Source organism: Sturnus vulgaris, chromosome 7 (assembly GCF_052056855.1).
Source record: "Sturnus vulgaris isolate bStuVul1 chromosome 7, bStuVul1.hap1, whole genome shotgun sequence".
Taxonomy (NCBI): domain Eukaryota; kingdom Metazoa; phylum Chordata; class Aves; order Passeriformes; family Sturnidae; genus Sturnus; species Sturnus vulgaris.
The window spans coordinates 10,788,394-10,898,483 of NC_142249.1; the positions used below are offsets into that span (position 1 = coordinate 10,788,394).

Here is a 110,090-nt window from a genome sequence, read left to right on the forward strand (position 1 = left end):
TAGAGTTCTCACCTACAGGTTGCTGCTACAGAAGGCCATCATCTCAAATTCAGTATGGTAAAGATACATGGCAAGGTAAAATTACTTGCTTTCTGTTGCTCAGCAGGCCAAGACACAAAACTCTTCTACTGCCAATGCAAGAGCCAGGCTGAGGTTGCATGACCTTCATCTGCTGTGTCTTAACTGACCACTGGGGATGGTAAATAAAAAACAATTGACCAGAGAGTTACAAGGTCATTGAAAGATCTCAACTGCATTTGTCATTTGCTTCATGGCAGTTTCAACCCAACATATAAAAAAGTTTTCTTCACAGGATCCATGCTAAGTGTACCCAGACACCCACAAACTGAAAAATACAGGACAAATAAGTTTTCTGCAAATTTATTAATTAGCTTTAACAATAATAATACATAAATCAATACTATGTCCAGCATAAGGTTGTATAATAAAATATTTGGCTAAGATTGACTTCTAGTGTGTACATTTTTAAGGGCAGTTTTCATCCAATTTGGACTTTTTTTAAAAAAATAAATAAATACAAGGCCAAAAATGCTTACTTAATGGAAGTCCTGCTAAGTAAGTCTTCAGGCTCCACACTGCTCCAAAGCACTGCTGAGTACAGGTGTCTGCACATATCCTGGACTCACACACAAACAGGCTGTGCTCAAGCAGCATACATTTTTTGACATCCAAAACAGACCAATACACACAAGTTTTGCAATTTAAACCTCCTTAATCCTCTTCAAACTAACATTCACTTTTCTATTTTAGGATTGTCTTGCCTTCCAGCTGTGATATGCACATATGAACCCCAACCACATCATGTTTACCAAATACAAAGCTCCAGTCCTCTCCTAATAGTACTGCACTATCTAGTGGAACCATTTATGATACAAATTGCTTCTCAAATTGAACAAGACTAAATTGTTCTTGGAGAAAAAAAAAAAAAGCCTTTGGGAACAGGCAGGAACATGGCATGCTCCCAACTCTGTTTGTCATGTTTTTGGAGCTCTCTAGACTTCAGAAATACACCCTCTCTGGGACGTCTGGTGCTTAGTGCTACAGCATTAAATTTTAGGCACCCTGGGTTCTGTGCACTGTAGACAGCACATAAGAAAAAGCTGCATTTTCAGCTTTGTTTCCCTGATGGCCAGTGAGTCCAAGATAGACAGTGGCATTCAGATTTTTTAAAAGTGCAGTATTCAGGCATTCACTGACATTTGGACTATATTTGTATTTAACAATATTAAAATCTGGTCCCAATTTAAATTAGATACACATGAGAAAATATATTTGGCAAATCAGAGCTATTTCATTTACTAATGTGCTTATCATATACCACATAAGGCTATCCTTTGGACATATTTACAAATCTAGATAAGCTTGTTTTATTTGTCTTCTGACAAATTCTGCTGATGGCAAAATTCCCTTTTCCTTAAGTTACACTCAGGATTGAGTCGCAAATTTTAAATCTACTCTAAATTACACCTTTTACTTTATTATATCAAAACAAAACCCAAATTCTTGGTCAAAGTATAAACACTTATAAACCTAGTGAAAACATCCCTGAGAAGCTTTCAGCAACATAGAGTAATTATTAGGTTTGGTCCATCAGAGGAAAATCGTTACATCCAGTTATTGAACACTATGGGCTACAAGTCCATTGGTTGTACATTGGATTCCCATTCATTCCATGTCACACCTCTTACAAAACATTGTATCAGAGGTTCTTTACATTCTTTGAGAGATAATGTTATTGTTCTAAAACTTGTGATGACTGGCCTAGATTCAGCCCTGGTGTAACGCCTTTAATTTCAATGGAGTTCACACACTTACATTCCAGGGTTGAGTCTGGTAACATACATGACTGTGAAGGACAGTACCTAAAATTAAAAAAAAACCCTTCGAAGTTACAGAGGATACTTTGCACAAGTTGCTGACATTGGTTTTTGCATACTACTTATTTTGCAAACAAACATTTAACCAATATTTAAATTTAGAAGTCAGATTGCCAAGCCCTAAGAAAACTCAGAACACCACCAGGTTCAACTCTACTGAGAAAGCAAAGTGCGTAGTTTCCACAAAAGTGCACAATCGGGTTAATGACTATGGAAGTACTGTGTTAGTACACATGCAGGGTAAAAAACATATTAAAAAAAAGGCAAGAATTTATTGAACAGAGGGGACACATCATTTTCATTGCTCTGAAGTTGCTTTAGAGGGCCTCTCAGTCCATCATCTCATTGGTTTAGCAGTATTTTAGAACAAAGTCAAAATTCACATACACATCAGATAAATGCAAGTAAATCCACCTTTTGCATGAAATATTAACTACTTTCAAATGCAATTGTTTTTTAGAAACACTATTAAAGCCTGATATATTGGAAAAGTAACTAAAGCTGCTTGTATTCTAAGGCAAAAACTAAGTTAGCACTAGAATTTAACTTTCTCTACAAGTACTACTGACCTTAGCACTTTCTGTTACATCAAACCCGAGCAAACCTGCCATTTGCAATTTAAAAGCCATGCTCTGTAATATTACACCAATAGCTTCTGCTAAATGAGGCTGTTTTACTCTAAGAAGTGCAACAGAAGTGAATACAATATCTTGTACCTAACAGTTGTCTAATTTGTAAGGAAACATGCAAAAAACCTGCAAAGGTGTTTCCATAAAGTTAAACCAAAACATAAAATACTATAAAGGTTTTGGGAAAAAAAAAATTGAGTTTACTAGAAGAATCCAAGAAGGATCATAGAATATTGTGAGTTAGAAGGGACTCACAAGGACTGATGTCCAATGAGAGGATGTTTATAACAGTTTAAGAATATAGGAGAGCAGAACTGTTTATGTAAAGGAATATTGGAGTTTGAAAACTCCAAACAACCAAATACTGTATGAAAAGTTATTCCAAACTAACTAAAAAGAAGTACAAGATCTCATTTTACTCAATGAGCATAAGAATTAGTCAGGATTCATGGTGAATTGAGTGTGTATAACAACCACTTCACTCTGGGGGTCGGCAGTGGAACTTGAACAGTATTTTTGTGATCAAACACCTGATTTGAGACTTGTGGGGAACATCTGATACTGCAGTTGTCAAGATCCAAGAGGCTGTCCTCTGCCAAACGTTAAACATGTACAGGGTCACTGTAAAATGAATTTTCTCTCTTGGGACAGCTTCCCCAAACAGGTAAGTTATGCATTCAACTCTAGAGAAACACCTCAAACAGGGTCATAAAAGGAAGTATATGTGCTCAACCATGGTATTTGTGAAGCAAAGTTAGTAAAAGAAATGGATCCTTTCAGACAGTAGATGTGTTACCAGGTGGTGAACTGTCAGGGGCTGCTTTGGGATCAGGAGTGTGACATACAAAAAGTTGTTTTCCCAAGCTTTTTTGGGCAAATCTGAAGTACATTATGTGGCCCATTGCAACAAAAGACACAGAAATAAGCACCAATAAGCCAAAAGCTTCAGGATTTGGGGCCAAGATGACCATGATGAAGTGCAGCAAGTCAAGAAGATAATTCATGGAGTTTTGGACACCGTTTATGATGCCTCTTTCAGATTCTATGACGTTTTCTTGGAGTAACTGTGTGACAGTCAAATCAAAGGACCAAAGGCCTGTGGAGAGAAAAAACAGTTATCCATACTGCTGAGCTTCTCATGGCAAACTCATCACTGGCACAATTCAATTTATCCTTCCAAGCACTCACTCCTGCCAAAAATGCATAGGATAAGATAGCTTCTTGTTGACTAGAACTGATTTCACACTCACAGTCAAGAGCAATTTACTTTCCTTTTACAAAAATTTCCTGAAATAATACACAAAAACTGGACACATTAAGTTGCCTGTCACATCCTGTTTCATCATGACTATCAAGCCAATGTTTTACTCATCCTGTCCTTGTTTAAATAGCTGGCTTACAGAGGTTTACAGTGTATTCATGCTATCACTAAAGTGCAATCACTAAAATTCTGCATTAAAAAGAAAAAAAATCATGCATCTTTTAAACTATGAAGAATACACAATAATTTCAAATGGTTGACATTAAGCTTCCATACTGATTTAATCTGTTCATGATTCAGCTTTAGAAGCTTATCTTGCAAACAAACTCAATACATGTGAATCAAGAATTTTGTTCCTCCAGAATTCAGCAAAAATTACAGAAACTGAGGATAATGATTCCACAGATGACCATTACTGTTCATTACATTTACATGTGACTGCCTATTATGTTGATAGATACTAATAATATGCTAACCAGTAATGCCTTAAATTAAGCTGCCAGCCAAATCAAAGCTTCCCTTCTAATCACCAAGACAATTTTAATAAGTGCGTTTAGTTAACTGTGAAATTTGAAGGTTTTCATAGATGAGTTTAGTGTCGTTTCCTAGTAACAAGTGGTTTCATTTGGTTGAACAAAAATAATTTAGAGAGCTTTCAAAAAAATATGTTACAATCATCTCCAAATGTGGTCCTGTTAGTGACATAAAATATTCACAGAATTAGTACTGCAGTCTTCACCCTAGTGATACTATTGAAGGATCATTTAATTTTTATGTGAAGTATAATCAACTGGCCCCAGAAACAAGACTTAACACTTCAATTATTACCTCTAATTCTAAAATCAATTGTATTTAGTTGACAGGCACTGTAATTTTTAGAATTAAAAGCAGATAATAAACCAAGTTGTAATAGAAGCATAACACTTACCAACTCTAGCAGCAATGACTCCTGCAAACAGGAGACTAACAGAGATTAAAGGCACGGGCTCAGGACTCATCTCTGGGTCACTGTTAGCAGGAGCAATAGACCCGTTTAACAAGTTGGGCATTCCAGTTGCAAGAATCATTTCAGGTTCTGGAGATGCTATAGTAGGCAATGGTTCATTTTCAAACAGCCTGGCACTGATGTCAGCAAATGGGGACACAGTCAAATCCATAGGACTTCCAGGCATAAACACAGAGATGGCACATAAGATCAGACAGGCCAGCTGAGCAGCTCCAGAAATCAGGCCCGTGCGGATGAGGCCACACCTGCGCCGGAGCCAAGTGAAAGCTACTGTTCCCATGATGCCAGTGACTGCTGAGGCACCCATGAGGAGGCTGAGCACAGAGCCACTCAGCCCCTGAGTGTATGCATAGCCTGTGGTGATACAATCGAATCCCAGAACAGTCATATAGAGAAACGCAAGGCCCATGCCTGCGAGGAACACCGGCTGGTTGTAGTACGCAACCCATCCGTCCCGGAACGTTATGAAAGGCTCGGCAATCCGGGCAGCGCAGCCGACTTCCTTCTCCTGCTGCGGCTCAAAGCCAGATACATCTTTCTCAATTATTAACTGCACTCCTTCAGCAGGTTTTGTGTCACCCTCTGTAAACAGAAATGGAGCTGTCAGACACTCCTGCCTGCAAAGTGCACAGTGCAAAGCAACAGACAGCTGTCTGCTGTAAGCTCACTACTGCAGAAGTGTATCAGTCCAACTCCACTACCAAGCTTTCTCTTAATTAACTAAATTAAAATCATCTAAAGCTAAATCATCATTCTTAAATCCTAGCTGGGGAGTAAGATCAAGTAAAATTAATTCCTATCAATTTAATTAATTAAACAGTGATATGAGAAAGCACTGCCTGCTTCTAGACTTGTGACTGAATGCTCAGGCTCCACAGAGAAATTATTTGCCTAATGAATGCCAGTGTCAGCTGGCATTTTAACACAGCTTGGTATGCTAAAAAGCACTGACTGAAAAAAGAAGGGAATACTTAAACATCTGTCAGTGTCTCATGTATGGCAGAAGGAAAAGCCTGTCCAGAGGCAAAAGCTTTCAAAGCCTGACTTAAAAAACAAACAAACAAACAAACAAACAACAAAAAACCCCAAAAAACAAAACAAAAACAAACAAACAAAAAAAACAAAAACAAACAAACAAAAAAAACAACCACAAAACCACAACGCCCAACCTATGCATTTCTACAATTCCATTCTCACTGTAATAAAAGGAAAAAGGCACTTCCACTGGATTCCAAACAAAAATCCAAAAACTCACAGCAGTATTTACACTAGTAAAGAGGACAGAAATTCTACAAATGTCTGGATGCCTGAGTAGTGTTTTTATACTATTAAGTTCAAAACTCCCCATACAACAAGTGAGACACATGAAGTAGTTCAACTTTTAAAAACACAAGTCTTCTAATGAAATCAAAATACTGCAACAGCAAAGATTAAGAAGTGTTTCCTACATATTAACATTTGCTAAATACTTCATTCTCCAGAAGTGTTTAGGTTTCAAAGCTATGGAGCCTTCTACACTCTCTTGTTCTCTAATACCCAACTGCCATCAGCCTGGTCCAGCAGCTTACTGGACCAGCTATTACCACCATGGCTGGGAAGGTAGATAGATCTCTTCAGTACTTTTAATAGCAGCTTTCTAACTCACAATATATTGAGACAAGATTGTTATTTAGCATTTAAACAAAACTCAGGAATTCTTCATATTAAAAAAAAAAAAAAGAACTAAAAAACCCCAAAAAGCCCCCACCACCTATTGTAGCTGAGAGGCTATAATATGAGCTTTCAGCAGTATGCATATACTAAAAAAATGGGGAAACACTTTAGTATTTCAGCATCTGACATTTCTATTACTTCACAATAAAAGGTCTGCTTCTGAATTCAAATTTCTGATATTAAGTCTATCTAAAGTAATGTTAACATCAATTTTAGTGTTACTTATACTAACAGCCATAGTTATATACACTGCAAATCCCACTTGTACTGCTTTGCCAAGGACACAGAAGAGGTTTTCTTCCTCCACCATTTCCTGGAGTGAGTAAAAATCATTCAGTCATGGCAGAATAGAAATATGACCATCTATTCTACAACCTCCTGAAATTCTGTTAGTACTATGTGTAAGCAGAGATGAGTTAGCAAGGAATAGTCGGAGAGGCTGTAGACAGTACAGAGCCAAAGGCCTGGTTCAGCTTTTCAGTTGTAGTATATATAGATAGGAAGATTCCCTATGATCAGCCTGAAGTTACAGGGCAGACTCACTCTAAGGAGTTAAAGAAGAGAATTCATTCTTTGACTGCATTTTATGGAATTCCTCAAAAATCTGCACAAAGTATTGTTGCTTAGATTCAAGTCTCGGGTATCTATACTCCAAACCTGAAATCTCCAAGCTAGGAGCAGAAACCTATTTAGCCTCAAAAGCATTCAAAGCAGTGCCTGTGGAAGACAAAAGTCAACACGTGGCTCGACTGATGCAAAGAACATACAGTGAATTTGAATAGTCACTTGTGTGTTTTCAATACCTTTTGTTACATTCAGCTGTTTCAGTTCTGATGCTTCAACTTTTGCAGATTTGCGAGCCAGAGTAGGGGTTTTCTGATAAACCTTCCAGAGCAGCAGATATTCCACACACATTGACATCAGGTTCCAGCCAGAAATGAATCCACAGCCAATCATTGGGGATCCAAACGTCATTATCTGACCCACAGCCATTGGGGCCAAGATATTGGTCAGCTGATCAATTCTTCTTATTGTGGCATTCATATCTGTCAGAAATTATTTGAGGATATGAAATGACTGGTAAACACTTACAGTGACATATTCACTAACAATTGTGAATTGCACATATATAAAGGTAAAGCTACAAGTCTTGCTCCAACTGGCTCAAGGAGTAACCAGAGGCACCTTCAGACTTCAGTGTTTAAGTTCACTGCAATCAACCAAGGTGTTTGTAAGCCAAATCCCTACTCCTGCCAGTTTTGCCTGCATGAGGTCTTCCAGGTTTAGCATGCTGTGTTTACTGTGGCAGCATAGTCTTGGTCATCATGAGATCAGGTAAAACTGTTCATCATGAGATTAGACCACTTTTACACAGCACTGACACTGTGGACTCTAAACTCTATGCCTGTAATACTCAAACGTAGCATGCATAGCTCCAGGCAACTCATAGGGTGGAATTGTGTCTTGGGAAGATAGTAATTTATCTCCCAACACGTATTTCTTAGCCTCCTCCATTTACTTCTACTAACTCGTAGCCACAGAACCACTGTGATAGCAGCAGAACTTTGAAATGGCTTTTATATTTCCTTTTTAAGTCACATTGGTTGATGACAGCTGTAGGCATCCTTAGATCTTACTGAGCAAAGTCCTCACTCCTTTCTAGTCCTTTGATGTTTACAGTCAAAACATGCAACCCATTCTCAGCACAAATGTATCTTTCATTTGCTGCTAGGGAATGCCTCACCCTCTTCAATCTTATCTACTTTACTGTCATTAAACGTCTGGATCCCTGTAAGTTTCCAATTAGCAGTGCCATTCTTCCACTCCTAAAAGTTGCTAGGCAGTGGTTTCACACATGAAGTCCCTTATAGAGTCCTACTGTAAAATTCAAGCTCTTGAAGGGCAAATGAAATTCTACATCAGTATGAAGCTGCTTTATTGAATCTGTAGAGAATTACTTTCAAAGAAACATCCAGGTTGCTCTACTTCAGGGTCAATTCAGTGTTAACCTAGTTAACCCTCAGTCAAATAGTTAGGTTAGATACTTGCATAATATTTGGCTTTAAAAATTCCAGTTAACTAACCTTTGTTTTTTGAGTTATTTGAGGAAGGCTAGTAACTCCACTCAGAAAAGGTACAAAGAGTGAACAGGAAAACTAACTAATTAAGGGCAACAAAGGAGAAGTCAAGGTAAGTTCTTATTTCCCTATTCCACTAATCTGCATAACTAAGATTTCTCTTTGAGGAAAGGTAACAATGCAGAGATGGACAACAGTATTTGCTGCAAAGTCAGCTTCAGCACTTTTTTAAAGTGAAGGAATTTCAACAGTCTCCAGGTTACATCATGGTTAAACATAAAACAAGCCTCTTCAGCCTGGAATGGATGTTTCAGATAAATTTGTTGAACTAAGATGCTTAATCCAGTGGTTGTTTGCATTCTCAATCAAGTCACAAGAGAACTTACAGTAACCTCTTGCCTGATTTCTCAGTACAAAATGTAAGTGGTCATACAATTGTGCCTGAGCTCATGAAGCAGTGAAGAGGCAGGACTGACTCCCAGGCAGCAGTTCTCTGCAGGTGTGGTCTGTACTTGACCTCATGTGTGCTATGTGGGCCAGGGATGGGGGAGATGATTTGCTGAGTAAGATCTTACACATGAATAAAGTTTTAAGGGTTCTTATTAACCTAAGGCTTAGACAGATAGCTGCTATTTTTCTACCTGTGATTCACATGGGTGAATAAAGTTCACCTGTATTGCTGCTCTACAAAAGGCATGACCTAGAAAGCCACTGCAAGGTCAAAATAAGAGACTAGGGAGGATTATTTGTAGACTGGGAAATGAAAGTATGACACTTTTAATGCATTTAAGAATTAGCCTTTCCTGGATAAAACAGATAAATAATATTCCTTCACTGGAGATAAACATCAAGTAAAAACCTGGAATACAGGATTGAAATTTCAAAAAGGACTCTGAACTTTATTAGCAATTTAGGCACCTTTATACAAAATGAGTCCAAAAGCTGAAATGCTGTCTAAGCCTGAAGATATCCAAACTGTATCAGACAAACTTTAGTGCCAGAGTGAGAAGGTCTCAATAGTATTAAACTGCTCTGTGCCTTGTTTGCAGTTCAGTATCAGTTCCTCTATCTGAGAAGGCTTCAGTCCCCTTTAGGGTTGATTCAGAGCCCATACAGCCTGACCAAATCCATCACAAAAAGTGCTGCTTGCCACACTGTTACAATCAGAGGAGCAGCTCAACCAAGGATTGTTGTACACCCTTTGGTGTAATTTGCCTTGTGCCTCCTTAGTGGGAGTCCCAATCTCTCACATCCAGGAAGTATCACAACTGCCAAGCTGCAATAGAGTATGAATGGGAATGAATTCTCACTCCTAGTAGTATCAATGTCACTGTGCAAGTGCAGGGCACAGGGGGAGAAGCAAAAAAAAAAGTTTCTAGGCAAAAGATGGTTTAGTGTGTAGTCTATGCTCAAAAGCTCCAGATGTCAAAGGAAAGCACAGCTTCCAATTCCAACTGAAGGAAAGTGTTCACAGCTCTGAGCTAGACATCTAATGCTAGAGAAATTCAAGGTTTCAAATGTGCCTGTATGCATAGTATTACCTACTGGCAATTTCCTAATATACCTACGTAACAGTTCTGGACTTCATTCTCATGCATCTTTCTTTGACCCCTATGAGAGGAGCCCAGTTACGCAAGAGTTCTCTGTTTCATTCCAGGGACCTAAAAATAAAGTATTGCAACACTTGGCTTGTTCAGCAAGACTAGTTTTTCTAACAGAGCTGCAGAAAGACTAAAGGGAGGGCAAAACAAATTTGGGTATGCCAAACTGAACTGTAAGCACAGCAGTAATTTGTGATCTCAGTAGCTGCATTCCAGAATGAGGAAGAGCAAAATAAAGGCTGCCCTTTTACTTGATGTTTTCTCATAATATCTGGAACTCAAAGATGCACTGATCTCTGTAAAACTCTAGTCTTAAAACAAAAATAAACTCAAGCTTAGAAAGCAAGACATGCAAGGTATTATAAAGGCAATATATTTCACCTGCCAGTTTGCTTCTGTCTTCCCCTGCAACCACAACAATCCAGTCCCTCTGAATTGTGATCGCTGTGGCAGTGCTGGCCAAATTGGCAATATTTGCTATTGTGATAACCAGGATATAGCACAATGTCTAGAGAGATGAGGGGAAAGAGTTATAAGGTGAGAAAACTGATGGAGATCTCCACTTTCTACAGAAGCAGAAAATACTTTTATATTTGATTCCATACATTTTAGCATTATTCTTCACACAAAACAAGATCAAGTCTACAATTATTGGGAGAAAATCATCATCTGTTTACTAACAAGTTCAGTTTCATTTGCCAGTTCTGGCTCCCAGAAATGTCTATACAGATTAGAGAGAAAAAAGTAAAAATTCATCCATCTCCCATGCTTCCCAAAGTTTCTTCATAAATTAATTTCTTATTAATAAGTTGAAGCACTCACAAGAAGCCATCCATGGTATAATGTCAAAAGCTGTGTCTTAAACAAGAAGATAATCATCAGGATAACACCACACAGGATTACAGATGAATTCTGCACAATCAAGGATGTCTGGGCCACTGTTTTAAACCAAACAGAGAGCAACAGTTATGAACATAAGAATGAGCTAACTATAGCCTTAAGGTGGATATAATTAAGGAATACACACAGATTTATTAAATAACCCTATTTTCCTAGTCTTCCCCCAAAATACAAGTGGCAAAAGTATACTTCATAGTAGATTCTGAATCTTCCATTGTCTTAGAGAAACAAACTAGTATCTAATTTAACTTCACAGCTCATGATTTACACTCAAAATAGGTCTTGTCTCAATCTAAGTCCCTGTTTAAATGCTAATAGTATGTTTCAAGTAGTAAAAAAAAAACCTAGCTCAAGCTTCTAAAATTCATCTTCAAGCTACCATGGAAGGGATACTATTTTGAAAATTTTTGGAAGGTAAAAATTCATTTGAAGAACTTGATCCCATTTTATTTATAAGACAGACTAGAGCATATATACAATATGCATAATGCAAATGCAGTGTTTACATTTAAATGAATGATGTTTGCATCCAGGCAAAAGACAACAAAAAATACAAGTGTATGTTAGTGTTTTAATGTAAGAAGAATTTGGTCTTTAGTCCTTAAAATTACATATTTTTAACCTTTTGTGTTTCCATACATCTCTACACATCACATGGGTTTAGCCTGAGTAACAGACATGATTTAAAACTGTTTTCCTCTTGTCTTTGAGAGGATCTTCATATAACCATCACCACTCTGAAACCACTCCACGCTTCTTAGAAGAGATGAGCAAGCCCCATTCTCATATTTGACTCGAGCAATTAACTCTGTCTTCACTTTTTAACATTTACTTAATGATAGATCAAATTAACAACCTGCTCTAGGCATCTAACCTTTGAGCCTGGAGTTCTTGTCCACCCAGTCTCCAATAAGGGCTCCCAGGAGAAGAACTGATCCTGCCACAACCAGGCCATAGACCGCAGTCAGGAGTAAGCTGTTTCCATAAAGTTCAACCAGGAACACAGACACAGCAAAATGCCACATACGATCTCCCTTTAAGAGTAAGAACATACACAACATTACTGGTTACTCTTTAGAAGTACACAGGTTCACTATTTGAGTAAAGCTCTGTCAAAAGTCTGCACTAAACTGGAGGTTTGTTACACATACGGAGGTGGTGCAGGGGTTTTTGTGGTTGTTGGTTTCTCGGGAGGTTTTTTGATTGCTACATCCTGTTACCATTGATTTTATCCCCGTATCATTAAGATCATCTCTCTTAACCAAGTGGATCATTACAGCTGGTAATACCACAAATCCAAAAATGCCAGGTATTTTCTATTAGTATATTACTGGACAAAGTCTGTGACCAGCCACATCTAACAAGCCTCAAAAAGCTTACACAAATTCTCTGGCACAGATCAAATATTAACAGCAGACTTACTGATCACTATTTAAATAACTTTTCAAGGCAGCAGTTTGCTCTTAGATGATCAAAGCTTAAGTGCTGCTTTATAACATAACAGTGAGTCAAGTAGAAAGTCATCATACAAATCAGGATAGATATGGGTAAATGTTAACTGAAGTTTCTGAAATCAATGGACTTCAGCTGTTCTTAGTTTTCAGCACTGGCAAATTACTCCGAGGAGGCAGAATAGCATAGGTCATTTATCCTGTTCTAAACTCACTGCTAGTTCAGCCTACTCAGCCTATTGCTAATTTCACCTAGTACCTAGAACAAAACACATTCATGTTCTGATACCACTTGCTACAGGTACAAAAAGGACACCCAAATTGTTAAACACATCCAAGTGAAGTCATCTTAATCCTATTCAAATCATTTTTAGGTTTGCTAATAAATACATGGAGGTTTTTGTTGTCACACCTCCCTTTACTTTTAAACATATTGCAGCAATACAGAAAACGCTTTCTGTAATCAGTAAGAAAGCAGATGAATAGAAATCATTCATACCATTCTAGGGCACACAGGTTGTTTAATCAGGGTCTCTAACATGAGTCTTCGACAAACTAAACATGAAACTGTTTTCTTCTGCTGCCTTATCTTAAATAAACAATTGCTATGTGATACAGCAAAGAGTACAAATTTCTAAGGACCTTAAATATTCAGAAGGGCTGGGGGAGGTATAACATGAAAGTACTTTTAAAAATCAAAGCCAGTCAAATCTAACTTACCATGTAACACAGCAATCAAGAGATATATAAAAAGCATACTATTTGGAGGGTCAAAAACCTGCAAAGTGTGACTAGTCTTCAGCACAGTACAGACGCAACAAGCACTTGCCTTTTAATGTTATTTGAGTTCACTGAAGGAGGTTTCTGTAAACATTGTAACATGTAAACTTTGATACTTGTTTCATTAAACACAGGCTGAAAAAATATATTCCAATCATGGAATGAAAAATTTCATCTGTTCAAATAAAAACCTCAGGGTATTTTGTATGCTTTTTTAAGTAAATCCAATGACAAATGCTCCTATAAGCATGATCATCTTATATATACCTCCTCACATACATTATAAACCATTTTTCACTCAAGAGACACCTAAAGCCTTCTGTAAATACGTTCCACTTAGATTCCGTGGTTAGTTAGTAGAAATACATACAAAATATCCCAGCAATGAATCCATAGGCATATAATTTCACAATTCCAGCTTTTACTTAAACTTAGTAAGACTTGAGGTGCTACTTTATAGAATTTCACTTAGAATACATGCAGGTGTATTAACCCAGATAACTGTTTATTAAGCTAGAAAAATGAGAAAAAAAATGCTTTCATATTAAGTTTGGCTTTTTTTTTTTATGCGTAGATGTTTCAGTTACTGGATTCTGACAAAACGAAAGAGGCATTTAAAAAAAACCTAAGCATACACAAGTCACTGCCAATCACCACTGTCAGAGTGAAAAACAATTTCACTTCAAACTCATGGAAAGGTTCCTTTGACTCCAGAGACATGGTTTTGCTGTACACTTCATCTAAGAGCCTGTGAACACTGTTCAACTTTTTCCAACACATTTACCCAGAGTATTTTGATCAGGTCAACTCACAGCAGTAAATTTTGGGGAAACAGCTGTTACAACCTGAAAGTATGATTTTCTTTCAAGAATTAAAAACCACAAAGTATAGGCAAAGATAAAGGAGAAAAACAATATTAGTGAATTGCAGAGCTTTGTAGCATGTATGTCATTTCAAGTTAAAATGTATTGAAATTTGAACAGCAATTATTGTCTTTGGAAACAGGCAGATCCTTGATGACATACACTTAGCCACACTTTGAGACATTTTAAGGTGGGACTATTTCAAAACTTCTAAATAGCTACAGCTGTTCAGCATCACTATCCTTTTAAAGACAGCTCCTCCCCTTCTGTAATTATAATTACCCTTATAATCACCTTATACTGAATGTATACAATCCCACGTCAGAAGTGAAGCCAACAAGTTGATGAATAGCCAGGCTACCACCTACTGACAGCCTCCCGAGGCACACAGATAAGGCTGGGAAGTTGCAATCAGCTGATCTCCTGGGAAACATTAGGCCTGACACCAGCAAGGTGAACCCAGTTCCATGCTGTTCCTTCTTTATTGCTGAGGGATAGACAGCAACAGCACAAGACTGAGACTCCAGTTCAGCATTGTTGTCCAGCCTATAAAGATCCCTGAGGCCAGGCACACACTCCCATACTTGACTGAGCAAGGGCCCAACAAAGTCTAGACATTTCTGGAGATGTGACATGTTTAATCATTTACAGCTTCTCTCGGCATTTGGGAATGGCATAGTAACACAGAAACCTAATTAACTCTCTCAATTACATCAAAATCCCTTTTCTGTCAGGTTTTTTTACTGCAGACAGAGCCACTCTAAGACAAAGATCATCTATTACTTGGTGTTCTGAAGATTCAGGTATTTGTTTACTGTTCCTGGTAGAAAAAACCTTCACACTACAGGAACACCAAAGCTTAGGACATACAAAAGGTGAAGTCTTGCACCCAGTTCTGTCAAAATAAGCTGTTGCAGAGTAACTTCTGTTGTTTGAGCAGATTTGGCTGGGGCTTTTTGAGTCAAGATTTTCAGCACAAAACCCACCAGAACAGGACCAGGAGTATCCCATTAATATTGCTAAACAGACATGTTATAGTCTACCATTTGTTACTGTGTGCAAGATTGTTTTCTAACTCTGCTTTGTCACCTTTACTCAGAGCAAGCCCACGGCAGAGCTATGAAGCACTGGTCAGAGGAGTAAGCAGGGTTGGCCAAATTGCCAGTGAGGCACTTTGTGGGCATGACTGACAAAAAATGAGCATGCAGGCAACAGCCCTGACCTCTGAAGGAGCTGTTCAGCTCGCTGCTTTTCAACATTAACAACTGCCAAAATACTGCACTTGTTTAAACAAACATTTGACACCATTCAAAGACTTCTTTCACTAAAAGAAACATCAGTACAACCTTTCAGGTTAGTGAAAGCAAGAAGCTCCAGAATTAGGCATGCACTGTTGTAAGTGTAGATGAGCTACTTGTTGAACACATACATCAAACCAGTCCAAACACAGGACCAAAACACAAAACAAGGAAAACGGGGGGAAACTTTCCATTTATTTTTGAACCAAGCCATCGCATGGAGACTTACAATTGTGTTCAAATACACACATATTCTTAGTTTTATTCTGTGGAACAGAACCAGAATGGCTATTTTTAGTGCACATCTTAAGATATCTTTCTTTTCAGTATTCTTCAAGTGAGCAAAAGCTGGTATAGTAAGCTATATTAGCACAGAAGGAAAGCATTTCAGGAGGCAAACAATTTTACAGAGGACAACTCCTGATGCTTTCAACAAGTTAGTACTGCCACTCACTAGCTGAGTCCATTGTAAACACTGAGCATTTCGCATTAGTAAGTATATGAGTCCTTTACATATAATGCTGCAATGGGCTGTCTCTCATTCTGCTCCTCTATAAGGAGTCTCATTGGTTCTAGTTATCTACAAACGTTAAAAGGTATAGAAGCAGTCCCTCCAAAAGTACTGCACTGCTCTGCACTAAAACTAAACCTATTGTAAGGTACCTTGTAAAGATTATGAAGACTTTTAACAGGTGTTAAAGTTAAGGTATTGCAACAAGACCTCTATGGTGGTGTGCTAATTTGTGAAGATTTTTAGAAAGCAACAATAAAGCTCAGGTAAATCACAGTCAAATTAATAAAATCCTACTTCTACCAGGCCAGTATTTTACTTACCCAAGTGGACAGTGCATGTCCAAGATAAAGAAGAAACTTTGCAGACGTAAAATAGGCAATCACAGATCCTAAATGAGAAACAAGAAACAGATGCTAAAGCAGACGCGGGCACATCCACCGCATTTCGGTACAGCGGACACCGTTCTGAGAGCGGCGGCGCCGCCGGTACACGGCGGGATTTGGTGCCCCCCACCCGCGGGCAGCCCCGCCCGGTCACCCGCGCCCGCGAACCGCTCCGGACGCGGCCCGTCCGCACTGACCGCCGCGCCGCCGGCCCTCCGGCTCCGCTGCCCGCGCCATGCCGGCCCGCTCCGCCGCTGCTCGCTGCCGAGAGAAGGGGGGACGCGCGGCTTCGCTCCGTGTTGCCTTCCCCGACTTAGCTAGCACTGTAGCTGAAGTCGGAAAGCCTTGGCCTTATGCGCCGCGGGCGGCGGGGACGCTCCGCCGCGGAGGGGCCGAGCGCCGCTCGACGCCCGGCTCGGTGCTCGGGGCTGCCGAAAGCGTCGGGCTGGGAATCCGCGGCGCACCGCCCTTTGTACGCGGCGGCGGCACCGCCCCCGCCCGGCCCGCCCCGGGGGCGGCTCCGGCTTCGGCTCCGGCTCCGGCTCCGGCCCCGGCCGCGGCCCCGGCAGCGCCGGGGGGCCAGCCCCGGGCAGGCGGCGCTTCATGCCGGAGCCTCGGGCACCGCGGGTGATACCCCAGTAACCGAGAGCCCGGCTTTCCGTGCTGTGGACCTCTTGCTCCTGCCTCTGGCTCGGCTTTCTGCTGTTGCCTTTTTGCTGTTTCCTGGCATTGTTAAAAACGTGACGTTCTTGAATATGCAGATTCAAGAGGCTGGGATTGTAAGAGAAGCGCCAAGTACCACCAGCCTGTGGTTAAAACACTGCCAAAGACAGTGGTCTCAATTCTGAGCTTCTATAAAAAAAGAATCCTAAACAGGGTACCAAAATTTAAGCTGTTTAATTGAAATAGCATTTCTGTTCTAATGAAGATGGTGTGGCTCAGTTGCTGCTGGCTCAGGCTCTTTGCTTCAGATGAAGCATCCCAGTTCCTACCCTATATAGTTTTTTTTGCACACTATGTGACCTACTTTTGGTAATGACCACCACAGAAATCGACACGTTTATACAACTTTTAAAACGGTCAAAATGTACAATAAGCTAGATATTTTTCAAGATGAAAATATTTAAGAATTATCTGTCCTTGTGCAGTAGAAATCATAATGATTGTTCTTGCCTGCCACAGCTGAGATTATCTGTTCATAGGGTAATACTGTGAAGTTCCCTCCTCTGTGTGTAAAATTGCTTTTTGTTTGGGTTGTGGGGTTTTTTGTTTGATATTTTCTTTTTTTTGGTTGGTTGGTTGGTTGGTTGGGTTTTTTTTCCCCAAGTATATAGGCCACTACAGTAACAAATGCCTGACATAACAGACCAATAACCTGTCCTGGTGTTGCCCCTCCTGTGATCTTGTTCAAAGTATTCTTACATTAATTATATGACTTTCTATGCATGAATCATGGATTATACTTTGCATAATGGGAACTATGCCTTGGGAAAAAATAATTCAGAAATAAATTTTCATATAAACATAGGAAGCTTAAAATTGCTATTTAAATGGGATTGGTTATCCTAGGTGAATTAAGTGTTTCTTATGGTATATTCCTTAAAATTTTGCAGAAAATCTTTTCTCAGATTGGCATCAAAAGCAGAGTAAATTTTCTTGATGGTTTTTCTTATAAAGCTTTTTTGCTTAAACTGTACTCTTCTTTACTAACAGCTAAAAAGATAATTAGGATAATTTTCCTAAACCTTAACAATTTTAATATTATTACCCATGTTAAATAAAATCCCTACAGCATATCAAAACTGATATTTAGTGGTTTTAAGTGTCTTAACTGTCAGTTCTTGTACTTTTACTGACAAGAGCAGTGTATTCCACAGGTAGACACAGAGAAGAACTGAGGTCTAAGCCCTGGCTGTTATTTGTATGTCAGCAGGAAGGCAGCACAATCTGAGGAGCTCTGTGTGACAGATACCTGCCCTGCTCTGCTGCAGACTGTCACGTTGGACTCACATCTTTTGCAGCCCTGTCGCTGGTGGCGCTCACGGCCACTGTTATGGTTTGGTTACTGGATTGATGGGGTCTGATGTGGTCTGTCAGGTACGTAATGCATACATACATACATTCATGTGATACAGCAGCAGTTCCTCCAGTAACAACACAACACTTACCAGCACAGTACTGCTGGTTAGACCTTCTTTTGTTACTAGACAACAACGTGGGTGAATTAGAATTTAAATAATAATTTCTGATTGAGCGTTTACTGAACTTTATACAAGTGCACTGGATGATATAGCTGAAATCATCATATTTGCTATTTTTTCTACTGGCAATTAATTGGGTTTGGATGATATTTAAGTTATGACAAGAGACAAAGAAAACATGGAAAACATCTTTTGAAATTTGAACAGCAATGGTTGCTAAATGTCTCTGGGATTTCTCTCATGGAAGAACATATGCTGTGTCCAGTATGACACAGAGTGAAGCCAGTGTGTGTCTGGAATGCTGCTCCAAGGGATGTCAGGGGAGGCTGTATCGTGTGCACACAGTGCACAGTGTGTGACTGCACGGTGCAGATAAACCATGCAGTTTGTCCACTGCAGGTCACACATGTCAGAGCCACTCACACAATGACACAGGGGACTTGCTGCCAGCCAGGATTTCTTACATCCAAAGGCATATATGTGATATCCTTTTCTTACAGTTTCCCTGCCGAATGTCCAGGGACTGTAGACATACAGCTAAAAGGCCACAGCTGATTTGTGAGGCATTACCAAAAGCAGGGGAGTTGCTTTCAATTGAAATAAATTCGTATTTTTATTAATATTCCACTAAATCCAAATTTTATTAGATTGCTTTGTGAAGCCCTTGTAAATATATTTTTCAAGATGCAAATCTTTTTTCAGGTTGACTGGCTCACCAGAGTCTTTTCATAACATTTACAGATTTCTGATGCATTCAGGGAGGTGTTTAATAGCTGGAAGTTGTACGAGAGGAGTTACCAGTTTTACTTGGTACACCCTCGACTCAGCAGTCTTGCAGCAACAATTTACACAATGGCACAGCACACCAGCCATGGATTTAAGACCAGACCTGACTAATGGTCACTGGCAGAATGAACATGGAGATAGAAAATTGGGACTTAAATTAATAAGATATATATTTATGTTATAGTCTTCCTAGCTAAAGTTTTTTTCAGTGGATAAATTCCATATGCTTTCTTAAAAATATATTACTAATATAATTTCTCTAGGTATTATTTGAATGAAGAAATATAAATACTAAATTAGTTTTTAGATTTTTAAAGTTTCTGATTAAAATATAAAATTTATTTCATTCAAAAGACATTCTTCAAAGTATTTCTAACAAGACAGCTGTGCAGAACAAAATAAACTTATATTTCATTTTTCTGGCAACAAAGGCAACAATTAAACTATAAGATGTAAACAACTGAAAATATTTTCATTATTGGTAAGTGCATAACTATGATGTCAGTAATAGTCAAAGATTCACTTCCAGGTAAGACACAGCTTAAAAAATAAGAGAGGATACACTTTGGCTTTAAACAACTGCCCACATCAGTGGCAGCTTCTTTAAGCACTGTGCTTGTAATAGAGCTGCTGAACCTAGAACAATAGCAATTTTACCAAATAATACTCGCAATTGACATCATGGTTTAACCAAAGAGGCATGAATCATAGTGAGAGACCTCATGCACACTTGGATCTTACACTCAGCTGAGAGGTTTCATGAAGTTTAATTATCATGCTGTTGCCATTCTTCATTAAGACACACCTCTTGGTGGGCAAAGTGGTTTTTTTATTCATTTAGCTCACACAAGGCCTAGCAAAACTGGAAAGAATATATATAATCTGTGTCTTTTGAAGAGTGACACTCAGAAGCCTTTACTGCACTGCCCCCTGCTATGACTTAGGCATGGGAAGCTGTGGCTGTGCTGCTCATAACCCCACATATTCAATTCCCAGAACTGCCACCTCGGTATCAGCTGACACGCCAAGTTTACAGTGCTCTTGCCCAGGGAAACAGGCAGAGGTGGGGTAGAAAAGTCTCCCAGGTTTTACTCCAGACCTGTTCATGTCACCTACATGTTAGCAGTTTGAACATCTATACCTACTAATGGCCCTTAACTAAACAGCCACTCCCTCCCACTTTCTCTAAGACCCACAGTGGGGTGCTCTTATGGCATTTGTTTCATTCAAGGTGATGCCTCCTGTCTCTCAGGGCTAGAAGGCAGATCAGTCATTTTAACCTGAAACAATCGTAATTTCAGGACCAGAGCTAGGCTCCTGTAACAAACTCTTATGAGAAAATCACCCAGAACCTCCAGCAAATTCAGAATTGAGAGGGTTTTTTGAGAAGCTAGAATAATCTTGCTTATACACAACTCTAGCTCAGGGAGCTGAACCAGCTCTGTGTTTACATAAGCAAGCTAAACATTTGTAGCTGATAAGTGATAGCCTGACTAGTGACCAAAACAACTTAAAATCATATGTTACATGTTTGGCCGTATGTTACATGACAACTGGTTTCAAGAAGAGACTCCTTTTGTCCAATCTTTCTCAGTCATAAGAAAACACTGTACCCTAAACTCAAATAAAGAAAACATCTTGTGCCAAATGAGAAAAAAGTAATTAAAAGAAGACACCAGATCTACTTAGGGACAAGTGGATGTTTTGCACCCAAACCTCAAGAGTAACATTTCTGCAAACTGCCTATACCATACTGCACATTCGTTCTCAAGAGAGGGAATTATTTACTTGAACTGGAACACTGTGTTGAGGAAGAGACTGAAATGAGTCTGAAGGGTAAGATAACAACCTATGTGCAATTTGAGCTCATTTGGTTTGTTTTCTTCATTAGAATTTACTGCATTTTGTCTCCTATTGGGTGTCATTGTTCTGTTACTAAACAATACAAGAATGCTTAATAAACAGTATTTTGTTTCCTGTGTGTATTCTAGTATGCAATATGAAAAAAATGGGATTTTTTTTTCCCACAGCCTTCTAATACCTATGAATTTTTCCTTCGTTCCTTAATTCATTGTTAAGGAATTTTGATACATACATTAAAATCAAATATGAAAGCAAGTCAGACAGTGTTTGTATCCCTTAAAAAAAACAACTATTAAAAGTAAAATGTGTCCTTCTCTTAAATAACTCCTGTTGGAGGTTATGGTTGACCTCTTTAAGACAGTCAGATTCTACTATCCCTGTTCACCTTTCTGCAATGTTTTATTCTGATTCTATGCCAAGAAAATACTTAAAAACACATTTTAAACTTCAGGCACATGTTTAGTTTCCATTGATTTCAATGAAATAATGAACAAATAAAGACACTTCTAGATTTAAGACAATGTTGAAAAACTTCTTGGAATAGATGTGAATCAGGGAATACAAGTTTCTTTTGACCTGCCACTAGCTTGAACTGAACAACCTGTAGTATCAGTGATCCCACAGCAGGAAAAGGGAAGAACTTCAGTTGCACTATCAATTTCTGTTTCTGAGTGTCTCCAGAACAGTCTTTATAAAAACATGTTTGTCTTTGGAGACCAAGATACAGTTATGCTCAAACCAGCCACAACTTGAAAGCAATTGTTTGGAAGGCAAAGCATAAAGTACAAGGCGTACTTAGAATCACGTGATGAAGTAAGCTATATGCCAGCAAATAAAATCATTGATTTCAACTCTTCTGTGGTTATACAAATAACATGCACCTCAACAGCCAGCAATTGTGTAGCCATCCATCTTGCAAGTAGAACCCTTCACCCATATACCTGTATGAACAGGGCTCTGCACACAAAGCCAAATACATCTTCAGCAAAACCTGCAGAGATGAGTCTGGCACAGTTCTGAGTACGAGAAAAGCCTCATACTACCACCTGCCTGCATTTGATGTTAGACAGTGATTACCTAAGTTGCCATATCTTATTAAGAATAATAAGCCAGTCTTTTTCCCTTTGCAATGTCATTACCATAACCCTTTGGTGTTAGTGCTATATTGATTATTTACAATAATAATAACAACATAATAATCTAGTAATTAGTCATAATTGTACAATTACTTAGACTTTAATTCTCATAAATCCTAACCGTAGCTTTCAAAGAACAGTTTACCAATCAGACTCAATCAGATACCTTCTTCACCCTGATGGTATATGCCTTCACTAACACAGCAAACTTCAACTAACTGTTGTTGTTTCAGCCAGGGAAAGCTGTTCCCATAGAAAGCTTTGTCCATCGTCAGGCTATTTTCTTCAAGGGTGGCAAGCATAATAACCAATTTAAAAATTTAAAAACAAAACCAAAACCTGAAAATTTAAATTTGTTTTGTAATTTCTTTTATAAGGGCTCTAATAAGGACATTCATATTAATATTGTTTCGTTGATTTTCTAACTAATCTGAAGTGAAAGTTAAGATAATACCATGGAAAGCATTCTCTCTGATTCATTAATGACACCCAGGGCCTGAATCACATTCCTGAGATACTGCCAAGGAGACTCTGCAATGTCCAAAACAGAAGGTGGAATCTGCTGGCAGCAGTATATTAATGTAGTGTGCTCAGGGACAGGACACAAACTCCTCTGCCTTGGAAAGTTTATCAAAGCCTTTGGCCCTAGAGGTGGTCTTAGCCCTCAGTTTCAGCTCTGTGCAAACGCTGTTTTATCAGAGCTGGAAACGTGGCTTTACCTGTTTCTGCAGAGCTCTTATTTTTTACAAATCTTAAGCACAAATCTACTCAGTACCTTTAATCAGCTAACAAGAAAACACAAATATGACTGATAGCTTGCTGTTATCTAATACTTCTCCACCCTATTATTATGGCTAGCACTCCCAAATGGATGAAATGATCATTAATAAATTAAGGGAACTGATATGGAAAGTTAGCAACATCATGGGGTTCTGGTCATATGAAACCTGGCACCTGAGTCTTGAGGTAACAAGAATCCTTTCCTGACATATTAATGTCAGGAAAAAGGGAAAATATTTTCTAACAACTTAAAACAACTATGAGAAGGAAAAAAATCTGAAGAAGTCTGTATATTACTAGTACTGCAAAGAACAGATGTATGATAGCTAAATTCTTAAACTACACCACATGGGTTCACACACAGAAAATGTAAAACAATGGCAAGACCAAAGGATTTCAAATTGTCTCAATACAGTACATTGATTTATTTTTTCTGACCTCAGCTGGGGCTGAGGGAGGGCTTTTCCTTCACTGCAGAAGAGCTTGACTTAAGTTGCTTTTCAAGGTAAATTTCAAGTATTCTTTTAAGTCTATGGGCTGCTCACTAATTATGCCTTCAGTCCTTTAAAACACATAACTGCCTATTACTGTATTCAGTAGAAATACTCAAACATTAATTATGCACGTGCTTCCAAGTGTTTTCAGGATGAGAATCCATGCCAAAGTCAATTAAGTACAGGGTTCCAAAGTGGTTGGGAAATTATAAAGGATAAACAGGCAGAGGATGTTTCTTAAGTGAAGGTGCAATTCTGGATGTCAGACATGGTCAGAAGCATTGTTATGATGTGTTTAACCTTGCGAGCAAACATAAGAGTTGTTGTAACCTATAATTATGAGAGACAATGTTGTCACAATTAAACCTCTAACTAATGTCTATTTACACAATATTCACATCCATCCTGAGGAGCACAGGTTTTTCATTTGTGAATTCCTTTCTTCTGTAGTCTTTCTGTTTTGACCACATTCTTATTGCCAGCAATCGATTTCATACCTCCCCTTGCAAAACAAGTGTTTTGTTTATGCTCTGTCCATAACAAGTTTCAAGACAGTGATTAATTTAGATGAAAAACTTTGCAGTGACTACATGTTATGTAGGGTCAAAATAAGTTGCCAAACGTAGGCATCTAGCTCAGGAGACCCTGTGAAAGTAAAACACCCAAATGGCAACTACAACATAGGTCCTGTAAGAGACCTGAGCTCTACAGGTGTATTAATTGAGTGACAGAAAGGATAGCCTCTATCATGTCAGATGGTAATAGATGTCTAAATTTAGAAAAACAGATCAAATTCCTACTCTATAATAACCTTACTGAGGCTCTTGTATCATTAGGACAGCATGTGTTTTATTAGTATGACAATTTTTTGTCTTTTCTCAGAGTACTTTGCCAGTCTTTCTACAGTGACACTAAGCAACACTTCTGCACTAGATTTTACAGCAGCACTTTTGCACACTAGGTTTTACTGAAACACTGTGGAAGAACGTAGGTTCAGGGAGACTGAGAGCCACCTCTCCAAATTTACTTCAGTCTTTGTGTCCAGCATTTTCCACTGGAAAACCCTACACACAACCAGTTGAAATGATAGCACTTAGTTGTAATTTGTATGGTCTGAGTTTGGCCAGCTTTCTCCAGGATGATCCCTTGGAGCCAAGAGAACCCTTGGATGGAGTCTTAGTGGGGAACCTGACTGGTTTTTAGGAGGCAGTCTGAAAGGAGAAAATGAGGCCTCTACAATATATGAGCTTCTGCTCTTGCAGTGGTAACCAGATAAGGTACTGACTAAGAAGGTGAGAATCATCTTAAATTGTCCAAGGGAACATGCCTGTCTTCACAATCATTATTCCTTAGAAAGTTAAATACATGGATATAGGCTGTGGGAATCACTGTTTGGAATAAAATAGTTCAGATCCTTAGCATTTAGTACAGGAACCTAGACTTGGAGATTTATAGGAAACCATCAAAAGAAGTATTTAATTAACTGATTCAAGACATGAGCTCCATTCTTGTGATTTCTTAGGTACAGCCATTTAGTTAGAAAAATTACAACATTATGCTCTGATATGTGAAATTAACAAATGTAAGATTCAGTCAATTCAAGGTTTATTACTTTCTTTAAAACGCACAGTCCAAGAACAGGACATAAGGGGACAAGAAGGCTGCACGTTTACTTAAGTAGGAAGGATGAGGGAAGAAAGAAAAATGAAAACTGTACCTGCCCATTTGCACATGATCTGATCTCCAGTGAGGCCTGCAGGAAGTAGAAGGCAGATGGGAAGAAAGCAAGCAAAACAAAAAAATCAAGTCTTTGACACACAGGAGGACAAGACTGAGAAAGAGACTAAATCCAGCGAGTGACCAAGAGAGCGGGTGCCAGCCCCTTCTGGATTTTGATCTTAGATTCCGTGCTGACTCACCATGTGGCCGCCAACCCATGGCTCCACCTTCATGTTTCAGTTTCTCATAAGCAGGCTACTATTTATCTGTTAGCCTTACGGACTGCTGTAAAGATAATTAATAAATGTTTGGAAAGTACTTTGAAGATGAAAGGCCAAATTCACAGTAGGAGGTCACTGAACTGATTTGTTCTTTCCTTTGCGGCAAAAACTGTCTATGCTTGGAGAAAGCAAGCGAGAAATCACCATTTGTTATTGCCATCTACTCCTGTCTCTACATATCTTCACCTGCTATTATACTCTGTGTTTAGCTAATGTTTGATTCAAGTAAATCATATGTGTACAACTATTTATCAACTAATCATGTGCCCAACTGATTGTCAGATTAGATTCCAAGTGCAAATGGTGTACAGAGGACTGCTGATTATCCTAAATATGACAAATATATTTAGCATTGGTCATCAGCTCTCTGAAGCTGGAACCATTTTTAAGGGTTTTTTTTCTACCTTAGCATCAGAGTAAACTACTGATGACAGGTGTTTGTTAAAATTATGTATTGTTAAACATATTTATAAAAATCACCACAAAGTGACTTTCCCTAACAATTCCTCTGCTCAAGACTGAAGTCTTTCAGGAAGGCAAAACAGCCTTATCTGTTAGGCCATTAGTGTTTTATAGGTGCCATAAATCAACTGCAATCTCTATGCACTTAATATGCCTGTCTTTTCTATGAGTCTACTTAAAGTTTTGTGTGTCAGGTTTTATAGATTCAACTATCTATAAAATCACAACTTGACCTAATTTGGTAGTGTTGTGTAATAGAAGAAAGCTCACTTGAAAAAACTCACTAGCTGTCCTGAAATAAAGTTCATTTCTAAACTATTCAAACAAATGATTTCATAAATATTTTGAACTATATTTTTAGTTTGTAGACAATTAGGATTTGCTGTGTTTGGTGAGGTACTGCCACTGACTAAAGTGTATTATCATGATCTAATATAGGAATAGTAAAGTCAGATACATAGTGTGAATTAGTACATGAAATACCAGATATGCCACACAAATCAAGTGACTAGTCCACTTCTGTTTCTACTTTACATAATCAGTGAATAAGCCATATTTTTAATTCTAAGGAGAACTAGAAAATCTGAAGAAAGGCCAAAATATAATTAAATTCAGAGACAAAATTTACTTATGTAGCTTAATAAATTTATAGTTCAAGGCAACCCAGTGAAAAATAATTTGCCATTTCTGCAAGATGTTCAAATGGGAACAGAACCAAGCACACATACAGGTTTTGTTGTAAAAAAGACAGCAAGTTGTACTTATTTAACAAACCAAATAACAGCTAGTTCAAAAAATACAGGTTGTATCTCCAAACTATAGAACACAATTGCTACTTTTCAAGAGCAACACCTATAATATGAGCAGTTGCAGAAAGTGACATTACATCTAAATCTTCACATGTGAATATGAAAGAAAAACAAGAGTATTTTTGTGGCTTAACTGGCTTAACTGAAAGTTGGATGGAAGCACTGATAATTCACTGCTTTCTCCCTGCTGATACCAAAATGAAATTATATAGCAGCGTGCTAACCAGTTATCCTGGATTCCTCCCGCCTGGGGGGGCTTGTCACTGATGTAGGGGGCACCGATAATGCAGCCTCTCCCTCCTGTCTCCTTCTGGCACCATGGAGTTGAGCAACAGCAACAGGGCCTGGCGAGGGAAATAGGGTACATGCTCAGAAAGCTCATGGTTAAGATTTATGCTGCCAAACCTACAGGTACCAATGCTGAACTCATGCTGCAAAAGCTACCAGTTCCAGGAAAAGCATATCAATAGCTTGTCATATTTTCCCTTATCAGCAGCTCGGTGTCTGCAGAGTGAGAATCCACTGCCTACTTTTGTTCTGTCACAGGGGTTTTTGTGCCTTCCCAAACAAGTGCATTTTTTGTCTTAATTTCATGTGCTTAAAAAGAGATTTTCCTGAAGTCTTCTAAAATTCGTGGATGAAGTGTCCTTCACAGGAAATTCAGAGCGCTGTCATATGCAGGCATGTCTAATTTTATGTCCTCCAATTTTCGCATCTATAGAATGAGGATTATTCTATGTATCACTAAGAGGTTGAACTAATGAGTGTCAGTCAAGTATTCTGAACACCTGAAAATGAAGGCAGCATTCAGTTAGTTTGCTAATTAGTTTCACCACATGCATACTTCATGAAATTTAACTCTGCAGAGAGGCCAGGGAACAGGAGACAGGAACAGTGATGTTATGGTGAGCAGGGTGATATTAAATTAATGACCATTATAAGCAGATAATACTTTATTAACCGACTAATGTTGTTGGCTATTTGTTGAGAACTGGTTTTACAGAAAATATGTAATTCAGTTTACAGATCTACTGTACTAAAAAGGAGCTCCTCCCCTAGTGGTACCAGTCAAGTTTCTTCGTGGCAGGATGCTGAGCCCTTCTTAAAATCCAAGGAAAAAAAATTTGCAGGCAGTTTGGGCAGTTTGCAGGATCGATGTCATGATTTGTCACACTGTTAACACTGTGAACTACCCCAAAACATATGTTTGCACACTGTCCACAGCACTGGGTGCTCCTCAGGACACAGAGCACATGGACAAAGTATTGGGGCTACCTCTGTATTTTTCTTGACCTACTTAACTAAACTACTTGAAAAAACTACTGACCACCTAATATCCAGTGTGTCTGACCTTATTGTAGTTCCCCAAGGAAAGAAGGTTCTTGTCTAATGAGTAAAGAAGTACTAAATTTAGTCAGACATCACTTTCCCTAAAGGTTCTTCAGAGCCCTCTCCCCAGAGCATGCCTTGCAGGTGTTTGCTGTGTGCTTCTGATATGCAACAGCTTTTAGGTGGGCAATCTACAGAAAATGTGTGATGAAGGGCAGCTGCTACAGCAGTGACTGTGCAGCCATACAGCAAAGTTCATAGCTGCAGGATCAGAGGGGACAACAGGGAGTGAGTAACAGTAACATCTGAAATGCAAGATTCAAGCCATTTATTTTAGGTATTAGAAAACCATGGACATTAAATAATGGCTGGAAGTAGAACAATGGAAGTGGCTTCACTGGCCAGGTCAAAGCAAACAGTGTGATAAAAGCATGAAAGGAAGAAAAACAGATTAATTGATCTCAGCAGAATTGTCAACATGGAAGAAGAGAAGAAAGGAATTAAATTTCAGTAGTTATTCATGCAGAAGCAAATAAGACTTACTGCAAATAAAATGAATATGGGTACACACTGTCCTTGTTCTCTCTCTCCGCTATAACTTCACAGAAGTTAAACAGAATTTTTGTTGCAGCCTTGGGACCAACTGATAAGTATAATCTTTGTACTGGAGCCTGTGGCAGATCACTAAATAAGGGAAATGGGGTTTAAGTAGCATTCCATCAAAGGTCATCTTGCAGAAGCAGATGTGAGCAGGATCATTGGAAAGAAGGGTCATCCATGAAAGGAACATCTTGCTGGCAAACATTAAGCTACACTGTGGTAGGTTTTATGGAGCTTTTGAGATGCTAGAAATTCCCAAGCTTTTCTCGATCTCAAAAAATTTCAATACTAGGACAATTCATATTGGAAAAGAGCTCAGAAGGGCTCTTCCCTATTCTCCTGCTCCAAGCAAAGTCAGCTATGAGATAGGTTACTCAAATCTATATCCAGTTCCAAGGCTGGAGACTTCAAAATCTCCCTGAACAACCTGTTCCACTGCTTCTCTGTTATCATCTGCATCTTCTTTTATCTCATCTGAGAAATTAATGCTTCCAGTTGCCAAATATCACCTATATCTGTTCCTGGTTCCTCCGATAGTGGCACCTTAGAATTTTTTATTCTGCTAAGGAGGCATAACTAGCTGAATTTTTTTTAAGCAGTTCATACAGTATGGGCTGTGGCATTGTGAGGAGAATAAGAGCCAAGGAAGATGATGCTGTGCTATAAACTTAACTCCCCACCTATGTTCAGCATTAGAGGATGGCCATGTTATGAACAGTCTCATAGTACGTGTATTTAAATTCTGTAGGCTAAAAGGCTCTAGTGTAGGGCTTTTAGAAAAACCACCTGAATTCTGTACAAGCTGAAAATATTCTCACTGTCATCAGAACAAAGATTTCAGTCCCCAGGGATGTTTTATGAAAGAAAAGAAGCAGCTGGACAAGCATTCCTGCCAAAATAATCAACAAAACATAACTATCAGTAATTGGAGTACATGTCTGTATATTTTGCACCCTGAGAACTGTAGGGAGTCAAAATGAGAGCAACAGCTGTGGAAGAAGCAGTTAAATCATAAGGAAAATAGAAAAGGACAGCAAGATACTCCTTGATAAAGATTTTTATTAATTTTGAGGTATGTCTTTGTGCCCTCTGAGACAGAGATCAGGCTGCTCATCACATCAGCAAATTAAAAATCGTCAACGTCATTTGGGTACCAAACCAAACAATGATAAATGTTGTTCCCACACCTATGCACAGGGTGTGGCACTCTGATCTTTCATCAAATCTCTGTTTGCAGGAAAACAGCTTGCTAGATAAACCTACTGCCTAGTAAGAGCCTTTCATAATGTCCACTCTAAACCTGGCCAGGTTACCCAGGAAATTTCCTCCAATGAATAATCCTTCCTGTCTGAAGTTGGCGTGTTTTGTATAATTCTGTAGACACTGCAGGGTGCTCAAGGACAGAATATTGGCCTGATTACACCACACTCCCTCCTCAGACACTACACAGAATTTTCAGTCAGGATGTTGCAGCTGTTCCACTGCTGTGCATTGCAGTGTCATGCAATAATTAAGGCCAGGAAACGGAGATTACTTCATACCTAGTGCAGAGTGGGTGATGACTTTTAATATCCTCAGAAGCAAAGTTTTATTTTAGAATTAAACAATAAGCAAATAAACACATGAAGCAATGGCACTGAAGTCAAGCCGGAAGGCTGCTTAATGACTTTCGAATATGAAGAACTGAAAGTACAGTCCAACATCAAATCACAGTAACATATGGAATATGAATTAACCAGAGCTGACTTTACCAGAAATATTTCACCTATTGGGTCATACAGAAGATGCTCCACAGGCAGTGAGAGCTACTTGATCCAAACACACAGTACACTGATGAGAAACAAACCATAAAGAATTAAACAATAAAATGCTGCTAAATAATTTTGCTATGCATGAGCTCTATTCTGAAAATCAGAAATTGATAGATATATAATAAATAAACCCTTGCAAAAAGACCTATTTACTAGCTACAGATATATTACAAAATCTTACTTTTAAAGATGAGCTAGTTAGGAAAAAACATGAAAAATTAATTGTGTTAATGTCTAAGCAGAATTCCCTGTAGTTGTATCTCAGTAAAAACCCTATTAAATGCTTCAGTGGAAAAACAATGTTCTAATGCTAAAAAGCAAATGCAACAAACCTCAGGGAATCCAGTTATTTTTAATTAGTCATGCTAATTAGCAGAGTGAAAGCCTCCAAAGTAAAGATGATAACCAAAGCTTAGCATTGCCAAGTGCCTATCTTCTGATACAAGCAACTGAGACTGCACTGGCATTTGTGCAATTGCTTCAACACTGAACAGCCAGCAGTAGTTAGTACAGTGCAAGTTACTGTGCCTTTTTGTTGCTGCTGTTCACTTGTTAACAGGAACACTTGACCCTACAGTATAAATGTCAGATTCACGGAAGTTCCTGACATTCTGGCCTGCTCTACAACAGCCAGTCCTACAGAGCAGATTTCAGGAGCTGTGCAACTCACTGTTCCTTTTGCACACAATAACAGGAGACTGAGGGGTTTAAATTAATTCTCTTCTAACAATTATTGAAGCATGAGATTTCATTCTCCTTATTTAACTGTACTCTATGACAAAAAAATACCATTAGTGCTCAGAAAACTAGCCTATTTTTAAAAAATCACCATTTCAAAATTAGGAATTTTTGTAGCATTACATTTAACTTACCAACCATGGGCAACATAAATATTTTCAGTTCTAAATATATTAAAACCCCATCACTCAGTGTTTTTTCTGTTATAAAATTAAATTTAAAAGAGGCAACAATCTCTACTATTTGGATGTCTCTTTCAACCATTTTTCCAGTTCTGATAGAGTTGTAAATAATTCTCCCACATGTCAAACACACAGTATCAGTGAAGTGTCTGATCAGAAAGATAACTACTGTCAACACTATTAGCAAACACCCTGCCAATCATCTAGCAAGTATTTCCTCATTTTTGTACTGCATAGGGCTAGATATGTAGGCAGAATAGATGGTGCAACCTATCATTAGAAGCTGTGCTGGGAAGAGGCTGAATACTACAAACCTTCTCTTCCTCCACTCCCCCAAATCACTTCCCTATCTACATGTTAGAACACAAAACCTTTACCCTCAGTCTCCTCAGCTTTGTCCTCAGCATCAGAATATGAGACACACTCAAACTCTGCAATGGCTAGAAACGGAATTGCTCAGTAACTAGAGTCAGATATTCGGCTTTCTTCGTCAGCTATGTGCATGATGCAGCCTGGTCAAAGAAAAATACCTTCAGTTTTGAAACTCTAAAAGCAGCTTGAACACTGACTATACTGTCAAGATAATATATTGAGGTATGCATTTAATACTGAATATGCTTGCCAAGATAAATACTAAGATGTCCTGCCTAGTTTTGGAGTGGAGTAGTGCCTGAAAGAAAATAGCAAACTGCAGTGGTACCAGATGCATATTTAGGTCTGATTCATTACATGAGAAATTTCCCCCTTTGCTGTTCTGTTTGTACGAATTTTAATTTTGTCCAAATGTTAACTCACCTGAGTTTAGGTTTTAATGATTTCTGTAAACTTGAAAAAAATACTTGAGTTATCCATGATGACTTAAAAATCCATTTCAAAACAGCATCTGGCATCCTCAGAGTAGTGTCAGTAGGCAAGTCAGATCAGATGTGGACCAAGAACAGCATCTCTTAACGTATAAAGCTATTTAGAATTATTTCTGTTCTCCCTGTTATTACTATTATTATTATTATTATCATTATCATTACTATTATTATTTGCTTGGAGGGGGTTTTAAGTACTTAGTATCATCTAACTTCTGTATTTGTTCTTATTTGATAACATAAATACATTTGAAACATGGAATTCTACAATATAAAGAAATGCTTACTAACAATAAATAGAATGGAATCTAGGATTATTAGCTAATAGAGTAGGTTTATGTGCATATATATAAACTTGCATTTCTGTATTCACAAACTTCCTCGCAGTTAAATTTATACAGATGAGACCTGAAGTTTGATTTAATCAAATGAAAATCCTCCAGCAGCAAGATGTTCAAGACTATGCTGCTTAAATTCCCTGCAAGAAGAATGCAATAACCCAAATAGTTCTTCACCAGCTAAACCTTGGTCACCTTGCTTTGTAATCAGGTCATTTGATTCAAATTATCTACAAGAGGAAAGTAGCAGAATTTAGCTTTGCAGAGTAGTATTTATGTAAACAAGCAAGATGCATATCTCATATCCAAGTTCTTCTATAATAAGATGATAATGACTTTATTACAGTTTAAAATACTAAATACAAGAGTAAACAAAAAATAAATCCTTTTTAACGTTCTTACACAGAAGGAGAAATGCATTTCATTTCCCAGCGTCATCTCTGAACAAAATTTTCCAATTTTTCAGTCATTCAAACAGTATACTTTATTCTCCAAGGTGTTAGCTGTTTTATTAAAAAGATAAAAACAGAGCAATAATGGAGGAAGCACACAGTCTGCTGGAGGCTAGTTAAGTGCATGATTGAAAATAAGCCTGGCAAAGTCTCCTGGCAACACTTCGTGGAAAACACAGTAAACAAATAAGTGTAAGTTACATGAACAGTAACTGAATGCTAGAGCCTTCATTTCTTAGCCAAAAATACTTCCAATGGCTCTATGTGCAGCTGAAGAGCTGTTCCATCCATTTCAGGTGCAAACAATATATGTTAGGCTGTATACAGTGGACTTACCTAACAGAGGATTAAATACTTCAGATAAAAAATAAAATTTTTAAAAAAGAGCAGTTATTGTCCTCCTCTGATTTCTAAAGAGATCATGACCTCCTTCTAGTTAATACAATTTTTAATCAGATACCTTAATGTAATCTCTGCAGTAGCTGTGTAAGTAATAGGGTAAATCTGATAGTTGCTGATTCTCTGATAGAGACTTTTCAGCAGGTGTTGGCCAAACCTGCTCTACTTTAATTGTGCTGATTACTGTATAAATGCTAGAACACTTGTGACAGATTTATCACTTTAACTCTGCTTTCCATTCAGCCAAGCACAGCCTGTGACACCACTGTTCTGGGGCTCAGGCCCTGAACAAACCCAAGAAGGGTTTTTTCCTACTTGGACAGAAAACTGAAGAACCCTGGCAGTCAAATCTTAACCATACTCTGTGTCTAAGAGTTGCTTTAAATTCTGAATTATCTTTTGAGCTCTGAACACTGGCCATAAGAGGATTTTGACCAATTCAGTATCTCCTGGATAATTATTTTTCAAGATTTCACTGAATGTGGAAACAGCAGAGAAGGCTAAGATACAAATAAAGTAAAAAATAGTTGCCTATTTTCCCTTTAGGGGAAACTTTCATCCTTTTGGACTGGAATAATTCCAGAAATGTATGTTCTTTCATATCAATTTATTATCATGCTTCTCTGTTTGTTCTGCTCTGGAGAGAATCAAATGTAGTCACATCTTGTCCATGTTGCTTGCAAGTTTACCATTTTACTAATGGCCAATCTAGATTTTCCTCCTTAATGCCATGTAAACTGATGCTGACAGGACTGTCACTCTATTGAGACCTACAAGCAAAATTTGGCAAAGCTTGTTTATTTTAAATTAATTATTTTTATTTCTGACTTTCACTGCTAACCAAGGTCACTACTTCTCAGTAAGTGTGCCAAGTTGCACTGATACTGTCATATTTATAACCTTGTATAGAGGTTTTAAAAGTTTGTTTTAACAGTATTAACTGAACTTACATTGTGTGTAGGCTGAGATATTAATTTCCAGATATCTAGTGCTAGTTTGGGGTTGTTTTGTTTTCCAGACAGCTACTGTACTGATTTCAGAAGTGCAAAATACCAGTGCCTTTCTTTAAAGAAATGTTATAATATTAGTAAAAAGGATGTTACTCAAATGTTCAATGTTACAAAATTGTATGATTTATCTAGGCTACCTCTCTCACATGTGATAATGCATGTCAGTGGCAGAAAGACCTTAATTCTATTACCTAAATTAGTGTTAAATTCAGAGCCAGGAACAAAAATACATACCAGGAATTATGCAATGATACCTCTCCCTACCTTGTGGTTATTCTTGCTCCAAATGAGGAATTAACATTTTAAAAATCAGCACCGAAAATACCAGGAATGCAGTTAGCATTACAGCATTTTAAGTAACTGTATCAGATACAGACAAGGCAAACATTCAAAGCCTACCAGCATTTTCATTGCTAGTTTCTCAGTTCTAGTGGTTCTGCCTTGAAAGACAAGGAAATCTTTTGAGCGTTATTACACTATCTAAAACATGAGATTCTTACACTTCATAGTAGTTACAGCCTGCCCTTTTGTACTGCAATCTTCCTTAATTGCAACAGCTGTAGTTACTCCAAAAACTGTGTTCAAGTGGGAAAGAGTATAGGATCAGTGATGATATTTCACAGGAGAGTGTTTGGGGAAAACAGTTAAATCTCAGTCATGTTTAGACTTTAAATAAGATGACAATCCCAATAAAGCTTAAGGCACAGCAACTTGCGACCAGGCAATTTTGCCTTTCTAAATTTTATGTCAACATGACAAATAGAAATGTTTTATTCTGTGATAACCCAAAATAAATGCTTCATGAACTCTTTTCTGTAAGCTTTTCTGTCAGAGGTCACCTAGCTGTGGAATGCTTAGTCTGTTGCTCTGTGACAACTTCATCAGAATTTTCTTTCCAGCTACAGAGATAAAGGGTCTAGGTTTGCCAAGCAAGAATGAAGGTTTAAAATAAAAACTGTGATAGAATTAAAATAGATACACATTTGCCATTCAGTGCAGTGAATATTTCTGCAGTGAGTAGCTTTCTGAATTTGACTTCACAAAACAAAACCAGACCAATTTTGAATATCGAAATAGTAATTTAAACATGGAAATACTAATGCTTATGGGTGGAATGTGAATAAAAGCCAGGACCTCCAAGTTCTGTTCCTTACTCTGCCAACTCCCACAGCTTTGGCTTAGGTTTCCTCTCTGTATCCATCAATCTCAGTCGGGAATTTTGAGTTCTATGGACCTGAAAGCACTAAGTATCACATTCACCATAAAAGGATGGTGAACAAGTAAAACCCTCAAGACTGCAATTTCTACTAAGGGTTCAGTTTCTTTGGGTCACAGGTTGTTTTGCCATGTATGCAGGCTGATATGTACCAAAACTTTGAGAGAATAAAAATAAAAACAAAACTGGAGAGGAATAAGGACAGTAGGTAATGGCATAAATGGCAAGGCCTCAGCACAGCCTAAGACAGAAAGAATTAAGTTTAAAAAAAAAAAATGAAGCCCAACAAGCTATTTGATAACATGGCCTCTGGCATATTAGAATTTGAAAACTTTAGTGTTTCCTTTTAAATAACTCCCATCTCCAAACCTGGAAAAACAATCTCTCTACTGGCTCTAGTTGCCCAGTAGCAGGAGCCAAGTCCAAATGTATGTGACAGTGAGAACAAAGGCACAAAAAGCACATGAGAGCAACACATTTAATAAAATAACCCAGGCAAGATCCTAATCCAACTGGGCATCTTAGAGCAAAGAGCCTTATCTTTGCTCCTGCCTCTGAGAGCTTTGCAAAGGTTTCATGCATTTCCCCCCTTTCTCCAGCCTGCTCAGACATGTTTGGTTGTGCCCAGGCTCTCACTTAGGTGTCTGCTGTGTGCCTATGGAACATGCTTTATGGGGCTGTAACCTATCTCAGCCCAAATTACCAAGTCCCTGATTCCAGGAGACCCATATCATGGGAGGAAAAGCAGGCTGCCACTTCCATTCCTTCAGCCCATCCTGCTCAGGCCTGCCCACTCCTCCAAAAACATCCTATCTTTGGGTCTTATCTTCCAGAAAACATCAGTTGTACATAGTATTAAACACAGTACTTACTGTTATGGAGGCACTCTCAACAGGAAAGAGAAGCAAGCCCATAATTATCCCTCCAGTCTTCTCTAGACTTCCTAACTCAGCTTCCAAAAAGCAGACTTACAGGGCAGGTTGACTCTTCACTCAGCATGTTCTTGGTGCAGCTCTCTTTTCATTTTCACATTAGGCAGAAATATTCACACTAATCTGATTTTATATCAAGATGCCCAATTCAATATAATCCAAATGAGGCATCTTTCTATCCAATGTTCCTGAGCACTTCTAAGCCTCTCATATGGCTGCTCTTTGGTGGCAAGAACAGAAGAGCTTCCAGGCACCAGGCTTCATACTGCAAACAAAATGTTGTTTTGTAAGACAGAGCACTCGCTTTTTTAAGATCTCTGAACATTCACTGCTCAAAACGTGTGTCTGGGACTCTGATCCCATATTCAAAGTAGTTACTGCAGTAAACCTGGGCATTGGTTATTCAGAGCATGAGGCACTGCCCTGCAACAGACAAATCCAAATCTTTTAGTTCTGCATGTCTAAGTGAAACAGCATTAACATGACCTGAACTCTCTTTTAAAGTCTAACAAAGTGCACAACAAGCATCAAGGAAGGAAAAATTATGAAAACGAAAGGTCAAACTGTCTTCTCAACTACAGCAACATAAGACCTGGAGAAAGGCTCTTGTATTCATTAGAGTTACTTCAGTTTTACATTGAAGGATAGAGTGAACTTGGCAAAGTCTATTTTTAAATCCTTTCCTACTTAAATCATCAGATGAAGGACTGCTGGGAGTATTTTACAAATAAACTGTTTGGTTCAGCACTTTTAGAAGCTCTGAGGTATGTTATCAGATTGTAAAAACTGATGAGAGACTGATGATAGTTCTCAGTTATTTTGACAACAGCCTTAAAATCCTCCATGTGAAAGTGATGAAATTCTGCTTTTAATTAGAAAATTAATAATTTTATGCTTGTGAACTACACAGAATTTTTTAGAACATGAATTCTCAGATTGCTTTAACAATGTATCAGAAATGCTGAAAAAACTGACTGTATTTCAAGATCATAAAAATGCTCAGACTTCTTGTTTTACTTGCAGTGACAGGACTTTTAAAGTAGAATGATTGTAGGTTTTCCAAGGTTTCTTGTGTAATTGACAATCTAGGTGCTTAACCTAAGGAAATAAATCACAACTTTGCCTAGATTCTAGTGTATCTATCCAGATCCCTGGCAGTGTAAGTTAACCTAACTCCCTTCAAATCCTGATGTGTCAGACAAATTAGCAGAAGGATTACCATAAAGCAAACCCTACTAATTTCAACAATTTGAATTCTCTTAAACTGGTATAGATTAGCAAATTATTAAAATATAGGTTCAACTGTGAAATTAACGCAGAGATTGACTTTACATCTCAGAACCTACTTATATAGATTATGATGATACATATGTGTATGTATGGATATGTCTGAATACAAAATAACCCAGGATCAGAATTGAGGATGTTCCAAAACAGACAAAAGCTACATAAATACAACATCCTCTGACTGTGCTCTCTCCCCTTTTAGATACCTCATCCATTGGTCTTACATGGCTGGCCCCACTCTTTCCTTGACTGTCTCTGAGCAGCCAGCACAGGTTCGGCTTGCTCTCTTGTGGCCAACATTAGAGCTACAATTACCCCCGTGCTATTCCCCTGCAAGGACCTCTGTGACCGGTTCTTCTAAAGCATGACAAGTTTCCTTGCAGCTGAACCTCATAAACCACTCAGACTTGAACCCACAACTGATATATGGTGGCTTAGCATGTTACCAAGTGTCAGCTGAGAGATACAGAACCAAGCACACATGGAATTCCAGCCTGCAGCAAAGAGCATGGAATCTTTGATGCTGCTAAGCCTCCGAGGCACTATCAGTCCTACCCTGTGACTCTCACAGCTGTAAAATCCTCCAACACAAACGTACTGCCAACACCATGAACAGAGGTCTTCAAGATTTGACGGTGTTGTCACAAGGATGGCCTTACCTCTTCAGCATGGTTTAAACAGCAGCCTTTTGGAGCTTGAGCTTGGTTACTTAAAGATTACGTTTTGGCCACGCATTTGCTAACAGGTGACAGCAACTTCAAAGACTTTCTGGCTCAGTAACTACTTCTGGTTTTTAGCTGTTTACATGATTGTTGGGTAATTTATGTTATTTTTAATATTTTTAAAGATGCCAGATACTGAAAAGGTGAGGGCTTTAAAAGACTGAACTATTCCTTGATACTTTACTAACACTGCATCAAGCATTATTAACCTCCAGAAATAGTTTTATGCTGGTAAAAAGAAAAAATAGTTTAGAGCACCAGAGCTGGCACAAGTGCACAAGCATAATGAGCAGAGACGTGTCACTGCATGACATTGCCCACTTAGCTGTCAGCCAGATGAGCTCTAAGTGCCCTCCCCAGCTCTCAGGAATAACAGTGCAAGCACATCACAGCACCAGAACTGCAGCAGCCCTGCAATGAGCTTGAATGGAGATGACACTGCTCTGCACAGGGAGAGAAAAGGTGCCAACCTTTTCCTTTGCTGAGCTGCAAACACAGCTGCTCTTACTGTGGGTATGACTGTAATTTCAGGAGTGATCTTGTCACAGGAATTCATTCATTTCTAAAAGAACCTATCAAAAGCCCACTCCATATCAGCAGAAGAATCATCAGTTTGTAGTAAGACCAGAAATTAAAACCATTCCAGATTTGCTATTAGTCCTCAAAACCATTATCATCACTCTTCTGAAACAATCAATAACACTGAGTGATGGATTTCTGATTAATAAACATTAACTGCATTTATTACTGAACATAAAAAGGATAATCAGTACGGAGATTATACTTTGACTACTGGGTTACTTGATCATCAACCTTTGTAACATATGAAAAACAAATAAAACACTTGGGCAGAAGAGGGTTGGGAGTTACTCAGATTAAACAAATTACTCAACAGAACAACAGTGACAAACTACAAAGCACACTGAGCAATAGCACCAAAACCGAACTACGTGACCCGGATACGTGCATTTCTTCTAGAATTCAAAGGATAAGAACCCAGAACCACTCCAACCCCTGGACAACAACTCCCCAGCAGCTTCAGCTGCTCTGCTTTGGAACTGCCAGAATCCCAGCAGCCCTGTACACTGCAGAGAAAAACAGATCAGCTCCCTCACCTGTCCCACCACACAGCCCCGCGTGCAGCCATGGTGAGGCAAGGCTGGAGGCACAAGTGTGTGCTTAAACGTGGAGGGAAGAGCAAGAATGACCTTTTAGGAAAGTGTAACCTCAGTTTCTCTTTCTGTTAAAACCAAATAAACACAACTTTTGCAAGTTAGTGGATTGCCAAATATTCTTATAGGCAAATTGTCTTTCTCCATCCACCTACTAGAAGCCCAAATCCTTGTTCTTCCTACACCGTTGCCAAAAATTTTGATCAACATCACAGACATTCCAACCAAGCTCATGGATACAAGCAAGGTGAAATCTTGCTCACAAACTAAGTATTATCAAAATATATAATATGTATGATTATGTGAGATTAAAACAAAAAAAAGTCAACACTCCTGCCTCTCTTACTAAAGTTGCAGATATTTCAAATGGTTCATGAAGATTTGAACTATATTTGCACTGCAGTCAGTACCACAAGGACCACATGTGGGATAGAAATCTCATAAAATCCTAAAACAGCAATCAGTAGCAGTGTGTAAGTCTGGATTACTCTTGAATGTTTAGAATAATTATACAATGTTTAAAAAGAAGGAAAGGGATAAAAATGAGACAATGATGTATTTATAAAGACACGTAGACATATGCATCACTGTGACGTATCTGTAGTAGAATGAAAGAGACAGAGAAATGTTAAGATCATCTTTAGGTGTATGGTCTTAAACATCCATCTTGTATGAATCCTAGAATAGTTTGGGTTGGAAGGGACTTTAAAGATCATCTCGTTTCAACCCCCTGCCATGGGCAGGGACATCTTCTACTAGACCAGGTGTCTCAGAGCCCTGCACAACCTGGCCTTGGACACTTGCAAGGATGGAGCTGCCACGGCTTCTCTGGGCTCCGTGTAAAAGATTTCCATCAAGTATCCAATCTAAACCTGCTCTCTGTCAGTTTGAGTCCATTCCCTCTTGTCCTCTTAAAAGTGCCTCTCTATCTTTCTTGTAGAAATTTGTGCTAATAATGAACATAATGAAACATACGATCCTAATGTCTGTAAATAGTTTATGATTCATATCTCTTCTGGAATACCTTTAAGCAAACCACTTAACGGGGTTTGAGAGCCCGCTGCCCAACAGCACCCCAGGGTCACATTACACCAAGCCGCTCCTTTCCTTTTCCAGGTGTTCTGACACACCCCACAAGGAGTACAGTTCCCAAGCCTCATTCCAAAACATCTTCTCCATCAACTTCTTTCCAAGCCTCATTCCAAACATATTCTCCATCAACTTCTTTCCAAGCCTCATTCCAAACATCTTCTCCACCTTGGGCCTGTCCCGATGCCCTCCTGGACGCGGCTCCCAGGAATTACAGCGCAGTCCCGGCTTCTCCCAGGCGGGGGCGCCAGCCCCCCCACGATTCGCGCCATCCGCTCCGCGCCGCCGCGCCTGCTCGGCCGCGCCTGCTGATTGGTGAGCCGTCAGGCGCGTGCTCGGCCGCGCCTGCTGATTGGTGAGCCGTCAGGCGCGTGCTCGGCCGAGCTCGCTGATTGGTGGTTCTGCTCGGCCCCGCCTGTGCGCAGGCGCTCTGCCGCTGCTGTTTCCGGCGGCTGTGCTGTCCGAACGTGCGCGGCTGTCGCCGCTGTGGTGTGAGAGCGCGCCGTTCTCGCAGCGGCCATGTCGGGCCGCCCGCCGCGGCAGGAGGATGGGGAGAGCGCGGCGCTGCGCTACAAGGAGGAGCTGAGCCGGCGGGTGAGCGGAGGCGGCCCCGCGGGGCCCTGTGCCGGGGTCCGGGCTGAGGCGCCGGCGGCACCCGGAGCATGTCGCCTCGGGTGCGAGCAGCGTGACGAAGAGGAGGGCGGGTGCTGTCTGGGACCTGCATTTAGCGAGCCCGTGTTGCCTCGCTAATAGCTCGCTTGTCACATTGGTATTTTGGGTCTTACTGCATCAAGTTGAGCTTGAAATGTCAAGTGAGGCGCAGTGAGGTTTTTCTCATGAGATCACAGTGTATCGTGAGTTTCAGGAGATCCCCATTGATCGAGTCTAACTCCTGCGCTGTACAGGACACCCCAAGAATCACGCCATGTTCCCGAGCGTGTTATCCAAAAGTTGTGTGAACTCTGTCAGGCTGGTGCTGTGACCACTTTCCCTGGGGAGTTCAGAGCCCAACCACGCTCTGGGTGAAGAACCTTTTCCTGGTATGTGACCTAAACATCCCCTGACCCAACTCCAGACCGTTCCCTATGGTGCTGTCACTGGTCAGCAGGGAGGAGGGATGAGAATCTGCCCTTCCCCTTCCCTTCGTAAGGAACTTGTAGACTGCTGTGAGGCCTCCCCTCAGTCTCCTTCAGGCTGGACAAACCAAGAACCCTCACCTGCTTCTCATATGGCTTCCTTCTAGTTCAGCTTTATCTGCCCAAAATGTCCCATGGGATTTCGGCCATAGAGGCTGGTGCTCCTCATATATTTGCTCCCTTTTCCCTGGTGCCCATAGTAGGCAATCTGCTAAGCCCCGTGGAACCTTCACTCCAAAAAATCTCATAGTAACCTTCCAGTATCCCAATGGTGCCTACAGGGAAGCCAGAGAAGGGGCTTTTCATCAGGAATTGTAGTGATAAGACAAGGAGTAATGTGCACAAATTGAAAGAGGGCAAATTTGGGTTAGATACCAGACAGAAACTCTTTGCTGTGAGAATGGTGAGGCACTTACACATATTGCCCTGAGAAGCTGTGGATACCCCAACCCTGAAAGTGTTCGAGGCCAGGTTGGATAAAGCCTGGAGCAACCAGGTCCAGTGGGATTTGTCCCTGCTCATGGCAGGGGGCAGGTTGGGACTAGATGATCTTTCAAGTCCCTTCCAACCCCTTAACATTATTAATGATTATATGAAAAAATTACTTCTGCATGGATATGTTGTATAGAGACAGTGATATTTTTGATTGCCTGGAAGCTGCAAAGCTGAGACATCACAGAGCTACAGGTTGTCACTTCTGCTGTGCCTACGTGGCTGATTTAGTCTGCAGCAGAGGGTGGCTCTACTGCTCTGCCTTGTTGGTGTTGTAGATACAAGAGATTGATGGAGCTGCTGGAAAAGTTGTCTTTTCAGTGTGCCATCAGTTTGACTGACCTCACTCTGGCAGCTTCCTACTGATGGAGACACAAAGGAAGAGCAGAGAAACCCATACTGTTTGCTTCTAACAAAAAGCATTGTGCCCTCTGAACAGATTTTGTTCCAGTTTGTGGCTTTTGCAACAGTCCTTCTGATTACCCTTTACAGCTGCCATTATAAAAGAATTATTATGGTTATAATTTATATATATATTTTTTTTTTATACTATAATATAGATATTCTGGCTTCCCAGTGACATTTGAGGGTAGGAGAATTACCAATGCACGCAAAATAGCCTGTTTCTAGAGAAAATAAGTGTGTAATTTTAAAGACTTACTTTGTCTTCAGTGATTCAGTTGGGGAACAGCAGCTATACATGCTTGTTGCTGTCTTAAAATATCAGTAGATATGCTTCCCACTAGGATCATAATATGATGTCTTGTTTGTATCATTAAGTTCAAATGCATTTTTGCCTTTCAGATTAAAGAGCAGAAGGTTGTAGTCGATGAGCTTTCCAATTTGAAGAAGAACCGGGTAAGATTTTACAAATTTGCTTTTAACTATTTCATTTTACAAGATAAATAAGCATAGGGACAAGAAGGGCAACAAAATCAGAGCATGCTGTCTTTAATTTGTTGTAATACGGATTTTAATAAATATGTGGTCTGCTGTGCTCAGAATAATTTGTCCTGCAAATGATTTGATTATGTATACTTGTACAGTGTTGAGGTTTTTTGGTTTTTTATGTTTTGAGTTATTTAAATAAGATGTTTGCTTTGATCACAAGGATTCATGAGGTATTCTTACTTCTTCTGTGAATTTTTTAAAAATAGAATGCAATCCCTTGTGGATGAGGAAAAGAGAAATTCAGAACTGTCTTAGCATTAAATGCTTTTGATGGTACAGCATTAGAATGCCGGTGTTGGCAGGGCAGGACTTACCCTTCACTTTTATAACAGGAGTGTCTCTTTGGACCCACACAGCTTCTGCTGCAGTGTGGTTCCAGAAGCTGCTGCTTTGACTTAATACAGTGTGGGTTTTGTTTTACAGAAGGTTTATAAGCAGCAACCCAATAGCAACATATTCTTCCTTGCAGACCGGACAGAAATGCTGTCTCAGTGCAAAAGTAAGTTTGCAATGTAAAAGTATCTCAAATAGTTAATGTTTAAAAGCTTTATTTGTAGCTGATTTCAAAGGTATATTAAAATGAGAAAATTGCAGTGTGTGCCTAATACAAAGTAATAGGAGAATGGATAATAGAGGTGATGATGGAACAAGCATTAAAAGAGTATAAATTCAGAACTACAAATTTAATTTTCTGGAGTGAACAGTTGCTACTTCTCTTTGATTTGGATTAATAGTGTTGCCATTTTAATTGTCAGTTTCCTTTTCTCACTACAGATGTTGAAGCCATACTGATTATATAGGCAGGAGTTGGCCATTCCCCTATTGCACTGCGGCTTTCTTTGGAAAAAAAATTATCCTCTTTGTATAATTAAAGAGGAATATGCTACAGCAAGCTTATATAGCTTGTGTTAGTAATGATGAAACACAAACATAGCACTTTGCTTAATTAGTGTTTTATGTTTATCACTTTAATTGAACAAGTGGCTGGAATTACTAATTTTGTAGATATACTCTTAAACTTACCTATGCATAAACTTTCCTGTTTATGAAACTGATAATTTCTGTAATTTTCTCTTACACAGATACCTTAGATGAATTAAAGAAGGCACATCAGGAGCTGGAAAATTCAGAAAAGGCTAAAATCAAGAAGTAGTTCATGTGAATCCCCCTTGCAATGTGTGGTATTTGCTGTGTTGTTACCTTGGGCAGCCAGGCTGCGATTCATGATTTCCTCAGTGAAGACACCCTCTGCCATCTGAGAAGAAGAGGACCAGACAGTAGCCAACAGTTGATAAAAACTGTGTCTGATCTCTCTTATGAATGTCTCTTTTCAGGCCACGTACTTCACTTGAGGGGACTGGTGACTCCTCAGCCTCTGGAAGATGCCAATAACAATGTTTTTCTTTGGAATGGAGAAATTTTCAGTGGAGTGCATGTAGGAAATCTAGAGAATGATACTGAAGTAATGTTTCGTCATCTGGCTTTATGCAGCAGTGAAATGGACATTTTGTCACTCTTCTCATCACTTCAGGGTCCCTGGTCTTTTATTTATTATGAAGCAGCCAGACACAGTTTATGGTTTGGCAGAGATTACTTTGGTCGTCGTAGTTTGCTTTGGCAGTTCAGTAATGAGGCTGACAGCGCTTTCTGTCTCACATCTGTAAGTGGTTGTTCTGAATCAGGCAACCAATGGCAAGAAGTTCCAGCATCTGGAATTTTCAAAATTGATCTCAAAGCTTGTGCAACAATTAAATCTTTGTCTTTTACATTGTTTCCATGGAAGTACAGCTGCAGAGAGAAAGCAGTAGAAGAAACGTGCGTTAATGTTCTTGACCAAGTGTCAAAAGACTTACCAAACCACGTACATCTCGTGGTGAATGAATCAAAGCTGTGTCTTAGAGCACCAGTTACCCCCTTAAATAAAACAGTTTCTAAAGCTTCAGGTGCATGTCCAGGCTCTAATTCTGGTAACATTAACTGTGTGGTGTCTGTAGAAACCCTTCAAAAATTTCTTGCAGAGGAACACAAGAAAAAATTAGCCTGTCAATTTATTGATGTTTTAAATGAAGCAGTCAAGAGACGAGTCGTGTGTCTCTTTAGAGACCCAGGTCAGGAAACAAGAGAAGTTGCAAGCATGTCTCATAAGAAAGCACACGTTGCAGTGCTCTTTTCTGGTGGCATTGATTCTATGGTTATTGCAGCCCTGGCTGATAAACATGTGCCTTTGGAGGAGCCAATTGATCTTCTCAATGTAGCTTTCATGATGAAAGAGCAAGCTAAGCACAGGGGCACCTCTAAAAGACATACCAGCCATGAAGTACAGCTTGATTTGCTTTGTCCTCAGGAAAGCTGTCAAGATCTTGATGCTGACACTGGTACTCATTTATCTTGCTATGATGTTCCTGACAGAATCACTGGTAGGGCAGGACTGAAGGAATTAGAAGCCATTAACCCTTCAAGAACCTGGAACTTTGTGGAAATTAATGTTACACTAGAGGAATTGAAGAAAATGAGAAAACAACGTATTAATTACTTAATCTATCCACTGGACACTGTCTTGGATGACAGTATTGGCTGTGCAATTTGGTTTGCTTCCAGAGGAGAGGGTTTCATTAGTAACCAAGGAGAACTGAAATCATATAAAAGTCCTGCAAAGGTAGTGGTTTGTTTTGTTTTGTATTCTGCCTTATGTTTGAATGTAAAAACAGTTTTGGTGATTCAGAAGTCAGCTTGGATCTTTGCTTCTGAAATTCAGTGTCAGAATGTAGAATATTCAATAATTATAATATTTGTGTAATTCTAGAGTTTAAAATCATATTTAGTTCTTTTGTCATGTAAAGTGCATGGATTTTCACTGAACTTGGATATGCAATATGTGTAGGAAAAACACAACCACCATCTATCATTTTTGATTCCGATTTCTCACTTCTCTGCTCTTGATGGTTTGTGCAGGGAAGAAGGAACTGTTTAATTTCAGCTGTTGAAGGCACAGTAATGGGCCAGATGTAATAGTGTCTTTTCTGCTGATAAAACATTTTACTGTAGTTACTGAGTAGTGTAAGCCATTTTTACTTTGTGTAATGTAGTTGTTACTAACCCAGTAGCTGGTAAATGAATAATACACTGGGTGAACATTCAGGTAACTACAACAGATGACATAATCCTTTGGCAGTAATTTTTAAAGGCTGGTGTTTAATAAATGCCTTTTATTATCACAGAAACTAACAAAGACATTCTTCAAATATACTGGTGTATTTGTGATATATATGGCATAATTTTGATGTTTTTTCCTTGTTCCACTAGCAATGTTTGTGTGTGCTTTAAGGTCTGATCATGAACATAATTCAAGTTACCAGTGACTTTACTCAGAATTGTTTCAGGCTTTGTAAATGTGTAAGGCACAGCCCATCCTGATAGGTAATATCTTCAGAAGATGTTTATTGAAATTTTCCTCCTTAAGATGTAGTTAAATATTTAATGTCTGTTATGTATTAACTTGCATTAGATACTAAGATTTCTTATATTCTTTTTCCTCAGGTTGTGCTTACGGGAATTGGAGCAGATGAGCAGCTTGCTGGGTATTCTCGACATCGTGTTTGTTTCAGAAAAGATGGCTTAGAGGGTCTTAATAAAGAACTTGAAATGGAGTTAGGTCGCATTTCTTCTCGAAATCTTGGTAGAGATGACAGGATCATCGGTGATCATGGAAAAGAAGCCAGGTATTACTGTTCTAGCATGGAGCAAAACTGGTTTTGCTGGTTAGATGCAGTTTTTAACACCCCTAACAAAATCTTAATTGAAACTTTCGTGTGTTTTATTGTCTCTAGTTCTCCTGCAGTTCTGTTAATGTATACTGTGTGTGCAGGTTTTTGTTTTGTTTTTTAAAAAAGTGGACAGTATTATACTGTGGAAGGGTTTACTTAAGGAAATTTAGCAACTTGATTTCCATCTAGAAGTTTTAAGAACCAGCAACAGATGTTGAAATAGGCAAATTCAAGCTGGTTTCATCATTTTAACCTAAACAGCCTTTCGTTCAGCTTTGAAGTGTTCTGGTGTGGACCTTTAGGGAGTGTCTCTGGAGAATGACAGTGTAACAGAAGCTGTGCATTCCTATCCATGCAGTAAAGGCATAGTCAATATCCACCACATTTCCTGGCTGTTAAGTCTGAAGAGCTGAAGAATCATTTTATTTGTGTCTACTTCCTGCATGCTACCATCAACTTGGAAAAACTTCCTTAGGTGGTGTGCAGGAGTAAAGGCCGCTCAGGTGCATGAAAGGTTTTTTCATGTGATCTTTCTGCCAGTGTTTTTCCAAATCTGTTATTAGTTGCACATTTTCAGTTCAGCACAAGAACAGTTACAGTGGTAGATATGCAGTGCTCTTAACCATGCACATGATTAGGTATGAATGCCTCAAATTCAGAATAATGCCAGCATTTGTTGTGTAAATCTGTTTGTTTCAAAGTTACAGTGTAGTTTCACACCATCTTTGCATGTGGTAGAACGGAAAACTAAGACTAGTCCTATGGAATTTTTAAAGGGTCTTTCCCCATGTAAATCTCTCTTTCAGATTTCCTTTTCTTGATGAAGATGTTGTTTCATTCCTCAATTCTCTTCCCGTCTCGGAAAAAGTTGACTTGACTTTACCTCGAGGAATTGGGGAGAAACTGATTCTGCGCCTTGCAGCCAAGGAGCTGGGCCTGACAGCCTCGACTGTTTTGCCAAAAAGGGCAGTACAGTTTGGATCTCGGATTGCAAAACTAGAGAGCAACAGTGAAAAAGCATCTGACACATGCAGCAGACTGAAGTTACTTTCAGTAGATGAATTATAGAGCTGTATCTTGAGATGTTGCACTTAACTCTATACATAGTAAATCTTTCGAGTTTTCTTAGAATGTTTGGGGTTTTTTACACAGTTGGACATAATTTATTAATAATCAGAGTTGTACATGTGTATGTGTACGAGGAACTCACTATGAATGCATCCTGCGCTTTTAAGTTTTTTTCTTTTAATACTGAGAATGCTTAGTTTGGAATAGTAGCTGGAATCACTTTGCTGATAGCAACACAGCATTTGTTTCTCTGACAGGTGATTTTCAACATTTGTAATCCAAGTATTGTCACTAAACATAATAGCATTGAAACAGTTTTCATTGAACAATTTATAGTTGCATTTATTTTATTAAGTTAATTTTTAAGATGCCAACCATCGTATCTTTTTTAATTTTGGCACCTTGATGGACTCTGCTTCAACTCTTTTTGAAATATCAATTCCCAGGGGAGCTCTAGAAAACAAAATTACATATTTGTTAAAAATTAGCATCGTCTTTGCCGTATCACACAGATGTACAGCTTCACAGACCTCTTTTACAATTAGCATGAGAGTCAAAGTACTTTGATACATTCCCTGCACTTCTAAGACTGTGACCATTAAAACAGCCTCAAGCTGTACCTGGAAACATCTTTACAGTGGGGAAATATTGGCGTTTGTAGCCATTCCAAACTCAGAAACACACTTGTGATTTCAAAGCCAGCTTCTGGGTCTGTTGTTTTCTTTAGATTCTGATTTTAGTTGATAATTCATTTCATGTCTTGCTGATGAATGCAAAACACACTAGAGATTCGCAGGTATGCCCTATTATAATCTGAAATGACGTATTGTCAGCATTAAAACTTAAGTTTTTTATTCACTGAAATGTATACAGCAAATTATTTTTGAAGTAGAGTATTTTTTAATTTTTCATGTGAAAACTGTAATGCAATTTTTTTAAATTAAGACCATCTAAGTCTGTTTATCTGAAAAAGGGGAAATAAAGCTGAAAAAAATGCAGTTTAAGACCAGCAGGTACTTTTGAAATATCCACACTTTGTTTGGCTTTGAGCCTAACATCTACACAATTACATAGAACTGTTACGATGTATGGTAAATTAAGTTTCTGAGCCAAAACGAACATAACTGCCAGCCACAATGATTTGTATTTAAAACTGCCTTGGAAAGTAGCTTTTTAAAAAAATTTATACTTGCTGCAGAGAGACTCTGCAGCAGCTTCTGCCTCTTTTTCATGAGACCTCTTCCCCTCTCACTGCCCACAGTGAGCAGTGAGGAAGGAGACTGGGAATGACCAGTCACTTACCTTGGCTCGTAGCGGATGCCAGCAGCACTGTGTAGCACCCCCAGGCCTGCACGTAACCTTTCAATGCCATTCCTGAGCAACAAAGCAATTACATAAAAATCTATGTCACAACTCTGCACAACGAGCAGATCGTTCAGTCAGCACTAAAAGAGCTTCTTGACTCTCATGTCAACTTTGCATATGCTCCTGTAATGTTGTCTAAAGAGAAACAACTCTTACCATGCAATCATAACACCATTATCAGTGCAGAGTCTTGGAGGAGGACACAGTAAAGCAAAATCATTTGCATGTGCCAGATTCTGTAGACCTTTTCGGATATACTGATTACTTGCAACTCCTCCTGATACAACCTGACAGCATTTCAAAAAGAAAAAAAGGCATTAACTCAAAGTACTGATGGGTCACACACAACTAACATCACATTTAAAAAAGGCTTATTGGTTGAAATTCTAAAGATAGCAATAAATGCTGCATTTGAAGATTAAAACATACCAGAAAAGAGTCTGCTAAGTGAGCTTATTATGCAAAAAGATATTCCTGAAGCACGTCAGTCTTACGGAAGGTGTCCCTGCCCATGGCAGAAGGGTTGGAACTGGATGATCTTTAAAGTCCTTTCCAAGCTAAACCAGTCTGAGGTTCTACTGTAACTAGAACAGCCATCAAGTATTGGGAAGCACGAGGTCAAGCTGTTATGGGAGGTTAGATGAGATGGTAAGAAAATCTCTCTCTAGCTTAAAACCTAGATAAATATTTATATGACTATTACTTCAATATTTTGGTATTTTAACAATACAATACATACTGAGATCTTCCTCATATGTCAAGGCAGAAAGTACAATAAGGCATCTGCATCTTCAAATGATGTTAGAGAGTCAGATATAAAAAGGAAAAACAAAGTATACCCACCAAAGTGGCATTTTTTGATGGTAATATGCTGTTTTTGATGCAGAAGAGCATGGCTCGGTACGTCTTCTGGATAATATGAACAGTCACTGCATGCTGTACGGCAGCAGCAACATCGTTAACACAGGACAGGATCTCACCTTCCTGAATACCTATAAAAGTATATCATCAAAGGGGGCTCCTGAGTGTAGGTCATCAAAAGCTCAGTTTGTATCTGACTGCCTCAAAATACCTTCTTCTTTTTCTTTCTGTGCAATGGCATTATTGACAAGGTTTTGAAGTCCGGAGAAAGAGAAGTTGCAGTTGCGATACTGCTGCATGGGCAGTGGGAAGGTGAGCAGTTCCTGGTTCCCAGTCTGAGCCAGGTGCTCTATGGCCTTCCCCCCAGCCATGCTGTGGCACTCTGGGTGCTTTCTGAGAGACAGTCTTCGTGCCACCTAAGGAGATAACAAACAACAGATCTGGAATCAGTTCCTCCTGAACAGCATCACTACTGTAGTCCATGGAGTAAAATGTGACACCAAAAAATCCAATCCAATGTGAAATTACAAACGGCCTGGTAAGGGTAAGACATAACACCAGCCCAGCAGGATTTGTTTTTTTCTTGGAGCATTCTTTAGAAATACAATTCTAGAACAATCTGGGCAAACATAAAGATCAACAAATTTTGCAGAAATATTAATTACTCCATTTTTAAGCTATAGGAAACACACATGGACTGCCATACTATATAACCAGATACACAGGAACAAAGTTGGTTTTAACTTTTGAAGATCCCCTTTCTGACTCCTGCATTCCCCCAATTTTTAATTAATATGCACAAATACGTTTAAAAATAGTGTCTGACAACAAAGCCGTAAGTGACCAATTTTACAGACTACTCAGGGACCCAGAAAACTTAAGATTTTGAAGGCCAAACCATGCTTTTCAAACTAAAAACTAAAATTAGTAAGGAATGTTTTAACATGCATTGTTTTAAACCTGGGAGCATAATAATACCTCTGTAAAATACCTCTAAATCTCTAATTAATACAACTTCTTTGTGTAATCAGTGTCAATGAAACATCTAACACCAGTTTTGGTTACGTTGCCTATTTGCTAAAGTGTAATTAATGTACATACGTTACGATTGATGTTTTGTGTATATTTTTAACAGTCTTTCCGTATCTTAATCTATGGCATTTCAAAACTGAAAAAAAAAAGTTACATGAAACTTGTATTGCATTGAACTGCTGTCCTTAGGCTGATGGTAATACTACCACTATGTAGTATAAATACAATAAGAAGAAGAGAACTACTAAGGAAAGGTAAGGAAAGGGAATATGACCTTATCCAGCATGTCACCCGGTGCGATATCCATGGACTGTCCAAGCAGGAGGAAATCTGAAACTCCTTGTGCTACTGCCAAGAGACAGTGGCCTCCAGAGATCAGGAGAACTAAGAAGGGAAATTCCAGGTGATGTGTGAGCCTGATGGTCAGTGCGTGAGCCTCCATGTGATGGATGGGGATGAAGGGCTTCTGGTGCCTGCTGACCAAGCTCAGGCTGTACTGCAGCCCCACGCCCAGGCTCAGAGCGAGCCCGGGCTTCACTGTGGTTGCCACAGCCGCAAGCTCAGCCACAGAAACGCCGCTGGCACGAAGGGCCTCTTGAACCACTTGGTCGATGTTTTCTCTGTGAAGCTGCTGTGCCACCACGGGAATTATTCCTCCTGTTCTAGTAAAAGCAAGGAATTACAATGCATTGGTAGTTCAGAGCAGATAGATTGCCATAAAAATAGTTTCCAGGCACCTCTTAACCTTGTTGTATCCTGCCTGTTTCCTTAGTGCATTCTCTAATGCCTTGTTTAGTGTCAAGGGCACTGAAGAGAGAGTAATTATCAGTGAAGGCCAGAAAAGGATGAAACTTGCCCTTTTTTGGTACAGATGCTTTTTAAATGTATCTCAACACTGTTTCAAAACAATGCAACTTAATATTTACAACCCCTCACTTGTCAGCTCATGTTCTTAACCACCAATGCTTATATTTGATTCATTTTCCCTTTAAAAAGTCAAGAAATTTGATGATTTTAACAATAGCAATTATTTCATCTTTTATTCAAACTAGAGAAGTAATCTGCCTCTATTTGAAAGAAAATACTGGAGGGATGGCATGGCATTTCTTCCCTCCCCCTTAGTACTATCTCAGGCAGTATGTGTTGTGGCCCCAGCGATACACCTTCACACTTACCCACCATTTACTGAGTTTTATGGGGCAGGGAAGACTTTTATATTGATGATAAGTAACAATAACCTTGTTATTAAGACAGAAGCCCTGAGAAAAGTCTGTTCTTACTGTAAATGAACTTCCTTCTGACAGTGCAGTGCTTCTCCCAGAACACAGCCAGCTTCATCCACCACAGCAGCGCCGGTGTCGTCACAGCTCGTCTCTATTCCCAAAACCAGCCTGCGAAAATGCTGCTTTCCAGAGTAAGCAGAGCTGTTCCTCAGCCACGCAGCTCGGCCGTGCTTAACTGACTGCAAAACGCTTCTGGCAATGCTCTTCATTGTTCATAATCTAGCTGGTGGTTATGTCTAGAAGAGAACTGTATCGTTTATTATTAATTGAGGGTTTTCAAGCACGTGTTCTGCTCAGATTTTCTGAGGAGTTTTTAAAGTCATGAATGGCTACACACGACATTTAAGACCCTAAGAAAAAACAGCTGGGAAGTAACGTCTTGTTTTACCTGAATTACGTGTGAAGAGAGTTCCTCACCACGCTCGCAGCCCTACGGGAGGTCACAGCCGCGGGCGAGCGCTGCTGTGCGGGCAGGGCACGGCAAGTCCGGCCGCTCCGCCGCTTCACGGGCTCGGCCCCATCCCCGCGGATCCTCGTCCCGCCCCGGGCAGGAGGAGCGGCGGCCGGAACCCCCCGGTCCGCCCCGCCTCTCCCGGGTGGCGGCGCGCTGGCGCCGTCCCCGTGTGGCGGTGTGTCCCCGCCCCGCTGCCGGGACACGGGGCGGCGCTCGGGCGGGCGCAGCCGCCGTGCGGGACAGCGGAGACTCCTGGTCAGCCCTCCGCAGGCTGAGCACTGTGTGCGGACTGCCCGAGGCACCCCGAGACCTGCGGACACCAAACTCGGGCCGTGCCCTGCAGTCCCTGCCCCTCGGCAGCGCAGCCTTGTGATGGCCATTATTTAAAAATCAGCCAGTTAATACCTTCTGTGCAAGCAACACCCACAACTAATTACTTCCAATTGCTCGTTGCCCTTTTTTAAACAGCGTCTTTATCGATAAAGTCAATAGCCAGAAAATTACTGTAGGAAAAAAAAAATAAGTACACCACTTTAGGCTTGTCTTTTTATATTTTTAATTTTCTTTTCCAGCTCACTGGCTGTCACTGCAACCAAAATCAAGTCTTAAATGGAGTCTTCTGTTAAATCTGAGGTGGTTTTGGCTGGCAAACACACAGCAGACTTCAGAATTCATCCTTTTTCCACGATACAGAAATAAGTGCTCAGAGCAGTAGATGTACCTCCTTCAGCCTAATTCCAGAGCTGATAATATACAAGATTACCCCGTACTAAACAGTACCCCTAAAACACAGCATTCCTCCACATTTCCAAGACATGCAAGTTATCTATACTTTTTCCTGCAAAAGCATAGTTAGTCCATGTGATTTGCCTACTCACCTACTTCTAGTTCAGCTTCTATTCTAGCTTACAACCTACACAGCTTCCCTTACGTGTTCTGACACTTGCTCTGTAACAGAGCAGCTTCTCCTACAACAGCAGCAACCCTTTCCCCCCCACCTCACAGGCTTCTCAGCTACTGAAAAATAACCCATCAGTGAATATCAGATAAAACAGTCAAAAATCCACACCCAAAAAGAAATTGCAATTGTTCAGGATGTCCCATTTACACACAGAAAAGTCAGTATCCTGGTAAGCAAAATGAAATGAACACAACAGTGGCAATTTGTAAAAGCTTACATAAACGGAGCTATAGAATTGATGTGGAAATCCCCTGAGCTGGCAGTTAAGGACTTTGTTCAGTCATTGTGACAAAAAATAAATTTTAAAAAAATCACAAGAACAGAGAAGGCAGGAATTATACCATCAATTTATGCTCGCTGTCACAGTACTTACTGTGGGACAAACTTTTACAATGCAAAAACAAGTACAACCACTTACAATCCATTACAGCAGAAACTACCTAATTTCTCTTAATCTAAAAATGTGGCCTCACCAGTCCTTGGCATCGAGGATTCTGGATTTATATGTGAAGTTACCACCTGCATAATGGATGATGGGTATTTGTGAAACACTGCTCTCCATTTCAGCTGTTAACTTGCACCTTCCTTACAAGCCACTTGCATCAGCCACATGTGCAGTCTTAGTGGGGATTAGGTTTTAGAGCTGGGCCTGCCCAGTTCTTCATGTCAACCTTTCTTCTACACCTTTCCAATCCACATTGAAGTATCTGATGGCATCTTCTTATAAAGTTGATTTTCATCCCAGACAATGCTGCAGGAAGCAGGAATTGTATCTCAGACGTAAAAGCATCTCTCCCTGACTACGATGAGATACTCAGCACAGCAGACTACTCGTTTCTTTCACCCGGGGAGCAGCAGTAGCCATGTCAGGGGCAGCCAGTGTTGAACCTTCTGCTTAATATTTATTGATGCCAAAGATTCGAACCCCATGCAGCTGTGGCAGCTTGGGGATAAGCACGGTCAGGAGAGAGGCTGTGTTGAGGATAAAGTGTGTTGGATCATACTTTGTATAGAAACTGGTCAGGAAGTACCTGCAGGAGAAAAGGGAGCAAGCTTAGCTGATGGCAGCCTTGCCTAAAACACATACAAAGCAAAGTTTTAATACGTGCTTTAGTGATTAGTAAGATTTTACTGGTTAACATCTATATCTGTATTAAATATCTCACCTGAGGTTCTAGAGTATCTACAGCAAAATTATGGTCTAAGTCTCTTCTTCCCATATCTCTCAAGGTGCTTAACTCTCAGTCTACTGTTTTCTTCCAGCACTTCTCCCCACCTTGAGGAGTTATATATATTTTCTCAGCTTCTGTCCTTTATCAGCCAACTTTCTAAACATCATGCAGGATCTTCCCTCCCCTCTCACTCTGCCACGTAAGTGGACATGTAAATTTTCTTCAGGGACAAACAAAGGCTTTTAGAGTCGGATATTAAGTATGTATCTGATTTTTCTTAGTTGCACAACCACACTTTTGTCAACAGAGACAGGTGCATAGAATTCCTAAGCCATTTGCATAGCATAGAAAGAAGACAGTATGTACAAAGCAAAACCGACACCAGATCCCATTCACTGAGGACTGACACACTTCTACCTCACAAGTTGCAAAATGGTTAATAAATGCTGTCACAAAAGCAACTGGTTTATATTTGCAATATTTATGACTTCACAATCTCTTAAAGAACTTCAAGAGTTAACACTAAGTTTTCCTTACTACATTTCTAATCTTTAAAACCTGCCCCATTAATAACTGTTTACAAACTTTGATTTCAGTATGTGGAATGTCAAAAGCAGAAGAGACTGTTGATTACATAGCCTGTAAATAAATACTCCCTATAGCTGTGATGTAGAAATAAACAAACAAATAAGAAAAAAAGACAGAAAATGCTTTTAGACTGTAAATTGCAACCCATTATGTCACAGCTTTTTAAATCACGGTTTTATGTGCCAATTGATCTGTAACACATTTTTGAACTCACAGAATTATAGGAGAGATTGTGAAGAACTTCCTTGAAGATGTGAATTGTACTCCATAATCCAGTTGTTCCCAGTGTGTTAGTAGCCTAGCTTTTCCCTGATCAGGTGTTTCAAAAGGAGTTCCCTTTACTGCATGCAAAAACACATACATTCCCTGGGGAAAATAAAAAGTGAATACAGAGGCACTTTTAGTAATATTTTTAAGTAATTGTTAAGTTGTTCAATGCATTATAAAATTGAAAAAAAAAAAGGAGAGAGAAAGTGAGTAAATTCTCACTCAAAAGAGCTGCTAGCCTGTAATGACAAATTATTGAAGAGGAAGGAAGAGACAAGAAGTGATTTGCCTGAGAGTGTGCAGAATCAGAATTAAAGCCCAAGTCTGTGTGATATCCAATCCACTCCCTTGCCTTCTACACTAGTAGGCAAAATTCCATGAATTCAACAGAAGTTTAACAAGCACTGTAACAAGTGTGGGGCTGCTGATTTGTATCACCACTTCCCTAGCACAGTGTTAACAGAGTGATGAGTAGAGTGTCATAAAGCAAAAATCTACCTACAAACACTGGCAATATCACATCAACTCCTGAAAGCTTTCTCAGCCCTTTACCAGCTTCAAATTCTTAGAAACTGACTAAGCATTCTGCTCAATACCATCTGTCCACCTCTTTGCTGCTTCTCCTTGAACATGTGAGCTTTCATTGTGACTGTTCATATTTGATGGGTACATGCCATGTCTGGCTTGTTCTGAAAGACCAATTTGGGCCTCTTGGTTTCAAATCAAGGAGAGTACACCCTCTCCCAGTTTTAAAAAACATTTGTTTTCTATCACACCAACTCCAAGGAAGAGTCTCTATGAGACAATATCAAAGATTTCCTCCTCTTTCTTATGCACATATAAAAATTTTAATAGAAAGCTTTATATAGAAAAAAAACCCTACATTTCTTCCAAATTCTTAAAATGGAGGTGAAATCTCAGCAAATCACTTCATGTCTCCTTCCACCTTTTTTTGGAACAGACTCCAGACCAGAGCCCTGTGAACTTAGGACAATTGATTTGTTTAATTAATTTTTTGATTCATGACGTTTGCAGTGCCTCAGGTTTAATAACCATAAAGACACTTTTAGTTTAGGATGGATCCAAATGCTTACTCCACATTTTATTTCCCAGTGGTACTTGCAGAAAGAACCACCAAAAATGCTTTCAAGGTTAGCTAAGAGATTTCCATTAGTGGAAATCCAAGATTCTTTTTTTATTTTTGTCAAACCATTTGTGGATGTGTTTCCAAAAGAACTGCCATTTAAATTCTGAAATATCCAACAGCGAAATTTATACTCATCTTCTAGTGTTTCACTACAAAACTACTTGCCAGTGCATGCTCTCATCCCTGTTGTCATTACAGCTACTTGCAATGAGTTCAGTAAGGCATGTGGGAAATATTTAGTAATACTTGTCTCTGCCAACATCTTCTGAAGTCAGACATGTCTGATGCTGTCAAAGATAACACACAAAACGCTCTAATGACAGTTACAATTCCACCAGTAGTTTTAAACCTACTGACAAAACCAAAAAGCTCAAATAAAAAAAAAATAAAACTTTACATTCAAGAGGATATTACCCATCCTTACTGCACTATCGTTTTCCTAAATAAGGAAAGAGCTATCTTATTGTCAAGTCTTCTTTGCAGGTAATGTTAGAAAACTGAGCTAGCAAACCACAAGTATGAAGTAAATTGCTGGGTTATGGCCCTCTTTTCTCTAAGCATGGCAGAAATTATATAGATAGCTGCACTACTTTAAGTGATTACAAGAAAATGATAGCATCCTGGGGAGAGGAGTAGAAAGCAGCTCACAAAATCTTCTGCATACAAAAGTATCATGCAAATCACAACTCTCTGAATAACAAATGGTTTCAGGGCTGGGTCAAAGTAGTTCAGTTTTTCCCACTGCTTTCAAGCAAGATTTCTCTAATGTCATGCATGGTGACAACATTGTATGCTGAAGTCATTCTGAGTTATGTAGCTTGGCCAGAAATCAAAATTAAGAAAAAGAATACAAGCATTTCTCGTAAAGAAAATAGGTAAGGTACTAAAATTAAACATTTTGGGATATTAACAGATTTATGTGGAAAAATTAGTAGATAGTGTCCAAGAATTAAAAATGTGATAGTTTATGTATTCAGCACAGCTCTCTAACAATATGCAGAACACTGAAAGTTGGTTGGCATGACGATTTTATGTCTGCAACCTTCCAGCCTAATTAAACACCGTTTAAAAGAACAAATAACTCCATAAAGAATATTTCATATCTTTCATGTTTAAAGTGAAAGTGGTCGTGTATCACTCTTCCTCCCCAAAACAGCCAATCCTTTGTGGATAGGCCAAGGAGAGGTGGTGTTTTTGGACAGTAGGATTTCATTGTCCATACAGACTGGCTACTTTCCCCTTCCCTCGCTACTGAAAATAAATACATATGAACAACAACTATTCAAATTCTGTTCCAAGAGAGAACTACTACTACTACTCACCAGGTTGTGAATGACATTTGTTAAAGTCCAGGCGACAGGGACACTAAAGAAGGGAATGCTGAGCAGGACAATGTGCAGCATGCCGACTCCGAGCGCGTATGTCAGCCACATTCCACGGCTGTTCATCACTCGAGTGTTTGGATTTACCTCGCTGTGGGCAACTCCTACGTTCATTTTTACCCTATAAAACAGAGCTGTTTGAAGACTGAGACTACTGTTACAGAGGAGTACTTAACATATGCAATTTTCAAATGTGAGAAAAAGCTGCTTTAAAGAAGCAGGCCTGGAGAGAACACAGTGCAAGAACAGGGATGTACCTCAAGATCTTCAAACTATGGTTTATAGAGAAATCAGCACAAAGGGACAGTTGGGAACCGTTTGTTTAAAACAAGTCCAAACAAATAAAACTCATAAGACTGCTACAGAAGGGACGTTTTAAAAAAATAGTAAGCTGTGATGTCAGAAGCTAGAGTTGCAAAGCTGTAAGAAACCAAGCTAATAAATCCTCAGAATTAAGTTTCTCCATCTATAACAAAATCCAGAGCTCTTTTCCACTTCCCACATCAGACAATCTTCCTCCTCTTTCTCGTTCATATAATGGTTAGTGAAGAATTCTGCGTATACCAACTGCCCAGCCACCCACTTCTAGAAAGAACAATGAGGGAGCAATCTACACCTCTTTTTCTTGAAGCAAAGTGCAGATTTCCTTCCCTCACCATCTATTAGTTTCCAGACAGACATTTCCATCTTTTAAATCCAGCTGAAATTAGAGAACAGGTTCAAAAGTTTTCTAAACAACAGACACATGCAGAGATACACAGGAAAATTTAATATGCCGATATATCCAGGAAATTGACAGAACTTACCTACAGTGCCACTGTCGTCCTATTGCAGTAAAATTTGTTATGATAAATTTAAGACAACCCTAAACTATTGCTTACTTCAAACTCACATGACCTCTGGTACAATGGATATTTATTTTTGGGAGCAGGATGAAGTTTTTCTTAGCAATCATCTGAAGCAGAATACAAAAGCACTATTCAACTAGCAAAAGCAATCTTGCTTTCGGTAGGAAGTTTGTTTCTGACACTTAGTGAGGTATAAAATCAAAATATTCTGCAATATGAACAGCAGTAGACTAAAAAGAGATAGGCTGAACCTGAACCCGATCGGGGGCACTAGCGACCTTAAGCAGTACCTGAAAGCATTCCGAGGACACATTACCTGGGATGGGCGACGCGAGGCTGTTCCTCTCCCCCTGGGATGCAGCACCCGCCGAGCCAGTACCTAGACAGACATCCCGACGTGACCCACCACTCCTTCCCATTCCACCCCACGATTCCAGCCCGATCCCAGCGCCAGCTCGCTGCACCGCCGCCTTTCCTCTGCCATCCCCGCTCCGCCGCCGCCGCCCCGGCCCCGCCGCAGCGCCAGGCCGGCCGTGCCCGTGGCCTGCTCTCCAGCGCAGGCGGCCCCGGCCGCCCGTCCCTCCGCCCCCCGCCGCGGCCCCACCTTTCCGCAGCCCCGCTGCCGCCGAGGAGCCGGAGCGGAGCGTCCGGCGCCGACCGCAGGTAGAGCCCGCGGTGCCCGTGGGCAGGGCCGGTCGGGAGGGGAGCGGAGCGGAGGGGCCGGGCCGGGCCGCCCGCACCGCCCACGGGCGCGGGGCGGGCGCGCAGGTAGCGCAGCCGCGGGGCGGGAGCGGGGAGGCCGCGCCGGGGCCGGGGCCGGGACCGGGACCGGGACCGGGACCGAGACCGAGACCGAGGCGCCGCTTCCCGCGGGGAGCTGGGCCGGGGCGGCCCTGGGCCCGGGGCTGAGGCGGGCAGGCCCCGGGGAACAGCGAGCGCCTCGCAGAGCGGGAGCGGCGCCCCGCCTCTGGCAGCGAGAACCGGGAACTGCGGACGGCTCGTGTGGCGTGGGGTAAACTCCAGGGCCCGCAGGGGTTGTCTGCCGCTTTTCGCCCTTTTTGTTCGTCTCGTAAACCGAAGGATTGCCTCAGTGCGTGCTGGGGAGGGCCCCTGAGGAAGGCGGTGCTTGAAGGGGGTTTCTTGGTGTGGCTCCAGACATCTGTGGGGCCGGAGCCGTAAAATTTAGGGAGATTTTATTCCCAGTTTAGGCGAGGATGTGTAGAACCGTAGTTGTTGGCATGACGAAGTTGCTGTAGAGGGATCCAAGGGTTAGATCAGTGATGGGGCTCCCGTGCAGAAAGTGCTGTGCTTTCCCACAGAGCACAGTTGTTACACTTCTGGGTCTTGAAGAGTTGCAGTAGTAAGGTGGCCTGAGCTGAAACACGTGTCGTTTAGTTAGAAGGCATCCTAGGTTGGATGCCTTTCCATGGGTAGGACGTCCCCGAGGTCCCTGTCTGCCTCCCAGCAGGTGTTCTGAGATGTGGCCAGCATTGCATCTCTCAATTTGGGTCCAGGGCAGGGGAGGCCACACTGGGAGCTGATTCCTCTCCCAAACTGCCTACATCAGTCACACCTCATAGAAAATTCGTCTGCAGCGTTTCTTTTAAGACCCTCCCGTATCTTAGTCAGTGTCTTTTGATGGAGAGACATCCAGCTCCCATCTGATTTACTCCCGTGAGTAAATCATGAAGCACTTGACACAGGAGTCCTGTACAATGTGTCCATGCCTCAAAACCTGCTTCTCTGAACACCTGTACATGATATTAATATCGGTTTGTCTTCAGCAGTGCACCTTTTCTCCTGCTCCTCGTGTTTTCCAGTTGGTGGAAAAACAATTTGTCAGATCCTTTTACCACATCTGAAAGGCAAACTCCCTTTGCAATGTAAATATCAGTAATAAAGAGAAAACCCCTTTGTAGTTGTTCCTAGAAAAATTTCAGTGCTGCTTATACTTCATAACACTTTACTTCCTCCCCCCCACCCAAAAACCACATTTTAACTTTTATGTTTAAAGAGCTGCTGTCTTTAGCAGGATGTTGAGGAAGAGAAATGTCCTGTAATTGTTATATCAGCTGCATATACCCTGCAGGGCAGTGATGCTTCAGGGTGTTGGCTGCAATCCCTCACCAGGTCCTGGCTGTGTCAGGAGGAAATCTGGGTTTGTTCCATTCCTCCACGTGTGCTCATATCCTTGGGACAGGTGCTGAGTGTGCAGTCAGTGTTCTTCAGCAGATACCTTGGACTGAATCAGTGGAGAAGCCAGGACTGTCAGGATTGTTTGCTTTTCAGTGTAAATGGTATTATATAACATAACCCAGAGAGAAGAAACCTGTTTGAACCATTCTTGAGGTGCAAGATGCTCTTTCCCCTGCCTCTCTCATATGCATATAAAACTGTGGTTGAATTTGGCAGGCTACAAGGATCAGCAAAATAGTTTTCCTGGGGCTTGTAGGTACTTATACAGAACTAAAATTTACAGATCCATGTGAAATCTCTTCATGGGAGAGTGTCTCTATAATATAGTAAGAATTTTATAACCCTTTTTATTTCCAATGATTAAAAAAAGAAATCTCCCCTGGTTTGTAAGGCATCTTCATTTTTAAGTGAGAGACAGAGTGACATAGAAATAAAATTACCTGCGTGAGGAACACACGTGGTGTACACAGTACACAGATCAGAGAGGCAAGACTGTAATGGAGAACTTTTTTGGGTTTGGTTCTCATTTTTGCCAGATTCCATTGCCATTGAATATGGCTTTTCCTCAACACCGTGTTGACTCCTCATTTCTCTCCTAACACCTACTGACTGCAGAGGAAGCTGAGTCCTACTTTAACTCGAAAATTTCACTTTCCAGCCATAATGTGTTTTTCTACATTTCAAAGTTCCTGTGAAAGAGGTTCTTAGAAATATGTAATTGCAATATTACTTTTACATTCATTTTCTGTTACTTTTCTACACAGCTTCCCTAAATCTTTCCACCATGAAGCAGCTCCCTGGAGAGACAATTCGGCTCCTTTCAAGTTCTCAGGTGATTACTTCAGTTGTCAGCGTGGTGAAGGAGCTGATAGAAAATTCCTTGGATGCCAATGCTACAGGCATTGATATTAAACTGGTAAGTCTTTCTCTCAAAAAGAATTGGATATAAAATAAGATGCCAGGAAAATTGCTCCACTGCAAATGTGGTTTTTTAGGCTATTGTGGTTTGGGGATTGGTGATGATTATTATATATTTATATGTTTATATTTTTACCTCAAGTAAAAATGGTAAAAAGTTAGTTTTCATTTGTGTTTTTGAGGTCCTGCTCTGAAACAGTAAGGTATATTTGTGCTTCTGAGTGTATCGTGGGGAAAAAACTGTCAGCTTTTTTAATCCTCCTTTTTCTACTAAAAATTTACCTTTTCTGACTAGTAGCCTGTTTTAAAAGATGTTGGACTTAGGTTTGCTGTTAGGCTGACATATTTAATGCTCATTACCAAGTATTGTAAGAAAGGTGAAAATGGAGACAGTGGAAAAGCTTAATGACCGTTCAAAACAAAAAATGGTTTTATAATACAAATCACTACTGTGTCTCTAATTAGCATGGTGAACTCTGGCTACTTCTAGCTCTTTATTTTTATAAGCTGTTTAAAAAAGTTGACATGTCACTCACGGATAGTTTCTGACAATAGAAAATACTACTTTTAATAAGGAGTTTGAGCTTTTTTTCCCTACAAATTGGGTAAAATGGGTAACTGGTCAGCTTCGTTTGCTGTCATATTTCTTCTTTTGCAGTGTTTTGTCAGCAGCTGTATAGTAGCACTATCTCCTGCTTAGTAAGAAAGAACTGTTGTTATATCCTGTATAAATGTAGGTATTCAGAATTGTATCCAATTTCCTTTCTGCAAATAACAGTGAATGTATAGGATATTCTTGAATTAAGCATTAGATAAATGCTCTTCACTAGGAGGGCAGTTCAGTTTCTTCTTGTTTCTTTGTCCATGTCTGCTATATTTTCTGAATTACTCTAGAGTTTTTTCCATCTGAGAATGATTTCCTGCAGATACCAAGGAACATGTTTGTTACTGCTTTGAGTGAACTGAAGATGTTCTGTCTGTGCTATGGTCCCTCGTAATCTCTGTCTTCTCTATGTTAAGATTGCAGAGTATTCTTGCTTCATGAGTAACTCCAGTGTGAGTAGTGTGTGCACAGTTGTGGGGGTAAAGGATATTGGGATCAGATCCTGGGAGCTGATCAGTAGCTGCAAGAAATGAACAGAAAGGTTTGGAAGTGTTTCAGAATGGTTGGAAGAAACCTTGCAGAGGTGAGAGCCCTCTAACTAGTGGAGATTTCACAGCACAGAAACCAGCTGTGTCCCAAATCAATTAAAAAGTGCATTTTAAACCATTTTAAGTGCATGAATTATCTACACTACTCTTACATTCTTGTGTCAGTCCAGCCCAATCTGAAACACTGTAGTTCCAAACAAACAAACCTGACTTTCTGCAAGTTGCCACTGATTAAAAGAGATTTGATTATTGTTCTTCTGTGGGTACTAGGGGAGAAGATAAAACCTGCACTCTGCACAATTCCAGACAGTAATACTGTAAAATAATGGATTTTTTTCTGGTACTTTTTAATGGGAAATTAAAATAACTCTGACTACGTAATAGAGGTCAATGACCACGTTAATTCTGGATTAGTTCAGAAACATAACAGAGAAACTTTGAAATTCCATTTTACAGCTTGATGGGTTTTGCCTGAAACTGCAGCATTTTCATTGTTTTAATCTTTTTCAGCTGGAATAGGGAGGCATAGTTTATCCAATTTGCCTGAACAAAGATAACAATTCCTTTTTGACAGACAGACAGGAATTAAGCTGAAGATGGAATGGCTCTCAGACAAGAGTCATGGCAGTGGTGAGCTGTAGTGGGAAGCTTTGGCTGGTGTTTAAGTCTGGGATTGACCAAACGCCCATAGGTGATGTTATTTGGCATCTTTGCACTGTGTATCCAAGCTGAATCATACTGATTGGCATCAGTGACCTGGCAGAGCAACTTAAACATTTCATGGGTTCATAACCTTGGTAAGATTCAGCTCATGGAGGAAGGCGTTACAAAATACAAAGTTTAAGCACTGTAATACTTACATAAAACATGCACAAGTAAAAATGAATAAGATTAGAAGAGAAATAGAGAATCATTTGTGTAACATTTTGATTTAAGACAAATCTCACTTTTCTTAACCAGCTAACTGGTCTGAAAGTAAAAACTAGAATGGAAAATAGGGGTTCATTGTAAAATGCTCAAATCTTTCATTAGCACCTATAGCAGCAGGGTAGAGGGTTTCCTGCCTCTATTTCCTTATGTGTTTTTGTGCTCAGTGAAGGTGTATTGCTTAGTTCTGTTTTGCTGCCCAGTGGAGGTTGTCTCAAACACGAGCAAAAGCATTGTTTTTTCACCTGAAGACAGCTTTTGCACCGTTCATTACAACAGAAAGTGACATGTACCCCTATTTCTGTTGTGTTTTGTGTATTGTGGTTCTGAGCCTACCTCAGAGGCTTTTGATGTTTCCTAAAGCAGATTATGTATGAATGCAGATAGTTTCTTTAGTTACCTTTCTTTTGGTTTTGATTGGGTCATTTTTTTACTTCAAGAAATACTCTTGTGAGTACATTATAGTTTTTCATAACTGTTTTCAGGATAGGCCCAGGTAGGAGAGCAAAGTTTGTTTAATCAATCTGCTTTCAGTGATCAACCATCACATGCTCTGTCCAGCATCAGTGGTGGCAACTGCTGTTTTAAGATACTCTTTCTAAGCAAAACTAGTTTTAAGGTCACCTAGATGTATTACACACTACAGCACTTTTTTTGTGCATTGCATCATAATCTTTTTCAAAGAGCCAGTCTTGCTTCTGTGAAAGAAGCTTAGTTAGTGATCCTGCAGCTCTGATTACTTTCTGTGGTTCTTCCGGGTGCTACTTACTTGTGCAGACTGTAATGTAGCTGGAAAGAATTCTTTGCTGCACTTGTTTGAGATGTTACAGAACCTAAATTTTACCTTTTATTTAGCTGTTGTAAATACCTGGGTTTCAGAGTTTTAGCATATTTATGCTGGTGCTTACTGGAATGACATATTTGAACTGGAATTCAGTAGAATATGCATCGTATGTCTGTAAAGGTGAATCACAAAGATTGAACTTTGCTTCCTTGAAGGCTGTTTTAAAAGAGCCTCTGGGAACCTTTACTTCTTTTTTGTAAAGTACTGTATCTCTTTACAAGCTTTTCTATTACCCTCACCATTCATGCCTTTCCCCTCATTAGAATTTCAGCTTCTGTATATTGAACTTGGAAAACAACTTGGAAAATATGGTGGAATCACATCAGTTAAAATTGAAACTGAAAGTGACATGAAGTAAGGGTCTACTCAATTCAATACACAGAGCTGCATTCAAGTGATTTCAAAAAAATTGATACCAAGTAGGTAAGAGAGATCAAAAGAGGTGAAAAATCTTCAGCTTTCCAGCTATAGATCTCCTTTTGAGCTTAGGTTTTGATGTTTCCAAATCACAGGGTGTTAATTATGTTATTTAATTGGAGAAACCATCACTGTTATCCTAACATGGTGTATTTTTCGTTTTCTTTTTTTTCTTTAGAGACATTTAATGGTTGTTCAATTCCTCCAGGCAAGCAAAACTTCCACTTCTGTATGGATAGTTAGAAGCAGTAACCTTAGCTATTTCAAACTTATGTCTTAATTAATTTGGTTGTTCTACTGCTCCTTTGTGTTTTGTTCTTATTTTTAGGAGAATTATGGGTTTAGCAAAATAGAAGTAAGAGACAATGGCAGTGGAATCAAGGTTGATGATGTTCCAGTTATGGCAATTAAACACTACACCTCAAAAATCAGCTCATCTGAGGATCTTGAAAGGCTGACAACGTATGGTTTCCGTGGGGAAGCTTTGGGATCGATTTGCAGTGTATCAGAGGTGAGCACTTGCTATAAATGTGTAGCCTTTGTGTTACAAATGTTCTTGTCTGTATGTGTTCATGAAAGTTTTATTCTGTGCAAAGAGTTTAAATGTTCCAGCGTCTTGCCAGGATATGCTTGTGTATACTGCCTTTCTCCCCAGCCCCAGAAGCCATGTCATAGGGATTTCTTGTTTGTGTCAGTCCTGCCTTTCTGTCACACAGGTCACAGCAGTGCTCTGTTTGTTTTGCTCAATCAGAACAGTTAACAGATTGTGTTGTATTCTCTTTCTCTTTATATCAAGGACTATCATGTCAAAGAGTTTTATCTGGCTTTGCTATGTGAATTTGGGTAAATCAGGAGAGGAGCAGCAGGTGATGGGCAGAAGAAGTAATTTCAGGGAACTGATGGCCCACATAGCCACCATTCCAGTAACGATTCCTGCCTTGTTATCTAGGTGATCAGCAGTCATGGGATCTTGCTGAGCTCCTTATTGCTCTTTGACATGTATGTGACTGCAATTGCACAAACTTTGTCCCTGTGAGTAAACAGGAACCTGCTACCTGACCTATCTGAGTCTGAGCCGTATGTTTGTGTTAAGAGGATTGGCAGTGTACTGACATTTGCAACTTAACTTGTTGGCTAAAAGTAAATAAATTTATTCAAAACTACCTGAAAAGTGTTCAGGCTGCTAAAGGCACGGCATCTGCCAGATCTCTTGTGCTTTCCCTTTCTGAATTCATGCTGCACCAAGGTCAAGTTTTGGGTTCAAGTCTGCTGAGGATTAGATGGTGCAGGAAGAAGATACCAGTGCCTGTGTCTGATTGGAACTGTCAGCTGTTGGGGTCAGGAGAGATAATATTACAGCTTCACTCCTTGGTACCTTGGGCTGCATTCACATTGCACTAAGCAGGAGTGGGTTGTGTATTTGGATGGAGATTTCCAAAGATGCTTTCAAAAGTGTTGATGTTTTGATAGATGATGACAGACCTCAGTCATTGGTTCCTTCTAATGAGCTCTCAGAGCAGATTGCCTTCTGTTCAGAGCTTCTAATCAGCTCTATGGTACGTTTCATAAGAGATGGGAGGTGGCCTGAGTCTATGAAGTGCTTTAATAGGTATTACTCCTTGTATCAGTAATTATGCTAATTGACACTCCTGGCAGTAATTGTGTTCTGCCTACCCAAACTGCCCTCTGAAATTTCAGTTTGAAGGTACTTTGTTATTGGCCCTTAAGTAGGTCTGCAATACTGTAATCTCCAGTTAATCACTTAGTGTTTTTCTCTCCAGGGGCATGACTGAATGCTGAATGATTCATGGGAGACACTAAAATAAACCAAAATATCCTGAAACTCTGTATGTGTGTTAAACTTGTTCCAGGTGGTTAAAGGGCAGTGGTTCTGTGCCACTGTGTTGGTACCTGAACTCTGATTTATGACTGCTCTTGCTAAAGCAATCTGTGTATTACCTTAATAGCTTACAAAACTTGCTGTGGCTGATGGCCAGATATGTTTAGGTGTGGAAAGATAATATATTGGTTTTTAGAGAGTAGTCTTTAAGTTTGTGGAATCTCACATTAATTTGTTGTAATTTTTCTCACAGAGGGTAAAAGTGCAGAACTGTCAATTGATAAAGTTTATTTAATCTGAGCTAGAATAGAAAATAAAGCTATGTGTGTTGTAGATAGTAGGAATTGCTGTGCTTTGTCAATTAGTGTGATAGAAATGCTTTTGTTTAAATGGCAGGAAACAGGCAGGATATGCAGAATGTTTCTGTGTCTGTATGAAATACCTGTTGAAGAAGAATTTTATAAACTAATTAAATGCAATTATGGTGACTAAATTAACAGTGGTTAGTGTGGTAGCAAAGCTTATCTGAGCTCATTTGTCTGTACCTGATTAAGTTTTTTTAAATTCTCTTCAGGTTTTGGTCACAACAAAGACAGCTGCTGATGATTTCAGCATTCAGTATGCTTTGGATAGCAACGGGCATGTAACCTCCAAAAAGCCTTCCCATCTTGGGCAAGGTAAGCTATCACTATTCTGGTGCTGCAAGGTGACAGATGTATTTTGTGTTTCTCTGAGGCTCTTTCTGATGTTGAAATACCTATTGGTTACTTAAAGCTGAGTATGAAATCTGCAGCTGTAAACGTTTCTTGCCTTGTGTCTGTCAGCTCAGAATGTGTTGTCATAGCATAAGAAATGAAATGTCTTGGAAGTTGTTCTAGATTGTAATTATAAACTCGTTTCTCCTTCTCTGACTCACTTCTTCAAGCTGACAGTGGAAATAAAACCTGTAAAAATTAAATGCTTCAAGTCTGTATATGAAAGATTTCTTCAGGACCAAAGTAATGTTTCTGTATGTAGCAAAATCTGCTTAAAGGTGGAAGATTTGCCCTGCTGCCATACATAGGAATTGCTGGAAGCAGCATGGCTGTAAGACCAGGCAAAGTCACAGTTCTTTTTAACCTGCAGGAAGGGTGTGTACCTAATTTTCACTAAGGATTCTTTTAAAGATTTAGCCTGTATAGTGTTTTCCACAGCCAGAAAGCCTGCAGGTTGCAATGCCTTGTCTTTCGTTGAAATTGTTGAATTGTCTGACATATTTAATGCTTTGCAATATCCCTATGGGCTAGGAATTTATGTGGCTGTGTTGGTAGAAGAATATTCCTATATTCCTTCTCCTACTGTGTAGTGTACCTTGGGCAGAGGTATTTGGCACTTCAGGTACTACCCTAAAGCAAATGCTTGTGAAGGCTCTTAATGAAGCACAGTGTTCCTTTGCCTCCAGATATGTGTGATTAGATTCTAGTCTCTTAATTAATCATTTTGCTAATGAGGGCTTACTTATGCATTGAGAGAGTCCTCAGCTTTATTTAGTGCTGATCATTGGTATTATTAGTGTGTATGAAAGAAAACTTAGTGCTGCAGTCATAATTCTAAATAAAGGAGAAGAGTCAAAATTCTTGAGATACCTTTTTTTGGGGGGGGGTGACTGCTAATTTGGTATATTTCTTTTCATGCTAGTAACCTGATTTAGCACAGCAGCATACAAACATGTTTGTTTAAGTAAAAATAGTTTCCTCAATATCCAATCAGTGATTTGCTTTCAGTGTAATTTCTACTTTATTTTTTATCACCTGCTTGTAGGTACTACAGTAACAGTCCTCAATTTGTTTAAGAATCTTCCTGTAAGAAAGCAGTTTTACTCAACAAATAGAAAATGTAAGGAAGAACTTAAAAAAGTCCAAGATCTACTGACAGCATATGGTATCATAAAACCAGACCTGAGGATAACATTAACACATAATAAGGTAATAATGAGGTTTTTTTCTGTCAGCTCTGTGCAGTTCATGTAGTACTTATATAAAACCTTTCATTCCTAAAACTTTTCTTTCATCATAGCTTTGTTTTGGACTTCCACTTACTTTTTCCTTTCATAGGTGTGTATTTATAATGGCTACAGATTTTGATGTTAAACTCCTAAAACTCAGGCTCAGGTATTTTTATTCTCTTGCAACAGATGCCTGTTTAGATATATGAAGTATAAAAATAATTTTACATGCTAGTGATGAGTAAAGATGGTGATCATGTTTTGCAAAGAAAGAAGTGAGACCATACTAGATCACAAGGCCTGATAAAGTGTTAATCAAAGCCACCTGAAAAATCTTGCAAAACTTACTATTTTAGGCTGTCTATCTGCATAGAAGCTATAGTTCATACAGGCAGCTTGCTGTATTCTGAGTCAAAAGAGCTCAGTACATAACCATGATTTTATTAAAAAGGCTGGAAAGTTTAAAACAATTTGTGTCATTTGTGTAAGAGCAGTAACAGATGTTATAAGAAGCTTTAGCTGAGCTAGTTGTTCTTGGTTTAGACTTGGGAGGATGAACTTGGAGAGGTTACTTTGGCTTCTTTGCATGCTGAGTGGTAATTCTACATCACAGCTACAGAAATGACGTGTCGAGCAGTTTGCCTTAACCTGACCCACGTGGAACATAACAAATTTCATTGGCTGTGCCCAGGCTTTTTTTGAGGGGTAAGCTGTGCTAATGAACTTCCAAGTTGCCACAAAGTAGAGAGTGACATCTTGTGGTCAGATCCCTCAGCAGTTCTGTTTCTGTTCTGAAATAATGCTGTGTGTTGGTATTTGTCCTGCTCATTGAGACTTGATCAGTGCCCCATCAATCAAACATTCACACTACAATTCCTTTTCAGTTGGAATAGGATGAGGCACTGTGTGCTTTTCTGAAATGACAAGAGACTTCCTTTTCTAGACTCGTTGAACATGCTTTGATTGTATTTATGTATGTGTTTTTAAGTGATACTGTGAAAAACTAGAGCTGACTGCAGAATTGGTATTTCAAGGCCGAGAAAGAGTAGCTACTTGCAGTTTTATTTAATTGAGATCACTGAGAATTTGAAACCAGACATCCTGGGGGGTGTCTGCTTCCAAGATTGTATTGAGCTCCTCAACATATTTACTGGTGGTCTTAAATGTTGGTTAATAAAACTAATTTTGTCTTCTTGGTGGTTTGTTTTTGCCCTCTCCAACAAGTTGCAAATGCTGTTTTCTTTATGGTATTTTGATTTCATCCCTTTGATCAGACTATTGAGTATCTTGGGATTTTTTTATTTCTCTGCTTATTTTAATGCAGTGGCAGTAAGGTACAAGAAGGTGATTACATGTATTTTTCCCAAAACTTCCTGCAAAAATGGTGTGAAGAGTGGCATGATAGTTGCCATTGCACACTGGGGTTTTTTTTGTACCTCTCTTATTATCTTCAGAGGTGCATTCTTCAATACCCAATTTGAGGGGTTATATGAATAAAGTTTTATTCCTTTTAATGACAGAGATGGTGCTGGTTTTTTGAACTCTTCATTTTGCACTGCCAGCCTTTTGTTCGTTTTTTTTTTAAATAAGTGAGAAAGTGCTCAAACATTTCATCACAAGAGGTCGCTCAGTAGCTATTGCTGAGACAGGAAAATTAAAGGCTTAAGTAGACAGAAGTGTAGTCTGTGCATGTGGAGATGCTTTAAAATAGTCTGAAAGTTAAAAACTGAACTGAACTTTTAAAAAATTGAATTAATATTCCTGTCTTTCTACTGCCATTGGCATTCTATGCAAAATAAAAAGTCACCCGTTGTATTACACTTTTTTAAAAATTTGAAATTCTGAATTTCCAGTGTGTAGCAACCTGCAGTACATAAATTTACCTTATCACAGAACATGAATGTTCTTTATTTCTTCTGACTTTATATGCTAAATATTGTTGTCATTACAATTATCAATTTGGATCAGAAATGTGTTTTTTCTATGCAGACAGCATATCTGTGCTGTAGTAACACTCTGCTAAATAGTGGTGATTTTTTTTGTGTGTGTCTCTGTTATATTTTTGTTAGAAATGTACTAGGAGAAAGAATCAACTTTATTTTTTATGTAGCTCATAGATGATGTGTTCATTTAAAAGACAAATTGTATATGCAATTATTGAGAGGACTTCTTAGAATCCCAAATTCTTGAGGCTGAGCCAGTACTTTCTGTTGCAATGGAAGAAGATACATGTTGGGAGTACGATCAGGTTCCGGGCCTTAAAAGAGCAAGAAGATAGCAGAGATGAGCTATTACAGAATGAGACAAGGAAAGATGGATTGAAAGACTAGAAAAGATAGTAAGTGAACAAAAGTGTAAATGAAAATATGTTTCAAGGATGTTTTCTAAATAAATCACAAAATTAGTACTTTTGGGAAAAAAAGCTGCACCAGAAAACAAGATCAAAAACAACCCTCCCCCAGAAAAACCAAATCTCCCCCAGTTTTAGAGTCCTGTATTTTATATGAGGTTGAAGGAGAATGCTGGGTTGGATGGGGTTTAAGCAGCTGGTCTTGAGAAAGGTGCCCATGGCTGGGGAGGTTGAACCAGATGATCTGCAAGGTTCTTTTCGACCCAAACCATTCTATGATTCTGTGAAAGCCTAGCCCTGGCATGCTGGGGAAGAACTTAGTCAGGCTGAAGCTGTCACAAAGTATCTGAGGTTTGGCATCTGAAAATGGTTGCCTGATTGGTTCCAGCAGAAACTTATTTTGGCAAGGCAGGCCTCTTATTGAGCTGTTGAAGTATAGATGGTTTTAGGATGCATACTACATTGCATGTTCAATTTCCACCATGTTTGATTGTTTTTCTCTAAAGGTGTATGTCTTATGCTTTTGAATGAAATTTCCAGAATTTTTTCCTTCTTCCTGCATTTCATGTCTGTGTTAGTTTGAAAAGTACTGATTGCCATTAAGTGTGGTTCTTCACAGAAAAGAAATCAGACAATCCTCTTCCAGCCTTTGGTTGATTTTTAGTGGGTAAGAAAATAGATATTCTCTATTCCTCCTAAGATTTATATATTGTGGACTCTCCACCAGTGGCTTTCCCAGATGGGAAACAATTGCTCTTTCTGCTCAGAATGTTTTGTTTGCATTAGCAATAAATAATGAATCACTTTGCAGATCAACCCTTGAGGTACTATTGCTATTTTGACAACTTGGATTAGCTAGTGCTCCTTCTTTTTATGAAGGTTTATCCTGCCAAGACATTCTTTGAATACTGATAATGTTGATCCTCTTGCCAGTATGGTTATGTTAGAAAGAGGTATTTTTCTTCTTTCATCACCATGTTCCTTGAAAGCATATTGAATAATGAGACAGCCAAATGGAAATAATTTACATGAGTATTCAGCAAGTTTATTTAAAGTTAATGTTATCTGAAGGCGTGCTAAGAACATTTCAAAGTCAGCTACTGCTTAAACTGCCTCAAACCCTTCAGCCCCAAATGCTGTGTTCTAGCAACCTGTGAGCTCTGGCTGTGTTTTACCCAAGGTGGTAAAACACAGCTTTTAGTAGCTCCAGTTCTTCTCTGGAGCTGCAGTTTACACATTCTTCTCTGTTTAATACCAGTAGCTCTCGGCTCAGTCTCTACAAACCATTGATGTTGAAGAAATGCCCTTCTGTTTTGTAAGAGTGATGATCTGGAATGCTTTAATTCTGTTTCAGTTGCCTTTATTCCACAAAAGCCAAAATGAGCAAGGACTCACAGTAACTATACCTATTTTAACAATATCAGATATAGTAGAGCCAAAAAAATTTCAGCAACAGATGGTTTAGATGGTGCCTATCAGTAGGTCACACTGTGCACAACTGGTCCCACGTCTTGTGCAAAGTACAGATGGGCCATAAGTAGGCTCAGTAAATTTTCCAGTTCTTGTTGAGGAAAACTTGGCATAAGTGAATATTTTTTTCCAGTGTTTTTTTCACACATAACATTTTGAAGCTTGGTCACACGCAGTTCTGCCTAGAACTGTTTCTTAAGGGAGTCATGAGTCAGAACTTTTGGATGCAAAGTCCATTTAAAAAGTCTTGTAATAACTGTGGGTAGTATTCTTCCCCAAACCCCCTTTCATTGGTGGTGTTGACTTAAAGGATGCCACCTTTATGTTTTCTTTACACTAAGTCTCCTCTATTTTCCAAAGTTGCATAATCTTAACTAACAGTTTGTACGAAATAATCAAAATCCAGGGTTTTTCTGTGTGTCCCTGTCCTCTGTAATAAGTGTAGAATTTTTGAGATTGTGTTAGCCATTATTAAAAATCACTATTTTTAATAATGTCAATATACTTTGCATTCATTCATTGTGTTTCCAAACTCTGCAGTAGCTGCCTGTTCAAAAGAAATGTGAATTGAATAGAAATAGCAGCACATAAACTGTATCTTGAGTTAGAAAAGTTACTCTGTTTAATGTAATGATGATGAATGAAATCCCTCCCTAATATACGTGTCTTAAAATATTAAGAGGAATTATGATTAAGAATCTGCAGTGCTCTGCCACCAACATGCTTCCATGCTAACCTGGAATACAGCTCAGTCTTTGCTGCTATTCGTTGTTCAGTGGCTTTGCTGAGAAAGCCAAACAGAGAGTTAATTATGGTGTTTTTTTGTGCTGAGGACACCTGTCCACTAGGAAATGCGCTGAGACCCTCAACTCAATTTACATCAGCCAGAGAACAGCTGCCAGATGGTAACTACTTTTGGTCACTACCAACCTGGTTGAATTTGAACTGGTGACCCAGAGGTGAAATGCTTTATATCCTATTACTAATTCCTTGAGGTTTCCAGTTTCTCATCCATCACTTTTTTCAAATGACAGCACAGTATATGTCAAAAATCTCAAAACAATTACTGTTTCACATATGCAGTGTGTGTTGTGCTGAATCTGAGATGTGCCATTGCAAGGCTTTTGCACTCACACTGTCAGTTTAAATAGGTTAGTGGAAAAAAAGGATGTTTCCAAAGCCACATGGGAATTTTCCCTCTTCTTTAGCAATGTACTTTGTCACTGTTTTATATGTTAATTTTGTTATCTGCTGTTTTACAAAAGGCTTTTAAACCTCCTTTTATTTAAGTAGAATTCACTGTAATGCTGTACATTTTCTGAATCACAATTTTGGATTGGAAACCAGGTTTTGACAGTAGTTTGATTGTTTACGAGGATTTATTTATTTTTTCCTCTGGCTAGGGAAGTGGAATTTAATAGAATCTTAGAGTATCTTGAGTTGGAAGGGGCCCACAGGGATCATTGAGTCCAACTGCTGGCCCTGCACAGGACACCCCAGGAATCCCACCATGTGCCTGAGAGCGTTGTCCAAATGCTTCTGGAACTCTGTCATGCTTGGTGCTGTGACCACTGGCCTGGGGAGTCTGTTTCAGTGCCCAACCACCCTCTAGGGGAAAGAACCTTTTCACAGAATCAGAGAATCATTAAGGCTGGAAAGACCTCCAAGAGCATCAGGACCAACCTTTGACCAAATACCACCATGCCCACTAAACCACATTGTGAAGTGCCATGTCTGCTCAGTGTTTGAACACTTCCAGACTCCACCACTTCCCAGGGGAGCCTGTTACAATATATAACCATTCTTGCAGTGAGGAAATTCTTCATAACACCTAGCCTGGTCCTCCCTGGTGCACCTTGAGGCCATTTCCCCTTGTCCTGTTGCTGGTTGCCTGGGAGAAGAGCCTGACCCCTACCTGGCTATGACCTCCTGTGAGGTAGTGAGTGATAAAATCGCCTCTGAGCCTCCTTTTCTCCCCAGCTCCCTCAGGCTTTCCTCATCACACTTGTGTTCCAGCTTCATTGCCCTTCTCTGGACACACTCCAGCACCTCCATGTCTTTTTCATAGTGAGGGGCCCAAGATTGCACACAGGACTTGGGATATGACCTCACCAGTGCTGAGTACAGAAAGACAATCACTGCCCTGGTCCTGCTGGCTACACTGTTCCTGATAGAGGGCAGGATGCCTCTCGTCTTCTTGGCCATCTGGGCACACACACTGGCTCATGTTCAGCTGCAGTCAGCCAGCACCCCCAGGTCCTTTTCCAGTGGGCACCTTAATAACCACTCTTCCCTCAGCCTGTAGTGCTTCAGGGGGCTGTTGTGATCCAAGTTCAGGACCTGGCATGTCATCTTGTTGACCTCCACACCGCTGGCCTTGGCCCATCAATTCAGCTTGTCCAGATCCCTCTGGAGGAGAGGAAGGCTCTGCCCTCCAGCAGATCAGCACTCCCACCCAACTTGATGTTGCCTTCAAACTGACTGAGGGTACACTCAGTTCCCTTCTCCAGATCATTGGTAAAGGTGTTAAAGATGATACTGAGCCCTGGAGAACACCAGTAGTGACCAGTTGCCAACTGCATTTCATTCCATTCACCAGCACTCTCTGGGCTTGGCCATCCAGACAGAGTACATCCAAAAAGAGTGCACCTGTCCAAGTCATGGGCTTTCAGTTTTTCCAGGAGAACGCTATGGGAGACAGTGTCCAGAACTTTACTGAAGTTTAGGTTACATCTGCAGCCTTCCCCTCATCCACTATGGGTCACCTGGAGAGGAGATCAGGTGGCCGAACATGTGTGATTAAAGCAGTCAAAAAGCATATGACTCCCAGTAGTCTTTGGAATTCTTGAAAGGTTTTAAAGACAGGTGTTACCAGATGAAGATCCTTGGCTCCTTGTAATATCTGTTAGCTCCTCTCCTAATTTACCTCCTAACTCCCAAATCCAAGTGTTTCTCCACTGTGCCATGCTCAAGGAAGTCTTTTCATTGAGAGGGTGCTCTCATGTCTTGAAAGGGAAATCTGAGAAGGGAATACACTGGACTTTGTAGAATGAGCAGTACTGTGGAATATGACTGTATTTCAGCAAATCCCCTTGATAGCTCTAAGATCTGATGCCCATGGGATAGACAGGTATGTGGCTGCATCTGATGAGGGGAAAAATGGTGCCCTGAGTTTCTCTACTGTATATCTCCACTGGTAATTGTTCCAGCATCATGTACAAAATGGGGGGGGCAACTGATTCCTTAGGGGTGAGTATAAAATATATAGGAAAATAATTTATTAGTTGCTTAATTTTTTAATAAGATTAATTGAAAAATTGTTGAGATTTCTGTTTTCAAGGGCAGTTTATGTAAGAGTTCTCTTTTAGTAAGGTAACTTACCATCGGTTTTAAAACAGGACAAAACTTAAGGTGTGGAGCTGAAAAAGAGCAGTGCTTATCGAGGCTGGCATTCTAAAGAATGTGGTGAAGACTTTATATTGATCAGTTTTGATCTTAGCAGGTAGGTTTCCTTTCACTGCAGAGAATGTGCCAGCCCTTGGAACTGGGTGTCTGTGCATCATTTAAGATTAAGAGCTTATAGACATTGGACTGGATGATGTGGTTTAGTTTCCCTTGGGCTCAGTTCAAACTTGGGATATTGCTGCCTAGTTTTGTTCCTGTTTGTGTACTCTCTTAACAGGTAGGCAGCAATGCTTTCAGTTAAAGCCTAACAGACTATTAGGTTTTAAGTCAAGAAGCTAAGGAACATACTGGCCCAAAGAGTTGTGTGCAGTGAGATCTCAGATGCCAGGGTGGCAGGATTTTTGAAGCATGTAGCACAAAACTAGAGAGACTGTGAAATGCAGTTCTCTTTTAAGGAGCTAACTCAACTTACGTTACCAGTCTACAGCTCATGTAAAACTGCTTGCTCAACTAGACTTTTACACCCTCAAACTTTATTACAGGGTGGACAATATGACTGTCATAAAATAAATAAAGAAAATAGGTGAGGTTTGGGTACTAAAAGTCTACTTTAAATGCACTGCCATTATGTAGTAATAAGGTAAATGGAATGAGTGGATTTAGCTCATGGCATCATAATTGTGCTGAAGTAGCTACAGTCGGAAACAGCATCCAGTCCCAGCTCTAATTAAGATTTTACTTTTATGTGGGATTGCAAATCATTGTAGCTGCTGGTAGAAATTCTGAAAGATGAAGGCTAGTTAGGTATGCAGAGCAGCTGCTTTTTTTTTCCCTCTGTTCTTCCTTGGGATCTTTGAAGAAACAAGTACTGAGCAGCTCTTAATTCTCTGTAGTGCTATATAGCAGAGACCCCAGTGGGAAGAGGTTGCACACTGTTTCTCCACACTTGACACATTTTTCAAGCAATCCTTCTGCACTGTATGTGTTCATCCTGAAATACAGGTGCCTAGTCCTTGTGTGCATGGAGTCATACAATCATTTAGGTTGAAATGTACATTGGCATCCTCCACAAAAGTATGCCTGTGTCCTAGGGCTGCATGGGGTGGAGAAACAGGTACACACAGACACACGTGTATTTATCTTCTGCATATGTGCAATAGATTTTATATGTTATGACATTTTGTAAGATCTGGATCGTGCAATCCCCTTCAATGAAACAGAGAGGTGGAATATATTTGGCTAGCTCTTGCAGAACCCAAGATGGGCCATATGTAATAATATATCTTTGAGTAGGCTGTTTCTGCAGCGTCATCATACTGACTAGAATCAGATTCTTCCTTGGCTCATCCTGGACACCCGCTTTATATGACCTAGAAAAAAAATATGGGGGGTGTGTGAGGGGTGTATTTTTAGCTAAACTAAAGGGTATAAGCAAGGTTAAAAAAATAGGGTATTGCAGGAACACTCATGGCAACACTTTCCAAAATAAATGAAATGGAAGAGGCTTTTTTTCTCTGATTTTTTTTTAATGCCTGTTGATACATCTGGGGAATCTAGAAAAATAATTTTCTGTAAATTAGCAGCTTTTCCTATATTGTTGCTTCGTAATGTGCAGTCAGAGCTAAAAATGAATATACACTCTATTGTGTCTTTATATAGTATAGAAATTTAGGAGCTGCGTCGCCTCTTTAGTTTGTGGCTTTAATTCAACCTACAGTGGTAACTATTCCCTAAAATTCTGTCTGTAGTACTGAGTATAAGTATCTGGTGGGTATATGACTATTTAAAAAAACTAATCTGAACCAATTATAGTATCTACTTTTAGTAAGTTTGCATTTAATAAGTTCTCATTTTCCACAGCTTTCTTGAAATCACCTTACTGAAGTGATTTTTTTCACAGTTCTGAGTATCACCCATTCTAGGAGGTCAAGCTGTGTAATAAGCTTGCATTAATCAGCAGCTAAGATTATATCTGTACCTGCAGCATCACACTAAAATAAACAGCATAATGTTTATATTAGTCATGTAACAAGTGTCTTTCTCAGTTTGGTCACATGCATTTAATTTAAAATATATCCAGTAAAGAAAAAAATCACTTGGCACTTTCTGTTTCCATTTTAAGTAATCAATTTTAAAATAGAAGCAGTACAGGATATGTTTTATAAGAGGAGCTATAAAGAAGAGGACAGATTCTTTCATCACTCCAGAATGTCTTTGAGGAGGCTTAGAGCAGGTGTAGAGGACAGAGGCTGAGAGGCAGCCCCAGGCTGTCCTTCACCTCTGCCTGCTCTGGAGCACGGGGGGACTCCCTGACAGAGCTGTGGACACCCAGCTTGTGGCTCTGCTTCTCCCCTTTTTTCTCCATCTCCCCTTTTTCTGTTTGTTGCCCCCCTGATGTAAATTGTGGTTGATGTTTGAGTTTCACCTCGCTGTAGAATAATCGAGCTGTGATGCAGCGTGTGCAAGGGACTGTCAGGCTGCTCAATAGGAGATGAACTACATTCAGGCAGGACTAAAAAGTCCCACTTCACAAATGCTGCAGAATGTATGTGGAACTGGAAAATTAAAGATTTGGGAAATAGTTTAGGGTCAACAGTCTCAAAGCTTTACAGTTCCACCTGTCCTGTAGAAAGGGAATATCATGTTCCAAGAGAACTGTGTTCTTCTGTGGAATTCACCCCTGAAGGGCAGCAAATACTCCACTGGACAGGTGGAATTTTAAGGCTATGTATAGCATTTCTTGAGATGGATGTTTGTGTATTTTTTTGCTCTCTCACCATCCTTTCACTTAACAGCCTGTGCTTGAAGTAGTACCTACTGAGGGTATAAATTTTAATAGCACCATAACATCCAACTGAAAAATGCAACATGTTGCATTATTTTTCCCTTTGTATTTAAAGGTTGCACATTGAATACACTCAGGCAGCTAACAGTGTCAAAAATGAAGTGGACCTGAGTGTAGCAGTCTCAGTTGCCTAGAAGCAGAAAACCAACCAAGGATAACATTTTTATCAACATTGTTGATACATAGCAATGAAAGCAGATTCAGAATTAAATTTGTGAGTATTTGGCATAGGTCTTCTCATTAGTGATAAACAAAATTTCATCTCCCAAAGTAGCTAATACCTTCTGTATGCATAAGTGGACTTGACAAGTAACTTCTGTTGTAAGTTGCAGTTCATATTGCCTTACTGTATTTATTAAGTCTTTGTAATAATATTTCAAGACATGTAGCTAATACAGCAGATGGTCCTTCATCCTTTCAACTTGTACAGTTTTCATTAGACAAAAAACTTCATTTCTAATATATAGTTCCTTAGAAACTGATTTTCTTTCTAAATGGCAGGCGTGTCACAGGCCTAAAGTATCCAGGTGAGAGCTATGAGTGGACACCTAATAGCCTGATCTCTACCAAAGCAACCTCTTTGGTATAAGTAACTTAAGCATTGCAGTGTCCACCTTCAAATATTGACCAGCCTGTGAGAGACATGTCATAAATTCTCACTTTAACTGCTCAGGAAAAGCACAAAGCCCACTGCTGTATATCTAAGAGGAGAAGTAATATTTGTATTGATTCCATTTTAACAGTTGCCCTCAGGTGCAGAAGTCCATAATAGCCACAAAACATGCATGAATACAAGCTTTTCTTAGTTTTCCAATTGCTGTGTGTCTCAATAAGTAATACAATATGAGAAGATGTGTCAGAAGGTATCATATTGAGTCTGTTAACACTGAAAGTTGTGATTTTCAGAGGGTCAAGGTACAGAATGTTACATATACAGTGTGTGTGCAGTTGCATATGCATGTTCATAGACATGACATGAGTTCAACAAATATAATGTCAAAAATTTGACTCTGTGCCATTTGTTTCAGGCAGTTATTTGGCAGAAGACCAGGGTATCAGATCACAAAATGGCCTGTATGTCAGTTCTGGGAACAGCCGTTATGAGCAGTATGGTACCTTTTCAACATGGCTGCGAATATCCTGAGGTGAGTTTAAACTTCCTTCTCCCAAATTCACTTCAGGTCTGTCAATGAAAGAGAGTTAAAGAAGTACCCAAGTAGAAGGAGATTCAAAAAAGATGATGTATCTCCAGATTGACATCTGATTAATGCATTTGATTCTATTACTGTCCTCTCCGTAAAATTAATTGGTTTGGTGATTGAAAATCCACTCCAAGAATCACCTCGTCAGGACTCATGTGGCACTGATCAAATGGCAGTAAAAACAGTTGTGATGACAAATGCAGAATTGCTGATTGCTCAGAGCTGTCTCAGTTGGGATTCCTGGCCTACAGGCAGGTTGTGCTTTGATTAATACCTTAGCATTTAAATGGTTCTCATCTTCGTGGCCTCTCAGCCTTGTACCCTAAAGAGTATCCCCTCAATTTCAGTGGGGGCACCTGAGCAGCAAAAGAAACACATACTTAGAAGGGCAAGTTATGCAAAATTTCCACCATACACATATTTCAATGAAGTATTTACTGGTTTTCAGAAAATTCTGTGTTCCTGGCTTCTTTTGCCCATTCTGAAAATGAGGGAATTCCCCATTATACCCTACTCTGTCTAATGTTTTCAAAAATGTTTTACTCTGCTTCCATTTTTGTTGGAGACATTTTTATTAAAGGGGAATCTTGCTGCCTTGGAACCTTCTAAGCTGCATTTTCCTCTAGCACATAGTAATAAACCTTGACAGGATGAGATGAATCACTGTAAAGTCACAATGGCTCTTAGACAACAACTTACCAATGCTGCATTCAGCATGGTGCTTAATAATATTAGCATATAATAATATTATTAGCATCATTATTATTATTATATAATTCAGACTTTAAAGTCTCACTGTATATGTACTGCTTAATAGCATTATTCAGACTTAAATCTAGAGTTTGCCAGAATACTTTTATAAATGCAGTAAAATGAGGGGGACCAAAACAAAATCACTTCCTGTACTTTACAAAGTTTTAGTTGTTTATGTCTGAACAGAACATCCAGAGCTATTCTTACCTGAATGTAGTTTGGATGTGCCCAGGATAAGTGCAGGGGGCTCCAAAGGGAAGATAAGGGGGTATTTAGAAGGGACTAGCTTGGAGGAGGCACTTAGGTTCTCACATTACTTCTCTGCTATATCGTGAGGCATCCATATTCCTTGAATAGAAGTTGGGGAACATTCCATCTCTCTCTCTGTCTCTAAATAGTGTGTAAAATACCATGTGCATCATTTATAGGTGTATAAGTGATCCATGCATAATGTCGACGTTCAAAACTGTGGACATTTCTAAACTAGGCAGCCAAACACTACGAAGTGACACAGTTAAGTTGCCTGTGTAACCATTTTTTCCTCCCTTATGTGCAGGTATTTGTACAGGTATTTAAGGGCAAGGCATATATTGCTTTTTTCCTTCCCATTCAGTCTGTGTCTCATTTGCTATACAAACCAGAGGGCAGCTCTCTAATTCTTGTAACTCCTGTTTGTTCATTGTGTAGCTTCATGCTCTTCTGCTGCAAAGTCTACTCTGAAGACAAAACTAATCTTGCTGTTCCTTACTGCAGAGTTAAAACTTCTTCAGGTGATTCAGGGATTTTGAAGACTGGCCTTCTTGAAAACATCTCCATTATGAGCACTGAATGAAACAGGAGCACATTTCAAATTAGCTTTGAAGCATGCAAACTCAGGAGCTATTTGTCAAATAAAAAGAAAACCAAGATAATAAAGAACTGACATAACTTTTTACAAGTACAAGACAGTATTTGCACTTTTCAGATCCCCAGTCTTGTTAATGGATAGATTTATTTAGGCTGAAAACTTTCACACAGGAAATTTCCCTAGTGTCTTCTTTTCCTATAAAGGTTAAGTTTAGCAGCTACATGTGCCACTGGGAGAAAGACAAGTAAAAAAGAGAGGCATTCTGCTGTCCACCCATCACAGATATATTTTAATGCATATATAAGTTGTGGTTTTTATTAAAGTATTAATTTTGAAAACAGTTGATCTAGTATGAAATCAAAGTTCCATTAGTATTTTTCAGTCTCAGTAATTTTGTCTTCATACACCTTCATGCATGAAAATTCTACTAAAACTAGTATTATAAATTGTAGATAACTTTTAATGAGCATACTGATATTCTACATGGCTGTAAATAGTAACAGCAGTCAGCCATTTCTAAATCTGGCAACTTGTTAAATGAGTTATTTAGAGACTTTCAGTTTTGCATAAATGTTTTCTGTATATGAAAGTATTGTTTGAAGTGAAAGACTTGGACAAATATTTGTGAATTAGAAAAAGAGCTTGAAGCACAGAGGAAGAGCATTGAGGGAGGATGTGCTAAAGTTGCAGAATAAAATCTAGAAGTGCTGCATGTTGTTTTCTGATAATCATCCAAGAGATACTTGACACCTCTTTAATTTGACCAGTGGTGTTTGGTTCTGTGCGACGTTGCTGACCAGAACACGCCAGCTTTAGCACAGAATGCTTGGTACAAGGTCAGGAGGGAATAAGGGAGCACATGAGCAGATAGCTGCGTGACGTACATGAATGGGAAGGATAGGCCAAATCCCATGGATCTAAATTCCATTTCAAATGCATGATAATTTGGATTTTAGTAAATACAAGGGGTTCTGCCAAAAGCAGAGCTTATGAGGACTCGTTTCTGTGTTCAGTGATCCACCCTGCTACCAGAACATTCTTCGGACTTTCTCATATTTCCGAAATTTTCATCCTCATGCTGCCCTAGTGTTCTTTCACCTGTTAGTTTGGGCAGGTGGAGGAGGGCAATCTGTGGGGCAGGATATGGGCTGCCCAGGATGTCAATTCTTGCATGCTGCTAGTTCCTGGCTTTTGAAAAGTTGCAATTGCTTTTTCTTTAGTAAGGTCATTATCTTGAGGCTGTTCTCTCCAAACAGCTGTCAGTTATCACAGGAATTGTGGAAATACACGTTTGGGATTTCTGCTTCTTTATCAGACTGATTTGAAATCCATCCAGTGGTTTCAAAATTGCTTAGTGGGGGAGAGGGGGAAGAGATGGGACAAGCAGCACAAGCCATCGGCCTTATTTTGACCTGAAGAACCTTTTAAAGAATCTCAACAGAAAAATCTTAAAACTTGGAGATCGTGTTAGGTACACAAATCATGTGCTGTTTCCAAGGCTCCCTGGCAGTGCTGTGCTCACAGGTTCTGCTGCAGCCTGTGAATCGTGGGTGCTCAGCACTTGAGAGTCAGATGATTTGGATACAGGTGGCGTAGGTAAATTTAGGTGCCCTGAATAAATGCCCTGTGACAGGCTATTTAAGGTGCTCTGTACATAGAAAGGGAGGGATTGTGTGTTTCGGGCTTTCCCTGTGGGGGTGATTCACTGCTGCCCTTGCCAGGTTGGGCAGTGCTCTGTGCCATTGGCTTGGACAGGACTTACATTGGCAACCCCACAGTCAGCAAGCCAAGAGCTGCTGGCCTGGCTCTCCACAGCCTCAGATCCAGACAGCGTCCTGCTGCAACTGCCAGTCCAAATGGGAAATATGTCAGTAAATTGATCAAGCAAAATAGATACAAACCCATCTTTCTCAGCCTCTTTTTTCTCTAACTGCCTTTATCTTTGTATATTGTGACTATCAAGAAGCAGTGCATGCATTTGAATTACTTGGAATCCTATACTCTTGTTTTACTATCTCACCTCTATAAAAAAAACCATGTTGGGTTCTTTAAAAGACTTTTGCACTGTATTTGTTTTATCATTGCAGATAAACCTTTCTGGATTTCTCCCAAAAGCTGAGTCAGACAGTTCTTTGACAAGCCTTTCAAGTTCAGAAAGGAGTTTCATTTTTATAAATAATCGTCCAGTTATTCAAAAGGAAATACTGAAGGTAACATCCTCTAGCTTTTAATTAAAGGAATAGAAATGTGATTTCTTTGAGGACAGAGATACCTAAGCAATCTACAACTTTTCCCCCCCATTAAATAATTAAGAGTATTTTACAAGTGAAGATACTAGCATTTACAACAGAAAGCCCTTCCACAAGTCTGACACTACTGGTGCCTCAGTTCTATTCCATTTGCTGCACTCAGACCAAAGAGCTGGAAGTTGTGTTTTTGACTGTCTAAGAAAAGTAATTTCAAATGCTGTATGCAAGACACCAGAATAGTTGATTCTTTGTATTAGCCTGTAGAACTCACCTGTGCAATTTCCTGTAAGGGAACTTTCTGTAGTTTCTTGTAAGAGAATTCTGTAAAATAGTTTCGATTTTGTCCACTTCCAGCTGTGGGCTTATCAAGCAAACACCCATGCTTTCCCTTTAAATTTGTGTATGCATTGGGTAGAAATGAAAGTGATAGTGCAGCAGCATTGGCTGCAGCTAGGCATTGTGTAGGCAGAATTTGATACTCTTGGGTTTCTCTCACTACTGAACCTTGCAGCACTTCACTTGGAGCAGCCTTGCTGTCCTAATCCTTGTCATCACTGGGGAAGAAAGTCATGCTCATGCCAAAGTGTTCCTGCAGGTTTTAAAGTGGACACAACGGTAGTTTTCACTTGGCAGGCAGAGCTGTGTAGATGTAAACCCTGAACTTATGTTGGTATGTTAAATGCTGAATAAGGGTAATCCACCTCCATGCATTATTTGATGTGCATGGCTCTTCTGGGAGTTCAAAGCTTATCTTGAATCCCATGACAGAGATGGTTCATTACTAAGAGCTGGGAAGCCTGGATTCAAGGTGGAATTTAGCATACAAAGTAAAAATACAGTGCCCTGCATGGAAAATAGGCTATATATCACTTTTACCTCCATGCTATGAAGGCATGGAAACCACGAGGAACTGCCCTTTTAGTGATTATTCTGGCTTACATGTATGTGAGGACCTTTTAAGCATTTCTTTAACTTGAAAAACTGTCAAAACCAACAGACCAGTTATGCTTTTATAATGTCAGATTTTGTTTCTATGCATTTTGCCTATTTTACTGCCTTTACTGACATCTCTTTATTCAATCAATCTCTAGTTAATTCGCCAGTACTACAGTCAGGTGACACAAAAGGACTGTAGTCGTTTATATCCTGTTTTCTTTTTGAGTATTACTGTACCTGCCTCTGCTGTGGATGTGAATATAACACCTGATAAAACACAAGTTTTGCTGCATTATAAGGTAATTAAGGTTTTACTCTGTTTTTTAGTTGTCAATCTTTATATAAGTATAATAAGGGCCTTGGGATTATCAGAATGTTCAGACATAAACACTGTCACTGAATTTTCGGTATTTTTTTAGTTACGTGGCAGCTTGCCTTTGTCAGAGCACTGTTTTGACCAAAAAGTACTGAACAAGCTAACTGAGAGATTCCTCAAAATTAGTTTTCCTAGTTCATTTAAAAGATTTTGATACTGTCAGATATATATGTGTACCACTTTGGTTTCAATTGGCTTTACAGTGAGAGAAGCTAAGTGAAATTTTGATAGGTGGCTCTGCATAAATCTCATGCTTAACATCATATTTAAACCAAGTAATCACTGTTTAAATTCCACTATTAAGGTGAGGGTGGGCAGAAGGGGAGTTGATTTTTTCATCAAAGCACTATTTTGTCATTCTCTGTATAGAATATTGATGACATCAATTAAGTGCCACAAAAATTAGAAAGGTTGCATTGGTGATTATTAATATGCTTATTCACAATTAATATAGGTAGTCACACCAATATGTTAATCCTCTTCTTCATAAAAAACTTTTGTATTTGTCTGTGTTACTCTTATAAATGTAGTGTCACTTGTATGAAAATTAATACATCATTTTTACATATGACCTAGTTTTCCTTGGCATTAAAAAAAGGGTTGGCGTTTCTTTTCTCTCTTTTTTTTCTTTATTTAATTTATTTTTATTTTTTAGGGGTTTGGGTTTTTTATCTTGCTCATTTCCATCACTTGGTGCAAAGTTGATTTGGAAACATGCACCATAAAAGCACCTGCACAAACACATTCACATGGAATTGGATGTTGCTGGTGCACCTGTTTTGGCTGTAAACTTCTAACTCCATAGTAGGTAGAAATAACTTTACCTGATACTGGTTTAAGAAGTCAAAACCCTGTTGTAAAGAAATCATTTAATTGGTTTTGTGATATCAGAGTAAACTAGTGAAGCAGAATACATGTCATAAAATATTTGAGGCTGAAGGTGTCCACTTCAGAGTCTTTTGGAATGTGTGAACAACTGAAATGCAGTAATCTGCCCAGAGTTGTCTAAAAATTATTCCAAGTAAGAGCATTTTGCATATTGTTCTGTATTCTTGGTATCTGGCAGTTACATTTTCAGATGCACTTGTGTGTGTGTGTGTGTTTTCTTTTTTTTTTTTCCAGGAATCTGTCTTACTTGCAGTTGAAAATGTGTTGAAATCACTGTATGGGCCACTACCTGCTGGAGTCCCTGGTGAAAGTAATAAAACAGATGTTACCTCAGAAGACATGTTTGTTCATAGAACAGCCCAAACAGATGTGGCTGTTAATGAAATGGGACCATCTGGAAGTGATGAGCTACACGCTCATACTTCATTCCTTTCACTCAGCAGTGATGTGCAAAACTGTCAAGCGGGAAAAAACGCAGAGATCTGCTTAAATCATCAGACATTTAGTGGTGATAATGTACACAGTCGCCTGGACAGAAGAGAGGTTCCTAAGAGTGATGCCTTTCCAGACAGTTCCTTAAATTTATTGTGTGAGGAGGAACAGAATGGACAGAATATGGCTGGTATTCAAAGTAAAAGTGTTCCTGTGGACCCCGAGTCTAAAAGAGCCAGTGAGCATCTTTTGAGTTCTGATAATATTGACAAAACAGGTAACAATGACGAAGCCTTAGTCCCTAAGGACTTACCTGAAATCTCTGCTGATAGTTGGAGTATGGGAAGTGCATTTAAAGACAGTCTGGGAGACAAGCTGGAACCTGTTAAGATCTTGATTCCTGAAGTTGAAAGAACAACTAATAAGCAAAATGAATACACTGGTGAAAAAAGCAGTGATCCACAAATCTCAAATCAAAGCATAAAGAAAAAAAATGTGATAAGTGAAAAGTTTGGACATGTGACAGCTTATGACTTAATTAATAGCAGAATAATAAAGAAACCAAAGTCTGCATTTGAATTTTTCACACATGAATGCCGTCCACAATTGATAAATGATAATCCAAAGACCAGCATGAATGACATCCTGCTGACAATTGAAGAGCGGTGGAAGAAATTGAATGAAGAGGAAAAACAGAAGTAAGTTCAGGCCGTATCTTGCTTCTGAATCTGGAAGCTACCAAAAAGTCACTTGTAATGGATTTGAAAAATTGTAATGTTCCAGTTATTTATGAAAAAAATAGATATTGCTTTTTGACTTCTCAAGATCAGATTCAGTATTGTGAGTTGTCGTGTTTTACTCTGTGCAGTTCTGCACTGCAGATTGGAATTATTCATTCTGCCATTGTGCTATGCAGTAGTGAGATTAGGAACAGAAGTAATTAGGGACAGTTCTGCTGAATAGTTATTTAAGATAAGAGGCAAGAAAGTGACTCTTTGAATCCTTTATAGTATCACTCCCAATGCACTGTCCTTGAAAACCAGCAAGGTGATAGATGAGGCACTGTAGAGTTCTTTAGAGGTTGTTCAACTTTTATTACTATAAAGTCAGAATTCTTTTTTGGGAACTTTGGGTAAATTCCATTCCTCATTTGTATCCCAACTTCAGAACTGTATTTGCAAAACCCAATCAAATGACAAAAGGAATTACTTTTTCCCCAAACAGCCGTTGCAGTGCTGCTTCAGAGACTATAGCACAGTCTAAATTTTAATCTGTTTCAAACAAGACCAAATCTCTTCATAGGCTGCAATTTGAATAGCTAAATTCCTTATTTTTCTAAAATGAATTGTCACTGAGTTTTTGAAATCCATCTGCAAGAAAAGGAAATATTTTAATAAGACATCTGCATTGTTCTGAATGTCAGCTATATCAGAGTTAAGTGAAACCTTCTCACCTAGCTTCTGGTTTACCTAATTTAAAGTTTACTGTGCAAGCAGCATGCCATGGTCACAAACCCATGCACGTGAGAAAGTGATTTGTTCATCTCTGCATAAGCAGAAATATTAATGTAATGGTAGAAATCTACTCCAATTATATTCATGCTTTTAATGAAATGAAACAAAAGGTTCTGCCAGCTGTTTCAGAAAATTTTAATTTGCTCTGCTTTAGCTTTTGAGATTTCATGGTTGCTTTCCTGGTACAACTGTTATGTTAAAGAGTGTGCCTACAGATTAACTTTGCATTAGTTCAGGAAGGAGACCTCTCTGGTAATCGAGTTTTCCTTATATGTAGGATTGAATCCCATGGCTGTAGAAGGAAATGAAGAATTCACCACTACTTCTATCTATAGATACCAGCTTTGGTTTACCTTGCCACATTTATGGTCTTAAAATTGCCTCAGAGAATAGCAAATAGGAAGAGATACACAGACAACTTTTCCTGCAGAGCAGCAATCCATAAGGACTTGTGGCAGAGAACATAAGTCTTTCCTCCAGGTACTCTGGATAAATTGGGCCACCTAGAGGTAACAACAAATGTAAATACATCAGGGCAGCCAAATGCCACAGCTCTACTTCATGCATCCATGCTGGCACAGCCCCACATTTCCTGAGCTCCAGTCCTCCATCCTTATGTGATAAAGTCCTGCCTTGTGCAATGGGTCTGCATGGTTTCAGCATCTCTGTTACTCTCTGTGGCTCCTCCATGGGGTCTAAATTACTTTAAATCCCATTTGGGAGTAGTACAAGCACCAGATGTCTCATAGTGACACAGGATGGCCTTTTCAAAACAAGCCAGCATTTATTACACAACCGGAATGTCAAATGTTATGGTCTTTAGGTTATAATAGAGGAGGAAAGCTCCGTGCATGTCCATGCTGGCAGCATCACATATCCCCCTGCTTTTGCAAAGGATTTCATTCCTTGCAGTCACTCAGCTCTTACTTAATACAGCTTGCATGTATTTCTGGCCTTAATGTTTCCTGCATATCAGGCTCAGGTAGGAGTGGGAGAAATCCCTCCAAGTGCCATAACAGTGGCAGGAGTAGTTACCCTCAAGGTGTAGGAAAGGTTCAAAGCTACACACATTGTCATGGGACTAACAAATCACCTTGTCAGCACTCTGCAGTAATTCTTCATGAGTAGATTTGTACCTTGGGAGAAACATTTTTTCAGGTAGCGTGGTCTTTGCTGTCAGAGTTTGCAACAAATACTCAAATTCAGATTATTTGTCTTATAAGGCCAGAGAGACATACATTAAAAGGGGTTTTTTAGTGTGCTGATTATTGTGTTCGGGTTTACGTTGCAAGGGGGAAAGAATATATCATGCATCCTTTTTGCTAATTAAACCAAAGCTGCCTTTGAAACTAGACTTTATTCTAGTCTTCCATTCTCTGCTTACATCCAGTTTTGCAAATTTTCTTGGCTTTAGGTTTTGTAGCATCAGAAAAAGATCCTTAATTTGCAGTCTGAATTCACAAAGCAGAGAAATGCTGTTCTTGTAGCACTCGATTATATGTTCCTCTGTAGAAAGATTTTCAAAAAGGCAAAGTTGTTCCCTCCTTTTTCTTTGGTTCTGGGCAAATCACTGATACTGGTGTGTCTGAATTTGGAAGATGCTCACAATCAAAGTTTGTAAAATTAGAATTTTTCTGGTGGTAGTTTAAACTGACAGGCAAGTTGGGCTTTGTTTGGAAGTGTGTTCATTTTGGATTATCAGTGATCACTGAGGGCTCAGTTCTCTTACACTTAAATAATTTTTCTGCATTACAGTTAGGTCTATTCAAATCAAAGTATTTATTGATCTGGTCAGAGCTGTAAATGAATTTGGGATTAAAAAAAATGTGTTCAAGTGATTTCATCCATTCATTTTAAAAGGAGCAGATGTTTTTTATCTTAATGTTTGCTCCATATTTTCTAGGACGTGATTTATTGCAAGAAACTATTTAAGCTGACTTTTTTAGTTAACTAAATATTGGTACCATATGTGAATGCTAGCACATCATAATTAATTGCAAATGGTGACCCTTTTGTTGACCTTAATTTTCCAGCGTGCATACACATAATTGAATCAAACTGTTCCAGCAAGTAGCAATAAATAAATATGACCAGTTAAAATGCTTATTTCCAATACTAACATATGATAGTACTACTTTTTTTTTGTTTTGTTTTAATTGAAGATTAGACTGGTTTGAATTACCTTCTAGAATTCAGAATATCAAATAAGGGCAAAAAGAGGGAGTTCAGCAAATCACAACCTTTGCTTTCAGAAAAGTAAAATTCATATGCAGTAGACAAGCATAAACCTGGGACCTATAAAAGTTAGTTATCTCCCTGACATTTATAAACTCATTAAGAATCCATTCATGTTATAGAGGTTTAGTATGTAGTAATATTTTAACCATTTAGACAGCATTTAGGAGTATTTTTTTTATTGACTGTTTTTGAAAAATCTGTAAGATTGATTATTACTTAAGGAATTCTGTGATAATCATACATATTCTGTATTCTTTAACTTTATATGGCTAATTTTAGGCCATTTGAAATCAAATACGTTTTTATTAAGAAAGAACTTGGGCTTGAGAAATTATTCAAGCTCCAAAATCCTGCCAGCTCCATGGCCTCCCCTGGAAGGCTGTAGAGTTCTAGAAGCTTTGTGAATTGAGCTGGGTGTGCCTGAAACAAAAAAATCCTTCCAAAACTCTGGTTTTGATTGCAAATTAAACAAGGGACTCAGGTGATAAGAACCTTGCTGTAGATCTTTATATGATGCACTCTATTCCTTAGAGTAATAGTTCCTCCCCCTTAGAGTAACTGAGGTTTTGCTGGCTGTCTTAAAGGAAAGATAAAGGAAAATTTCCAGCTTTTGTTCAAGGTGTGATGTAATAGAGGCCCAGTCACCACCTCCATGACAGTGGGCAGCATACTGATGTGGGTACTTGAATGGACCATGAATGTGGTTCTTGGTTGTTGAAAAGGTTACCTTTCCTTCTGCTTTAGTGTGTTAGGGGTTGGGGTCTGGAGCTTTTGCTGATGCTACTGGTTTGTTTTCTCCTTTAAGTTATGAAATAAAAGCTACTAAGGACCAGGAACGGTACAACAGAGAAGTCAAGAAAGCCAGTGCAGAGCCAATGCACCGACCAGCCAAGGAGGCAGGAAAACACAAAACCAAGCTAAAGAGTTCTGCATCTGACCAGCAGAAGCTTGACAGGATATTTCATGACCAGATTGAAAAGAAGGGGAGACTGGAACAGCCTGTGAAAATTGTGACAGTGCCTTTTTCTCTGAGTTCCTGTAGACGTCACCTTCAGAGGCAAGAGAAAAATGTTTCAGATGAACACGAGCTTTTCCTCATCCGTCGTCAGAGTTTCCCTGATGTCTGGATACTTGCTACTGAAAAAAATGTAAAAGTGCTGAATCCATATAGGTTGGAAGAGGCCCTGCTATGTAAGAGGTTACTGATGAACCATAAGCTTCCAGTAGAGAAACTGGACAATCCAATTGTGTTAACAGACAGGTATAGCACTATTGAGCAAAAATGTCTATGTTCCTTGAAACATCATTTGATAATGATTTACAGTAAACTCTGGCAAGGCCCTTTTTGCTAATGCTGTGCTTATCTGTGCACTCACTTATCTATTAAAACAGTTTTTTGTTTTTCTGCTTTGATCTTGAAGTAATGAGAACACTTGGTCTTATTGTAGTTGGAATAAGTATGATTTTTTACCAATTCCATTGGTAGTGCAGCAAGTACAAATTTCCGCCCCCAGAAGGAAATGAAATGCTCTGCATTTTCACTTCACTGTAGCTTAATTTCCCCCCAAGAATTAGGAAGTGGCTGATAGAATTATTATTACTGATTGTCTAAGCTCAATCCCTCGCTAAGATAAGTGAATAGTTCTCATTTTGCGTCTTTAAACAAATTGCTTTTCCAAAATGCTTCTAAAAGTCTTGGTCACTCCTTATCACTTGCTACGTTTTTCTGTGGTTTTTGCACACTTGTAATTTTCACGTAAGTGTTGTTGATTTTTAACACTTTGGGGATCTTTTTTCTTCCAGTCTTATTGGTGGATCTCAGTATATGGCTGCTCTTCATAAAATGCAGAAGAATTACCACAGTTTCCATGGATCAGGTTATTTGTCAGATCCAAGGCTTGTAGCAAATGGATTCCAGATAAAAGTGATAGAAGGTATGATGCTTTTAAAATCTATTAGTTGCATTGGAGCTTGTTTCCTATGATTTAATGATTCAAATTACTGTTAATATGGATCATGTTATTCTGCCTCCCCTTGTCTTTTAAAGCACTAGCATTCTGCTTTCCATAACATTGAGATTTCTTGGCAAAGAATGTAATCTTCCACACAGAACATTGAGTAGTGGAAACTGATGCTTGAACAGAAAACTTTAATGCTCTGAAATCCATGTTTTCCTCACTTCTTTCTTCTTTTCCCAAAATGCCCAATGCCCATATCCTTAATTGCCATTCTGACATAATTTAGATTAAACTGATAAGAATTCCTTAGCCCAGGCACCTTCTGCAAGTATGTGCTTTGACTGACTACTCCTGTACTGCTGAGCAGTTGAAGAGGTCCAGTATGGAGCTGGATTCTGCTTATTATTATTAAAATTGTAACCCAGAGCCCAAAGGGGCCAGCGAAGAGATGGTTTAAGGTTCACCACACCTTTTCTTGGAGTTTGATCTGAACATATTTTGAAGGAGTATACTTTTCAGTACCTCTCTATTCATCACAGAATAAATGCATTTCATATAAGATTCTTTTACTTTATTAAGAGAGCTCAAATGTATTTACATCTTTCTGAAGAATCATTTCTAGGGATGCATTAGAAACACAGGGGTGACCCAGTGTTGGTTCTGCAGATCACGAATTCTATAGTAGAATTGCAAGAAAAGCAATCATCTTTGGGGGTAGCACCTAGCTGACAGCTCAGGGAAAAGATTGGCCATAAGAGCTGTTAGAAATGCTATAGCTTCATGTGTTACAGATCCCCACATATGTACAGTGATGACAGATGTACTGTAACATATGGGATCTTTTAAGGGTAGGTACAAAAAAGGGATATAGACCAACTCCTTCACTCAGAGGCTGGCTCTTGTGAAGAACAGAGCCAAAGCTGTTTTCCTTACTGAATCATGCACAGCAAAAACGAGGAAACTTCTTTCTGACTGGCTAAATCTCTACATAAATACCAACACCTTACTAGAAGAGGTGTTGGTATTAATCATTACAATAATCATGGAGTGAATGATTATGGAAATAAAACATGTACTGTAAGAGGTAGCTCTTATATGGTTTATTCAGACAAGCAAATGAAAAGCTGAGGAGATCTCTGATATGTCCCTAGGCAAATATGGGATTGTGGCTTAGCAGTTTTGCTCACCAACTTTATTTTTTTTTTTACCTCCTAATATTCTAAGTTTGCTTCAAATTTGGTTCATGTAAACTAGACATGAATAAATTGAATGTGAAAATTTGAAGACAATTCGTTCTTCATCCTGGGTGAAGAGTTTAATTTCTAGTTTATTTCTAGGCAACAGCAGAGAGTTGTTGACCAATCTCATAGTACTGCAGATGTGTCATGATTTAACCCCAGCCAGCAGCTCAGCCCCACACAGCCACTCATTCACTCCCCCTTCAGTGGGATGGGAGAGAGAACTGGAAGAATAAAAGTGAGAAAACCTGTGAGATATAAAGACAGTTTAACAGGTAAAGCAAAAGTAGTGTACAGAAATGAAACAGAAGGAATTAATTCACTGCTTCCCATGGGCAGGCAGGTGTTCAGCTATCCCCTGAAAAGCTGGGCTCCATCCCAGGTTATGGTGATTTGGGAGGACAAACATCATCACAGCACCCCACTTCCTTCTTCTTCCCCCAGCTCTGTGAGCTTGGTGCCACATGGTCTGGAATGTCCCTTTGGTCACCTATGGCCAGCTGCCCAGCTGTGTCCCCTCCCAACTCTTTGTGCTCCCCCAGCCTCCTCACTGGTGGGGTGGGGTGAGGAGCAGAAAGGGCCTTGATGCTGTGTAAGCCCTGCTCAGCTGCAACAAAAACATCCCTGTATTGCCAGCACTGTTTCCTGCACAAATCCAAAACTGCCCCATTCCAGCTACTGTGAACAAAATTGACTGTCTTGGCCAAAACCAAATGGGAAACTACTTTTAAGGCAGCTTGGTTAGTTTAAGAGCGGCATTGTAACACTGTAATAGCAAAGGACTTGACACTGTAACTAGGAAGTAGTCTTCTCATCCTGTGTTCCTAAGATGTAAATTTAAGAAAAGGAAATCTCAAGGGAACTGTTCTGGTTTGGTTTACAGTTAAAGTGCTTTGTGTGCACTGTGGAGGTTGATGAACCATAGAATAGCCCAGTAAAGAATGAGAATCTAAGTCAGTTCTTTGTTCCACTCTTCTTTTTTAACTATTTGAGTGAAAAGTTAGTAACATCTGAGTCTTGTCAGTCATGTTTATAAGCTTCTGCTGATGACATTATAGCAGTTACAGCCTCTTTTATTAAAAGAGCATACCACTGCAGATGAAGGTAGAAATACCAGCAAACAAATGGAATTTCTCCCAGCTTTTTTTCCAACTGATCCAAGGATTTCTACTTAATCAGTTTCTCCTTTTTTCTTTAACTTGCCCCTGAAATACACTGTCTTCTACAAATACTTATTAGAATTGATTTTTAGACACACAGGTATTAATTTTTAACAATCCTAATGTGTCCTTCTCTGGGAATTTCACTATGAATTTTAAGGTTATTTAATTCATAGATTCTTGTATAATCTTTACAGAAGAGGACTTGCATACCAGGAGTGATTTGTCCCACTTAGACCTGAGTATTCTGTAGGATTTCTCAGATGAGAGATCCAGTTTGTTTCATAAAACATCTTTCACAATCCTTATTGAAACATTACTTTTTTTTTCACTGTCTGTATTCAGTGTCTGCTTTTGTGAGGTTTTTGAAATTCAGACACACCTTGAAAGAGAGGCATTCTGATATTTCTGAGCTAGAATTTCCTTCAGAAAAGTTTGTTTCTTCAGGATATATTGTTGATTTTTTGAGTCGGAGGTCCTACTTTGCGTGGTGGGTGATAAAGTCACAGCTTGCTGTGGAGAGGTCCTAGAATGGAAATGTGCCATTAAGCCCTGGTAACTGGAGAGTTTCTCCTTAGCAGCATCCATAGGAGCACACCAGAACCCCATTCTCTGCACACTCCCTTTGTAACTAGTTTTCTCCTAACATTTTAGATTAATTGGATCAGTCCTAGTATTTGCTGTTTCACAACTGAACTGAACTATCAACTCTCCCTCTCTGTCAGGGTCCACTGCAGCATATTCAGAAGTCTGTATTTTCCTCTGGGAATCTGTTATGGTCATAATAGATATTCCTTTCTGACTGCTGATTGATTTCTCATTAATAGACTTATTAGCACTTGTTAATGTGCATGGCTTCCTTTTTCATCCTGAGTGAAGAGTTTTATTTTCTGTAGTTGAAAGTTTACTTTTTCTGACAGAGATCATCTTATGTCACAAGCAAACTTGTTGATTGATTGATTGATTGATTGAGTGATTGATTTCTTAAGATTTGAATTTCAACATGCTAGTGGTATTTCTGGTAATTTTCTTCTTGCAAAATAACAAGCCTTTCTGTTCTGTGCAAATAAGTCTGTGATGCCATCACTAGCTCTCCAAGATACCACCCAAAATAAGAGCAAAAGAAATTTAGGTGCTCCAATTCAACATACAGCAATTTCAGTCATGGTAGAGGCTTTCCTTGACCCATGGTGGTCTCTAATAGGTTGCACTGCTTATTTCTTTAAATCTCTACAGATATTTTTCTACCAAAGAAGAAGAGAAGGACCCTGAGTATTGCTGCTCATTACCATATATTAAGTCTTCTCATAATGCCCAGACACTAATTTGGAACACTGGACCTCTTGCCTTTGGTATTGTGCACCCCACTAGGACAGTTTCCTAGATGATTATTATGATTTAAATTAAAGTATAGGACCATACATTTATTCTTTATTTCCTTGTGGTGTTAGGGTGTTTTACAGAACTGACTGCTTATTTATTTAAAAAAAAAACCCTGAGCAGCTGCCTTAATATGGGAGGTTACTGGTAATTCCTGTGTTGCATTAGGCTTGCATCTCAACTGATAATTTTTAAAAATGCTTCTTTGCAATTCAGAATCTTAGCTTCTGACAATTTGTGGTACAGAGGAGCTTTTTATGAAGATTTTCATTCATATGGTTTCTTACTTGAAAAACAATCCACCCATGAAGTATTAATTTTTCCTTATTTGGATGACATGTTAGGGGCAGTGTCATTCCTAGGATAAAAAATGAGTCATTCATTAATCTTGATTTAATCTCAGGATTAATACTCAGAAATTGAATCTTATTCCCTTGCCGTGCTTGGAATTTGTAGAAATACAACTCTGTTCTTTAATGGTCAATATGTTTTAGCTAGTGGTGGTTCTGAGCTTTATTTACTCCCTTCATTTACCAGGAGTCTTTCTCACAGGCCTTGCTCTGAACCCCACAGCACCATGTGACACTAGATACACTACTCCTAGTAGGATTTTGAAAGGTCTAATCAGCTATTTTTTTCCTTACAATAACTCAGTTCCACACGGAGTTTTGTTCTTGTTCTGCCATTTTGGTGGGAAAACTGCTTAAATGTCTGTATTTTCACAAATGCACCTTTGGATGTTAATTTTTGCAAGAGTATGGAAGTTGGAGGCCTTACTTGCCTGTTGTTTCATTTGAGGATAAGTCTGTTTTTTGAATATGTTCTTGCTAGAAGACAGAAAGGTAATCTACCTTTACTCTCTTCAGAAACTCTATATGACTGCAGCCAAAGTTGTTCCAAGTATCCTAGATTTTGGAAGTGCCCCATCTGCTTCATGTTTTTGGTAGGCTAAGATCTTTGTATCATCTCCCTCTTAATATTAACTGCTCGTCTGTCTAAGGAGTTTTCAACTAGATTTTTCTCTGGATAGCTCACAGTGAAAAACATGTTGTGAAATAGCCAAGAAAACACTTCTTGCTGTCAGTGTGTCAGTTAGGCAAAATCAATGGTTTCTTTGTGGAATGTGCCAGTTGTTGTAATTTGCAAAGCTGTGACGCTGAGCTCTAGTCTGTCTTCCACTGCCCTCCCACCCCCTCATGTTCTGGCCTTACTGAGGCTTCAAGTGATGCTACCTTTGGGAGAGCAGTCTGTTTGCTTTTACTTAATAAAGCAAATTACTTAATACTCAGTGTTCTGGGACCTGCCAGGCATTTGTTTGCTCACAGTGACCCCTACGTGCAGGGAACATTTCAAGAAGTAAGATGGATTACTTTCTGTCCAGTTCTTCTTAAGATGTGTTTATTATATGTGCCTTCACTGCACATCTGTCTGTTTGCCTTTGGGAAAGGCCTAGAGAGAGATGGGAATTGTTGGCTGGAGAGGAACTGAGACCAAGGAACACACCTTAGCTGGTCAAATTGGATCAGTGCTGGGTCTTGGGCCATGCTCCAAGGCAGGCTTTTAGGGCAGGATTGTCTGCCTCACGTAGTCAACATGAGTATGTACAAAGAATGTGCTTTATAAGGCCCCAAAGAGCAGTAACAGGTAAATAACCCATCGTTCTTGGTGATATAAAAACTGTCTCAGCTCTTGTAACCCACCAGTGGAAAACCATGCTGCAATTCCATTGCAGTTTGATTTTGACCACAGACTGGGAGATAGGTAGTATTATAGTGTCACCTAATCTAGGTGGCAGCTGGAAGGGAACAGTTTTTCCTGGCCATCAGGAAGGAATTATCCAAAGATGATTGTGAATGCTCTGTTTGGAAGGAGAAAGGGGAAATTTGTAACAATGAGAAATCCACATTTTTACTCATTTGAAAACTAGTTTACTTGTTCATGGAAATACTTTCCTTGGAAGTTGCAAAGTATTTCAGAGAAACTACCATGGCAACTGTTTGAGGACTGCTGTTTGAATACTCAAAAAATCTTAATATATATTTTGTCAAAAATTTACAAGTACACTGAGGCTTGGACATCTGCTTATATCATCAAGTGTTGCCAATATCAGAGTTCCTGCAGAGACTTGCAGATAAATACTTGTTAATCAGCATGCAACTGGGCTACTTTACAGTCTAAAGAATGTTAGCAGAAAAGGAGAATGGCACACAAACAGAATTACCAAAGAAATAAACCTCCCTTAGCCAGGGTTTGTATTGTTTGTTCCTGCATTAAACTGTTTCAAGCCCACTTTGACTTTCAGATGAAAGAGGAAAATGGTGAAGTCAAATCTGGCTGTCAAAATTTGCAGATGGAACAATGGCTGTTGGTGAGGCTGGAGAATATATGAGGAAATGTTTTGCAAATCCAGAATCTCACTGTCAAAAATTTTTAAATACAGGAAATACAAGTTTTTAGACTGAATGTCTAAATACTTGAAACTTAAAAGAATTTGTGTCCTGTCCTTCATAGCAAATAGAGGGGTAATTATTGAAAGGTTTTCAAATAGACTAAGTTCTCATTTGAGAGAGAAAGCAGCATAATCAAATGGTCTAGAATAATTCCTCAAATCTAATCTGTAATTAAATCAAAAATAGGGCAAAAATTAAAAGAGCTGAAGGAGATTTTAAAAAGAGACTTTATATTTTCCTCCTGTCCCTTACTGACAGGCTTGCCCATGGGGAAATATTAGCATAGTACATCATTTTTTCTCACCTTTATATCTGGAAAATTTTCATATAATTTAACATTTTGCTTTAAGCTGAATCTGAACACAGGTTTCCAGTATTATATAAAAATATGCCTCTGTTTGCTGGCTGTGATTAGGGAAAGGCACCTTGAAAAACAGAAGGAAGACAAGGCTGGGTGAAAAATTAAATAAAGTTTCAGATATAAAGCAGTGTTTAATACATAGCTGGGAGAAAGTTATGTGATTTTTGAGGGGAGGGGGAATGAGGGACTGTTCTCTATATCAAATTCCCACTGGTCAAAGTATCTCATGCCATGAAGCTTAAAAAGGCCCAAGAGCATTATTTACCCAGTGCCACACCCATATTTAGGAAAAGTTTCAATCTGCACAGTTATCCTGTTCATCTGTGCTCTTATTTAATGACTGTCAAATAAACAGTGCCTGGACATGAATAACTCAGCTTCATTCTACCAGCTAATGAAAGTACATTTTGCTGGTTTACATTGTATATATATTTTTTCTCACTTTTGAAATATTTCATGTTGTTATTTGGATTAGGAACAAGAATTATCCCTTGTGATAGCTTGTTAGTTTAATCCACCCTGGAGCATTCTATTTGTCTCCAGCTCTTTTGACTTTTATAAAAACCATTTGTGACTTGAGCTGAAGGTAATTTATCCTACCTGGAGCCATTACACGAGAGTGGATTTATTTTCATTAGTAATTCAATTTTTCTATGCTGTCTGTGCCAAAGTTTGTACTTGTTGGACTTGTAATGGAGGAAAAGGGAAGCTAGCTGTGCAGGTTGGGCTGAGGTTCCTGTGCACCCAACGTGAATGAGAGGATAGTCTGAAGGATTGAATGAGAATATGTGAGCCTGGCTGCCAGAGAACTTGCCTCTAACTGGAAATGGAAAAAAAGTTGCTGTACAGGAACAACTTCAATCTTTTTTTTTTTCCCTGTGATGTGAATAAGAAGGGAAATCATAGAGAGCTCAACACTTGAATAGATACTCTGTTAAAAGGCTGTTTCATTTTTTATTCATCATTCCTACTCAGAGTGTTCCCTGCTCCAGCACTGATACCATATGAATGATAATATGAAGTGAGTCACAGAGCCTCTAGTTTTATGGGTTTGAGTTTTTCCTCAGATGTGGTAGGAGAAAAAAACTGCTTTTTATTTCAGTAGAATCAGAATTTGTTATGATAACATTTGAACTCTACAGATGTTTAAACCAGTTACATAGGAAATAGTGCCAACACTGTTTTAAATTTTTCAAACTAAATTGTGTTTTACTGCTAGCTTCAAGTCTAATTTTATATATGTTTAATTAAAGTCACAGAAGCTTTAATTAAAGCTGTGCTCAAGACTGGGAATGCTGCAAATGTTTTAAGCATTAAACAGTGCCAGCTAGGATTTGGATTAATGTAAGCTGAGACATTTCTAATGTGAATAAACACACATCATCATAATGAAACATTGTGCAAATAAATGCTTTTCATTCCAAGGAAGGAACAAAAAAGTTGCCTAATTGTATTGGACTAAAGTACTAAATGACTTTGCATCAGTTTAATTTTCTGTGAATTGCTATAGAATAGAAATTAAAGCAGTGCATGAATTACTGTTTTGTTTTTGTGTTTTCAGGTGCTTCGGCTACAGAAAGTCATCTGGAAATAGAAGGGATGGCAAATTGTCTGCCATATTATGGAATTTCTGATTTGAAAGAAATTCTGAATGCAGTAGTTAACAGAAATGCAAAGGAAGTATATGAATGTAGACCTCTCAAAGTGATAAATTACCTGGAGGTGAGAAGCTTTCTTTTACTATTAGCCAGCTAAACTTGTAATAATTCCTGAAACAGCTTGAAAATCTTTCTTCAACTGTGTTTTATTTAATTTCATCGTGTTCTAAACAGAAGTTACTCTTGAAAAAGAGAGTATCATATCCTCTCTGAGTTGTGTATTCTTTACCAAAACACTTCCATCAGATACACTCAAAAGCAGTCACCCAGTGTGAAATAACACATGCCAAAGCTGATGTTCCCAAAGTGTTTCCTCTGTAAGGCACTTTTCAGACTGGAGAGGCATTTTTCCATGTTAGGAGTCAAAACTGCCACAGAATGGCAGTGACTCACGTTAATATTTTCTGTGCAAATAAATAAATTGTCCATCCAGAGACAATAATGGCATGAAGTTTCGGAGACAACTAATATATATGGTACTAGTTAAAACTGGAGTAACCAGCAGTAGTAGCTGCTTGTCTAGCTCATTCACTAATGCTCTTTAATGCTAATTCTCTTCAAAAGAGTTACTAAAATATATGTAAAGTCTCTTCTAATTTAAGCATTTACAACATGCCTTCCTGAATCAGGTTACTTCAAACTGGGACCGAGGCACATACTTACACAGGGTATGTGTTTTATCTTTTAAGCAGTGTTACACAAATCTTTCCCTGTCTTTTGGGGGTAGTAAGCTGCCTTTGCAGCAAGTGATTCTGTTATGTACTACTGAACCACTCTCATGCACTCAGGAAAGAAGCTTAAAGAAGGGATAAGTTCAGTGTTGAGACAGGAATGGTTTGTAAAAAACCGCTGACAGCTATAAAAGCTGTTATTCAGAAATAAGCACTGCATTTTTTGACCATTCTGAGAGGTAAACACTGGAAATGCATTCACTGTCATGTTCAGAATCACAGCTTTAATCAGTCATTTCATGTTTGAGCAGGCAGCATGTGTGCAGCTTTTGCTGTTAGTTGATAAATGCAGAAGAAAGAATAGGGTAATGGTTGAAGCAGCAGCCTTCCAGGGTATTAAACAGTCCACAGTGATCTTTTTCCCACTTGGAGGAGTGGGAGAAGATCTCAGACAAAGAAAATGAGGTGTTTTAGATTGAATCATTATGAATAGTGCTCAGGTTTGTACAGTAGGAAGGGAGGTTGTGTGCCACATACATTTCTGTCTAGGCAGCATGACTTAAGTACAGAAGAGAAGGCAGTGGCAGAAAGGCCCATCTTGGAGGAGGAAACTTGTTTTTGAAGTTCCTTAGTTCTTTGAGGGTGGGTGCTTTAGGAGTCACTTCTGCTTTCTAGTCTTAAGTGGATGCAATAGACCATAGTAAATACAAACTAATATATGAAGTTTTGCTAGAGTATCTTTCAAATTTTCCTCACTGAATTAATTTATGACACTGCTAAAGTTTATCGTGTGAAATGTGTCTGTGAACTGGTAAACATGCACAGCTGATGCTGGTGACAACAGGAAATAAGAAACACAAAGCATTTTGCAAAAGTAGGCTAAAGGAGTGCAAACATAACCAAAGGGCTGACTGTGCATGCCTCCATTGTAGAAATGTCATGAACTGACCAGTAAGATCTGTTTAAAGTTATATTTAGATTTCTGAGATTTGGAATATTTAGCAGCAGAAAAAGATGACCTTTAAAGAGGGAGTGCTTAATTCTTGCTTTCTGGTAGCCCCAGGCTCATGTTCTAAAAATGTGGTACTTTAAAACTATGGAGGTTTTGGTTTTGTTTTTCCTTTCCACAGGGAGAAGCAGTACGTTTAGCCCGGCAGCTGCCCTTACATTTGTCAAAAGAAGATGTGCAAAACACAATTTACAGGATGAAGCAACAGCTTGGAAAGGAAAATAAAGGCTGCGTTCATGGTCGTCCTTTTTTTCATCACTTAACAGATATTCCAGAAGTTGACAAGCACAACTCCATGGAAATTACTCAGTAAATGGAACATTTTGTTTGGGGTTCATACTTCTCTTGCTTAATTTTGATCACTACTCTATAATTTCAGTATGTTTTGTGCAAAGCTTTTGTATAATGACTTTTCATTGTTACATGTTCACCTCCTAAAGACTTTATTAAAATAAAAAATGCTAGTCGAAAATTGAAAGTATATACTGTATAGAAACAGGTCACCACTATTTTTTAAAAAAATAATTTATTAAAGAAATGTTCTCACCTGGTTTCCTCCTTGTCTTATTGCTGCAGGTTTAAGAAATACCAGTATGTCCAAATTTTTTAGATGTGAAGTGGTTAGAAGTTGCTTTCAACAGAGCATGGCAAAGTTTATTATACTAAGGAGATCAGCTGTTAATTTTCAAAGGAATGTCAGATAGCTGTAAGTATTTAAATATGGCATTGCCATATGCAGTATAGTTAGACTTCTTATGGTTGTATTTCTGTTTGGAAATTCTTAGCTCATGTAAATGAGTATTGACAGTCCTAGTGTCCAATCTCCAAAAATTCTACACTTACAGAAGTGTGGTTCTTAAAAGTATGGTACAAAAGTTTAAAAACTTCAGGTCAACTAAAACTGGCCAGTTGCTTGAAAGCAGAATGGATGTGAGTCACAGGAGCACAGGTTAGCACTGGAATCAGGTGCCCATGGAAGTTTATTGGTGCAGTGCTATACACAAACTGTTTGGGGGTGGGAAACATAAACTGTCCTCCCTCAGGGAGAATGTGGCATAACTAGGGCATAGTCTGCTATATAGAGAGCTACTGATTTTGGTAAACTGGTTCATTCTCTTTCTACCAGAACACAATGTTTACTCCTCTATTTCAAGTAGTGGCCTACTTCTGTAAACCTACCCCCCTAGGCCTTCTGTGCACAGCAGATGCCTTGCCTTATGTTTTAAAAGTTTCAAGTTCACCTGAAAATTCCTGTCCATCCCCAGCTGTTGTTTGCAAACCTTGGCACTATGAAAGCGTGGTGGTAGGACCTAGCTTTGTAGTGCTTCTGTGTCTGCTGGGTAAATGGTTGAAGGTTGCTGAAAGGCACAAGTGCAAGCTAGTTTGTGGACAGGAGTGTTGGACCAGACAAGCAAATGTTATGTTTGGATATGTAAAATCACTGGTGCTGAACTGGTGAACTAATTTAAGAAATCACATCAGAGTCATACATCACAACATGTAAATTCTAACCTGAAAGGCAGTGTGTTTATCTTTTTCACAGAGCCTGTTGCAGCAGAACAAGTAGTAATTGTTTTAAACCAAAGGAGGATCAATCTAGATTAGGTGTAAGAAAGAAATTTTTCAAAATGAGGGTGGTAAAGCACTACAACAGGTTACCCAGACACACAATAGATGCCCCATGGGTAGAAATACTCAAGGTCAGGTTGGATGGGGCTCTAGGCAACTCGATCTAGTGAAGGTGTCCCTGCTCACTGCAGGGGGGTTGTACTAGCTGACCTTTAAAAAGTACAACTCAAATTATTCTGCGATTCTATGATTATTTCTTTATGCCATTAAAGTAAGTTTGTCCTTTTCATAAAGAGCAAGGATGATCAGAGGGCACAAGCTGGGTATCTTTCCAAGCTTAATGGTAGCAAGGCACAAAATGAGAATGTCACTTGCAAACACACTTGGCTCTAAATGTCACTCAGTGCAGAAGATGTGAATTTTTAGAATCGAAGTGAGAAGGTGGATGGAGATAGAGGAAGGATACGTGACCCTTGGCTCTAATGGGGAAACAGGATCCCAGCCTTGCATGGGATACAGAAGGTTATAGTTTGTTTATTTTTATTCTTGTTGGAATACAAATTCTGAGAGTTTAGAGAGGTGCCATAACAGTGAGAAAAGCCAGAAGCAAGCTGCAGAATGGAACTTTATCTCCTGACTAAGGTTGTTGAAAATTAAATGAATGTGTGCACCACTTTTAGTCAGTTTAGAGTATAAGATACAGTATTTAATGAGATAAATAATTGCTGCTTCTTTTTCCAGAAGTTGAGATAGATGTATCCTAATTCCACTGAAGCCAGTGGTAGTATCTTTGATAAAACTTGAGTTTATATCAAGAGGACAAGTTTTAATAGGTATTCACGCCCTAGACTGAGGACAAAACATGATTGGCAAATGGTACTCACAGGTGCCAGGGTGGGTTTAGTTGCTATGGAATTAAATTGGCATGAGGATTTTCAGTGGGTGCAGGTGCACCAGGTTAGGTAAATGAGAGCTGGCTCTTCCCTCCTTTCCTGGCTGTGTTTGCTAGACTTACACCTCAGAGAGCTGCTCTGGATTTCTTCCTTAGCTACGTTTACATACAGTTTGTTTTCTGTCTCGGGGGGTACTGGGGGATGTGTGGCTGGGTGGCAGCACTGAGTGCTCGAGCATGGCTTTGGAGCTGTCGGTCTGGGTGTCTCCCCACCACGGTACTCATGGTTGGGACTGCAAGCTGAAATTGGGAGTTACACTGGTGTTCTGCTCATGGGAGATGCTTTACATAGGACAGGTGGAGGTCTCTCCTTGTTTTAACTGGTGTGAACAAAAAGAAATGTTACTTTTTCTTTCCAGAGCTGTTCTCACTAATGCCTCTAGTGAGGCATCCATTTTATGTTTGTTTAAACAACAGAAGTAGCCCAGTTCTAGGTTTACAAGTTTGAAGAAGTTAAATGGTGTGCCTGAGGCAGCAGTTCTGGGGAAGGCAGCACATCAGCCTGTGCCATTGCATCAGCACGGGGTGCTCCACGAGGCTCTCGGGGAAGCGCACAAAGGCTGCCTTGCCCTGCACGCAGTCCGTCCCCAGCTCCGGGGGCAGCTTGGTTCTTTAAAAGGAAGAAGAAAACCCGAAATGTGCAATGTTGGGTGGAGCTGCACATCGCTGTACTTGACCTCTTCCCAGCGAGGAAGAGCTGCGGAGCAGGGAGTGGTGGTGGCGTCCCAGGGACCAGCGAGTGGCAGCCACCTCCTTGTCCCCCACGAGTGGCCGGGCTGGGGCATTCCAGGGACTTCTCGTATTTGCGCTGCCCTCTGCTGGCATTTCTGCTTTGTACAATGTGGACTTGAATTGAGGTCTGGGGCTGACCATGGGTGAGCGTCATTCCTCCTTTACATTGTGTCCCCAGCAGGTCAAAGCGTTTTTGCTTACCCTGCTCCTCGTGGTGTGCATGTGTGCTTTCCTAAAATCCACCTAGTGCAGGTAGCAGTGTTCCCTAGGGACAGTCAGGAGCTTTCCAGACTAAAGCATGGTCTCACAGTTAAACTTCCAAAGCCTTTTGGTTGTAGGTAGCTTTGCATTTTTCAGAGGATCGTTTGTATGATTGGTTGGGGCAGGTTTAGTTCTGGTAGTGTGTTTGCGACTCAGATGTCTCCCTTACCCAAATTCTGAGAAGTTGCACATTCCTTTAGTGGGAAACTGCTGAATATCAATTTATATTTATAAATAAAGGAAAATCTCGTTGAAAAAATTAATTGCCTTGCATATAAGTATGGGTATAGACATGAAACAGAGGTAGCCAGCTTTTACATGTGTCTTTTCTGAATCTAGTAGGAATCTTATTAATGAAGTTTCTGTTTCAGTTAACCAGTGTGTGTGAAGAAATTTGAACTATTTCTTGTTTGGTTTATTCTCTTTATCATGAATAGTAAAGTTCAGAGCACTATAGCAAAACCAGAGGAACATTGAAATTATTTCGGGAGCACCTAGCAGTCATTGACAGCAGTAAAATCTAGATAGTGGAATTTGGGTTTGTTAGAATGGATTCTTCTCTATTTCCATATTCTGATCTGGAATATTTAAAATATCTATCAATAGAATCAATATTCCCAAGCACTTTATGTAGTTATACAAGCAAACATTACCTAATCTCAAGGATTTCATTTCTTTTTTTTTCTCCTGCAAACTTACTGGTGTTACTTTAATGAAAGCTAATTTAAACAAACAACTTTTTAGACTTTTGAAAGGGTTGTAATATTTGGTCTTCGGAGTTTGCTTTAAAAGCAGGTCAGGTTTTGGTTTTGTACTGGGGCTTGGTTTCTTTTGTTAAATAAACTTCTGAATTTATTTTTTTTGGCTTCAATAGAATATTGAAGCGTTCTTGAGAATTTAGTTTGATTTGTACCCAGCATGTAACAGGATGGCTTAGAAATTATAAGAAACTTCAGGTACATGCATTTAATTTTGCAAATGGAAAGCTACCAGAACTTGCTTTTATTTTTTCCCCTCTCTCCCTCTCTCTCTAAGTATGGAGTATCGTATCTGAAATTATGGAGAGTATAAATGTGGAAATGTTAAATCTTTTGTTAATGGCTTCGAATTAAGCACACATTGTTGCAGATGATTTGGAGGACTTATTTAAAGTAAATATACAATTTCAAGCTCAATTATCATTCATAGTTTAACCGAACATAGTGAGATATTCAGTCTGTGAATTTGATACAGTGTTACTTCATAATTACGATGCTTTTTTACAGTAAATTTGATATAGAACAGTTGCTAAAGGAAAGCTGCTGAATAGTGTGACCAACCATTTTATGGGACACATCTGGTGCATTAGTTCAGGATGTGCAGTGCAGGAGAACAGAGCCTTTTGCCCAAAAGGAGAAGGAAGCTAACTCCACATGTATACGTTTTGGGGACATGCAGAGAGGTTAAACAATTATGAGTTAATTGTGTAAGCTAATAGGAGGGGTGTTTGTAATGTCATTTCAGAATAGCTAAGGAGGAAACAGAGGAGAATTATTGTTTTAAAATCTCAAATGAATGGTTTACACCTGTTAATGTTACATTTAGAACAGCTGTTTCTTTTATTATCAGTAAACAGATGCAGAAAGTAATGGAATGTTTTAAAGCAATATGTTAATCCTGTCTTCCACTACTGAATATTCTCACAATGTCATGATTAAATATTAACTGTAATGCTGCTGTCATCTGCAGTTAAAGAATATTTACTTATTATTTTAATCACCTTTTATCTGAAGTTGTAAATGTTTACCCTAAGTTATTGTAGTCTTTCATCAACCCAACCTAAGTGTTTTTTCACATCAGTAATTTTATTGATGATTTCATTGGACTGAACTACTTAAAGTAACCCTGATTTTGGTTTTGCTCAAAGGTTATTTCTGTATTTGAAATTTCACCTGAAATGAAACAAGGTCTATTTATAAGGGGGGAGGGGGAAATTGCTCTTAAGGGCCCAGGCTAGCACACATTTTACATGAACTCCATGTGAAGCTTTCCCAGAGTATACTCAGGTTAAGCACTGCAGCTGGAATAGTACCAGTCAGGTGGTACAGGATCTTTTTTTTTTTTTTTTTTTTTTGGTGGGGGGGTGTTGTGTGAAAATAGTTTTAGTTAATTTATTTTCACATGTGTTGTGCTGCTTCAGTTTTAAAAGAAAGAGAAGCTATGAATCTGACAGTCTCCTGGAAAGAAATATCTCAAAACTGCAGACACAATATTGTGTACTTAGAAAACAAAACCAAAACAAGTATTTCGAAATATTTACAAATTAGTGCCTAAACTGACCTGAGGTTTCCTAGAAACCTGGAGTGGTCACTCAGATGCTCAGAGGTGACAGTAAGGGTTCTTCAAGTGGAAAATGCACGTCTTCATTTTAGAACTGCAGTGTGTGTAAATGTTCTGAAGCATGTAGCACTTGAGTGACCTGAGGAGCAATGGTGGAGCATTACTAACTCACCCTCGAAGAACGGAAGTGCACAAGATTCATGCTGTATAACTTGTTTGGCAGATTAGTTTTCAGGAAATGCACAGACCAACGAATATGGCAGCTGCATTATTAAAAATACTGTATTCAAGCCCAGGTCAAATTGTTCATTCATGCATGGAGTAACTCAGCATTAATTGAATCATTGCATTTTTTACATATTTTAGATCACCGATATTTTTTGCTTCAGCACTTGAAATGCCTGATAAATTACTATACTCACAAGGGGCAAGCATTTTGACAGAGGAATGCTTTACAGAGCATTTATGTGTGAGTGTTTGCTCATCAGGTCATTGCAGTAATAAAATTGCATTGGTAGAACTAAGATTCTGTCTTAATTCTAATGTCAGGCAGTCTGTTTTTGGAGGATTTCAAGATGCTTAGATAAAACTATCTAAAATTATTCAAAGTAATTAAAAGTGGATGTCTTCCTTTGTTCTTATTAGCTTGATACTGCTTATGTTAGATAAATTAGAGATGTTCTTGATGAAAGGTAAGAGATTTTTTCTCAATTGAAAGAAAAAAGAGGAGGGTAGGGAGAAACCCTCTCACGTTCATTAAGTAGAATTAATACTC

General features: G+C 39.2%; 6 protein-coding genes across 11 annotated transcripts; 3 read left to right on the forward strand and 3 right to left on the reverse strand.

The window, feature by feature from the left end:
* Positions 1-365: 365 nt before the first annotated feature.
* Positions 366-25,588, reverse strand: SLC40A1 (solute carrier family 40 member 1). 3 transcript variants are annotated; one of them, XM_014880937.2, is made up of 9 exons: positions 25,555-25,588; positions 25,353-25,388; positions 16,313-16,380; positions 11,961-12,120; positions 11,009-11,124; positions 10,568-10,694; positions 7,311-7,553; positions 4,717-5,376; positions 366-3,623 (listed from the first exon to the last, which is right to left on the reverse strand). In XM_014880937.2, the coding sequence occupies exons 1-9, from the start codon at positions 25,571-25,573 to the stop codon at positions 3,304-3,306; spliced, it is 1,749 nt and encodes a 582-aa protein (XP_014736423.2). In that variant the 5' UTR covers positions 25,574-25,588; the 3' UTR covers positions 366-3,303. The 3 variants fall into 3 exon arrangements, with proteins under 3 accessions (XP_014736423.2, XP_014736422.2, XP_088023902.1); XM_014880936.2 differs by lacking the exons at positions 25,353-25,388; positions 25,555-25,588 and adding an exon at positions 16,573-16,705; XM_088167776.1 differs by lacking the exons at positions 16,313-16,380; positions 25,353-25,388; positions 25,555-25,588 and adding an exon at positions 14,475-14,654.
* Positions 25,589-41,440: 15,852 nt separating this feature from the next.
* ASDURF (ASNSD1 upstream open reading frame) lies at positions 41,441-45,564 on the forward strand. Its single transcript, XM_014880952.2, has 4 exons — positions 41,441-41,637; positions 43,476-43,529; positions 44,046-44,121; positions 44,705-45,564. The coding sequence occupies exons 1-4, from the start codon at positions 41,563-41,565 to the stop codon at positions 44,773-44,775; spliced, it is 276 nt and encodes a 91-aa protein (XP_014736438.2). The 5' UTR covers positions 41,441-41,562; the 3' UTR covers positions 44,776-45,564.
* Positions 44,797-49,452, forward strand: ASNSD1 (asparagine synthetase domain containing 1). Its single transcript, XM_014880953.2, has 3 exons — positions 44,797-46,278; positions 47,160-47,341; positions 48,193-49,452. The coding sequence occupies exons 1-3, from the start codon at positions 44,797-44,799 to the stop codon at positions 48,452-48,454; spliced, it is 1,926 nt and encodes a 641-aa protein (XP_014736439.2). The 3' UTR covers positions 48,455-49,452.
* On the reverse strand, positions 48,770-53,604 carry OSGEPL1 (O-sialoglycoprotein endopeptidase like 1). Of its 2 annotated transcripts, none has more exons than XM_014880954.2 (8): positions 53,384-53,604; positions 52,993-53,242; positions 51,987-52,374; positions 50,892-51,096; positions 50,663-50,811; positions 49,976-50,106; positions 49,757-49,828; positions 48,770-48,907 (listed from the first exon to the last, which is right to left on the reverse strand). In XM_014880954.2, exons 2-8 carry the CDS (start codon positions 53,202-53,204, stop codon positions 48,817-48,819), a joined length of 1,248 nt encoding a protein of 415 aa, XP_014736440.1. In that variant the 5' UTR covers positions 53,205-53,242; positions 53,384-53,604; the 3' UTR covers positions 48,770-48,816. The 2 variants fall into 2 exon arrangements, with proteins under 2 accessions (XP_014736440.1, XP_088023900.1); XM_088167774.1 differs by having other exon boundaries at positions 51,987-52,369; positions 53,384-53,538.
* A 377-nt stretch (positions 53,605-53,981) lies between these two features.
* On the reverse strand, positions 53,982-60,575 carry ORMDL1 (ORMDL sphingolipid biosynthesis regulator 1). Of its 2 annotated transcripts, none has more exons than XM_014880942.2 (5): positions 60,419-60,575; positions 60,131-60,193; positions 58,907-59,087; positions 56,385-56,536; positions 53,982-55,441 (listed from the first exon to the last, which is right to left on the reverse strand). In XM_014880942.2, the coding sequence occupies exons 3-5, from the start codon at positions 59,078-59,080 to the stop codon at positions 55,306-55,308; spliced, it is 462 nt and encodes a 153-aa protein (XP_014736428.1). In that variant the 5' UTR covers positions 59,081-59,087; positions 60,131-60,193; positions 60,419-60,575; the 3' UTR covers positions 53,982-55,305. The 2 variants fall into 2 exon arrangements, with proteins under 2 accessions (XP_014736428.1, XP_014736427.1); XM_014880941.2 differs by having other exon boundaries at positions 58,907-59,100; positions 60,419-60,567.
* PMS1 (PMS1 homolog 1, mismatch repair system component) lies at positions 60,405-104,034 on the forward strand. Of its 2 annotated transcripts, none has more exons than XM_088167777.1 (13): positions 60,405-60,477; positions 62,775-62,926; positions 66,597-66,779; positions 68,683-68,785; positions 69,909-70,072; positions 81,191-81,307; positions 85,052-85,174; positions 86,305-86,448; positions 87,648-88,543; positions 92,403-92,858; positions 93,401-93,531; positions 101,706-101,866; positions 103,604-104,034. In XM_088167777.1, the coding sequence occupies exons 2-13, from the start codon at positions 62,795-62,797 to the stop codon at positions 103,793-103,795; spliced, it is 2,802 nt and encodes a 933-aa protein (XP_088023903.1). In that variant the 5' UTR covers positions 60,405-60,477; positions 62,775-62,794; the 3' UTR covers positions 103,796-104,034. The 2 variants fall into 2 exon arrangements, with proteins under 2 accessions (XP_088023903.1, XP_014736424.2); XM_014880938.2 differs by lacking the exon at positions 60,405-60,477 and adding an exon at positions 60,694-60,826.
* Positions 104,035-110,090: the final 6,056 nt, after the last annotated feature.

Coding starts and splice junctions, on each gene's coding strand:
- SLC40A1 (XM_014880937.2), bottom strand. Junction 10,695..11,008: donor TATACCATGGATGGCTTCTT/GTGAGTGCTTCA, acceptor TCATCTCTCTAG/ACATTGTGCTATATCCTGGT. Junction 7,554..10,567: donor AGACAGAAGCAAACTGGCAG/GTGAAATATATT, acceptor AATTTCTGACAG/ATATGAATGCCACAATAAGA.
- ASDURF (XM_014880952.2), top strand. CDS start 41,563: ATGTCGGGCCGCCCGCCGCGGCAGGAGGATGGGGAGAGCGCGGCGCTG. Junction 41,638..43,475: donor AGGAGGAGCTGAGCCGGCGG/GTGAGCGGAGGC, acceptor TTTGCCTTTCAG/ATTAAAGAGCAGAAGGTTGT. Junction 44,122..44,704: donor AATGCTGTCTCAGTGCAAAA/GTAAGTTTGCAA, acceptor TCTCTTACACAG/ATACCTTAGATGAATTAAAG.
- ASNSD1 (XM_014880953.2), top strand. CDS start 44,797: ATGTGTGGTATTTGCTGTGTTGTTACCTTGGGCAGCCAGGCTGCGATT. Junction 46,279..47,159: donor CATATAAAAGTCCTGCAAAG/GTAGTGGTTTGT, acceptor CTTTTTCCTCAG/GTTGTGCTTACGGGAATTGG. Junction 47,342..48,192: donor GATCATGGAAAAGAAGCCAG/GTATTACTGTTC, acceptor TCTCTCTTTCAG/ATTTCCTTTTCTTGATGAAG.
- OSGEPL1 (XM_014880954.2), bottom strand. CDS start 53,204: ATGAAGAGCATTGCCAGAAGCGTTTTGCAGTCAGTTAAGCACGGCCGA. Junction 51,097..51,986: donor CGGGTGACATGCTGGATAAG/GTCATATTCCCT, acceptor TTATCTCCTTAG/GTGGCACGAAGACTGTCTCT. Junction 49,829..49,975: donor AATGGTGTTATGATTGCATG/GTAAGAGTTGTT, acceptor TTTGTTGCTCAG/GAATGGCATTGAAAGGTTAC.
- ORMDL1 (XM_014880942.2), bottom strand. CDS start 59,080: ATGAACGTAGGAGTTGCCCACAGCGAGGTAAATCCAAACACTCGAGTG. Junction 56,537..58,906: donor CAAATGTCATTCACAACCTG/GTGAGTAGTAGT, acceptor TATTTTCCCCAG/GGAATGTATGTGTTTTTGCA. Junction 55,442..56,384: donor ACAATCTCTCCTATAATTCT/GTGAGTTCAAAA, acceptor TTTCTCCTGCAG/GTACTTCCTGACCAGTTTCT.
- PMS1 (XM_088167777.1), top strand. CDS start 62,795: ATGAAGCAGCTCCCTGGAGAGACAATTCGGCTCCTTTCAAGTTCTCAG. Junction 62,927..66,596: donor CAGGCATTGATATTAAACTG/GTAAGTCTTTCT, acceptor TCTTATTTTTAG/GAGAATTATGGGTTTAGCAA. Junction 85,175..86,304: donor TTCAAAAGGAAATACTGAAG/GTAACATCCTCT, acceptor ATCAATCTCTAG/TTAATTCGCCAGTACTACAG.